The 144,179-nt window shown below is 41.5% G+C and overlaps 5 protein-coding genes and 1 long non-coding RNA gene across 11 annotated transcripts; 4 read left to right on the top strand and 2 right to left on the bottom strand.

The window, feature by feature from the left end:
- Positions 1–2,454: 2,454 nt before the first annotated feature.
- On the top strand, positions 2,455–18,258 carry NADK (NAD kinase; the record flags this gene model as incomplete). Its single annotated transcript, XM_082493555.1, has 11 exons — positions 2,455–2,627; positions 6,885–6,968; positions 11,288–11,417; positions 11,953–12,061; positions 12,293–12,378; positions 12,665–12,767; positions 13,602–13,753; positions 14,263–14,362; positions 14,996–15,153; positions 16,320–16,402; positions 17,480–18,258. The coding sequence occupies 11 exons, from the start codon at positions 2,455–2,457 to the stop codon at positions 17,625–17,627; spliced, it is 1,326 nt and encodes a 441-aa protein (XP_082349681.1). The 3' UTR covers positions 17,628–18,258.
- Positions 18,259–24,702: 6,444 nt separating this feature from the next.
- On the bottom strand, positions 24,703–35,284 carry LOC309680032 (uncharacterized protein; the record flags this gene model as incomplete). Its single annotated transcript, XM_082493521.1, has 7 exons — positions 24,703–24,719; positions 24,826–24,841; positions 30,031–30,144; positions 30,892–31,068; positions 31,721–31,866; positions 34,841–34,994; positions 35,246–35,284. 7 exons carry the CDS (start codon positions 35,282–35,284, stop codon positions 24,703–24,705), a joined length of 663 nt encoding a protein of 220 aa, XP_082349647.1.
- Positions 35,285–36,583: 1,299 nt separating this feature from the next.
- LOC309680132 lies at positions 36,584–42,525 on the top strand. Of its 2 annotated transcripts, none has more exons than XR_014269880.1 (4): positions 36,584–36,686; positions 38,099–38,247; positions 38,914–39,138; positions 42,423–42,525. It is a non-coding gene; the product is annotated as an uncharacterized lncRNA (long non-coding RNA). The 2 variants fall into 2 exon arrangements; XR_014269881.1 differs by lacking the exon at positions 42,423–42,525 and adding an exon at positions 40,116–40,138.
- A 101-nt stretch (positions 42,526–42,626) lies between these two features.
- On the top strand, positions 42,627–51,971 carry SLC35E2B (solute carrier family 35 member E2B; the record flags this gene model as incomplete). The annotated part of the gene is made up of 8 exons (XM_082493580.1): positions 42,627–42,951; positions 43,653–43,788; positions 44,910–45,037; positions 45,933–46,053; positions 46,439–46,492; positions 47,116–47,188; positions 47,892–48,037; positions 49,211–51,971. 8 exons carry the CDS (start codon positions 42,627–42,629, stop codon positions 49,455–49,457), a joined length of 1,230 nt encoding a protein of 409 aa, XP_082349706.1. The 3' UTR covers positions 49,458–51,971.
- A 1,121-nt stretch (positions 51,972–53,092) lies between these two features.
- On the top strand, positions 53,093–71,981 carry CDK11B (cyclin dependent kinase 11B). Of its 5 annotated transcripts, XR_014269864.1 has the most exons (20): positions 53,093–53,244; positions 53,914–54,029; positions 54,560–54,684; positions 55,202–55,340; positions 55,912–56,042; positions 57,237–57,359; positions 58,477–58,572; positions 58,685–58,813; positions 59,662–59,727; positions 60,343–60,518; positions 61,268–61,358; positions 63,011–63,132; positions 63,471–63,576; positions 64,186–64,307; positions 65,307–65,414; positions 66,387–66,503; positions 66,782–66,930; positions 68,491–68,680; positions 69,676–69,818; positions 71,964–71,981. XR_014269864.1 is itself a non-coding variant. In XM_082493466.1 (19 exons), exons 1-19 carry the CDS (start codon positions 53,134–53,136, stop codon positions 69,766–69,768), a joined length of 2,304 nt encoding a protein of 767 aa, XP_082349592.1. In that variant the 5' UTR covers positions 53,093–53,133; the 3' UTR covers positions 69,769–70,411. The 5 variants fall into 5 exon arrangements, 4 of the variants coding, with proteins under 4 accessions (XP_082349592.1, XP_082349591.1, XP_082349594.1 ...); XM_082493466.1 differs by lacking the exon at positions 71,964–71,981 and having other exon boundaries at positions 60,349–60,518; positions 69,676–70,411; XM_082493465.1 differs by lacking the exon at positions 71,964–71,981 and having other exon boundaries at positions 69,676–70,411.
- Positions 71,982–72,433: 452 nt separating this feature from the next.
- On the bottom strand, positions 72,434–143,796 carry LOC309680090 (E3 ubiquitin-protein ligase MIB2-like). Its single transcript, XM_082493593.1, is given in 29 exon segments — positions 72,434–72,885; positions 73,359–73,485; positions 74,469–74,579; positions 75,488–75,652; positions 77,611–77,778; positions 79,032–79,171; positions 82,069–82,214; positions 86,002–86,190; positions 86,194–86,226; positions 86,230–86,336; positions 97,071–97,136; positions 97,914–98,098; positions 98,910–99,088; positions 101,031–101,261; positions 101,691–101,817; positions 102,422–102,576; positions 103,283–103,439; positions 104,091–104,239; positions 106,205–106,338; positions 107,358–107,520; positions 108,264–108,368; positions 109,597–109,704; positions 112,078–112,220; positions 113,516–113,710; positions 117,017–117,123; positions 126,516–126,687; positions 127,162–127,512; positions 143,324–143,455; positions 143,759–143,796. Coding segments are annotated over 27 exon segments (3,984 nt in total). The 5' UTR covers positions 127,409–127,512; positions 143,324–143,455; positions 143,759–143,796; the 3' UTR covers positions 72,434–72,710.
- Between the last annotated feature and the right edge of the window lie 383 nt (positions 143,797–144,179).

The following is a 144,179-nucleotide window of genomic DNA, read 5'->3' as shown; positions in this document are numbered from 1 at the left end:
TCGCATATGGTGCATTTCCATACGCTTTGTTAACTGTTGTAATTTTTATTTTCCTAGGCCCAGATCAAGCGCTCGATGTTTGGATAAAAAGGAATGAGGAGTTGATAACCTATGTAATGGGAAAGCAAAAGAAAATGATGTACTTTTAATTACCTGGGCTTGTCAAATTTTTGTCTGTGCCTATTTTGCAGGGCAGATTTTTAAGAAATAATTAGTTGTAATGCTGGCTTTTGAGAGTGGGTGCATAGTGCAGCTATGTGTAAGTGGATCTATGGATATCTTTGAGAAATATGCTGTTGGGGACAGGTAAGAGGAGATGAGAGACTGCTCACTACTGATTTTCACTCTCAGTACTTATGAAATAGTTTAGCAGCAGTCCATATTGAGAGCTAACTAATGATATAGATAAAAACAACTATTTCTTATAATTTCCTAGGGTAAGTCTGTAAGGATAGGATTTCTTTTAGAAATACCAGGTTTCTATACACCGGGGAATCTGTTGGATATGCTTGTTCAAGTCTCTGGAATCTCTGAAGTAAAAATGGTAGGCTAGTTTAAGATGATGATTTAAAGAACAAGCAATGTAAGAACTTCCCTTATTTACACACGGATGCCGAAAGCCCCTTTCCAGTCAAAGATACCGAATATCTCCTTTTAAAGTAATTTCTTTTCTGAAACTCAGATAGATAAATGACTTGTTTTCTGTAGCTGGTTGAGAAACAACCAGCCAGAGATGTATTCCTGAAGCCTGATGAAGTTGTGGTAAAAAGTAATACAAATTAAAATCTATAAAAAATAGTTTATGTTGTTTGAGTCAGATTTTACAGTCTGTTTTACATATGTGCGTGCATGATCAGATCAATTATGTGCATAATCAACTAACTGGCACAAAATTTATATTGAGCTTATAGTTGTCTAAAAATGGAGTTGTTTTTCTGATTTTAGTTGTAAAGAGTTATAATTGTGTTGAAATGACTATTTCCCAAGTCATGGTCACAGGTGATACTAAGCAACGAGTGACCAACAACTAAACGTTGATATCATTACAAGTGCAGGATCTTATAAATTATTAATGAATGACGGTAATTGTACCTCTTTGTAGTGCTGTTCTCTTAGGGTAAGCCTCATCTACAGTAGGAGCAAAAATATTTTCTAATTTGATTAGGTGGTGGTTCTGTCTAATTTAGTAATGAGCCAGTGCTCATTCTAAAATTACAATTTCATTTTATTGATGCTTTTGTTATCTAAAAGTTGGGATGCTGTGAAACATGATACTTGTAGAACTGTGGAGATTGTCATCCTCTGGTAACTTTACAGCCAAATATCATTATTCTATGAATATTTTCCAGAGCCACAGTCCATTTTAGTGGTCACAATAATGTTATGATCCGTTCTCTACAGGATACAGTGGGAAATGCATCCAAAGTGGTGAAACTGTTTTAGAAATATCTGCAAATTTTTAATGAACCAACTTTTTCCCAGTGTTGAAATCAATTGAGGAATGTACTGTTCCTCTAGACTTCATTATCTTAGATACTATTTGTTTGTAGTTTAGCTTTTATTCGTACACTGAAAGTTGCCTTCTATTTATATTGTGATAAGGCTTCTTTTACTTGGCTGAAATAATGATGAGAACTTATATATGGGATTTCTAGTACTTTTGGGGAGGGACGGTTATTTAAAGCTTGGGTTTGGTGTTTTGGTTTGTTTTGGGTTTTTTTTTTTTTTTACTTCTGCAAAACTGCTGTCTAGCCAGCTGTTTATCTTTTATTTGTGCTGATTATTTGTGGAAGTGAAATACTTCACATTTGTCCTTATTTCATCTTATTTGTTTTGGACCATCTCCCCAGTTTGTCACAAATGATTTAAGAACTTCAATATCATCCTCCAACATTTTTGTCTCTTCTCAGCATGGTATTAATTTCATTTTTGTGAAGAGCTGAAGTTTATTAGGGTTATCTCTATTGCATTTTTTCCCCCCTTATTTTGACCTATTTTGGTTTTTTTCTTTTACAGCTTTGAGTATTCCACTTTTATTTGTACTATATATGTATCACCTAATAGGAGACTATAGGTTTTTCTGAGTCTTGATTCCTTGGCAAATATCTAAAGCTTTTCTTCCTCTTCAGTATCTAAAATAAATTTATTTTAGATGTGAATCTGTGCTGGTCTTGAAACAACTTTGTATTGAGCCTCTTCTAAATCTGGGAACACGCATGTTTTAATTCTGGTCGTTTTTCCTTCCAGTATCTTCCAGTTACCTTGAAGAACTTCTCAATTGGCCAAAGCCTTTAGAGAAGTGTTTATCGAAGTGTGTAAACTCTGTGTTTAATACTTACTCTGTCAGCTTTGCTAATACTGAGATTTTACTTCTCTCTCCTCCCTATCCCCATTGTCCTGTTTTTTTCCACAGGAATTGAATTTCTCTCTCACTGAAGTTCCTTCACTTCCATTATGGAGATGAATCGAGAAAAACTGTGTACCAGTAAGGCCGATGTGAGCTCAGATTCTGCTTATCATTGCTCAACATGTCATGATGATGAGGAGTGGAGCAATACTAGCCGGGGACGAGCTAAGTCACGAAGTTTGTCTGCTTCACCAGCCCTAGGAAGCACCAAAGAATTCCGGTATGTCTCTTGATTCTTCCTATTATTGCTACCTTTAAGAAAAATAAAATAAAATATTTGTTAAAATTTAAGTTATATAGATTTTAATTTTTGCTCCTCTTTTTACAAAGCTATAGCCTTGCAGCTGTGACAACTGATAACGGACAGAAATAAAAATCGTGTTTTGTGGTAATAAATAGAGAGGAAGATAATCAGTGAACCATCCTGTAGTGGTTTGCGCTGTGAAATAACTTGATTTTCCGAAGTAGCCATGTAGGTGGTCATCTCTGAGCTGACGTTCATGTAAATAGGTTCTTGCTTGTTGTGAGGCCTAACTTCTGCTTCAGTGTTTCTTGGGAGATCTTAAACTGCTTTTTGTAGATATTTCGCCAATGTTCTGTGTATGCATATACAGCATCAGCAAGGCAACACATTACTCGCTTTGTATATGCCATTTAATTGCTGTCTGAAGTGAGTACGTCAGAGTCTGGATTCAGGAAAGTGTTTGCATTTAGAAATGGCTATGTGAAATGTTATATGTCCTTTTTTTTTGAGGACAAACTGCACGTAAAACTCCTATCTGTGGCATCATGTATTGAAATTATTTCTTAGTAAGAAAGTTAAGAAAGTATGGGTGTATTTCCAGCTAGAAGTTCTTAAAGTACAAAAACTTAAAGGTTATTGTTTTAAGTAGATAAACACAAGATACTAATTTTCAAACTGGAGGAACCCCTTTTACCCAAGTACGTGGCTTCTGGGGTTTTGGGGTAGATTTGAACTTTGAATATTATTATATTTGTCATATTTCAACCTAGCTTCAGAACTTTTAAGTACCTTCCAGAACTAAAATACAAATGCATCTGTACTAAGCTACGTTAACTCATAGCTCGGGTCACAAGAAAGGAACAGTTTTGTGCTTGGTTCCAGATCTTTAATTAGTAGGCAGAACTTTTCCTCTTGCTCAACAAGTTGCTTTTAAGGGATTCTTAAAATGCACTTCAAAAAGTTGTTAGTCCAAAATGAAGGCAGGAAGTTAAAGGTGGGGGGTAGACTAAGAGCAGATCTATAATCGAAATGCCATGGCTGCCAAAACAGGTATCTCCAGAGTTCATAGTCTCAAAAAATAATCAATCAACAGGAGAGACGCTTCTGCAGATTTTTACAAATGCTCTAGCTAGAGCTCTAGTGCTGTGTATTAAAAAAACCTGTAGGAGTATTTAGGTTATATGGTAATGTGATGAGGCAGCACAAAGTCAGTTTGTGCTTGCAGATTGTTTCACAGCACTGAGAAACGCCCATTTTTTCTTTGAGCCAAATTTCTAATCTGGTTGCAAGACTCTTGTCATGTGGACAGAACTTTTGATTTTGTGATCTTTGGACCCATTGTAAATATTGAAGAGCACGCTGTGGTAACAGTGTGTCTTGAACTAGTGGGAAGCTTAGCAGAAATTTCTTTCTTACATTGTGACCCTCTATAAAAGCACGGACAGAATCATGGAGGAGTTTCTCAACAGCTGAAATTCTCGTCCAGTTACTGCTTTGCCGGTAGGAATGCTCTTGAAAGGCAGAGCATATATGGGTGAGGTTGAAGATCACAGGGGGAAGCTTTATGGTGAAGGGAGGCAGAATAAAAGCGTTTATCTGAAGAGGCTAAAAGGTTAGGAAAATACTTGCTTTGCATATTTAGTTCAGAAAGTCAGTGTACTCTAATGCTTTTGGTAAATGTTCACAAAGGACTGCGCTCTGACTGCAATGTTCTAGCTACTATGTTGTGTGTCATAGTCAATATGTTTAAGACTTTAAAAGCATGCTGCTGTTTTCCCTTCTCCCCTTAAACCTTTAAGAATGTAGACTTCATTCAACCTGTGTAAAAGACCATGTGTCCAGATTTTTGTGTGTTATCTTCTAGCTAAATAACTACTTTTTAAGTCTAGGAGTGATCTTTGTAGACCCTACCCATTGTGAGTTTGAATTAGGGTTATTGTTTACGAGACTTTTCATTAAGATTCTCTGCATTCATTCACTGACTGCGTTCAATTTAGTGCAAAATTGTCACAAGGCATTTTGCAGAATGTCAGAAAGTGATCTCAAGCTTGCTGTGTAGTATTCAGACTGAAGTAGTTGCCTATCTGCTTTGAACCAGCAAGTATATTTTCCTAAAAGATGTATAATTTCCAGTGCATTGCTGCTTATTCTTAGCAAAGACAGTCTTACTACAAACAACTTCAAATTCTGTTCACCATCTTTTGATTGAATAGTGCATAGATTGAGTACTAATAATACCAGGTAAAATCTCAATGAAAATGTGTACCAATTACTAATTAGAGCTTGTAGAGGAAACTTTGAGTATCATGAAGGTCAGATGTGGATATTTAAAGTCTCTTGTCGGAACAGAGTTTAGCCAATTATCAGGAATGGTATGGAATAACAACCTGTGTTGAAGGAAAGCCAAAAAGACAGTCATTTGGGAGAGGGTTGAGGGGGAGCAAGAAGTGGAGGTGGTGTTGGCAGGGTGTTATTTAACTGTCCTGATTTCAAGTGTAATTGTTCACAAGTAGATAAAGACTTGCCATTCCTTTACACATATTGGTACACACACAATCTCTAATGAGTCAGTCCTTGCTCATTTTTCTGTTTTAATATAAGTAAATCCTAAACTTTATAAAACATTTAGTAATAATCTTACGTGACTGGATTAGTCATGCCTGGACTTAAATGGAAAAAATTATTTGAAAAACAAATACCACTTCTATGTGTTCAATATAAGGAAATTAAATACTTATTTTCATTATTGGAATTCAAACCTTACACAAGCATATTTTCTTAGACATGGAATAAATAAGATTCTGCCATTATTCCTTAATTGTATCTTTGTAACCCGTCATCTGATTTTGATTTTTATTAGATTTCTGAGGGTTTTTTTAGTATTAAGAATGAATCATCAGGCTGGCCTGAGCTACTTTATAATATATACAATAGAAGGCAGTGCAGTAATGATTTGTTACTGCCAAGCAATAGATTAGTTACCAGTTCCTGTGTTAATTGAATTAAGCACAGGAAAGGCACATTTCCCATTCTTTTTTAATGGAATAATTCTAATAGCATTTACATAACTGTTGAAACATTATGTAACTTGACGAAGTTTTACTCCCATTTACAGATTTGCTGAAGGAGGTGGGAGGGAAGTAAGACTGAACAGTTCTGACTTGGTCCAGATAATCTTATCCTAGAGCTAGCAGTAATCCTGTTCTGGGTGGGATTAAAGTTTGAGGATAAATTACACTTCAGAGGGCCTGTTAGTTTGAAGACAAAGATCATATTAGCTCTTATTAGATAAATAAATGAAAAAAATTTAGCATTTTTTCCTACCGATTCCAACAGCATTTTTTCTGTCTCTTGGTTGTCTCTACCTGCCTTAATCTCAGCCCGAGATGTCTTCTATGCATCTTCCAAGAGATTAAAGTAACCTAATGGGTAGTCCTCAGTTTAAATGACTGAATTATTGCCCCAGTCTTTCTCAGCAGTAAAAACACAGAAATTTTTCAGTCTTCAGTAATTTGTGAATGCTTCGTAGCATGATAGAATCCCGGGTTGGAAGGAGCCTCCAGGATCCTTTCTTGGCAAAAGCATGGTCTAGACAAGATGTCCCAGCACTCCGTCCAGCTGAAGTGTGCAATGACGGGGAATCCACCACTTTCTTTGGGAGATTTTTTGCAATGGCCGATTGTTCTCATTGTGAAAAATTTTCCTCTTGTGTCCAATTGGAATCTCCCTGGGAGTAACTTGTACCCGTCACCCCTCGTCTTTTCTGTGTGACTCCTTATAAAAAGGGGGAGTCTCTATCTGCTTTGCAGCCACCCTGTAAATTCACAGAACCGGCCTGATAACACCTGAGCATATCTTCTTTGAGGCTGTGACACTTCCTTTGTGCAAAGTGAAGATGAAATGAATACAAGAAGAATATGTGCCTGGTACTAGTATTTAGGAAGTGATTACTCCATATGTAGAGGAGATAAACTGTGAGCGAGGCTTTAATTAAAATAGCTTTCAAGGAGTAGGTACAGGAGTTAAGTTTTAGATTTGAAATGGGATAGCTAATACGTGTAAAATTACATTGGCTGGTCAACCACAAGTGTAGGTTTAAGAAATGTACTTTGCCTAGCATTGCCTAGCACAGATTTTTCAAAGAAGTGTTTTTGGTGATTGGGGAGCTAATTATAGCCAGTTTGTCATCACGTTTCTTTTACTTAGTGATTATTTTTCTATATATATATTTAGGAGAACACGCTCCTTGCATGGACCATGCCCAGTGACCACATTTGGACCAAAGGCCTGTATGCTGCAAAATCCTAAAACGATTATGTAAGTACTCGTCAAATGAATGGTATTATCTTATTCTATGTGGAAGATGATGTTTGCTTTTCCCCTCTTCGGCCCCTAATCAGTATTGTTTGTATTTTCCCTGATATTCAGAGATTGTTATGTTGCTTGATTGCCAGCTTGGGGGCTCTGCGTTGCCAAAATTGGCCTGCTGTTTTCATCACACTTCACCTATTACAAAGTCAGTCTGAGAGGGGAATGTTTAGCTCTGCTGGATGGTATTCTCAAGTAAAACCCCATTACGTGTGCATTAGCTTCATCTGCGTGTTGAAAAATATAATGTGGGTTTGAATGTTGTCAGGGTTGTTTTTTTTTTTCCCCAAGGGATGATAGGACATAATCAGTATTTCTCTGTGTGAGTTTGTAGTGGTTTTGCCGGTTGGAATACTTCCAGACATAAAAGGAAATTAATTTTACTAGTTTTACATTACTAATTCATGTAGTGTTCTTAGGCCCAGTATCTACTAGTCACAGCTCAGTGTATCTATTTGGAAAAAATCCTAACCGTTTCACATAAAAATACGGCAGGGCATGTGAATAGTATTAAGTACTGAAGGTTTGTTTAGACATGTTTTGCGTAATCTGCAATCCATGGTTTGATGTCAACAATGGCACCTATAATAAACACTTTCAACATAATTGGCAGTAAACTCACCATGGGTATTAAACACCCTTATAGCAAACTAATTATGATACGGAACAGCCATTGGGAGCATTTTCTTTATTCCATCAACTTAAACCACATAAATAACAGTGTTTCTGAATGATAGAGAAACAAAAATTTTGATGGACAACACAAGGAAAGGATGAGGAGTTGTTCTGTGTACTGTGAAATCGGAGGAAAGCCTTCTCCCTGTCTTGGTATTCTGTGTTTGAGCTCGTAGTTTGAATTTTTGTATTTGATCTGTGGCACTTTAAGTGTATGAATATCATTAAGGCAAGTTTGCTTTTAGACTCTGATGATAAATTTAATTGTGAAAAATAAGGGTGGTTTTCTGCTTAGCAGCATAATAAAGATTTTAATCTTGCAGGTTGGGTGGTATGAAAGTGTTGCTTTTGACACCATGTATTATATACTTAATAAATGATGTCTTGACTTGGTCAAACAAAGAATATCAGGGTTCTACAGATTAAGCAAGTTAGCGGTCCCTATTTTTGTCCCTTTAAAAAGTTCTTTCAGTTAAATGTAAGGTATTTAAGTATTTATCTGCCTGAATATTTGCCTAAGTAGTAGTAGTCTTCCTCAGAACAGGTTGGTGACATCCTAACTGTTCCTACAAAGGTGCGGTGGAAATCTTGCAGCGTACAGTAACTCTGAATTTCCTCATTCTTTCTGTCTGTGCTGAAGTTGGTGGCTTGGAGTGCTGCAGCTCCTCTGAAAGCCCAGCTTGCCTTGTGTTTACCCACCTGACTGGTGAGCACGCTCCACCCCATGGGCCGGGCCAGCTGGTCCCATATAATGATAGTGTCAAGATCAGTTGAGTAGAGAGGTGGCAGGCAACACTCAACGCGCACTGCTTCCAGAGAGAAGACTGCTTATGCAGTGTTCGGAAGAGCTGGGGAGTAGAGGGTGCTCTCGGATCACTGAAGGAAAGGACTATTTGAAGACCAAATTGTAAATTACTATTCTTACTGTATTTGAGGTTTTGGTTGTGGCTTCTAAAAAAAAAAAAAAAAAAAAGGGCAAAACCTTTTTGTTTGGGGTTTTTCTTTTCTACAGTCAGTAATACTGTTAAACTCTTCACTGGAGAGAATTCTTTAACAGAAAATTTTAGGTTTTATGTGCAGGTGTAAGTTAGGGAAGGTCTTGGTGTCTCTAAGTGCTAGTGTTGATGATTGTATTGAAAAACCTGCTTTCTGAAGACTGTTAGGTAAGATGAGCAGATGAATTGAGTTACTATTCAGTGAAGAAAGAATCAGGTGCTTGTGGTGTTGAGGAGAGGGAAGGTCAAATACCTGTTTTTAAACTCTCTCTTGAAATGGGATTTTTTGTATGAAATCTTGCCTCTGAAGATCTGTTTTATCCAGGATTTTTCTGTAAAGCCTCACAACTTTTTATTGGAACTGATTCAAATACTTACTGGACGAAAAAAAAATCAGAGAAAAATGTTTTCTTTTGGGGTAGCAGTTTATTAAGAAGTGATAAAAGCCTCAGCCTTTTTGTCTTGGAGCTGTTGCATTTGCCTAACTCCTGGGAAGAAACATGAAGATCTTAAAGCATGTTATGAATAATCTTTCATTTAGTAGAACTACGTGGAATTGGTGAGTACCACTGAAACAGGCAGACTCTTTTGTTTGAATAAGTCTATTAGTTCTAGGTTTATTAAGTGAAAAGTGGTGCTTTGCCACCTTTAGAAGATAATCTAATCATCGTGGAATGGTTTTGGGGGTGGTACTCTATGTGTATTTTTTACCTTTTAATAGTATTGAGATTTGAGAAATTTAATTTTGTGAAATAAGCTGTGTTAAAGAAAAAGCTTCCTTAGTCACCGTTTGTATTGGAAATAGCATATAAAACTTCAGCTTCAGTTCCTTTGCAACTGCTTGGCAGCAATAAACACATTAATGCAACTCTTCCTATTTTATTTTATTTAATATTTTTTCAGTTTAGCTGTTGGTTGGTTAGTCAAGTCAGAGGAAGCTTTCCGATTTCATAGTCTTCAGATTCACGGTGATATTTGAGACCGAGTATGGTATCTTCAGAACGCCCTTACGCTGAGCCAGGGGCTTGGACTAGACTATCCCCAGAGGTGCCTTCCAGCCTCCCTCTGCTGTGGTTCCTTGACTGTAAAATACAGCAAGATGAACCGTAACATAATGTTGGGAGCCTGTGTGTGGCACCCAGTGTAAGGGCATGGTTGTATTCCTCTGTGAAATGTAATAATATTTAGAGAGAGACTGCACTGTTTGTTAGTGAATGTTATTGGTATTAGCCTACTTCATTAATCTATAGTTTCTGCTGTATTTATATGTAGAATGGAGGCATTTTGGAAAGTAAAATGAACAGGTTATTCCACCTCCAGCAGCATGATCTGTTTTACTTTAACCCTTGAAGCACTACATCCAAATCTCTTTGTAAATTTGGTTTGTTCAGCGTTTTCATTAATCTGCTTTGCTTTATGGATTATATGTGCACCATATGGAAAAGGATGGGGTGCTTGCTATGTGCAAATTACAACTGTGAAATTATGTAGCTTAGAAGTAGCTATAAAAGAAGGCAAATGCAGCTGGGTATTCCTAAATTGACTAAATGTATTATAGAGCAACATGAGGGTTCTCTTACTGAACCCCCTTGAAAGCTCCAAAATTATTTGTGTACGTATATTTAGTTCTTGAGGTTCTCAAGTCTTAAAATGCTGTCCTAACTATAGGCAGACAGTAGTTTTAAAATACTCTTTGAAGTTTGGGTTGTTTTTTTGTTGTTTGGTTTGTTTTTTTTTTAATTTAAAGTAGTTATGCTACTTTAAGCAGATAAAATTGTTTTGGGATCAACACTAAAATAATACATACACTAGTTTTAAAGAAATTTTGCACGAAGGTTTTGAGTGCTTACATATCTGTAATGTTTGCCTGGAATAGAAGTGTATGGGCATCTGTTCCTGTTTAAGCTCTTTATTTCTGAGGCTTTATGATAGGAAGTATAAAAGTTGCAAGTGCAGACTTCCTAGAAAAGAGTTTATGTACTGCAGTTTTTTCATAGTTGTTAAGGTTATCTTGAGGATTCAGTACCCATGTGAATCTTAATTATTTGCCCTTCTCTTGTGATAGTGTTGTTTAGTAGTAGTAGAAAAACTGTAGAATTGGTGTCTGCATCTACAGGCTTCAAACTGAAAAAGTGCTGAAGGAAACATTGCTAAAAGAAAGAAAATAATATTTGGGTTGGAACTATTGCACTATTTTTTAAATTTACATTGACAAGCTGTTTGACTTACAGTAGTAGATAGGAAAAAAAAATATGCTGTAGCTTTTTCTGATTCTCTAATTGGATGTTTCTCCTTATTTTGAGTCAGGTTGAGAGGAGAGAGCACTAAAACAAGGGAGAGGAAAGCACTATGGCTGGAAGCATCAGGAAAAATGTCAGTTAGTTCAAGAACTTGATCCAAGAGCTTTTGTAGTGCTTCTGTTAGAGTCCCTGTTTGCACGCGTCCTTAGTGTGGTAGCAGCTACGAGAATGGACACCTTAATACTGTGTTACTGTCTTCATGTACTAAAGCATTGATTGGTTAAGGGGGCAAAAGTGTCATTGCACTACGAACTACTGCATCCTTCTTTCTATTTTTTTTTTTTTTTCTATTCTCCAGGCACATTCAGGATCCAGCAAGCCAGCGGTTGACATGGAACAAACCTCCCAAGAGCGTCCTTGTTATTAAAAAGATACGTGATGCCAGTCTGCTGCAGCCTTTTAAAGAGCTTTGTGTGTATCTTACTGAGGTAATGAAATCTAAATTCCATTTTTCGCCATGATTAAAAATTTTACATCTAAACTGTTCTCAATTACTGATTCTGTTGAATGTGGAATGTACAGAATTGTATAGTGCAAAGAAATTGTTATACTCATTGCCACTGGAAATAGTAACATTTGTTTCATAGCTTAAGATCAGTACTTAAGCACTTTACAGAGTTTAAAAAAAAAAAAGTAAAGTGAAAACTTTTCTTCATTCTGTTTGCAGTTCTAAATGACAGGGAATGGGATATAAAAAACATAATCCTTTAAGCCTTGAACAAACATAAAATGTTACTGTATCATGTAATCTGTATTGTTTAGTTTAATTTGTTAGACGGTCTGTGCACGCTGCAAAATTCTCATTAGAATTAGACCCCACATTAAAATAAACCCCACAACCAACAGATGCAGACTGCTTCTGTAAAATGTTAATTATACGTTTTAAACTACTGCAAATTATGGGGACAGTCATATTTTGTCATTTTAAGAGGTTATTAACAACCTTATCTTACCTGTCTTAAGGAGAACAATATGATTGTGTATGTAGAAAAGAAAGTATTGGAAGACCCCGCTATAGCTAACGATGATAATTTTGGACCAGTGAAGAAGAAATTTTGCACCTTCAGAGAAGGTATGGTAATGATTTCTTGAAAGCAAAATTGAAGTATATCGCTTACTGGTCTTGGTATTTCCTTAGTTGTTGAGTCAAGTTCATTAAACTAATGTGTCTTTTGCAAACAGCTGTGGTTGTGGGTTTTTTGTATTTGGGAGTAAATGTTGGCATGCTGCCCTTAATGTGTGTTAGGAAATAAGACTGATGATAAAACTGAATTAAAAACTTGTATTTCAATGTGGCTTCTAGATTATGATGATATCTCCAATCAAATAGACTTTATCATATGCCTGGGAGGAGATGGGACCTTACTTTATGCTTCTTCACTTTTCCAGGTTGGTCTTTATGGGAAATAGACTTAAAGACCTCTCTTCTTTTTGAACTGTTGGAAGTTTGGGTTTTTTTCCCTATGTTATTGAGTTTGACATTTGTCCTTTGCTGTTCATTCTGTTTTTTATCAAGCCTGTTTTACCCTATACCTTCTGAAAATAATGTATGTAATGTGTTGCTTTTATTATGCACAGTTGAAGTTACGTCAATAGTCAAAATAATTACAGGCAATTAGTTGAAGTATGAATTGCTTTTATTCAGTAGCTTTTAAATTCTTTTCTTTATTGATAGGGTAGTGTACCTCCAGTTATGGCTTTTCATCTGGGATCCCTTGGATTTCTTACTCCATTTAATTTTGAGAATTTTCAGTCCCAAGTCACTCAGGTTATAGAAGGTAAATTTAAGGGGACAAGGTGTGGTGTTTCTGTTTGTTACATTTTCTGTAGCTTTTACCAAAACTAGTAAATTTTCTTAAGCAACTCATTTAGGTTGTCCCGTAAGATTGAGTCACAAGAAAACTAACAAAAAGTATTGCCTTGCAATAAAAGCACCCGTTCAGTGCTGTTTTCTGTACTGTTCTGTTAAGGAAATTGGCTGAGAAATAACTCTGTCCTGTGTGCAGTTAACAAGTAAAAGATGATGCAGAACTTATGTTAAATGACAGCTGAACATGCAAATCGAGCGTAGCTCTGGTAGTCTGCTTCTCTAAGCAGTGCAGTGCTTAAATATGGAGAAGTCAGGCAAATAAAAGATTTGAGGAAAGAAATACTTTGTTTCTTCAATATGAGGTTATTTGAGTTGCATCCAAAGTAAATTCCCCAAAAGATGTATAACATTATCAAGGTGCTGGAATGTTGTCTTTTCATAGGTGTTTCTAATGCACTGATTTTCTTTAAGCTTAGCTTTTGTCTTAGTGAAGATCACATGAGCCTAACTGTGTTTTCCAATCTTGATCATGTCCATATAAAACTTGAAATCTTCTTCTTACATGATGAGTAAAGGGAGGAAGGACTGGGTTCAAATTTGACTTTAATTTTGCTCATTACTATTAAAAATTAGTTTTGAGCTTTAACTAAGTGTAGACAACCATCTGTGAATGAAATTGGGAAGGCTGAAAGCACAGGCAGTAGATGGATGGCATTTCATACAGTTTGCTATTCATTACCGGGGTTCATTGGCTATACTAGCGTATCATTTGTATGTACTTTCTCCTGTATTTCACTTCTAGGCAATGCAGCACTTGTTCTACGAAGCAGACTGAAAGTGAAAGTAGTAAAAGAGCATAGAGAGAAAATGACAGTACAAAATGGTATAGAAGAAAATGGAGTAGTGTCTACAAATCTGGAGAAAGAAGTGGGCAAGCAAATTATGCAATATCAGGTCAGCGGGCAAAATAAGCAAAAGAACTAATATGCTGTTTGTAAATTGCTTTTTATTTGTTTTATTGTAACTTTCCATTTTCATTAGTTTACTTACACTAGCCCATAGTGTGGGACTGAGCTGTATTGCTCTAATTCACAATATGTGCACTAAATAATGAGGAAATAGTGTACATCATTACTTTCTGCAACCGTTAAGTGCTAACAGTATACTTTCCTATAGTGTATTTTCCTTTGATTTTGAAAACAAAGTAGTAGTTCTAAAATGGGATATCCCAAAGATTTTTATAAGTGAAGAGAAAAACCTCGCACGTTGTTAGTAATCAGCTTCTGGAAATAATTCTTAACATCTAAAAACTTCAGCTCGCACTTGATGACAGAGAGTCTAATTTAGCAGGTACTAAATCGATATGAATTTTTCAAAAATCTGGAAAGCATGTTGCAGCTTGTTATTTATTACATTGCCAAGTCAGCAGTAGCAGGCTGGTGTCATATTTGATGTCGTGGCAGGTCCTAAATGAAGTTGTGGTGGATCGTGGTCCTTCTTCTTACCTTTCCAATGTAGATGTCTTCCTGGATGGGCACCTGATAACAACAGTGCAAGGAGATGGTGAGTCTGCTTCATGACTTAAATTGCTTATTGGTTCATGTGTAGACTTGCTATTTTACTGGAGGATTTTCTCACATGGAAACAGAATCTCAAGCTTTGGTTCAGTGGTGACAGAAAACATTGGTGTGCAAAGAATAGGTGTGTTTGTTCGCTCACTGGTAACTAATGCCTTCCACAATGACGCATTGAAGTGTTGTAAGCTTTGTTTAGGGACTTGTGAAGGCAAGTGGCAGTTTCTTTGGGTGCGGTATGTTAGGGCTAAGGGCAAGAAATAGCTCAGAAAAAATTTGCTTGGATATCTGCAATTTGCTGAAGGTCTCAGATCTCAACTCATGAATGACAAGGTCATCTTTAAAGCTCTTACCCTTAAAAAAAATGAATGTCACTGTTAGAGTTGTGTAACCTGAGATCTAGAAGTTTATGCAACTTACATGAAGCCATAGAGCAAACGTGCTGTGCCAGGATTAGAAGAGAGTTTCTGACTTTTTATGTGTTAGATTGCAATTCTCCTGTGAAATACAAGTTGATACATTCTCTGCTTCATTTTCATAACAGTGCTGTTTCTTAGTCGTCTTCCAAAATAACACATTGATTGTCATGCTAATGCAAGTGAAATTTTTGCTCTTTTCACAGGAGTCATTGTCTCCACGCCGACTGGGAGCACTGCATATGCAGCTGCAGCAGGAGCTTCTATGATTCATCCCAATGTTCCTGCAATAATGATCACCCCAATCTGCCCTCACTCATTGTCTTTCAGACCTATTGTTGTTCCTGCTGGAGTGGAACTCAAGGTTAGCTTCTGTTATGTTACTTCTCTTTCGAAGTTAAAAACTCCTGTAGTAACTGCGTGAACCTGACCAGAGCAGAAGAGGTGTGGAAATGCTGTGTATCTCCTGCATTCTGTTATTTGTAGGAGGAACAGATCAAGTCTGGTTGAAGAACATGTCTGTGTTTGAAATAATATACCCACTAACAGAATACTTTACACTGGTTCCTACTGGATTGTCCTTGTGTAACGTTCTGTAAAATGGGAATATATACATTTGCATTCTGGCTAATAAAATTTTACATGATTTCTGCTAAAGTGCATGTAAATCAGTGGTCTTTAAGAGAATGAAAAATTCTACGTTCATGGCTAAAACAACAAATACTGTCAATTTTGAGTATATTGGTAGTTATCTGCAATTCACTAATTAGGTTTTGTTAATGCTGTCTTGCAGACAAAAAGGCACATAATACCTGAATGGACTTATTGTGTATTTTTAACAAAATACCCATGTGTAAGGAGAGCTCCTTTCTACTGCTTGTGTCCGTCACAGGCCTGCAGTCTGCTGCGGCGGGCAGAGAGCTGGTGTGTTTAGAAGGGCTCCCCTGGGGATGTTAGAACATGAGCGTTAAGAAATAAGTGTGTGCTGGGGTTCTTGTTCCTGTTTTACAACACAATGTTTATTCGTGGCACTGCTTTCGGTCCCCAAGCGCTTTCATGTTGGTGGGTCTTACTGGCCAATGGTAGTCAATTCTTTCCTCTTAATAGAACTGTATGCTAAATATGAGCAAAACGTCCTAAATTTGACAGCTGTAGATTCATTATGTATTAAAATCTATTCTTCCGGATTAACTTTATTTTTCTTGAAAGAGGTGCTAAGTCAACTCAGGTAACTGAATTAAAGCATACACTGGCTGTAACTGGAAGGTCTTTCTGGTTTATGACCTTGTATTTATAAAGAGGGGGTTTATTGGATACACAAAAATGCATATATATGTACCAAACATGAAAGGAAGGTTTGGAAGTTGTGGGGTATGTTACTGCACTGGTATTATGGACAGATAATGAATTTCAGTGCAACTGTTGCAAAGAGTCCATCCTGTACTCGGAGGGAGGATGGAGGAGGTGTTTGTTCCTTGCTCTTGAAAAATAGGTTTTGGACCTGAAGTTTAGTTCTTTCCTCTTTTTCAGATTATGCTGTCCCCGGATGCCAGGAATACAGCATGGGTTTCATTTGATGGAAGGAAGAGGCAGGAAATATGCCATGGAGACAGGTCAAGCCTTTTTTTGATTGTAGCATCTCTCTATAAGTATAGAGCATACTAATTGATGCGCTTCTCTCATTCTCTAACATCTGTCAAAAGGGTTGCTGGACGGGAAGAAACAAGCTTTTATAAACCACCTCTTACAGCACAAACTGCGCTAAAAGTATTTAATTTCAACTTGAGTTTTTTTAGATCTTCCTGTGAAAGCAAGTGAAATGTTAAGAAAAGCACGTAAACATTGCACACTTGACAAGGAGGATGGATGTGTCTTTAGAAAATTCTGTAAATTTAACTTAAAGATAAATCTTAATTTGAGAAGATGTAAACCAACAAGCGTTGTGTGTAAGCAGCACCTCTGAATAATGCCATATGGCATAAACTGTCTTGACTTCGTGAATGGTTGTGGTCACTGGCAGTGCTGTTGCCTGGAGTGAGCAGAGCACAGTGTGTGAAGTTTCCTCGGTTTTTATGTGCAAAGCGTGGTGGTTTATCTTAATGAGAGGTGATTTAAGGCACCTGTGTGATATGTGACTGGTAGACTTGCCATTCAGCATGACCTCTTTTTTTAATTTATCCAAGTTGCCAGGCAGGAAGAAGTGCATGACACTCCATCTTGAACTGTTGGTATTTCCTCTGAGGTTGAAAGAGCTATAGAATAGCTCAGGAGAGCAGCAGGGATTCAGCTGTGAGCTTTGGCCCATTGTTAGATGCTCGCCGCCTTTGTGCTGTTGCTTATAGTTTAAACTTGAAACTCAAAGGCCAAGGCGGCGACTTACCTTTTCCTTTGTCCCTGTGTTGTGGATGTGAAGACTAGCAAAAGACTGCAGGATGTCATGGAGTGGGTTCAGTATTCTCACTTCTCACTGTGCCACAGTGTGTCTGTTCACAGTTTTAAGCCCTGCGTTCACCGTTGAGGGGAGCCTGCAGGCTTGGTTATTGCTTGATTATGGAAACTCGCTGTTTTACCAAATTGGCTGAACATAGCACTATGTCAGCTAGTGAACAGAAGATTGTATTTATTTAAAAAAAAAACAAACCTGCTGTTCATTGCCCTTGACTGACCGGGATGTTCCTGTGTTGTTGCAGTATTAGCATCACTACCTCTTGCTATCCCCTTCCTTCGATCTGTTTCCGAGATCCTGTGAGCGACTGGTTTGAAAGCTTGGCCGAGTGTTTACACTGGAATGTTCGGAAGAAGCAAAATAACTTTGCTGTTGAAGAAGAAGAATTTTGAGTGTCTACATCTAACAAGACTCATGGGAATGGAAAGTGGCAGTATCCCTTTTATATGCTTGGGGTTTTTAAGTTTTTGGCTAACAAGTGTGGTCACCATCTCAGACATATATAGTGATTATAGTCTGGATCTGTCTGATCTGCTGACGGCTGGAAATGATTGTGCTACTTCCTGTCCACTGAGAGTAGGAATGGAAGAAATTAGGCTCTGATTGTTGTAATCCAATCTGAATTTCTTTTAAATGAGCAATCTGAAAATGGATTATTTCTGATTGGTATTGACAACCACATCTGTAAATTTGTTTGTAACCTATAACTTACCAATAATGTGGTAGGCTGAATGTAGATACAAAATATAAAAGTGGCATTGCAATAGTCTGTTTAATTTGGTATAATTGTAATTCCATTTAAGACTGCTATGCATATAAAGGCTCTGAGAAATTTTCTTAAAAAAAAAAAAAAAAACCCAACAAAAAAACCCAAACAAACCAAAACAAGCTTCTCTTTGTTAGCTTAAATATGTCTTGCCCAGAACAGCTCCCCATCAAGACAGCGCTTCAAATACTTTCTCCTTACTTGTGAAGGTGGCACACCATAGAGAAATACCAGGAAGAATGTTTTTTATGAATAGATGGAATTAGTAAAAAAAAAAGTGTTTTTTTTTAATATATACATGTATATATCTTATGCCCATTTGAACAGTGTTTGACCCTTGGCTGTCATCACTGTGGAAATGACCACAAATAGCACAGACGAGCACTGGTGTGGGCGGAGGTGGTTGTTACAGGGATCTCCAGTGTTGTAGCTGAGCTAGTTTGTAGCTCTGCAGTTCCTGTTGGCAGGAATCACCAATGTGGTGTTTTTTCTTGTTTTGTTGATTCTCTGGAATAAATGGTAGTGTTAGAGACTATAAAGTGGAAAAAAAAATGCTCCAAGTGTTCAAGAAGAATCTGGACTTCAATTACCGCTCTATTGTCGAGTGCCACTGTTGTCTCGAAGAAAAAGAATCCCCTGTACTGAGCCCCGATTGCCCTCGACTTCCATAGGTACCTTCCAGCTCTTGGCGCTGCGCAATGCGGAAAGGGATACTGCCTTGGGAGGCTGAGAAATGAGAGGACACATTCCCAGTAGAGTAGCAATGTGCCTTCAGCACACTCAAGATATTCAAAGTCTCGTATTTACTTTTTTTAAGATGCTTTCAAATATTTCTAACTTCTCTATGTACATATTTTATTGTATGTGCTTTTATGAAAGAAAAACAAAAACCAACAAAAAAAAACTAGTTGGGAAAAAAGGGTTTGTACTGTACTTTAACTGAAAAATATCAAACCCAAGTACAATGTTTACATTTATGTTCTCTGTGGTGCAGTCTCATGATCATACTATCCAAACTTTAGCATTTTGAAAGTCTTGCTGCATTGGTCATTAAAGGAATGGACATTATCTGTATAATTTAAGCCTATGGCATAATATTGTGGAGGAGTTATTTTACTGATGAAGGTGGGATTTCCTTGGAAGTGGAGTGAGAAGCTCTGTTGAACTTTTCATGATTGTCTTATGTTATTTATGTGGTCCAGGGTGGTAATGGGAAATGAATTAATTTCTGAACTCTGCCTAACTGGCTGTCTTCTGATGGTTTAAATAATGTCTCTTCCATTTTGGATGCTGCCCTACTCTGTCTGATTTTATTAAATCCAGGTGAGAGCACTTTTCCATAAAAGAGATGCAAGCTCTTCGTTAATGATATAAATCATAATGAAAATGTGTTAATAGAAATTAATACTCTGTTTGTAAATTTTGTAAAATAGAATATTGGTTTGATTTGGTCTAAATAGACAATTTTTGTCATATCTCGGAGAATATCCAGATAGCTTTTGGGATTTATCTTTCACTTGAATCTGCGGTAATTGTTTTATCACTGTTTTGAAGCTGCTTACGGGTTCCCTAGGTGGAGTATTCAGTTATTAAATAACTGTTTACTTTTTGAACTATAGAAGTGTCAGACTTTTTGCTTTGAAACTATTTTATTTAAACATGCAATAATTGAGAAAAGGAACAGGGTATAGTGGCTATATAAAGGTATTGTTAAGTGGAAAACAGGCAGAATACTAGGCATGCTAGGAAGTGGAAATCATTTTGCGGAGGTGAGGCGAAATGATTAATGAGCCTTATCTAGTATTTTTTTAAAGATAAAACGATATTCAGCACTTTTTATTTATGCTTTTTATAATAGTAAATCTATTATTGACTAAATTGCCGAACTTTAATTTTCAGAGTGCATAGTTCATGAAATCTGTAATCAAATCTTGCCTAACTACTTTCTCTAGATTAGATCTAGATTAGGAGTTGTCTTTAAACTGATCCCGTACTGCAACAGCATTACTGGCTTTGAGGCTTCTGCAGTTGTGCTTGTACAACTACTCCCGCTTGATACCGATCTCGTGGGGCTCACTGGTCAGCCAAGTAGAGAGCTACAGTCGCTGACTAAGGGAAACTCGCGTGATGGCTTTAGTCTTTGCTCTTTCTTCAAAAAGCTGCATTGATTATAATTGTACCAGCTGCTTTATACCAAAACACAACCCAAATTGTGTTAATACATTACGAATTTATCGAACTGTACAAAGTCCCTTTTCAAGGCCTTTAATCTGCAAACCCGCGATTCGCAAGCAGACTAGTGAGGTTTAAACAGCACTCAAGTTTTTGCATATTTAACCGCTTCAAGTGTGGTAGATTCTGCTCAACTCACAGCTGAACCAGAGAAAAGCTGTAATGCAGACTTGGTTATATTGGCAATAACAGCTCCTTTTGCTGATGTAGCTTACTCAAAGTAACTTGTTTAAACTGTACTAGTAAAATAGGGTTTTGCTGATTAAGAGCAGTGTTTCTAATATAAGGGTTTGTAAATGTCACCGTACCTACAAATCCTTTCCAGTCTACAAAGGGCCAAAATGAAAGCTTGGAAATTAATTTGGGTTTTTCTTTAAAATAAAAAAGTTATTCTGTAGTAGAGAGTTATTAACAACTGATGTAGTATGGAATAAAGCAGTGTACTGAATTTTTAAAAGAGGAAAAATCATGTTACATATTGTTAATGCTTTGAAAACTTGTTTTAAATATTGTTGAAAACAAATATTTTTCAATCCTTTCAATAAAATCTTTTTGTAAAGTTGGATTTGTAAAGCAGCATTTTGACTGTTGAGAATATAAAATTAGGTATACACGAGGACTTGCTTGGAAGGCAAATGTCCAGTGTGGGGGGTTGGTAGGTTGTCTCATGGGGCAGTAGCATCTGTTGCCTAGAAATACATCTAAGTCTTTTTTGAATGTGTATGTCCGGTGCCAGTCTTTTCTCATAAGTTTCAAAATAAAAGCTGGATTTGCAAAACAATAACCCACCGTTTCTGTGCCAGCGGCACTCTGCCTGTGCATAAAGCTGGGAAATGGCACTGCGAGGACTGGACCCTCATTTTACAGGTGATTCTTTTGAGATATTTATATGCACTTTGCTACTCTTGTCTGGCCAGAATAAAGGCTTCTTCAGCGGCCCAGTTGTAGCATTGAGAGCTGTAATCACCACAGTTTGTTGAACCAGCAAAAAGTACTCTCCACCCCTAGAGTCTTTCCAAGCTGAGGTATCAAAAATTTTGGCACAAAATCAGTTCAGCTCATTACAGCCATCCCGGGAAGTTAAAAAAAAAAAAAAAAAATATCTCGTACTGGATGTGAAGGCCAACCCAGGTCGTACTTGCTGCTGCTGTTACCTGAAATACTACATTTAACTTAATCTGGGTCTCCCTTTCTGAGCAGCAGCCCTACTGCTTGATGACAATGTGTTCCTTGTGCAGCTGCGAGGTGACTTACTGCCTCGCGAGTGAAAGGAGTGGTAGAGAAGCATGTAGCATTTACCATGATATTAGGATTTGTTTTGTAAAAACACGATTATGTTCTGAAGACAATTTGAACTAGCTATACCAACTAATGACTTGTTACTCTGGGGCACAGGATTGCAAGGCCTTAATGCCCCTTCCTTAATTTGTCTTTCTTAGCTGCGTTCTTTGAACTCTTCTGGAATCCAGCTTTGTATCAGCTGTTGTGCGTGTGCACAGCAGCTTGAGGCTTTTTTAAGGGGAGTCATGATCACAAAGGGGAAAGAGTTTGGTCTCATGTATTGTCCACAACCGGAAAAACAAGAAACTATACCCAGAGAAATGCAGTTAAAGCTACCAATACTTTGTAGTGATGGGAAGACGGCAAGTTGATTCATTTTTCAGTAACGCACAATGAGAAATTGAACTCAAAGGCTTGAACAAAGAACAGGTAGAAGATATTAATGCAAAAATTAAGCACATAAGTGGTTTGGACTACTACTTCCTATTGGGTGCACTTATTTTACTGCACATGAAAAAACAGCCTTTCTATGTGCTGCTTTTGAGAGATTTCCTGTATAGCCTGGAAGCGAAGATCAAAGAGGGGAAATGTTTGTGTATATATAAGGTGTTGTGTAAAGAATCTGCACAAATTACCTAAAAGTGATATCTCCTTTTATGTCTCATTCTGGGTAAGCCTTGTGAAATGCTTTCGACAGGGGAAGTTCTTGATGACATGTAGAGCAGTAGCTGCTGTTTGTTTGGTATGGTGTGATATGTTCCCATTGTCTTCCTCCTCTATCAGTGAATACCAATAAAAAACCATGATGAGTAACTTTGGATTTATCCAAAATTAACTTTGGATTTAGCTGGATTAATCTCCCGCTTTAATAATGGAAAGTGTGAAGTTGAGTTGTCTGAACAAGTTGCTTTAATGATTGCATCCAGGATTAGAGTGCTTCAATTTAGAGTAGACCAAAGATATTGTCTGCAGATTATGACAGGATTGTGTATCTGGAAACTTTCAGAGATTCAGCCCAGTAGCTCTTATCTACACAAGTATGAACTTCAAGACCTTGTGAAAAAGAACAGGCATATTTCCACAGGAACTTAGTAAGACTTTAGTTGGGAATAAGAACATTTTTCTGTGAAAATATGAAGGTTAATTCCCCAAGGCATAACAATACATTTCTGCTTTTGGGGAGGTACGTTTGAATGTAATCACAACTTTTTTTCCTTCTAATGATACAATTGCTTCTGCCAGTTCCCTGCTATGAAGATAAAAGGAGCACAGCACAAGCCAAATTTTGTCAGCTCATTCTGACCAAGTACAGGCCTACTGCAAGATCGACGTCTTCCCGTAGGAGTCCTGCTCTAGGCAAGACCTGCTGCACGTCTGCTGCTTTTAGAAAAGGATTGAATATGCTTAATTGTGTTCCTCCATTTCAGCAACAATTCATAACTGCATTTTGACTTGTGGAATGAAGTCACAGTCATCAGCTGGTACTCCCGTGCTTTCTCTTGGTATTGTCAGCTGCATGCATGCTGACCACGGACATTTAACCCTTTCAGGCCTCCACTGTACTATCTATAAAATAGATTCATTTCAGGTTTAGAAGACTAGGATGAGAGAAATTTTTTTTACAGAAGTTTTGAGATCATCCTTGTAAATTTCCCTAATAAGCTGCAATAAACTATTTTAACTACTTTTTGCAGCGTACAGGTACAAGCAAGTTAAAGATGTAGCTCAAGAGGAATGTGAGGGCAGTGTTCACAGTACATGCGAGTTGCAGTTCCAGCCTCTTCCATATGTAGTTTGTAAACAGACTTCCCATTGAACACATGCTGCTGCTAAGAGACATAATTATTCATGTGCAAACTGTGCTTATACTTTATTAAAAAATAAAACACCAGTAGCTAAAGGTTCCAAGCAATAGAATACCAAACTTTTAAATTACAATATTAAAGGCTTATTTTAACAGTCACCCTTGTGTATGAAATGGCACATTGGTTAGATGCACTATAGGAAGGCATGAGATTACACTGCGTAGTTTTCATGTGTAGCTGGGATTTAAAAAAATAAAAAATAATTGAAATATTCTGAAGTTAGAGGAGTGAGAGCCCTAGCCAGTTGGTGGGGGTTAAGCCATTGCGCAGCCGTAGTGGAGATCAGAGAATAAAGCTGTCATCAGAACAACTTCGGGGCTTGACCTCTGTTCGGCAATAGATCTGAGTGGAGAAATGATGGCAGGGCAATCCACCTCTAGACTCAGTAATGAAAGATGGGTGTGCAAATTATTTCCATTATGTTTGTGTATATCCAAAAAACCCAGCATTTATGTGAACAACATTCTCTACTCACATGCATGTTGTGAACCTCCTGTGGTTACAAAGCAACATCAGGAAAACAAGGCGTGAAAGATGTGTTGTCCTGTCAGCAAAACTCACTGAATGAGAGGATTACTGTTAATTTCCCAAGCGCACTTTGCTTTTTAAACTAAGTTACCAGCTGCACTGCTCTAGTTCCCTAGCACAATACCAACCAAGAAAGGTACAGACGTTTTTCTGAGCAACTTCCTCTACCTCTGTGAAAGTGACCCATTATCTTACGTCCTGAATGCAGGTACTTGGTCAGAACTTCCCCGGCTATGATTTCACTCTGTAAGAGCTGCACATAGAACACAAGGGGGATGCTCAGGAGTCGATCCTTCCATAGGAAGAAAACACTGTGGGAAGAAAGGAAGATCAGTCAACACCAATGCCCGGCAGTATTTATGTCCTTCATGTAGACAGAGGTTTGGGTCGTTTAAGATTAGTGGCTCTCTGGGTCCCTTTATTCTGTCTCTCTTGGTTATTATGAAGTGGTTATACAGCATGATAAAGAAAAATTACATGTATCTTGTGTAGAGGAGATTTTTCCACACAGGTCTGTTTTTCTGGATAGTAGCAATTCTTCCATAGGTTGGAAGCAACTTTGACTAATGTCAGTTTTCTTCAGGGAGAGATCACACATGTTCCATCCAAGTTCTGAGCTTTGTCAGGCCAGTAAATACTGAGGCTGCAGTGGTGCTTGATGTCATTAGGCTCTGCCTTTTATTGTAACTATCCCTAACTATTTTCCTGGCTCGACAAGCTCTCTACTAAATTGTGATACAATAGGTTACAACCTTCGTAGTTAAATTAACCTTTTGAAGTACTTACTTCTTTCTCTCAGCCCTTGCCCAAAGCTGCGGTAGACGTGAATCAGCGTCCAAAACAAAACAGATTTTATTGCAACAGAAATGCAAGAGCCAATAATGAAAGCAGCTTCCAGAGTGTAAGAATTCCCTTTGCCCCACTCCTTTATCACCTGCAGGAAAATGGAGACATACAACAATCAAGACCTAGTGCCACAAAACCCCGAAGCCATAAAATGCAATCAATTGCTAAATTTCTGAAAGAAGTCACTAGATAGTAATTGGGGGGGAAAAAACTGGTCACTTTTAAACAGTCTTACTTTCCTGATTACACGATTTCCTGGCTGCACACTGCTAAATGCAGTGTATGTGCTAAATACGTTATACCTTCTGATCTCTGCATCGTTAAAGTCATATGGAAACAGTATTGTGCCCAGACTGAAGAAACAATTAAGGTGGAGATAAGAAAACCAGACTTCATCTTACATCTCGGTCTCTTTCCACTGTAAAATATAGAATGAATTTACCTTCCCAGGCTGTCATTGTACTGATATTGTCACGCGTGTCTCTCATGATCCCACGAAGCTAGCCTGATTACTGTGCTTATGACTAGTAATTGCCTACCCTGTGCTTTTTTAAGGGGTCTGACACAGAAAATGGCAACTTTTAATTCAAAGCAACAATATTTACACTCTGTGGCTATCTACTGCATTGAAGAAGGATCACTGCTCTCATGAACAAAGTATGATCAGGCATGTTAATGCTGAAATGACAGACCTCTGCAAAAAATCCAGCACTGAAGGAAAGTTACTAAGATCTAGCAGTACTCTTCTCTCCTTCCTGCGGGTTTGAGTCACTGCCCCAGCAGGGCTAGTGATTATCAGGGTGAGATTTAAAAAAGCACAGTTCTGACTACTTTGATTTGTTAAGAAACCCAATGGTGTGTATCCCAAATCAAGGTAGGGTATGGATGTCCTGGCCAATTTTGGTGCAATTACTTTGTTTGTCTATTAAGTTCTATCAGTTTTCCTGTTTACACTGCAGAGGGTTGTTAAGCAGCTGCTATATAGAGTCAATCTAGCAGCTTTTTCAGAGCTGAAGTAATGAGTGGCAAGTGCAGTTTACTCTTCTTTTTTTCAGACAGTCAGAGAAAAGATGCTAAAAAATTGGTTTGGAGAAGTGACTATATTACCGATCTCTCTAGCACTGCGGAGCATTGCATTGCATATCCATGCCCTCCTTTGCTGGTCACTGTTGTGTGTTCATTGTTACCGTGCAAAATTGGAAGGACAGATAGCTATTTTTAAGTTGTTATGTTACTTTTATGTCAGAAGCCCCCGCCTGTACTTTTCCTCCTAACTGCAATACAATTACAGTATAGCCACCAAAGACAGTGTGTGGTCCTCCTGTGTTTTGCCAGACCTGTGAATAATTGCAAGAGCCCAATTTGACTGCACACTTTAATAAATAGAACCCCAAGGACTTGGATGACCACAGCCACTGGACTTTTATCAGTATTTGGAGACTATTTATGTGAAGTATGAGAAACACCAGCTGCTATCAGCATTCGAGCCCTTCCCATGATGAACAATCTGCTTTGCCCTTGCTCTTCTTCTTCCTTACCTCCTTTCACATGTGTTGTGGGAGGTGCTGGGGTGCCCCAGTGCTTTATTTACAGTGCCAAAAAAATGTCTAACACTGGAGTTTGTCGGGCTTGCACTGTCTTTTGTTTTGGCTACATCAAGATCAACAGCTGGGGCAGCTGCCTAAGAAATTCTTTAAAATATAATGACTTGAGGCCCTGCAGGTGGTCAAATGCTCTGGCACCACTTGAGTCTTCTTGTGAAGGAGGGGAGGCATTTTTGAGGAGCTGTGTATCTTGTACTGGAAGATTTTGTTACATCTTTTCCTAATCATTCTGGATTCTTTGCCAGTTGCAGAGACTTCCAGGGCCTCTCCCTCTAACTAATCAGTTCAAGAGCAATTTGAAATGGTTCCTGTCCTGAAAAGTTGATCCTGAAGAGGTAGGATGTGCCTGCTGCTCCCATTGATTCTAACAGGAGCTGCCACAAAGGGGTATGCGCAAGAATGAGGCACCGTGTTTTGGGCCCAAGGATCCAGTAACGAAGATGAGGCCTCCAGCCTCGCTCCCCATTATTTAGCAAGTAAGTTTGATGAATTACCGTGTAAAGCAGGTAGATGAGATAAACTACTTCAGGTACATTCTGACTCAGAAAAATCCACACTAGAGGTTTCAGTTCTTTTAAAATCTGTAAAATAAGACGAGATACGTACAGCTTTATAACTCGTTGCTATGTACTCTATAAAGGCTATATATAGTTGATTTTTCAAGAACATTTCAAGTGTTTGTCTAGCTGAGTTCTCAGTTGTAACTTTGCTCTCAACTTGCCTTCTCTACCTGTATTTTTTTAGCAGAAAACACAGTCTCTGTTTTCCACTGAGCTGGGCCAGTACTGATGTTGGTGAAATCAGAACTGGTTGTTTCACGGGCATATCCTGACAGCTGTGTGTCATTTGAGCCATCTCACAGAATGACAGGGGTTGGAAGGGACCTCTGGAGGGATCTTGGCATCCTCTTGAGCTCTGCCTTCTAACACTTACAATACAACTCCCAGCTAGCTTAAAGGGAGAAGCAGCTGAATCTTCTGAGTTTTGTGTCTAAGCTGATGTACTTTTTCTTTGGGTACACTCAGATTTTCTCTAACAAATTAACGTTTTCGTAGCTAACAGACTGAAAGTGCTCTGTGACTTTTTTCTCCACCTTTGTTTCTACTATAGAGAAGAAGTAAAGTCCCTGAGAACAAAATGTGGGAGAAGCAAGAGGATTTAACTGTGAGAAAAACTTGGTTTCACAATTAACCTTGGGACTTGGGAAAGAAGAAATGATGTACTGCTTTCCAGCAGGTAGCAACTTTCACCAGTCCTGAACTGGAAGGGCAGGTCTGAGCGAATGAAAGAAAAACAGCTGAGTCACTGGGACGGAAAGCAGTGACTCTGCCAGTGCTATGATAAGATTTGATACATCTGATCAACCACAGATACCCCCCACAAAACCAATACTGATCCTTCTGCAATGGTCAGTATGTGAACCTCTACAAAAGCATTAAGGGAATTGTCCCTCTCCTAAGGGAATTTGTGTGTTCACTGCTACTTCTACTATTGTCTCTGTTTTCTGTGGTACTGCATAGTACTCCTCTTAGGATAAGACGAAAAGGGTAAGGAAAACAAAGGCTGAGAAACAAGAGGAGGGGGAAAGAGAGAATTGGTAATTAACAGGAGAAAAGAGAGAAAATAAATAACAGAGAGAAGAAAAATAAATCCACTAAAGTAAATGGGAGAGCATGTATATAAATAGAAGAAAAATAATGAATAATCCCCTGGTGAAATAGCACGTGCATCAATGCAGAAATAAGGGAGCATGAAGTTTAGCTATCCGTTCAGGTACTGCATTTACCAGAAAGGACTGTGTATGAGGCATTTCCAAGTTTTCCCTTCTATAATGCTTGTACTTTCTGGTGGATTATGTATGTCTCCATACCTTTCTTACATAACAACCTCATAGCAGGTGCAGTTTCTGAGAGCACCAAACAAGACAATGACATGTTTCTCTACTGCTGCATCATCTGCAAGAAGTTGATTGTGGAAAAACTTGTCTGAACAGGGTAAGGAAAGGGAGTTCCTATTGTCACCCCTCTGTTGAACTGCCTACATGCTCTAGCCTAAGACAGAATAATTTTTACCTTGGGTGCAAATCTACCAGACTTTCATGAACTGTATCCACTTTTCTAAGTTGCTGCTGTCCCACAGTGCTGCCCCTTACTGAAATACAGCACTAATCGTTTTCATTAATTTTACATTTCCTGTTTCTTAGTTATACAAGAAGCTGTTAACTTCTTCCAGTAGAGAAGTCAGTAATGTACCTAGATGGGGTAGAAAGTAGCTTTCAAGTAGTTCTAATGTAGACAGTTTTGAGCAAAGGGCAAGGATACGTACTTATCCCTAGTACATTTACTACTACTGGTTGAACTATTAAGAAATACGTTTGCTATTGATGAAAGCATAAGGAATACCACATATGTCCAGACACGACACCATCTAACTGAAGTGCCTCTTTCTTTTCTTAAAAGAAAAAGTGCCTCTTAATGCCTAAAGGCAAATCAACAAGAAGCAAACAACTCATAATCTGTGAATGGCAACTGGTCAGGTCAACTTTGTTTCTGATGGTGGGGGAAAAGTAGCTGAAAGGTTTACACTTTTAATCCTAGCAGGAAAACAGACATGGTTCTGATTACTCCTTTCTTTCCACACCTGATACAAATTAACTGCAAACAAAGATCCAGTAGGTCACAAAGGTATATAAGGAGCTCCTAAGAGGAAACCAAACTGTTTAATATCCCTATCTGCATTCCTAAGTGTCACACTCACAGTTAATCCTGTCTCTGTTTTTCCCTGTTGGATAGCTGTCAGTGGCCACATCCAGGAGAAAGATGACTCTGTAAAACTCTTCATCTAAACTTACTGAAGTATTTTAAAAGCATGGTGCTTGGTGCTAGCTCCATTTTTAGCAAGGAAGGCAGTCAAAACACTTGGAAAGGTGTATTTCAGCTGTCATGAATTTGAATGGCTAAAGCAAACACCCAAGGAGCCTAAAAAACCCAACAAACCCAAAATCCCCTAAAGTCCTTCCTGGTAATAAAAGCCTCGGATATCTGATGTACTTTGGCCCTGATTCTGCAATCGTTCTTGGAACACAGCTCTCAAGATTTCAGAGGAAGTTCAGTCTGACTGACACGGCAAACTACATTTCAAGTTCACAAATTCTTCTGTTAACCTGAAAACTGTCACTCACCTTTAAAGAAGCTGCCCCAATAAAGGACCACTCATCTTTTTGGTGTGGTTTCCTAAGGGTATAAGGCCTATGCAGTCTCACTGTGTCTGCATATCCATCTTCATAATAATTTGGAGGACTGTTGCCAGTTTCACCTAACCTTGTCAGAGAGGTAGAAATATTGAAGATACTGTGATCCTATAGGTTTCATTAAATTAGGTGATCAAGGGCTGAGAATAAAACAATGTTCCTCAGAAAGGAATAATGATAGCGTGATGTGTTTTCATCCTGTATGCTCAGTTAAAGGAGACACAAATTTATAAGAAACCTGACTTTGTTATTGTTGGTGCTGCTGTTTTCTGCTGGGATCTGTTCTGGCTCCCTTCCACTTAGCAGTATTATGTAGAATGGGAAGGCTGTGACTTCCCAGCCTGTGATAATTGGTCAGGGTAAGAACTTGTAGTCTCAGAAGTTGATTATCCTTGCTAGTGTTGCTGTTAGCTTAACACTTACTGCTATGATGCTAATGGTCACCTTCAGGCAGGCCCAAAGAACCCCTGTTGCTGAGATGATGTTATGTAGAAGGGTGATCTCATGTAGGCTTATCAGCAGAACACACAAGCAGAGCTGAAAGAGAAGAGGCAGAGATTTGGTAAAATTATTAGTCTGAGACTGTACAGCCCACCAAAAAATACGTAACACGAACTCCCAGCAACAGTAAGTTGGGCACATGTCTAAAGGCTAATTTTTTTCCTCAGAAACTGACAGACAGTACAAAACAGGACACAAGGACAGACATACTTCCTGATAAAACATAAGGTAATACAGGGTAATATGGTAGTAAAGTAAGAATGAAGGGTAGTGTACAGAAGTACAACTCTTTCTAAACAGATCTTGGGTTCACTTCTTTTATCTGTAACTGCAGGTTGCTGTCTCACCCTGATTGCCCTGTTAGGTCAGGCTCCCCTCTCCCATCCCAGTATAATTTCCTGAAAGGTAGGAGACAGCTAGGATGTCTGGAAGGAAGAGACTGTAGGCTGAGATGTTGTGCAGCGATAACCTTTGTTATTTTAGGACGTCACGTTGGGTTGGAGCTTCTGGATGCAATTGTTTTTGTGGACAAACTTCCCAAAAATAAGTTTCAGGTGTCCTTTTGGGCAGGACAATGATAAAATATATGTCGATTCATTTTTATGGATTTTAACTAAGCTTCCCTATAGCAAACACCTGAAGAGATGACCATGATTAAGCTAATCTTATCTAAAAGGTAAGATACAGGCAGGATTGCTCTCGGAAGTTAACAGTTCAGCTCAGCGAGTCTAAGATATTGCCAAGAGGAGGGAAAAAAGGGAACCCAGGGGGAGAGTTCTATACCTGTGCCTGAAGATCAAAGGTCAACATGGAAAAACAGAGGTTCACCATGAAGTATTGTGACTGTAGGCTTTCTAGAGCACCACCCACTCGAAAGGCCATCATGCTTTGACTCTGAATGAGGATTATGGCGCAGATGACATCAAAGGAGCCAACCAAGAGGATCAGAACAAAGCGGGCCTGATGGGAAAGAGAAATATGCAACCATAAAAGGGAAGGACTTCTGAGAAGCATGGCAAGCGGAAGTCTAACTACAAATCTTCAACTACAAATCTTAGTAATGCCTAGAATACAGTCCTTGTATTATATTTTATTGTTATGAAATGCAAACAAGAGAATATGGAATGGCAGTACCTCCCCTAGCACATTGTATCTTTGTGTTTCCTTGCAGCAATAATTACAATAACTCTCTTGAAAACACAGTGCTGCGGTTAAGGAGCAGTGGGGCTAATGGCTATGTCCTTGTATATAGAATTGAGATTCCAGTTCTGTTTGTAGGTTAGATTTATGTGACTTGACATCAGTCATTTTATAGACAGAAATCCAAAGCAGAGTAGGTGAAGTGAAGGATAGCTTCTGTGGTAATCCTGTGTGAGCAAAATTCTTTGATATTTCTGTTACTTTCAGATACTGCCATAAAGAAACCCATAGAATAGCTCAGAAAAACAGACTTGCAATTGTGGAGGTGCACATTTTGTTATTCAATGGTAGGAATAATTCAGCCTGATTTTTCTCTGTTATCGGTGCCCTTATCACAGATGTCTTGCCTTTCTAAGATTTTCAAATCCAAGATGTGAACAAAACCAAAGTTAATTAAAGCCAGGAGACTAACCAGGAGTTTTGACTTTTGCTCAGCAGAGAGAACTGTGAAGTTGACAACGGAACGAAACATCACTAGCAAGATGGAAAGAACAAAGACGATGAGCTCCTGGCGATTCTCCTGCAGGATTCCTCTAGTCACATAGTATATGCAGAACACTGGGAAGGAGTAGGAAAGATCAGTTACCAGGTGAACACAGATTGCACATGGTGCAGTTTTTCAATATGCTTGATCCAGATGACAAAATGGAAGTATCAAGACTGTGTAACTTAGGCTCCTCAGTCAAGAGCATATCTTTATTCTTACCAGGGAGCCTGAATCAGATACTTAAAATGAGTACTCTCCCCTGTGTTTAGCATACAAGAAATGATTTGTTAGATTTTTTAATTACTTGTGAAGTAACACTTTGAAAATGGCAACATATTAACAATCCAAATTAATTGGAAGCTGTGGTATGTTGTTCTATTAATACTATATTGAACACTATGTTGAACAGTATATTTGAATTAAATGAAGCAACACCATTTTTATTAAAGAACTGAAATTACATAATCTTCCCAGTGAGAGTAATTCAAGTAACAAGGAATTTACTACTCATACATATACCTCTACAGGATTGTTTGTGAGGGTCTGACCACCAAAAATGGCTTGTGTGTTGAACTGAACTTAGACATACTGGATTCCTAACAGGGTTTTTTTTTTTGGTGTGGAAATCTTGAAACACCCTACCCTACAAACTGTAGTCCAGAAGAGAATTGGTTTAGGAAAGTTCTGATTTATGTTTTCGTAAAATACATCAAAACCCACGACTCTTAACACCACAGTTAGCTGTCACTGTTGAACTCTAGACTGTTTTGACAAAGCTTAAATAAGGAAAAGGCTTCCCTTTCATAAAAACAGGAATCGGTGCTTTGTTCTTATATAGGATGCTCCTGCAAACACTAGTTAATTCTTATCATAGACAAACTAACAATAGATTTCTTTTTCCAGAGGACTACTTCCTGGATTCCACACATCAAATAATCTAGTTTTGCTAGGTTGGAACATGGGAACAAAGTGTCATAGAAGTTTTTAAAGTAACATAATAACTTCAGTTTCTCTACACAAACCTTCTAGTGAATGAACTTCCTTTTTCCCTTTTATTAACAGTGATTGAGAAAACTGAAAATGACTGGCAAATTACAAAGTGAATCATGAGATTTTTTTTCATGCTTATGACCTCAGAAAGACCTGAAAGATTTAAGACAGTATTTCCTTGTTTTGCAAATTCAGCTGCAGCCTCGGAAGAGGCCTGTACAAATCATTTGGAAACAAACTGTGTTCTGAGCATTAAGATTTTTGCAGAGATAGAATGTGCACATTTCAGAAATAAAGGACATCCCCTGATATTTGGTAAGTGAACATTTTTCAACAAATTAAATCCCAAACCCGCTTTAAAGTAAATATCTTTAGTGGTAAATCCAAGAGATTGTTATAGCCAGGCCATCTATTTTTCTTTAAAGAACTATTATCAGTTATGTCAGTCTTTGTCTACCCTATAGAAAACATGTAGTTTTGACATATGGAGGTTATGGAGATTAGCTTACATATCTTAAAATCTCAAGGTAAGCCAGTCATGGTCTTAACATATTCCTTGCATAACGTTATCTGACTAATATGTTGAAACAACAACTTTTGTTTACATTAAAACTTTGAAATCTGAAGTAATGTGTTAAAAATACACTGTTTTTCCTGATTTAAACCAAAGGTTTGTGAGATGCATGCACTTCTTCCTGTGTGTGTGTTGCAGCATCAAATAACTAATTAGTATCAACAGAAGGTAGGAGGGGGGAAATAGATTAGCAAGCATGCTTTCAACTTCCCCATTTATAAGATCATGTGATTCATTTTGCTTATGATGAATGTTCTTCATTTTTCTCTGAAACACAAAACAGTGGCTGCTAACAAAAACAGTGTGACAGACTGGAGGTACCATTGGTCTGTTCTAACATTGCAATTTTTGTTGATACGCTGAGTCCTGTGTGAAAAGCTGCTAATCAAACCAGAGTTTTAGAATAAAAGTATTGTTTGTATGTGTCTAATTATAGAATCTGGAACAAATCTATTGTCCTTGTTCCCTCTGGGTGAAAGCATGAAAGTTGGAAAGCAATGACTGCTCATGATTAGCATGTCCTTCTCAGATACAAGGTGTTACACCCACAGAGGGTCTATTCTTTCCTACACTGTTTTGGCCAGTGAGTCAACAGCCAAAATCTGCTAAAGCCACTGAAGAGGACTTCCTAAAATACTTATAGTTGTATTTATTTTCATGTTAAGTTTCATTTCTATTTAATACAAATGGACCCAGGAATATGACCATAAGTTTCTAGTGAAGTTCTAATTGGAAATATCCAAAGAAGTTTGGATTTTGCTTCCAGTAGTACAAAAATTATTAGAGAAAAAAAAAAAAAAAGACCTTTAAAAAAATTTAGGTCCTTACTTTCTTTTATTAAAATACTTCTGGTGAAGCAACATCCTTGCAGGAACTTAACACAGAGAGATGACACCACATTTTCTTGTTTCAGATCAAACTCTGTATGTTTGGTTTTTTACAATGTAAGAAGGTGCCTTGAAACCAACTACAACTTGGGTATTAGCATGCCTCATGTCAGGAGATGTATGTTCTATGACAAGACTCGGTGTGGACATCTCTGAATTCCCCAGCATATTATAGCACAGACATTAAAATGGGAAACAGTAAGCTCTTTCTGGCATAGCTGAACATTCAGTATATCTTCCATAAAGTGACAGCTGTCTGAAAACAAAATCATTGCCACGTCTGCCTAATGAAACACAGTAAGAAAGCGGATTATAGCAAAACTTCCTAAAATCTGAATATTTTTTCACATTATTCACACATGAATGTATTCTGGATGACAACATATCTGTTACTGATCCTTTCCCTAAAATACTACTGGAAAAAGCAACAATGGCAAAAGCCCCTAGCTTTTACCTTGGTAGTGCTAAACTAGCAGAAGATTCTATGTGTAACGTATCAGGCCAAATAGAGTGAAATAAGAAACTTCAGTTGCTGCTTAATTTTTACTTTGGGGGAAAAAAAATGTTTTAAAATACAAACAGTATGTTTCTTACCAACTCCAACTAACTGAATAAGAGAAATGGTGAAATCTTCCTCAGTTTGTCGAACGAGTGTCTCTATGGTTAGACCTATGACACTTAGCAGAGACAAAATAGTGACACAGAAGTAGATCTTCACAGGAAATGATAGCTCTGAACAAGGTTTTATCTGTAAAGGAAAAGAATTTTTAAACACATAATGTAGTATAAACTAATTGCTGTTCCTAAGAAACGCACTAAAGCAATTTGACTAAGTGACACAAGTGCAGGGAAGAGACACTCTCTACAATTGAATTGAAACTCCAGAACTGCTAAGGAAGAACTTTATTTCATAATTAATCTCAGCGTAGATTTTTCTAGTTTATACCCACAGACTGCCTTCTACTTTTTCTCAGTGCCTCACAAGGGCCACAGTGTTACAATTTCATCTCCTAAAATCGAGATTGCCAACACCCACATATACACTTATCAAAACATTGTGGTGTTCAGCAAGTAACTTTTTCCTAGTACCCTGTATGCTGGGCTGCATCCCCAGCAGCGTGGCCAGCAGGGCGAGGGGGGTGGTTCTGCCCCTCTGCTCTGTTCTCTTGAGATCCCCCTGCAGCGCTGCCTCCAGCTCGGGGGCCACCAACATAAGAAGGACACGGACCTGTTGGAGTAAGTCCAGAGGAGGCCACGAAGATGCCGCGAGGGCTGGAGCCCCTCTGCTGTGAGAATAGGCTGAGGGAGTTGGGGGTGTTCAGCCTGGAGAAGGCTCCAGGGAGATCTCAGAGCCCCTTCCAGTCCTTAAAGGGGCTACAGAAAAGCTGGGGAGGGACTCTTGATCAGGGCGGGGAGCAATGGGATGACGGGTAATGATTTTAAACTGAAAAAGGGGAGATTTAGATGAGATATTAGGAAGAAATTCTTGACACTGCGGGCGGTGAGCCCCTGGCGCAGGGTGCCCCGAGAAGCTGTGGCTGCCCCATCCCTGGAGGTGCTCAAGGCCGGGTTGGACGGGGCTGGGGGCAACCTGGGCTGGGGGGGGGTGGCCCTGCCCAGGGCAGGGGGTTGGAACTGGGTGATCTTCAATGTCCCTTCCAACCCAAATCATTTTATGATTCTATGATCTTTAGTTTTAGAAAATTGCAAAAAAAGGCTCACAGTTCCGAGCAACATGCAAAGGATTTGAGCGAGAGATGTTTTTTCCATTCATCCCAGGCAGCCTAAATCCTGGAGACCACCAGGATTAAATGCACCACGCCACCAAAAATCACTTCACTTTCCTGTGATGTTGGCAGTGAGGGAAAAAAGCTTAATCACATGGAACTGGGGAGTCACCTGGAGGCAGGGCTGAGCTATGGCACTGTTGCTACCACCCACCTTTGGGTTGCTGTGCTTTTAACACATATCAGTAATTGGGGGCGGCGCTGGGTGTACTCACGGGGCCGCAGGGCGTGGGGATGAGCTGCCGGTGCCGGGGGGTGAGGTTGGGCAACGGGGAAGCCGCAGCGCCGCTGGAGGGAGAAAGAAGGAGAGAGCCATTACCGACATCGCCTCAAGGCTTCCCGCCCTCCCGCATGGGCCGTACCAACCAGCGCTGGGGGGTGGGGGGAGGAAGAGTGGACCAGTCCACTCCCCAGCTCACGCCCCGCCGGGTAACGAGGAGGGAGCCATCCCCGCTCAGTGCTTGGTTCCGCCCGCCTGGGGAGAGCCGCCCCCGCTCAGCGCTTGGTTCCGCCCATACGGGGCGTATGGGGCTCCGCCCGTATGGGCGGAACCAAGCGCTGAGCGGGGGCGGCTCTACCTCCCTCAGCGATGGCGCGAAGCCGCTACCTGTCGTCGTCGCCCTCCATGGCCGCTCCAGCGCCGTCCCCCTCCGGTAACGCTACCTACATGGCTGTAGAGGCACCGTTCGTTTTCCGGGAAGTGCTTCCGGGACGTCACTTCCCCCTCCCGGGCGGGAAGAGCCGCCGGAGGGCGGCGGGAAGGAGGGAGGGAGCGCCGTGGCCCCGCCGCCGCCCCCTTCCCCTGAGGAGGGAAGATGTCGGTGCTGCCTCCCGCTGTGCCTTGCCGCGACGCTGGGGCGTTCTGAAAAGGCCTCGATAAGGCGGGTGCGAAGGGAGGCGGTACAGCAGCGCTGCCCTCAAAGGTCTCTGGGCTCGGTGGGGAAGGCGGCAGCGCTCCGGCCGTGAGCGGGGGGCGTTCGGGCCGCTCGGACACACGGGGGGTGCCGGGCTGAGGGTGGCTCTGAGGGAGAGGAGGGCAGGTTTTAGGAGCGGGTGAATGGAAATACAGCTGAAGTGCAAGAAAGCATTAGGCTGTTTCAGTCTTTAAGCATCTTCTTTGTATGGGAGATGTTGGGGTTTTTTTATGATTGTATCTACGATCTGTGTTTATAAACAACTCGATGCTCTCATCATTTAGTGAAACAGCGATAATATATACAGCTTATTTGGGATGCTGAATTCTGTGCGTTAGTTGTGTTGGAAGCAATGTTTGGGTGACCTGTGTTGCACAATAGAAGATTTAATAGATATGTATCCCAAGCTACTGCTTTTTCGCTATCAGATTAGCCTTAGTTTCTCTAACACCTGCAACATTTTTGAGTTTGTTTGTTTTTTGGTTGTTTTTTTTTTTTGTGCAAGGTGTAAAGCTGGGTTTATATAGAGAGTGTTGGCCTGGTTTCAGCTGGGATAGAATTAATTTTCTTTCTAGGGATTGCTGTGTTTCAGATGTAGTATGAAAGGAATATCAGTAGGGCTTATTGATTTAGTTGTTGCCTGGTAATGTTTATATTTTTCAAGGATTCTTTTCAGCTTCCCTTAGAAGCTGAGAAGGAGCAGAGACCGAACCATGGAAGGGCCAGTGGAATATTCCATACCACAGGCATCACGCTCAGTATAGAAGTGGGGTTAGCTGGGGGGGTACTCCCCATCACTGCTAAGGACAGTGCCAATTCACCAATTTATGGGTGGTGAGACTGACTTGTGTCTTCTATATTCTTTTATCATTGTCATTATTATTGCTATTTTCCTTTTCTGATATCATTCTATTAAACTGTCTTTATCTCAGCCCACAAGGGGTTTTTTTCCCCCTTTCCCTCCTTTTCTCCCTCTTCTGGGGGAAAAAGGGAGAACTGCGGGAGTAACTGCGTGGCCCTACCTGCTGGCTGGGGTTAAACCATGATAAATTCTTTGTAGGTATTGTCAAAAGGAAGTATCTGTCTTTATATACAGGTGCTAACAAGTGGTCAGAAAAACTGTAGCGATGCCTTTTTGTCTTTGCTGTCAGATGGTGGTCGTTCCAAAGTCCGAGCACTTCCAGTCTTAGAAGAATGCAGTAAGAAACTGTCCATGTCATACATGTAACGGTGATGGTCAGAATCTACTTAGCTGTTTAAGAAATATTAGAGCTTCTGACCAAAAGGTATCAGTTTTGAGGTAAGTTGCATCACAGAAGACTTTTAATTTGTTGTAGTACCTGATAGGTGCTTGCCAATGAATATCTTTCAATAATAAAAAAAATATGTAGTATGCTCCATGGAAGAATCATGAAGGACTCTGCGCATAACCAGGTTTGCAATAGATAGTTAAAACCCCCAGAATCTCTAGTGCTGGAAATACTATGCATTATTTTCAAGATAAATCATGTCTTGGTATACTATACATAATTTTTAAAAGACACTATTTCTTCTTTCATGTGACTGCTTTGTCTCTTGTTGCTGTATGTGTTATCTTTAAATAATTTTATTCTTTCTAAGGGAAGAATCTGGTTATATTGAACTCTGGCTATCTTGTTGGCTTTTTTATTTTTGACAATTTCTTAAAAATTAGGGTTAAAACTGTAGTTTCTCGTGAAAAGAAAGTTTAAGTAAATACTATCATGAGGATTTTTGACATGTGTTGGTGATAAGATTATCAACACAATTGAATATCTGAGTTGGTTTTGTCTCTTGCCTTTTGGTTTATTTTATTAAACATGGCTGTGAAAGAACTTTTAATTCTCTCACTTTATGCTGACCTTTAAAGCAGGTGACTAGGTGGTGTTAGTGTTGGGTGAAGACAGCTCTGCTGGCTGCCCTTATCTAATCTGGAGTTTTGTTGCAGAAATCCTCAGTGAAGGCCAGGTGTGGGGAATGTGTCAGGGCTCTGTGACAGCCTTGCTGAGCGGTTGCAACTGGATTTTCACCAGCTGCTCCACCTCTCGCATCTCTGCAGTTTTGGAGCAAGGGGCATGTGACACAGACCTCACCTTCACCAGAGCAGGAAAACTGATTCTGCTTGTCTTTCAAGTGTGTTAGAAAATCGTACTGGTGTAAAACTTTACATGAGGTCAGTTTCTTGTTTTATTTACTTGACTTCAATGTGGAATGTTACAACTTCTTTGGAAAACATTTCTTATGGAAGAACTAATACAAAAATGCAGTGTGTGTGTTCTTGTTAACTTGTGTTGCTTCTGCATTTTATTTTTTGCAAAACGTGGTGTTTCTTTTCTTCTGAGACTTGTAGAAAACAATCCATGTAGACATACTGCTTTTGTGGTGATGAGGTTAAACTGTAATGGTGTGAATTAAGTGTAGATGATGTGTATGGATTAAGAGATGATGTGCACTAGTCCTGGTGTTGATTAAGAGTGACGCTTTTCCTTGCAGCCTTAAATTTCAGGGGGGGAGCAGTTTCCCTGGTTTGATCTATCACACGTCCATGTAGTTGGAGTGAGTGATGGGGGTGCTATTTATTTCAGAATCTGTGAGCTGGTGCTAATTCAAAATGTTTGTTAAGCCATGACACCATTTCCACAAAAGCACTGTACAGATAGTTGTCATTTCTATATATGCATGCAGGGTGCCTGGCAGCAAAATTAGGTTTATTCCCATGGAGGCCACTTGCACACAATAGAAAATAGTGTAACTCAGTAATCAAACCAAGTATGACTACTCTGTTAAAAACTGAGGGAGACTACTATTTGTTTTTTGTCAAAACTAGATGCTTAAAAGCACAAGCAGACAATGTCTTCATTTATTTTCTTGGCTCTTAAAAGCCTTCTGAGAAAAGGTTTTTTTCTGCTCCTGTTTTAAGTTTGAAATGAATGTGTTTCTGATTAAATTTTGAACTGCTCTGAGTAGAAAGGGAAAAGGGGTTTGAATGCAGGTAGTCTTATGAATGTGATGTCTTAAAGCCTAAGAAACTGGGGAGTTGTACAATTGGTAACTAGCTACTTCTTGTAAGTTAGAATTTGTTTGAGATTGTCAGAGCTTATACTCTATATTTTTTCCACCTTTAATACAATATTTTTATTGCTAACGTAGTTAAAAGTTGGAGGAGATACAAGGAAGAGCGTAAAATGCACTGCATGCTGTTTGTTCTTGTGGGCTGGAAGACTGAATGTTTGTGTGTAGTCCAAGAGAAACAGTCTACCCAACCACTGCCACGTTTTCATCTATTGGTAAACATCAGCTGCTGGTTGGTCTTAAGGGAGGACACTGAATTAGTTCCAGATGGAGAACTCTTTCAGCCCATTTAAGATTTCCAGTTCATTTAAGACAGCAGGTCAGTACTTCGGAGGAGTGGTTTTTGTTCTTAATTGCTGTTCTGCTTCCTGCCGTGTGTGGAATCAGTGATATCGAATATGATACCGCAGTGCTGCTGAGGGTGGGAGTTTCATTGTGCTTAATTGCTTTTAATTGAGTAGTATTAACAGAAAAAGTATTAACAAAGTTGTGATAACTAACCATTTTGAATGTGGAGGGGGGTATTTTTTTAAGACCTGAAAAATGAGGAGGAGTTAGGAATCTGTTTTTCTTACCCAGTTATCTTAAGGAATGCGTATCTCCCTTCAAATTGGCTAGTTTTGTCTTAAACTGGGTTAACCCAAGTATATGGTTTAAGGCGAGTGTGTCAGAGGGTCTTGTGATTGGTGTGCTGCTAGCATGATTTTCTGGTAAAATGGAAAGAGATAAGGGGAAAGATGGAAACCTGTGCGTGTCTGTAATAACAGAAATAGAGAACATGAGGAATGGAAAACTTCAATGTAATGGAGCTGCTGTTTAGGATATGGACACTGATGGGATATATTTAATTCTTTAGTAGCTCTTTATGAATTATATTGAGATCCCATATTGGATGTTAAAAAAGCATGAAGAAAATAGTGTATCCTATTCACCTGCTTACATGCTAACAAAATCAGGGCAGGTGCAGTAGCTCTTGTTACAACTCTTGTATTTTTGCTTGCCATCAATTATTTCTTGTGCTGCCATTGTTTGATGCACAGTAGTATTATGATCTCCTTTCAGACAGCTTTTCCGATATGTCCAGTAATTAACTTCCCTGCCAAGAATTACTGAACTGTGTAAGATCCACCATCTTGTCTATCCAAGCAAATGTACTTCTGGAGAAAAGTGTTTCTAATTTAATTTTGCCTAATTTGTTCATTGAGGAGCAAAAGAGGTCTTGTTTGTCATTTCATTCTCATCTGATTAACCCTATCTTTTTTGCTCATAAAGCACGTTCTGTAAAATAGAAGCAATAAATCCGATTGTGTGTGTTAATGTTGTAGATAAGCTGCTCAGGTGCAATTTTTCTTTCTTAATGCAGACTTTGAATCTGTTAGCATTATGGTGCTAACTGACATTACATGACTTGAGAAGAATAAAGGTCACAGTGTGTTTTTGTTATTCTCTGTACTCTTCTACTGTAACTTGCCACGTTTCATGTAATCCGTGGAAGGTGTTCAAGGCCAGGTTGGACGGGGCTTTGAGCAACCTGGTGTAGTGGAAGGTGTCCCTGCCCATGGCACGGAGTTGGAACTATATGATCTTTAAGGTCCCTTCCAACCTAAACCCTTCTGTGATTCCATGGATTTGTAAAAGGAGGAAGCTCTAGCTGCAAATGATATAATGCTTTTTTCTGTCAGATCTTTTAAGAAGACTAGGAATTATTGCAAATGCTAATATTGAAATGAAAGCTATAACAGCACTGCAGTGGCAAAATAAGTAATATCATGTTACTTACAAGTAATTAATTAGAGAACAAGTCTGTCTGGAAAGCTCTTGGACGTATTTTCCTACTTTGTTCACCTAGATCTTGTAGTTACCAGGATAGCTGTGCTTGTGATTACTGGAAGTTACAGTCCTTGATTATTGACTGCTCCCTTTGACTCGAGATGGTAACAGGTTAGTTAGTACAAAGGGTACAGGCTCCTGCCCAGATTTTCTGGGTTGTGAAGATTTTTATGTTGAGTGGTTGTAAGAAGACCTTAGACTGAGATCAAAGAAACTGTAGAATCTTCAAGAGTAGTTAATTATAATGGAAAAGGCTATGTTGACAAACTTGAGAAGAAAAGGAACTTAAAATCACATGAAGTCTTTTGTGTGTGTGCATGCTGTTTTAGAATAAAAAAAAAAATCTCTCCCTTAGATAAGTTCTTAGTGCTTATCTTGGTATTGTGATATTAGTGCAAAATGCAGTCTGAAAGACAAGGTACAGTAGTCTTTTTATCTTTCATAAACTGCAGGTGAAATGTGGTATCTTTGCTGCATTAGGGGTTTAAAATGTCATTATGTTCAGAGCTACATGCCTTTTTTTTTTTCTCTTTTTTCTTTTTTTTTCATCCTTAGGCAGAAAAAATGGAATAGACCACATGAAGAAACATGCGAAGCTTATTTTTATGCAAGATGTTATTTGGAGGACCAAGTACACTTTTTCAGGCCATGGGAGATGAAAGACTAATCACATGATATTTTTGTTCCGTCGAAGTGCTGTTATGTGCTAAGTTAATATTGGTTTGTATTAAGGACAAATACTATTTTCTTAATGTCAGCATGTCGACTGTGACAAGTGCTCAGACACCAGAGGAACCTAATCCTCCCCCCCTTGAAGAAAAGCCAAAGGGAAAATCATTATTTCATTTGGGTTCGCTGTTTGCTAACAGGAGTGAAAAATTTGTAATTGCTAGGAGTGATAGTGTACCAGAGGAGAACGTTCTGAAAATAACTATCACGGAGACTACGGTGATTGAGTCGGACTTGGGCATCTGGAATTCTCATGCTCTCATCTACCTCACTTTGTGGTTTTTCTTCAGCTTTTGCACTCTTTTTCTTAACAAATATATTCTTTCGTTACTGGAAGGAGAACCCAGCATGCTAGGTAACCCTGCCTTTCTTTTACACTTTAATTCCAGTAAGATATTTGATGATACCAGATCCTCCTATATAAAGTTAAAGGACAAAATGGCTCAACTGAAGTGAAAAAGACCTTGTCAGGAGATGTGGGGGTGAATCGTGGGGCTGGGAACTCATGACTTGTGACCTCAGCCTGGAAAGGGGCTTCTGACCATCGTCCTTTCCTCCACTTTCTGAAAGATACTGCTCATAGAGGAGCTGTAAGATGGTGTTTGAGAACTAAGAGCTGGAAAGAAAAATGTAATTTTTTTTTCTGTGTTGGACCATAGTGTGGGTTTAAAAAAAAAAAAAAGTCAGTTGTTGATAGTCTCCAGCTGTTAAGATTAACTTGTTTGTTTGTAGGAGTGCAAAAGTTGCCTTTGTGTGACCTCTATTATGCAACGGGCTGCTTACTCCTTTTTTCCTTTTTTTTTTTTTTTTTTTAAAGGGGGAAACAGGGCATTTCCTCTGTGAACCAGATTTTATTGTTGTATGCCACCTTAGCTTTATTCTGCTGCCTTGCTTTTGTGAGAAGTCATAAAATTTAGACAGTAATTGCTGTGTTTCTTAACTGCTAAAAGTATTACACATAAGTTTGTCTAAGAAACTTTCTTATGTTGCTTGATTTGTCATGACCCCATCATCTTCTGATTTTTATTATTTTTTTTTCTTCTCATCTTTCTTTAGGTGCTGTTCAAATGCTTTCAACCACTTTCATTGGCTGTATAAAAATGTTTGTTCCATGCTGCTTGTATCAACACAAAACACGCATCTCTTATCCACCCAATTTCATCATGATAATGCTGTTTGTTGGATTAATGAGGTAAATGGTTAAATATTTCCTAGAGATCTATCTGGTTGCTTCATCGCGTTCTTCTGAACGGAAGCTGTATTTTCACGGTGCTCTTCCTTTTCCTTCTTGATTGGAAAGTGTTTGGAGTATTCACCTTTCCCCCCCAAAAAATCACAGGATAATTTTATTTTTAGTTCCTATTGCTAAATGTTCCCTTTTCCAGATGTCAGGTTTTTGGCTAGCTTTGCTTCCCATCACATTTAGCTTCTTTGGGAACATACTTCTCTTTCCACTTACTTTCTTCCTGTTCTCTTTTGAGGCTGATGTCTATTTAGTTTACTGGTATTTATTATGATGTTGCTTTGTTCCCTTGCCTTTTCCAGCAATTGCCTCAAAAGTGATAAGGGCTATAAACATTTATCTTTTTAAAAAGTAAGTATTTGGTTTGTGGTGGCACAGTATCAGTTGGTGGTCTAGGAGAGAATAGATGATCTGGTTTCCTCTACACTGCAAAAGTGATAAAGGATCACAGGGTTCAAATTAATTGAGAGTAGCTTTACCATAATAACTCTGTTGTTCTGTTGTTTAATTTCATGGTTTAAAGTATGGTAAATGTGTAGTGTTCCTGATCTACACTAAAGATGGATAACTGCAAATGATAAAATTTCTTTGGTGAATTACTGTTTATCAGCATAATAGTACTAACTTTTTCAACTGAGCCTATGGAAAACTTCAGCTTAAAACCCTGTACTCTGAAGCTTGGTTAGAGTGCATTAAAAAGTAAACTTTGATGTTTTCTGGAAGTCCACTGTACATCCATAGAAATTGCACAGTTGCCCAAGGGTGCCTTCATTTGTGCCAAATAAATAATATTTAAGCCAAAGCAGAACGAAATAGAGCTGACACACTCCACCTGGTAGGTGCTGTGGAGTAATGGTGCGCAGCTGATCAGTTACTGCTCTTCAGTCATGCTACCGTGGTTTCATAACTGGATTGCCAGCTACACCTGTCCATACTCTTAGTTACTGCAACTCAAATGTATAAACCTAGGGAAATTATAATGCAATTCTTTTTTTATGCTAGATGTCCAAGAGTAGCTCTTACAGCATTATTTTATTTTCTGTTTAATTTCATGTATATTTCTATTACAGATTTGCAACAGTAGTCTTGGGTCTTGTCAGCTTGAAAAATGTGGCAGTTTCATTTGCAGAAACTGTTAAAAGCTCTGCACCTATTTTTACTGTTATCATGTCTCGGATGATATTGGGAGAATACACTGGTAAGCACTTCAGTGTTGAAATGTGGTGGTTTGGGGTTGGTTTTTTTTGTATGATGCTGTCACTTAGTTGACCACGGATGAAGAGGTTCTACCAAATTATAGTAAATGCAGCTGGAAGAATCATTCTGTTTGAACACAATAAGTAGAATATATATAAAGTAAAAAAGGATTCATTGTAATGCAGCTGTGTAAGGGCATTGTTGCTATAAAGTTTTTTTTCTGTCAAGAAAATATTAATGCAGCCTTAAATAACTGGAGTTCAGTGTGTTTCTCATAAGGAGAGCTTGCTGCTCGGAATTTAAAATTCTTGAATTTCTTCACGGTGTTCACTGTGTGATTAAAAAAAAAAAAAAGACACACCAAAACCCCAGACAACTGGCTTACCACTATATGATGTGTCCACAACATAACTTCTTTGTGATTCCACTCACAATTGCATGCTTGAAGAGATTTTATTTTGCTTGTTACCAGCTATAAGTCATAGGAGTAATACAGAAGCCATGTATAGATTGTTTTGTGATGCAAAATGGCAAAAGGCTGAAATAAGCCAGAGGAAGAAGAGTAATTCAATCAGAGTAAACAGGGAGAGTATAATTTTCTTCTGTTGTTTGGTGAAAAAGATGAAACAAAGACAGTCATCAGTCCATTTTCTTTCTCCAAGGGAGATACTTTTATCAGTGAGTATATGTCTATATTGTTTTCAAGAGCATCCTGCTGTTGTCTGAGATCTCACTTTAGAACCCCTGTACTTTAAAATCCAGTCCCATAAGTTGCTTGCTTTTTCAACTAAAGAAGTTAAGGTGGAATTTAAGCTTTCAAAAACTGTATTATCTGATACATGTAATTGGAAGTACAGTAATTAAACTCGGACTTAAATTTTTCTTTTCATTTGCAGGATTGCTGGTTAATCTCTCTCTCATTCCTGTTATGGGTGGGCTGGCTCTATGTACAGCTACTGAAATCAGTTTCAACATCTTAGGTTTCTCGGCAGCTTTATCTACTAATATCATGGACTGGTAAGGCATAATGATAGTTGCATATGTGGAATAAAGGAATCTTATTGGTGGATTGAAGAAAATTGTTGCCTGTAGTTGTTTCTGTACACTACATTTAAATGTTGGTATCTAAAATTTATTTTTAACACAAGATACAATTTCTCTATCATATCTGCTAGCATTCCTAAGATTAAAAAAATAGTACAACTTGTTAGTCTAAAAGAATTAGACTAAATTCCTTTCTGTAGTTGCATAATGTGTAGAATGTGAAACGTGTAGAAAACATTATCTACCCATCTAAGGGGAACGACTGTCTTTCTCATGGATTGATTTATTTGTCATAACTAAAATACAGATAAATGGTGTTGTGGTGGTGTTTGTTTTTGTTTTTTTTTTTTTTTTCCAGTTTGCAAAATGTCTTTTCCAAAAAACTACTCAGTGGAGATAAATACAGATTTTCGTAAGTATTAAAAATATTTCAGGTTTGATTATAGGTGGACTTTGGGCTACATAAGCAAACTATATATTTATGATTGTATTGCACCAAGATTTTTTTTTTTTTTTCTCAGACTGTTTACAGACAGCTTTAACCTAAACCATTTTATCAGGGAAAGAAAACTCCTCTATGGTCAGATCCCACTGTGGTAGGTCGGAGTCTCATAATTGGCTAAAACTCTCAGTGTATCCGGAAATAAGTCCTTATTCTGCAATCATAAAACATCCCTTAATGTTATTAGGCATGCAGAAATGAACTTTAGAACTTGCTTGATGTTTTAACTAGAAAACATGAGCCAGGAATAAAATCTTGTGGTACAATATACCTATGTATGTATTTTACCATGAGAAGAAATGCTAATTTTGGTCCTGGAATCTTGTGTCTTTTGTCTTCAGTCTATCTTGGCCAACACAAAAAGGAAATCACTGTCTTTGCCAAAAGATTGCTGAATTTATTGTCCCCAGAGCTTGATAGATGGCTCTTACTAATTTTTGGTATCTGTAAGTACAATAGTGATGCAGCTTTCTTCAGCACTAAGAAAGAGGAAACTTTTCATCATTTTGTCATTGTTTTTTCTCCTTTTGTAGAGCCCCAGAGCTTCAGTTCTACACAAGTGCTGCTGCAGTGGTTATGCTTATTCCAGCTTGGATATTTTTCATGGTAATTTGAATTCACTGACACTGATTTATGTTTTATTTTTGACTTGTGAGCAGAGTGTGCAACTAACATTAATCTTAATTTTTACTTTTCTTCCCACTTTTTTTTTAAATCACTGTGAAATGCATTTCATCTTATGTTTGCAAGCGACTGGGGGACAGTAAAAAAGAGAAAAATTTCAAAGAAACAATTTAATATAGACGAGTTGACAAGTGACGCAGAAAGCCCAAGTTTATTTCAGGATTTTTGAGATTAATTCATGTCTTTGTCTAAGTGCATTTAAAGTTTTAGATAAAGACTTGAAAACCAAATCTTAAATATTTGTTGACTTTTTGCTGATATTCATGTGGTATACAGGAATATTAACCCTCTGAAAGCAAAATTGAGCTGAAGTAAGTGTAATGCATCAGGTTAAGTATGTATCCTTCGTATTCTGGCATTTCACTGCCATGCATCAGTGTTTAGAAAAGAAAATATCTCATAGGCAGGCTGAACACACTGGAATGTTCAGTCAGATGAGAGCTGTTTTTCTAATATATTCTTTTGGGGGGAAAATTTGTAGGATCTAAATGTCCTGTATGTTTTAGGGTTTGTTTTGCTGAAGTTTAAGGGTAGAACTGTATCTGCTTATAATATGAATTGGGTGGAAAATCACTTTTAGATTTGCTTATAAACTAAACTCTTAAAGTCCTTTTTTGTTGTTTAGGATGTTCCTGTGATTGGGAAAAGTGGAAGGAGCTTCAGCTACAACCAAGATGTTGTCATACTTCTGTTAATAGATGGAGTCTTGTTCCATCTACAAAGTGTAACAGCCTACGCCTTGATGGGAAAAATTTCTCCTGTGACTTTCAGGTAGAATTGTACTTTCATGTCAAGAACACTATTTTCTTTTTTTCTTGCTCAGTATTTCTGCTTGAGAACTACGCAGTAAAGGTACTGTGCAAAGAAATAAATAATGTAAATGCATCAAATTGAAGAAGAAAACTTTTCACATGCAGATCAGCAAAACTTTGTGGTTTGCTCCTTCACTGTGTGAGGGGAGCAGCATTTGACCCATGCTGTTGAGCTTATGGAAGAGGTGTTCACGTTTTCTAGGAGGGGTACTGTATTCAGGTTTAACAGTGATTCCTTAAAGCTGGTTAATGGGACTGAACAGATTCACCAAAACCCACAATCCAACGTTTAAGCTGCCATTTGCTTTAGTGCTAAGGCAATACCTATATACATCTCAGTGCAGTGCAGAATATGAGCAATCAGCTCTGTATTCCTTTTTTCTTGAAGCGTGACACCAGCATGTTAAGCTGTATTTGTTGAATTATATGTATTCTTTAAAGACAGCTTCCACCTACGTTGTCAGTTATTGGCAGCTTTGTTAGGCTGTTGCACAGTTTTGATTCAGTAATTGGTCATTTGTATGAATGTCCCAAGGGCCTGTGGGGTAATCCTGGTCCTAAACTCTGAAGGCTTCTGCTGTCTTATACTTTTCAGGTGCCCCTGCTTGTGACAATTCACTGTTGCACGTGCTTATTCTGAAGTTGCTAGTCTTCTCTACATAAGAGGATGTCAAATCATATATTTACATATATATACAAAATTTCTGAACTACTTGTTATAATGTTATTGTTATGATGCAGATACTGATTCTTTTCAGGTTATAATGCTTTATAACCTGAATAGTAGCAGCAGACTTGCAAATGATAGTTATGTTGCTAGTGTTCTGTTAGCATTTTCTAGATGCCTATGTTAGCTAGAAATGAAATGCTAACGCTGCACTGCATACTTAAAAGCAACAAAAATTTGAGGTGAATTATTTGTACTAGCTCTAAAATGAAAGTGAGTGTAAAGATACGAGTGCTGATACACGAGCAACTTGGTAATGGTATTAGCTCCTGGAGGAGAAGTGCTTTTTAAACACCAACTCAGATTCCAAACAAAACGAAGGGAGGTCACGCTACATTAAAGCATGGTTGTGTGTGGGGAATGAGGAGACCTTTATTTGGCCTTAATTTTTATATTCCTTTTCAGTGTTGCTAGTACTGTGAAGCATGCGCTGTCAATCTGGCTAAGTATTATTGTGTTTGGTAACAAAATCACAAGCCTCTCAGCCATTGGGACTGTTCTAGTGACAATTGGAGTTCTACTATATAACAAGGCAAAGCAGCACCAGCAAGAGACCATACACAGCCTGGCAGCTGCAGCCCCGCAATCTGCACAAAGTACAACTGAAGATACTGAGCCACTAATTTCCAAGGATTTGGAACCCTATGATTAATACGGCCATTTATTCTTCCAACCTAGTGTAACTCAAAGGAACTCTTCCTGAAAGTGGTTGTTTCTTCAACAGTTGATGCTGGTTTGGTTCCTTTGAGTTTGTGGCAGGCCAACCCTGGGACTTGAAGCAGAGAGAAAACAATGGGAAGAATCCAGTAAGCCTTGATTTACTGAGAAACTGATACACCAGAGGACCTAGTGTCATATAATGTGGTAAAAGTGGGCTTTATTGTCTTTCCTTGACTGCAAATAACATACAAGCCTATATTAAAGAACTTCAGTGTCTTGTGGGAAAACGATTTCTTTCTCCCTACCCATCAAAATCATGTGAAAATGAGGACCCATGGCTGTATTCTGCTTGCTTGCAGTGGAATGACATTGGTGCATAAATGAAATTCCTAGTTGTTTGTTACTCTACGCTGCCTGCATCCTCCATCGTTTGTGTGCATCGTAGAGCTGGAAGAAGGAACCCCCTCCTCTCCCAACAAATGACTGACTTTGGTATCTGTTTAGCTGAAGTAAACTGTGGAAATGATTCCACGCCCCAAAGCAGTGATGAGCAGCTATTTCTGACTACAAATCTAGGGATGAAAAGTGATTTTTTTCTACTAAAACTTAACATGGAAATACTGCATCCTGGTTGCGTATTGACAATATTGAAATGCAAATATACGCACATATACATATACTGTATAAATTGAGTGTTGAAAGAAATATTTGCAGATGCTTAGAGGTAAAAACACTGAAAAATTTTGGTGGTAAAGGAAGCAGGATCTGTGTATTTCTATAAAAACCCCTTTAATATTTTAATTTCTTGCATTTTATTATATATTTCTGTTATGAGGAAATAAATTGATTTTTTTTTATTATTATTTCTAAGACTGCAACAAAAAACTGCCTTTTAGAAACTCAGGGTTATAATTCTGACCTATGTGCAAAGTATTTCTATAATTTCTGATTATGTAAAGAATATCAGAATTATCTGTGACAGAGATGGAAGAGACGTCACTAAAGGGAGGAATATTAACCATAAACTGAGGTTAATCTTTATTTCTGCTGCTTTTAAGAAGTTTTTTTTTTTTTTTTTTTTTTTAGGGAAATTCTGTTTTGTGGTAGATCAAAGATTAAAGCTAACTTTCAAAAATTAAAAAGAAATCTTAAGTATTATTAGTAAATAGTTTTGGCAAAAAAGCACATGTAACTACAAAAACATTCAAATGGAATTCTTGGTAACGAAGTTAAGTAAATTTGATTTTTAATAATTGCCATTATTGGTAAAGAGTGTAGCACAGCATTAGAAGAGTAGATAAAGTGGTCTTTACAGTAAAAGTAATTTCTAATAGGAAGTTACCAGTGGAGTTCCTGCAAAATTTAATCTCATGCTTACATTTCTACTTGTGAGGTATTTCATTAGCTTCAGTGAACTATTCCTGCAGAGAGCGAAAGTGTGTTTCCAAGAGAGTCTCTCTGAGGAAGCCTGTCTTCTGTTTAAAATGGTGTGTACTTGTTTTGTCTGATGCTTCCTTCAGGTTACATTCCTGTAAGTGACTGGTTGCCTGGGGCGTATTCCATGATGATTTGAGCAGGAGGGAAATGTCAGGTTTTTTTCATCATTGCATACATAATGTCTATGGTTTTTTTTTTTTTGTTTCTTTGTACTCCTATCACTTTTCTAAAAAGCTGTGGGCTATGGGGTGGAGCTCTGTGGGGGTTGGTTTGTTTGTTTGTTTTGTTTGTTTGTTTTTTCTATTTTTGTAACTATGCCTCTAAAAATCTCAGTATATTTGGCAGAAAACAAAGTCCAGCTTGCATCATATTTCTAGTCTTGTTGGAAGACAGAACTATAAGTGGCTTTCTGGTTGTCTAGCTCCGTTCTCCTGTAAACCCCTTCATCAACTGACTGAGCTTCATTTTAAAAGCTAGCAGGCTTTCGCCTTTCCTATTGCTGGAAAAGCCAGCCAGGAGGATTTTGGAACTTGTGATTTCTGACACGTCTAAGCCTGTTAGCCCCCCCTGGTTCTGTGGCAGCAGGATAATGCTGTTTTACTGAGGGTTTGTTTTCACAGTGTTGATCTCATACTTTTCTACGCAGTCTTCTTGGCCTTTATTTTTATTAGCTAAAACAAACCAACCACTTTACTGTCTACTTGTAAGATGTTTTCTTCCTCCAGTCATACTAGTAATTTTCCTTTGCTGTTCCTCCTGTTGGGTAAATGAGGAGCACTTTGTTCCGCGTTCAGAATTCACTTCAGTGGCATACCCCACTCCTGCACTGACCAGGTCGGGCTCTGTGAGCCACGACTCTGCGCATCATTTGTTGTACACCTGTCATGTACGTTCTCATAGAAACAGCACGCCTTCCTCAAAATGTGAATTCCTGAAATAACACAAGACCCAAATAAGGCAGACTGGCAAATGTGCTACTCGCAGCATTAACGTGTTTCTGAAATGGCATTATTTCCCAGCTGTAAATGATGGATGGATAATAAAGTACCTATCCTGTGTCGTGTTGTCACCTGGAGTCATGGTTCATGTCACTTCGGCAATGTCTCGACTTGTGTTGCCCAACTCTCAACTCTTTTTCCTTGTTTGGAACGGCCCTTCTCGCACTGAATTTATGTACATTTTCCCTCGGAGCATGTATGTTCTGCAGCCGTTATCTGACTTGTTGGAATCGTGCTTTACTCACAGGAATTATAGTAAAATTTAACCTTTGTATGTAATTGTAAGGGTGGTCCGAAAGCCTGCCTGTTTGTTGGGGGTTGTGGTTTGTTTTTTTGTTTTTTTTTTTCTCATTTAATTTATTGTTGATTAGGCAGAGCCTGGCCATTAATTAATTAATTACCTTCCTGCCAGCGGCGAGGCTGATGCATTGTAGGAAACAGCCGATAGTCACTTCCGTGGCCATTTCTGTGACTTTCTCCCGCCCTCCGTCATGGCGGCGGTAGGGGCCGCCCGCGCGCCTGCGCCACCTGTACGTCATCAGCCGGCGGCGGCGGGCGGAAGTGACGCGTTTGCCCCGCGCTGCTCGTCCCAGTCTCCGGTAGCGGCGGCGGTGAGTGGGCCCGGCTCCCGCAGGGGGCGGCGGCGACTGGAGGGGGGACGGGACCTCGGCCGCTCCAGGCCGCGGTGCGGGGCTGAAGGGCGGCGCGGGAGAGGGCGGCGGTGGGACCCGGCGGGAAACCGCTCTCTGAGGGGAAAACGGGCGTGGGGGGCCTTGCGGCCGGCTTCCCCCCCCCCCCCCCGCGGCCGGTAGGTGCGGGCACACTCCGGGCCTAGGGGGTGCCCGGTGGGGTACGAGGCCGTGATGGTGCCCGCTGAGAACAGCAGTTCCCGTCACCCGTCCGGTAGCGGAGCTGTGGGCGGCGGGCTGTTGCCTGCGGCCGCCTCTGCGTCTTCCTCCGCGGTGAAGCACCAGCTCTGCGTGCAGCCGGTGTTTTGGTCTTACTCGAACAGGTCCCTGAGTTCATAACAAAAAGTGTGTGTGCTTCTTGGTTTAAAACATACTTTTCTGGTGCAGGATAAGTCGAGTCTAACTCGACTTTACTTTAAGATGGTAAATTAAGTGTTTATCTGCATAGAGAAACTCAGTGTAAAATAGCTGTGTTGGACTGTGTAGCTTGTGTAGCTTTCATTAATGTCAGGTTCTTTTTCAGATTTTTTTTTTTTTAACTCAAATGGGTGATGAAAAGGATTCTTGGAAAGTGAAAACTTTAGATGAAATTCTTCAGGAAAAAAAACGAAGGAAGGAGCAAGAAGAGAAGGCAGAGATAAAACGTATGAAAAATGTAAGCTACCCTTTGGTATACACACCTTTCTATTGAAACCGGAGGAGTTTCAGTGCCTATATCCGCATTTTCTGATGGGAACAAGGCTTCTTGCCCCATCAGTGGGATTCCTTTGTGCATGTTTTGTGGGTGATTTTTCCAATTCCATAGTTTGAGACAAAAAAAAAAGATGCTTTGCTAAGATCTCATTGGCCTTATGTCGTATGCTGTGTTTTGTTTCATGGCTGTTGGTTAGAAAGGGTAAAGCAATTAACGTGATTAACTGGAAGTTGCAGTTCAAGTAAAAACCTTGCAAAGATTTTATAGAAGAATGGGTTTAAATAATTGTTCTCAAATAACTTTTATGTTACTGTTTGGTTTTATACAATTATGTACAAAATATTTTTCAAAACCCACAATAGTTAATGCAGTCCTCCTTAATTATTGTTTAATTTTCTCTAATTACATTGAATTTACAGAAGTTCAGCTATAATTGCAATCAAACTGCATTTGGCTGCTTACAACTCTGAAATCTCTGCTTCGCAAGTTAGTATACTTTACTGGTGTGACCCGTTGAGGATGGCTTTTGAGCAAAGAATGGAAGAGTTGAATACTATTTATATTTTTTTATTTTGTGATGTAAAAATTAATTATGTTTTGGTTTTGCCCTTTCTTGTGTTTCTATCACAGTCAGATGATAGGGATTCAAAGCGGGATTCTCTTGAAGAGGGGGAGTTGAGAGATCATCGCATGGAAATAACAATCAGAAATTCACCTTACAGGAGGGAAGACTCTATGGAAGACAGGTAAGAATAAGAGAATAACCTTGTTACCTTAGGAAGAGTTACTGAAATTAACCTCTAGAAGTACTGAGAAGAGGGTTTAAAAATATCTGAAGGGGAAAAGTTTAACTTCGTTAGCATGCAGATGTGCCATTTTGCCTCTGTTCATAGAATGTGCCAGGGGATCATTTTGAAGTATTGATTAAGGCTCAACAGAGTATTGTGGTCCAATTTTGACCACTATCTAGTAACAAAACATTTGCTCAAGATGCAGTTAAAGCAGGACTGCTGAGTTCTTTTTGGTGCTTAATTCATCCTCAGTTTGCTTGTGTATTAAAAGTGCACATATAATAAAATCTTACCTTGTCATCTATGTGACTGTGATTTCTGTTAATGCCTTGGTTCAGGTGTATTATGGCAATGATTTGTAGTATAAATTAATAAAATAGGGAAAAATACATTCTTTTCATAATGGAGAAAAGAGGAAATAACACACAGTCTGTTTGACAGTACATGTAACCTTCTTGAGTTTGTTTATTTGTCTTGTGTTTTAGAGGAGAAGAAGATGATTCCTTGGCTATAAAACCACCACAGCAAATGTCACGGAAAGAAAAAACCCATCATAGAAAAGATGAGAAGAGGAAAGAGAAACGTAGACATCGTAGTCATTCAGCAGAAGGTTGTTATTACTGCATTTGGGTAACACTTCTGGGAGCTTCCCAAGGTGAAGCCAAACAAGCGCTATGTAGAAAATAAATAACAATAACTACAAACTAAAGAAAACATGTCAGGTGGATAAGACAAAGGAATTTAAACTTGTGTTTTCTTTAATTATGTTTAATGCCCTTATGGGAACGTCAGGGATATATATGTGTTTGAGAGGACTGTAATCACTTTGGGACAGGGACATTTGTATCTGACTGTAAAGGAAAAAAAATATCCTTTCTAGAAACATTCACGTTGTACTTCTGTTACTAGCAGCCTTTTTCTGTTTTTAATGCAAGCATTTGTGCAAGATCTTACAGTCTTCTAATTTTCCAACACCCTTTCAGATCAGGATTTTTCCATTAAGAAACTAACAGAGAACGTAAAAATAGGTTACCATAAGTTTCATCCTTTTTAGTTTTGCTTTTTAAAAATAGGAGTGCTAAATATTTTGAATAGTAACACTCCAAAATTCATTTTTGTTTGTTTAGGGAAACATGCCAGAGTGAAAGAGAAAGAACGGGAACACGAGCGTAGGAAGAGACATAGAGAAGAGCAGGATAAAGCCCGTCGTGAATGGGAAAGACAGAAACGGAGAGAAATGGCAAGGGAGCATTCCAGGAGGGAGAGGTATATCCATCCCTTCCTTCCCTGTGACAAACCAATAAAGAGATGAACAGCTTTCTCCTCTAAATCTATCTCTAACTTTTCATTGTTTTGTTGACAAAAAAAGCGCAGAGCAAAAACTTGTAAGGACTGATGCCAGTGCCATGTTTCTGTGAATGTGTTGTCTAATGAAAATGTGGTCTTGACTTTAATTACCTTTGTAAGTGACTTCACTACAACAGATATTTCTAGGTGAATTCATTGCCAGTGTTTTACTATAATGAAAAAAAAAAGAAGCACAAACCAGTTTTGCATAGTATCAAGGGATTTTTTAAATGAACTTGCTTAATTTCTGTTTAAATTCTGACAAGGGTGCACAAGCTCATGTGTTTGAGAGTGTGTGGTCTTTGTCTTTGAAACACTGATCTTAGGATCAGCTGAAAAGCTACATCTGTGACCAATATATGCAGTCAGTGGTATTGTTGATAAGTAAATTGAACATCACTGTAATTTGTTATGGAAAACCAGTTTTCCCTTACTTCATAAGCTGAGTTTATAGTGAACTGTAATGTATCAAAAAATAATTATTTTCTAGAGATCGTCTGGAGCAACTTGAGCGAGAACGAGAGAGAAAAATCAGAGAGCAGCAAAAAGAACAAAGGGAGCAAAAAGAACGGGAAAGGCGAGCTGAAGAAAGACGTAAGGAACGGGAAGCCAGAAGAGAAGGTAACTGTCTCTGTATAAATGTCGCTCGGGCTTACTGTCTGCTGGTGGAATGGAGGCATAGAAAGCATTTTTCATTTAGGTCAATGCCAGAATTTGAAAAAAAAAAAAAAAAAGAGAGAAAGAAAAGGGGGGTGGGAGGAGGCTTCTACATGAATGGGGAAGAATCTATTAAATTCTACATGGGGAAATAAAACAGTGTCATGTGCCTCAAATATCACATCATACTGGTTAGTCAGTAAGTCTTTCTTTGCCTCCCTCTGTTAGTCTGGTTTCTTGTAGAAACATAATTTATGTACTTGCCATTGTCTCTATGCGTGTGTGTGTGTGCGTATCCATCATGATCCCAGTCACTCCTGAATTCTTTGGCTGAGTCTAACCCAATTTGATAGAGGTCGAAGTCTCAAAATTAAGTGTTTTAAGGATTTGGGGAAATAAATCGCAAAGGTCATGTAAGTACTCCAACCATGAAAAAGGCTGTAGTGAGAGCCAAGTGTGGAAGATCTGATAACTGGGCAATTTAAATTACACATGCACATGAACCCTCACTTTGCATAGCATATCAGATACTTGCAATTTAAGTTCAGATCATTTTTGGTTAAAGGATCTCTGTTTGTCCCAGCTTTCAGAGGTAAAAATCGGAACCCGTTCCTGTGATCAAGTGACAAAGATTGTTCAAGAGTAGCAGAAGAAGCCATGTTTATTGTTACTCTTTCTAGTTCGGCTCATACCGAACAGCGTTTTTTTTGTGCTTGGTATTTACACTGATACCATTCAGTTTATCTAGCCTTCCATTTTAGTTATTTTTATTGCTCTAAATGTTCTGTCAGCTCCTTCTAACTCTTAGCAGGTTTTATTCTTTTATGTATCTTCTTGGTCTGTCCGCTTCTCTCTCTGGCGTTAATGCCTTCATTTCAGGGCGATTGCTCTGTAGTATCTAGGGCATCTTGCTTCTAATTCCTAAATATAGCAGCATCTTTCTCTTAAGTGGTACAAACCCATATTTTATTGTGCATGAGGTAAATCACAGTCCTTTATTCTCTTAGATACACTTAGGTTCCACTTCCACTCCTCCCCGTTACCCTTTAGTTTGTAAGGAAAAACGAAGAGTTTGCAAAGCAGGTGGTTGTGGCCGACAGAAGTATTCTAATTAGGGCAGGGAGCTGTAACAATTCTTTCTGGTTTTGTTTTCACTAGTTTCTGCACACCATAGAACAGTGAGGGAAGAATATGGAGACAAAGTAAAAATGAGACCCTGGAGTCGCAGCCCATTACGACAGCAAAGAGACAAGCTTGAGCAAGGAGATAGCAGGAAACCAGGTAGCATTTGCCACTTTATAATGTCTTTGCCTGTGGGCTAGGAGGAGCCGTTCTGGGGTAGTGTTTAATTTTTAGCAGTAAACCTAGATCCCTGGTACTCTATTGAAAGTGTTGTCCACTTCAGCCATGGTGGCATAACTCTGGAATGTTCATGAATATGTACATATGTACTGTTCTCTAAAGCAATGTTGGTTTTGCTGGTAATTGTTCAAGTGACAAATCGAACTTTTCCTTCTTAGTAGTAGGAATAGTAATTTTAAGAGTTTCAGTTACTTCATTCAGTGATGAAAGAAGCATCTGACCGAATTTTTAAAATTTTGTAGTTTAATTCCCTTGCAGATTAAAAAGGGACTGTTTACACTAGCGTCACTGGTACTGTCATCTTGTAGAAGAAAACAAATGCTTAAGGCAGTATTCTGGTTAGATGGTGAATTTTGTTTTCTGAGCCAAAAAATGATCCTTCCCATGGCTAGCAGGTCCTAGCTGTGAGTAGAGAACTTGCACAGTTGACATAGAAGTGTCTTTGGTTAAAGAAGAAAAGCTCTGTGTCTGCTTTGTTAATGTGCGTAGCTGTAAAAATAAGTGTAACTATTTCAAGTAAGCTGATTGCAGAATGTAATCAGCTGAAATGCCAGGTGGAGGCAGGCAGTAAGTCGTTTGAAGCTACTGTCTAATCAGTCAACTATTATTCGCACATGGTATTTCATGGTGGTCCAGAGGGGCTGCATTAGGATAGGAAGCACTGACAGTAAGCGCTGTATGTACACACATTACCGAGACTGTGTTGTGATGATACTTGTTACCATGTTACTTTTTTAAAAAAAATTTTTTAATTACACTTGGAGGGGCTTAGGCACGTACCATGTTTAAAAAACAAAAGGTCAATATCCCGCATTTTTGGCTGTTGATCCTGCACCACTGCAATTCAGAAAAGCTGTTTGTCTTTTGAGCAGAGTGTGAATTTTTTTTTTTTTAGGGTTCTGTATTTCCAATACAGAATGTTCAGCACCAATTTAATGGCCAGAGAAAGTAAAGCAGTTATCTGGGTATTCAGAGTCTTATAGAGAGAAGTGACATTCAGTCAGCAGCCTGTTTTTAATTTTTGTGGTCTCAACAGTAAAAGAAGAGAAACCAGAAGAGAGAGATCCTCTTTCAGATTTGCAAGACATCAGTGACAGTGAGAGAAAAACCAGTTCGGCAGAGTCTTCATCAGGTGATTAAATGCAATTTAGTAGCTGTAATTAATTGTTCAATTGTCTAGTGAGGAAAACACTGTTGGTAGAGCGTGTGCCTACTTAGTTATTTGTTTGATTTTTCCTGAACAGAATCTGGATCGGGCTCAGAAGAAGAGGAGGAAGAGTCTAGCAGTGAAGGTTCTGAGGAAGAGGGTGAGGAAGAGGAGGAGGAGGAAGAGACGGGAAGTAATTCTGAGGAAGTGTCTGAGCAGTCAGCTGGTGAGTAAAATAAAGCAGGTCCTAGAACGGTGTGTTATGATTTTCTTTGGTTTTCGTTCTGTATTGTTTTATTTGAACATTTTCCTTTTCTCTTAGTCTAGGATAGGCTGAGACCTCACAGGTCAAGATAACTAAAAAGAAAAAAAACAAGTAGAAGTCATATTCTATCCTTTTATATAGAGGTAATACCAATTGTTCGTCTAAGAAGTCAGATTAGCAAATGGAAAGCCAATTTTGTCTTCCTCAATGGTGTAAGGCTAACAGTTCAAGTAATTTTTTAACGTAACAAATATTCTGTAGAGAACAATTCTGCACTTATTTGGGGGGTGGTGAAATACAAATTTCTCTGTCATTTTGAATTATCTTCAGTTGCGAATCTCATTTCTTTTTTGATTCCAGTACAAATAAATGAACATAATAAAAAAAAGGGTTTAGTAAAAAAAGTCTACTGTGGCCATTCTTGTCACTAATTAGTGAGGAAAAGGCACAAAAATTCTATGATTCTATGCAAAGCATGCTCTGATGGCTGGGTATTTTTCTTTAAAATCAATTACAGTTTATAAGCAAATATTCATAAGTTTCCTGTCCTAATTTATTCACCCGCCCCCATCCCTGAATTCCCAGATAATTGGTAAGAATTGTATTCCCTGTTGGAAGCTGAAAGGTGCAGTTCTGTGGAGTCAGGGGACTTGCATTTGCTTTCCAAGCGAAACAGAAGTACGAGGTCACAAACTAGATAGTGGTGAAGAAGGCCTGGTGAATTAGAAAAGCATTTCAATAGTGATCTGCCTTACACGGAACTACAGAAATGTTGAGTTAATTCAGTTGCGCTTGATTCTGTTTTGCAGAAGAGGTGAGCGAGGAAGAAATGAGTGAAGAGGAGGAACGGGAGAATGGAAACCACATCCCAGTTGGTACAATGCAAACACTGATTTTTTTAAAGAAGTGTTTGGCTGAATTTTTGCAGCCAAATAAATCTATTTCTACAAATGTTTTAAAATACTTTAAATGTATTTCTTGTTGCAGTTTTGCCATCATTATAAAGCATCTTGTATTTGGCATTTTGGGGCCATTCTCATGTCAGAATCAGAAATTCCTTGAAATCTGTTCCAAGGTCTATGTTTAGAGGAAACTAGATCCTAGTCTAATGAGCTAATGTTTCCTTCTTTTTCATTTTCGGTCTCTTCTTCTGTCCTCTCATCAAAAAATCTTTGCAATCAGAATGAGATATACTGGGTCAGTTTTCTCTCTCATTCTGTAAGTGTAAAGATTTATTTTTCTGACATGCTGTATTTAACGCTGAAAATTGTATTTACATGACTGTAAATGAGTTCTTGAAAGCATCATCTCTGCAAAGACGAGAAATCAGGCTTCTCATTGATCTTTACTCTTGCAGTAGCTTAAGTTGCATAAGTTGCACACCTATTTCATGTATAGCGATCAGTGTTTCACTACCCTTATTTGTCTAAATCTGAACTTAATTGTTCCAAACGGCTCCCTCTTTCCACGACTGATTCTGACTTTTGAAGTTACAGAGTCAAGGTTTGACCGAGATTCAGCAGGAAGCGAAGTAGAAGAGGAAGAAGTAGGGGAGGGTTCCCCTCATTCCAATGCCATGACAGAAGGAGACTATATTCCTGACTCACCAGCTTCCTCCCCCATTGAATTGAAACAAGAGCTTCCTAAGTATCTTCCTGCTCTCCAGGTAGAGGATCGCTTAAAGGATGCTTGAGAATATCATAGGCAAACAAATTTCCCTAGCTGCTTTGTTAACATCACAAACACATATTTGTGCGTGGCATAGTTTACGGGCAGAATATGTCTTGCTGACTCAGCATCACAAAATACGCACTCCTGTGTGAAATCATGCTGTCTCTTTTGACAAGGAAAAAATGTGCATGGAGCAAAAATGAGATTACTCTTTTAGCTATGGGTAAGAATGTAATAGCACATTTGATACTCTGATATCTTGGTATTGCTCTCTGGAAATAGATACTTGTGAGAGAAGAGTTCTGTTAATGCGAATAGAAATGGATGGGTGGTTATTCTTTTTGTAGCCAACAGCAAAGTGTAGCAATACAAAGAGAAAGCATATTTTTATTACTTGAACTATGTGAAAGGTATCAGTCTAAGGTGCTGAGTTGCCGCCTTTGCCATTGTGGCAGAAATTTCAGTTTCTTCTGTGCAAAAGTGAATGGGTGAAGAGTTAATGAAATAATATAGTTGACCTACTAAAACACAGACTCCGTCCAGGATTCCTTTGGAGAGCCAAGTAAAAATAAACCCCAAAGGTACCTTTCTCACATGGAGTAGCCATATTGTTGAATTCTCTTGGTAAATCTTAACTATTCCTGTGAAGTTGCTGAAGTTTACCTTATGTCTTATTTAAAAAAAACTAAGCAAAACCCTCCCCCAGATGCTGGAGGAGTAAATGTTGTCCATCTGTTTTTTCAGGGCTGTCGTAGCGTGGAGGAATTCCAGTGTTTGAACAGGATTGAAGAAGGAACATACGGTGTAGTCTACAGAGCAAAAGACAAGAAGACTGGTTAGTATAAGTGGTCTCCATTTATTATCTTCATGGCATTTAGGGCTGAAGTTGTATGCAAATTATGGTTCTGCATTTTTCATTGATGAACAAAATCTGTCTAAAATGCTGTCGTCTTTATCAAGAACAATCTGTGCTTTTGTAATAGGATGTGGACATTGACATAGGGGCTTCACGTGCAGCTGTTTGAGTTCAGAATGAATTTCTTTATGGGCCATGATGGTGTAGAACAGTTAACAGGATTTCAGTTTCTGGCTCGAAAGGGAGTTAGTTCTGGCTTGAGGTCTGCTGTAGATAGTTACCAGGTTGCAGATTTTCAAAATTTGACAAAACCGTTCCACCAGGCGTCACTGTAAGCACAGCTCTGGATTAGGGAATTTATAAAGTAGCGGTTGGTGTGCAGTGAGTCTATACTGCAGTATTTTGTTGTAGAAAGAACTTCTACTCTTTTCTTTATTTAACCTCTCTCTCAAAAAAACACTTCTGGTCTATACAAGTGGATTTATATTTTTAAAACTCAATCTCTTCGCTTATCTGGTTTGTAATGGTAAGCGTCTTGAAGAAATTGTTGCGTTTCCTATGAATGGTGCAAGAGCCAACCATCAAGTCATTAATGTTTTCCTCTTCCATGGTGATTCCTCAAGTGAAAGAAATGTTTGCTTTGATAATTTAACAAAAACAGCTATTTTAGTATAGCACTTCTTTTGTCCTGGAAAAAGGTAATGCGTAGCAAGATATGATCTGTCCTTTCGGCTCTGACCTTGGTTTCCCTGTAGTGTTGCCATCACTAGTGATACGTTACTTTCTAGCAAGCTGGTAATTTTCAAGGGGAACTGTAGCACCAGTAAATTAAATATCTGCAGTTTTAGAGTTGGCAGGTGGTGAGGAGAGCTTGTAAAAAGTACTATGTCCCAAAACAGACCTAGACAGAAATTAGGGTTATTCTCAGGTTCCAGCTGACAAGCTGTGATTTTAGTGACAGGTTTAACTTCTGGGTGCCTGGGTTCCTCTGTTTATTTTAGAATAATATGACCATTTGGTCCCCTTTGGGGAGCGGAGGTACACATTTGGCATCGGGGTTTCTCTGAGTTCACTTGCTTACTGGACGACTACCATGAGCTCGTTTTTATTTTCCCTCTCTGTCTTGAGGCCTGCTCCGAGACTGACATAACCATTATTCTCCACAATATCATGCAAAATGCAGATGTATGCAAATAATTCACTTCGGTAATGTGAATGTTTTGAGCAGCACCTTGGTTTCCAGTCGGGTCATTAAACAGAAGTAAACTGCATTTGAGGCATTTCTGCTGTCTTATCTTCCTAACTATGTTTAGAGTTAAATACACTTTTTGTTTAGTTTCTTTCCAGGCGAGTTATATTGGAATACACCAAAATCCGTGATGCAGCTTTTGGATTGTTGTTTTAGATTTTATCCTCTAAACTTGGCAATCTTGTGGTGGTGGTGGTTGGTTGTTTTTTTTGGTTTACTTTGCTAATGTGAGACTGACTCTGCTTCTTGGTTCAACGGAATGTCTTGAGTAATGGTTTTGATTCAAATAAATTAGTGACAGAACACTGGGGGATGTCTTAACATGCATTTTATTACCTATGTGATGGGAAATCTGCAGTTAATAATTCTGTTTTCTTTGCAGATGAAATCGTGGCTCTGAAGCGACTGAAAATGGAAAAGGAAAAGGAAGGCTTTCCCATTACTTCTCTGAGAGAAATAAATACTATTCTGAAGGCACAACATCTAAATATTGTCACTGTCAGAGTAAGGCCACAATCTTCTGTTTCAAAAGTATTTTTGTTCTTGAAATATTGCCTCTTGGCTTTTAAAATGCTGTATAAAAATGTTAGCATGCATCACAGAGCTTGTTTCTGTAAACAGTTGTATACTGCCCATAAAACTATATAGACGTGACTTGTTTCTACACGATCTGATGTTTTGCAAAATTTAGCTTTTTTGTTTTTAATAGAAAAATACATTTTCTATGGATTTTACCAATGGCAGGCTCCATTTATCCTCTTGCCAGTAAATTTCTAAAATTCATTTTTGCATGCTTTTTAAATACCGTGTGCTTGTTCTGATAATTTGTTTCTGTGTTTTAGGAAATTGTTGTAGGTAGTAATATGGATAAAATCTATATTGTCATGAACTATGTAGAACACGATCTCAAGAGTCTGATGGAAACAATGAAGCAACCATTTCTACCAGGTACTGTTTGCCATAGTCTCCTGTAATTCTCAAAACTGGAAAACTGGCCAACGCAAACCTCAGTGTCTTTGGGCTGTACTGCCATCAGAGAGCTAGCTTTGTGCGGTGACGTGTATTGCCTTGGAATGTCCTGTGAGTGTTCTTTGGAACAGAGACTTCACTGCTTTATCTCTGTTCGGTCTGATTTTACTGAAGATCGGATCGTAGGCTGGGAGTGCTGATATTCAGAGTGATATTTGGCTGATGAATCCAGTTTGCCTGCTTAGGGTGAAGTGGAGGTTCAGATGTGAAATTGAGGGTGTTTCCCCTGTGCTAAACTGTAAAAGAACACAGTTTTAATTTTGGCCACTTCCTGTGTTTTTGAGAGGCATTAATTTCTGAGCATTATTTGGATGCATTCCAGCTATCCAGATTAATTTTGCTTTATTGGCAACTCTGTGGGTTTAACTTCTTCTGTGACATATTTTTATGGTGCAGTCTCTACTATGCTTTTAACTTGACATCCCTTTCATCCTCCTGCCCCTTCCCTGTTCTCCAAACAAACAAACAAACAAAATTAAAGATAGATTTCTTCTCCTAAATGTATTTGGCTTCTTTTTATCATTCCAGGTGAAGTGAAAACCTTGATGATTCAGTTACTGCGAGGAGTCAAGCATCTTCACGACAACTGGATACTTCACCGAGACCTGAAAACTTCCAACCTGTTGCTCAGTCATTCAGGCATTTTAAAAGTAAGAATTATGTGTACCACACTTATGAAAAAGCTGGTATTGCAGAATTGCGCTGCATTACAGCTATGTCAAGAGCTGGATAGAATGTTTTGTGTTAGTCTTGAGGAGGTGGGAGGTGCGGCTTGTAAAACATATGGTTGTGAAAGAGTAAACTGTACTATTTAAGTAAAGAAAAGAGATTGCCTTGCCACAACTGCAGGGTTTATGCTAGGATGTGACAAATAAGCCTGCTCGAGTGAATACTGAATTCTTCATAGTGTGATTAGAAGCCTGAACAGTGTTCTCTTCCTGGTGATGCCGCATACTATATCTGTGACAGTGGCATTTACTTTTTCTATATCAGCATCATCGTGTTTGGACTGGGGTTGCTCTTTCAACTTGAGAGATTGTGAAGCTTAATCAAGAATATAAATCTCTGTAGTAGTGCTGAACTGTACAATCACTGGTGGAGATGGAGATTCTCTTTACAAAGAAAAAGTCTTTAAAGAAAGTTGCATGCTTTGAAAATCTATCTAACATTTCACAGACTTCTTACAAAAATCTTAGAGAAAGGTGGGACTAATAGGATCAGGACATAACATTTTCAATTCTTCAATTTTAGATGCCAATTAAATATTGCCATTATTTACATCTTAACAGCTGTTACCATTGTTAAGCCTTTCCCTTTCTGGGGAGAACTGGAGTTTGAATTTTTTTTCTTGCTTGCAAAGTTGAAGTCAGCATCTACTGCTGTCGTTTGGCTTTGTTTTTCCCCTTGCCACGGACGTTTTCTGTCAAGGTGATCAATAACAGGAACTCTTACTTGGCCTCAGGAAGGGAAAAATGTTTTTTCCCTTCGGTGGAAAAAGAGAGGGAAGGCCCATGAGGCGCAGTGTATGCTGGGTGGCTGGTTTTGAGGGCTGGAAGCCGCGCAGTAGCCAACACGGCCAACGGCTTGGCACTGTGAGTAAATGGTATGGTCAACGTTGGAAATCGTGCTGATTACCAGTTCTCATTTAGGTTGGAGATTTTGGACTAGCCCGGGAATATGGATCTCCACTGAAGCCTTACACGCCAGTGGTGGTGACGCTTTGGTACAGGGCTCCAGAGTTGTTGCTTGGAGCTAAGGTATGTTTCTCCTCGTTCCTCTGGCTGCTAGGGGAATGCCTCTTCAGACTAACTTTATTTTATCATTTATGAACAAAGCATGAGTGCGCTTGATTCTTTATATTGATTTAGAGATGGAAATTCTGACTCGTCAGTAGTATTTTTCCTAATAACACAGCTAAAAAAATCCATCTTCCACAGACAGAAGGTGGGTGGGTGACAGGTCGAGTTTTGCTCCTTTAGAATGCTGATGTGGTGGTGCTGCTGGACTTCTCGTGGATTGATGCAAACTGTCACTGTCATCTTGGGCAGCTGGATTCTTTTTTTTTTAATCTAAAATTTGTGACACCTGAGAGCAGAACAAGGTACTGGCAACATTCTGGCAACATTCCCTACTGATTACCTGTTTCTTAACTGAAATGTGGATGACATCAGTAGGGTTCTGTAGGGCTTCAGTGACAAGAACCATGCAAGAAAAAGATACTGCACTACCACCAAAAAATGGGTGCAAAAGTGAAGGAAGCCCTACGCTGTCTTTCAAAGATGTTTTTCTAATAGGGGAAATGACTATTTAAGAAGAGAGGTGTACCATGGTGACCAGGTTTTGCGCCCATAACCCGTGACGGCTGTTGTGGCAAAACGAGGGCTCAGGATCTCTGTGAGAGAGAGTGCAAACTCGAATGCTTTGCTAGTTGTGATGCTCTGTGAGTGAAGAAGAAAGGCAACATTGTGGAGGCTTTCACGTTTCAGCCTGAAGTATTTGTGTACATGTATTACTCATAATTCACAGTAATTTTAACTTCTGAGTGAATACAGTTGAGACCTGTGCCTTGGGTATTGGAATGATTGTACGTGTTCTGTCTGAACTCTGAAGTGGTAGAATCTTTAAGAAAAATAAAACCCCAAACCAAACCACCAACAACAAAAATCCACAAACAACTCGGTGAAAGTACTTACTGATTTTATAAGGTATAATATATTCCTTCTTTTCAGGAATATTCAACGGCAATAGACATGTGGTCAGTAGGGTGTATATTTGGAGAGCTGTTAACACAGAAGCCGCTGTTTCCAGGGAAGTCAGAGATTGACCAGATTAACAAAGTTTTTAAGGTAACATTTTTAACAACTTTGGATTCTAACTGACTGGTTTTAGAGGCAGGTACATTACAGTTAGTAAGAAATTAAGTGCTTGTTGCTCTTTGACAGAGCCTTAATAAAAGGCTCATTACTCTGATTCTTGTTTTACCATGCTTATAGGAGGGCTAAGATCGTGACTTGTGTTTTGTCTGTTTTCTCTGGATACTTACCAACTCCTTTAGCTACATAATGAATACGCAGAAGAGTTGCACTCTAGAATGAGTTTATTAAGGAGATATTTTAATTTACAGGATCTAGGTACTCCAAGCGAAAAAATCTGGCCTGGTTACAATGAGCTGCCAGCAGTGAAGAAGATGACATTCACAGAATATCCCTACAACAATCTACGCAAGAGATTTGGAGCTCTGCTTTCCGATCAGGGGTTTGATCTGATGAACAAGTAAGTGCTGTCTTCTAGGGTGTCCTTGGGAAAACATGTTCACGTGCTATGAGAGTGGTGGAAGAAGATTCGTAGTGAAGTACGGTATTCCAGTGCCTTTAACCTTGTCAGAACATGATGATGCACTTGAAGCGACATTGTTTGTGACATTCCTTGCAACAGCTTTATTCAGTATACCAGGCTCTTAACACCTGCTGTTAAACCTCAGTCCAAGATTATTCTTGCGCACCTATATCCTAGAAGAATAAGAAGAATGTTTTAGTAGTGGTTTTAGCTCGTTCATGTCGTTTAATCATGTGGTGAGTCAGCGATCATGCAGTCTGCTGATGGATCTTGTTAAAACAATTAAATTACAGTTGAGAAAAGGAAAAAGAGCAGTACATTCTAGAGATCATATTAAGGAATTAGGAAAACAGCAATCTTCTTTTTTTCCTAGATTTTCCAAGTTCACGAGTTCTGTCACATCTGATGTTCTGGCTTTCCTTTTAGCTAACTCTGCTGGTGCATTCTGATTGCATTCCAATTCATTGTTCTTTAAAAAGGTTGACAATGGCTTGAGAGATTTTTGTTCCCCTCCCTATCCTAATATACCCTTTAAATTTTATGATGTGAAGTAGTGGAAAGGACTGAGTTTCAGATCTTACTTAGAACTTGTCTCTATTAAAAAAAAAATAATTAAAAAGTACTTTTAAAAAAAAAAAAAAGGGGGGGGATTTTCAGTCTTTCCAATTTTTAAGAATTATGCTGCTCCAGGTTTTTGAATGAGTTGTGATTAATTTACTGGAAGTTAGAAAGTTAGATAACCTTTCTGACGGTCTAAGAACAACTTGTCTTAAAAAAGATGGATATCATATCAGTGTCATCTACTTCTTAAACGAATTGCTTATGACAGGGCTATGTCTTCATTATTTTGGGTAAGAATGACAATGCTATAGTACTCACGTGAGTCTGGAACGTAGAGAAACACATGAGTACATAAGGCAGTGGAACTCATTACGTGTACAAACCTTGGATATATAAGTGTTTACATAGTCAGGGCTAAATACTGTTTGGTAGGACAAATAGTACAGAAAAACATGTTTCTGTATTGCTAAAGGTTTAGAATAACCACAAGCTGTACAGTTAAGTTGCCCTGTATCACAATATTTTGTGGTGTATTGATATAATCTCAGTTGTTTTCTCTAAAAAGCAAAGTAGCATTGTAAAATATCTTAACTGAACCATCCTGGATCCCTTTTGAGCTCTGTGTGACCACCCACAGATTCTGAGGTGTCTTAACGATTTATACTTCTGTAAGCAGATCCCTACAAAACTACTTTTGATACGTAGTTCCAGCTGCAGTTCCGTTAATTATATGTTCATGTAGGAAGTGTGCTTTTAAAATCAGCCAGCTGTGTTACATCACCCATATGTCAGCAAATATACACATTAATAGAATTCTTTGTTAAGAATCAGACAATTCTAAATTGCGTTTCTGAAGAATTTATAATTTTGGGGCTAAAATTTTTCTTTTTTCTGTCTCTCCTTCCTTATTTCATTGCCTTCCTAAATTCTTTGCAGCTTTTTGACATACTACCCAGCCAGAAGAATTACTGCTGAAGATGGTTTGAAGCATGAGTATTTCCGAGAGACTCCCCTTCCTATCGACCCCTCCATGTTTCCCACCTGGCCAGCAAAAAGCGAACAGCAAAGAGTAAAACGTGGCACTAGCCCACGACCGCCTGAGGGAGGCCTTGGCTACAGCCAGCTGGTAAGCACAGCACATTGGGCAACTGACACATGCTTCGGAGGTTTTCGGGTGTGTCCAAATCCTGAATTTATGTGGACTGCATTTTGTTAGCCTTGGGGATCCCGGGACTCACCTGCGCCTGCATGAAAAAGACAGTATAGAAGCCCAGCCTTCCCTCGGTTCCTTGTCAGAGGGCAGGTCCAATTACTGTCATATTCACAGAGTCATAATTGCAGTACATAATCTGAGACAGAAGTGCCGCCTGGTTTTATTGCAGTGCAGAAGACTTTTTCTTTTGAAAGTGTCCATTGTTTTACACTTTCAACTAAGCTTTCAAAGCTGCAAATTTATTTTTGGAAAAAACCCAAAGCCTGGTAAGTTATGCATATCTTGTGGGTAGAAAGGGTCTCTTTTTCCAATATTTAGAGAGAATTCAAAAAGGCCAAGGCTGGGGTTCTTTCTGTCAGTGGGGATTGTGCTGCCTGTGCTGGAAAAAAAGCTGGCTGGAAAAGCACGTGACAGTCTCGGGGGCCTTAATTACATCAACTACTTCTTTCCGTGTCTCAGCATAGATGAAATGGCACTGGGTAGTTATTGTGCCTGATTTAACAGATGAGGTAGCCTAAAAGTTTGTTTAACCTTGATTTTTGAGGGTACAAAAGTTGACAAGGAGCGTGTGCAGAGTGTGTTTCATCAGAGGCCCAATAAGTGTAGTTTACACTTATTTATACTGTGTTTTCACAATTCTTTTTCATCTTTCACAAGTGTAGTTAAAAGTAGGTATACAAACTAGGAGTACACTCGAGATGCCTTTAGAAAAGGTAACTTTTGAAATAGCAATGTTTAAAGATCATGAATAATACTCTGCATCGATCTTAGCTATGATGTCACTAAATCAAACGTTTGTTTCTCATCTCCTAAAGATACTTTTGTTGTTGTTGTTTAGATTTTTGTGTTGGAGAGGTAAATGCATCTGCACAGACACTGATAAATGAATTTGTAATTGGTTTCCACAGGGTGATGATGATCTGAAAGACACGGGTTTTCATCTGACCACCACAAATCAAGGAGCGTCGGCTGCAGGACCCGGTTTCAGCCTCAAGTTTTAAACTCGACCTGAAATGGGGAAAAAAAGCCAACAAAAAAAAGAACTGTTCATGTGAGTGGATTTCTGAGTGCCCCAGTTCTGTTCTTCACGACAGGGGGACTACATGTTTTTCACAGGGGCAAACTCAAAAATGTCATCACAGATTCAAAGGCTCTTGCTGGGTGCGGAGTATAACTAACTGCTGCATTCCATTAGAGGACTGGAATTAACCCGAAAAGCCAAGGATCATTACAAAATTTGACAAAGGAAAACTTGAAGTACAGTCCTGGAACAGTTTCTGTTTTCTTTTTAGTTTTTTTTTTTTGTTGGGTTTGGTTTGTTTTATTTTTTTTTTCCTTGTAAATTTGTAGAATTAAAATACATTTTTAATTGTTTAACAGTGTGAAGGATTTCATTTCTTCACATTCAGCAAACTTGGATGTTGGTGGCATTAAGTCTTCTAGGGTGGAACGTTATTTTCCCCCGCCGCCCCCAAATCTGTGCTGACGCTAGTACGCATGTTGTCAGCCTGGGGAAACAACTTTATTTGAAGTAAATTCTATGTGTCTGAATATAGTTAGGGCAAAAAAACCGTAGCAATTCTGAGGTTTCTTTCCTGTCGCGTGCCTTGGAGAGAGTGGGGCTGGGTTGGGCTCGATACTCACAATATTTTTGGGTGCACTACTGAGCTGAACACTAGTGTGTTGTATACGTGTATTTACAGTGGCACTGGTGCAAAAGATGTACTCTATTGTTTTATAAATCAAAAAGACTTAATATGGAGACTTGATACTTTATTTTCTGTAGAAAGTTCTTTTAAATATGCCCTTTTTCATAAAAAAAACCCCCAAGAGTTTAGCGTTACTGATTGTATAATGCCATATTTCAGTCCTTTCTTGTAAGACGGAAGACCAGAGGAATCCTGTTGGGATATCGGTGTCTTCTGAGTCTTTAATTGCTATAATGCTATCATTCGTTTCTGGGAACAGGAAGATTTGGAAAATACCAGGGTATTCACGCAGTCAGAACTGGGCACCAGTCCAGTAAAAGGATTAATTTAAATTATAAACATTCTATCAATTTCAGTGCATTTTAAGAGTTTTTTCTGGGTAAAGGCCTTGGAACTGGAATGTGGATGTACTAACCTTGTGGGAAATTTTGAAAACAGTGGTTTGGGGTTTGGGTTTTTCTTTGTGTGCAGGAATGCAGAACTATTTTCTCTTTAGGCCTGATTGGCTGCCTGGTGCTGAAGCAGAAACAGTCTGTTACTAGTCTGGTAACCAAACTGTGCATGATCTTAGCAGGATTCCTCATAGGTGGAGAACAGTAACGCATGGAAAAGCCGGGGTTTGCCGCATCCCAGAGTGCGGGAACAGAGAGTCGTTTTGCTCTAAAGGAGTAGAACCTGACTGCGTATTTTGTATTTCAAGCTGTGCTGTGCGGCTCACGCTCTGTGAGATTATTTCCTTCCCAGCTTCCTCGGCAGTGTTGCAGCCAGTGCGGGCACCACTGGAAGATCCACATTCCTGACAAAAAGGATTATTCATCTAAGTTGGGATAATTTTAGTAAAACAAAATAAAACCCTAATGCTGGATTGCAATGGAGGTTTAATAAGGTTATGAAAGATATGTGTAACTTCCCCCCCTTCTTTTTTTTTTTCTGTAGAAGGGAAATATCAGCTCTCCTGAAGAGCGTGACGTTGTTCTGTTACTACATCTCAGCTTTTATTGTGTCTCAGTTGTCTGTTTTTACATAGAATGCTTGCCTTTTATCATCCTGAGCTTAAAAATACATCTTTGCATGGACAATTAAGTTTTATACTATGCTGTACTCCCAACTAACTGTCCTAAGACAGAGGAGAATTTAACTGATGGAGCCTTTCCGCTCTAATACAACGCTTCCTCAACTGCTGACCTGTACTGCAGCGCATGAGATGCTTTGCAGTTTTTTTGTTGGTGCTTTTAAATAGAAAGAAGCCTGTTTCAAGAGGTTAAGAGGAGAACTGGAAAAGGATGACCCTAAGCAAAGAACAATGTTGGCTGCTTTAACACTGGATAAGGATCTTGCTAAATGTAACGACTGTCGGGGATTCCTAACCGTGCAAATGAATGCTGCGCCGCTGTAGCCGTTGGAGTGCACTAGTCTTTGCCTGCCGGTACTAATGCTATTTTCCTGTTGGATGCGGCACATTTACCTCATCGCTTGGGCAACTGGAGGAAGGACAGAGGTGGAAATTACCTCATCTCTGCTGAAGGAGTCGAGAGGCTTATTGATCAGACACCTAAAGGAGAAGTTAAGAGGAGCTGCTGATGGAGGTAAATAGTCTATTGGGGTAAGATTACGCGAGTAATAAATAGAAACCACAGGAGACTGTTCTGTGGATACTCAAACTGAACGTGTCAAAACGTGGAGTGGAATAATTAGAAAGGGTTTGTTGTGACCCTACGTCCTCCTCCTGACAAGTAAAGTACTATTAGGTCTTATACTTTTTTTGTATGTTCTTGTAGTGCTATGCACCAGGACTAAAGAAATGACAGCAAAACACTTACAGAGTATAAATGGTCATTTTTCTTCCGCAATCCCTCTGCCTCCACTGCAGCATCGTCGAGCCATCAATCTGTTCATCCATTTGTTTTCTTTGATGAAGAGTTATGTTCTTTTTTTCAGCAGTCCGCAGTGATCCACATAGTTCAACTACACCATCTGACACTTTACTTTTTTTTTTAAAAAAAATTTAATTCTCTGTACAGCACATACTTGATAAATTCTTTATCATTAGAACTAATTTGGAAAAATTTTATATTCCAGTAATCAAGTCTCAGAGTCTCTTTTGCCCAAGGTATGGAAGCAGCTGATTTAGAAGTTCCATTGCACTACTGGAGATTAAATATAAAACGCCAAAGAAACATTTTGAACTTGAAACAGAACTAGCAGTAATTGAAGCGCTCATTCCAGGGCCCCTGTTAGTGCTTCAGTCTGATTCTCCAGGAATAAGTAGTCAAGATTCTTTCCTTTTTCCTTACTATACAAGTGTAAGTTCCTTCATTAATTGCATTTGCAATGATGCTCATGTGATCTTCATTTAAGGATAAGTAACCTGGATATGAGTATTCCAGAAGCTCCTTATCTTTATACCAGCTGCATAAGAAAAATAATAGAAATTAAACTACAAAACTCATGAACTTGGGCATATCTCTCTCAATTTTAGATACATCCAGAAATAACATGCTTGTACACTAGTAAGACCTAAAAAGGTAAATTTAAGACTGTAGTTTTTTGCAGAATATGGGCCAGAGAATTCAACTTGGTAAGAATTATCTTTGTGTATATATGTGAATTGGATTTTATCCTTTTTCAGCTCAGCTTGCTCGTTTCTGATAGCTCTGCTTTCACACTAATGCTTTGCAATGTTATGAACAATACTTGCACACTCCCTTCTCGCAGTTAGCCAGCCGCCCCTCTTTCTACTCGGGGTGCCAACTGAGACAGTGACACACTCCAGAAGATAAACTGCATTCTTATCTATGCTGTTTTGTCATACTTCCACATCCTTTTTGGTATGTAAGCTGCAAAGTCTCCTAAAGGACTGGAATAAATGATAGAGCACTTACTAAACTTTGCCTTTTTTATGAATTATCTTCTGTCCACAGCGGAAGGTGACGTTCCTGCCTTCAGAAACAGTCTTGGTTTTTGTCCTTGGTGGGGGCAGAGTAGGGGGGACTGTTGGAAATGGGAATTCTGTCCACCAGAGGCGAGAGAAAGAAATGGCAAAAGTTAGCATATCTCATTATCAAGCTTTAGTCATTACAAAACACTTCCACAGAATTATGTTAGCATCTAAGGAACCTTAAAAGTATTAATTTAAAAGCACCTCCTATTGAGCAATTCTTGGATGGACATGTAACATTATTCATACGCAAAGATAACAATTTTGTGGCATGTAAACTGACAGAGATGACTAAAAATCAATTTGCCCGTTTCATATATATGGAAGAGTATACGGTCAATGTATGAACATATATGGGTTTGTAATTATCTGACTGCATCTTTGCATTAGTCTGGTCTAAAAAAATACCTCTGTACTGGCAAAAGAGGTACTAGTTATAGGGTCCATCTTCTTAAGGCCAGTAGGTATTTATCTATGTGAAGTGTACGTCCACAGCTGCAGTAACTTGACCTGATCCTGCATTAGTCTGTTATCTGGATTCATAAAACTGAGACACTAGATTAAGGTGATTAACATACTTTATCTCCTTTTCTGCTGAGCAGCTCAAGTCCAGCTGCGCTTGAGATGTTGTTTGTCTTGTTTATGTCCCATCACTGCGTCTCCTATCCCTGAATTTAACACATCAGCATCTCGCTTCCTCAGTTGGGTCCAAAAGGGAAGCAGCTTGAGGTGCACGGAGCAGTTGTGTTTTCAGAAACTCCCTATTATTGGTGCAGTCAAACTGTCCCATTCTTCTCTAGTTTAATGTTCTAGTCCACAAATGCTTCAATATAAAATGCTGCTTCCTATTTCCAAGCCTTGATCTTGGCTCATACATATAAGAGGCCGTCTCTGCTACGCTTCTCATTAGAGCCGGATGGGGCTAGTCACTTGCATCCACTGATCTTTAGTGTGGAATGAAGATCGTGGCTGTCCCTGCAGCAAATGCTGCTTAACTTTTACCTCCTCCCTCTGTGCAAACCCCACCGAGAATCCCAGGAGAAAATTTAGGTACCGTAGCAGAAGTCACAGGTAGATGGACAGTGCTTTTTCATCAACTTCTTGCGTTTCTCGCAGAAACCTTTTTGTGCCCATAATGGGCACATAAATAATCTGTCTTTACATCCTGAAACAGAAGGAGAAAAGGCATTAGCAGGAGGGGGTAGATAGTTCCTTCTGAGAAACAAATTGACATTTCACCAAAATCGGATTGTTCGGTGTCAATGGTAGAGCTGAGACAGGAAGGAATCTAAACCAGGAATACAATAAATAGAGCGGGGTGCCATGATTATACGAGCTGTGGGCTAGATTTTGTGCTACTTTCATGCAGTAGCATCAGTGACTCAAGGGCGTTGCTATTTCTCTCCTACACCAGCTTATGCTTGAAGAGTAGCAGGCAAATGTGTCAGAGCTCGAGAGAACCTTGCCACAGCCTGTTTGGTTTGCAGAGAGTTTTGTCATCTTGTATTAATACATCCGAGTCTAGCCAAAAGAGTCATTAACAGCTGCTTGCCTTCCCCCTTCATTTGTACGTGGGCTTTTCCTTTCCCCTTGTGCACCTGATGCTTGCAAGTGTACAACTGCACATCGGCGCTCTCTGCAGCTACAACTACGCAGCTAGCACTAGTCTTTTATTCTTGTGTAAGCCACAGCACAAAAGGCCCAACGAGTCCGTGCCCAGAGCCGGCTGCTGGGCTGGGGCATATGAGAACACGTAGAGTGCCTGTGGCTCGGCTGCAGCAGCTCAGAGCAGGCTGAGGCCGTGGACTTGACCCACCCCTCTGAAGTCTGTAAGATTTCCAGCCTGCCATCTATCACATTTGAAGGTAGTAGCGCTGGAAACAGAGCGCGCTACACCGCCTTTTAGCTCTACTTTGCAAAAAAAAAAAAAAAAAAAAAAAAAGTAAGATTCCTCCTGCCTACTGCTCACTGCCTTACAGCCTAGTCCTGCAAACGAGGACGGAATAACACCATGAGCACTCCACAAGGTCCAACTGACACTTTACACAGAGGATCCCAGAGCACAACCCTTACCGTAGAGTCTGTGAATTCCCCAGACTTCATCTTGAGAGATGGTCTTTTTCCCAGTCAAAGTGGCGTTGATGTGCATGAGGGCATTGGGGTTCAGGGAGTGCATGAGTCCTAAGGCATGTCCTATTTCGTGAGCTGCTACATGTACCAGATCTGTTAGCCAAACACCTGGAAGAGAAACAAAAAAACCCAGCTGGATTTGTGTGGTGAAGTACATTTGCTAATCCAGGTGTAAAACCGGGGGAAACATTTTAGCATTAGGAGGGTATGGGCTTATCAAAGGGTGCCCCACTTTCATCTTCTCTGTAGCTGCTTGGGGGCAAATAGAGGAGTCAATTATTTCCACAGGCTTCTAATTTCAAACAGCAGGACACAGAGCTAATGCCAGGCTACAGGAAGACTGCAACGGTTGAGATGAACGCCAGTGCCCTGTGTAACACTTATTCTGTCAGCTTTCTGCTAATTTCGTTCCACCAGCCCTGAGCTGTAGCTGGAAATGGCTGTTTAGAGTGAGAGCGCAAGCTGGAATATTCCAGTCTGAAAGAGCCTCCCACTGACCTCGGCATCCCCCAGAGTCTACAGGTCAAACCTGAGTTGCTCAGTAGCATCTTGAAGCCTGCGTCCAGCAGAGATGGATCTTAACTGAAGGATGACTCAAAAGAGGTGTTATTACGACACCTGTCTCGATATCTTGCACAATTACAGGCCACGAGGATCTCCATTCCTGTGTTAAATCCAACTGCGTATGGAAAGAAAGCACCCGGAAAGGGTAGCTTCCACACGCGCCTGATTTATCAGCATGTTAAATGGCAATCCCTAGTGAGTGGATGTTTTTGAGCTCTTAAAGACTTCTGCTAAATCTCTCTGACGTGACTTAGAAGAACAATGATTTTGTTCTACTTTGTTTCCCTCCTTCTTTATGCCAATAAAAAAGGCTAATTCAGCTTTGGAAAGAGAAGCAGTCATTGTGAACATGTGTTAATCATCTCCACCTCACACTGGCCCTCGGAAGTCAGAAGTGTCATTACTATTTCAAAAAGGTGAACAAATTGTATTCAAATCAACTGCGTGACCGTCCCCATATAAAAGAATGGAGTTACACTGCCACGGTAGAAGTCAGTGGCAGAACTGCCACTCAAGACTGATTTATTTCATAATCTTAGTGAAACTTCACGAAGAATCAAGCTTTCAAGTGTCTATGCTTGTTTCAACAGTTGCTTGCAGAACAGCACAGGCTAGGAAAATACATTGTCCCCGATAACTCTGTAACTTTGAGGCACAGGTTTGTTACCAAACTCAGATTTTTGTTATTCCTGACAACCATTGCCATTTGATAGATTTCGCAGACTTCAGAAGTTTGAAAAGATGCCCTTCTCCATCAAAGCCGAGTATTTTACAAAATGTAATTTGACCAGTTCTTTTCTTAATACCCACTGACATTCTTGCTTTAAAAATGATCTCTCCTAGGTCTTTGTCCCTACATCTTATCTGTTGCTGTGCTTTGGAAAACAAGAAGGATGGGGGAAGTCACGCTGTATCACCTAAAATCTCCTCTCCTCTCTTTTATTTGGTGAAAAGCAGAGTATCTTACTTTCAAAAAAGTACTGGAGTTGGTCATATAATATCAACTGAATTTGCTAGTTAGTCAGGGACCATCTGCTTTTAATTTAAAGTTAGTTTTGATATTGCTTAAAAAAAAAAAAAAATCAAGAAGAAAAAACCACCAAGCTATAAGTAACGCAGATATTTGTAGGTGCCCACAAACCCAAAAATGACTACAGACCCAGAAAAACTAAAATGTAAACAGCCATGCCAGCAGGCAGAAGGAATATAGCATGGCCCTTCTCAGAGGCGCACCTGCCTGGGTGGAAGCCCAATGCAATTGTCGAGTATGTGGCTGAGCTATGGAGTAAGTCCACTGAACTATTTGGAAAGAAATGGCACTGCCACCAAACACGGTCCCTTAGAGCCGTTCATCGCTTGACAGCAAGACCAACAACTTCCAAAACTACAGAAAGTCACAACCATTTCTGTTGTCTCTTTCCCATAGTAGGTAAATCCCAGAACAAGAACTGAAATCTAAACCCTACAGGCGTTAGTTATGTGCTCCCCGAGACATGTGTTACCTTTTTTCCAGCTGAACCGGGTATTCCCCAATATCCAGTATTCATGGTCATCAAAATGGATTTCCCCGTTGGGTGGGAAGAAGGCATGGGCAAGTTCCCCTGTTGTTCCATCAAAGCAGTGGTGAATGAGAGACTCCAGACAGTCCGTGTGATTGATGGAGTAGAAGCCTGTGAAAAAAGCAGCAGATGTAGTGTGTCTAGCAGGGCAAGCCCGTCCGGGACAGAGACATCTGTAAACTTGTGGTGTACTAAAACTAAACCTCTTATGGGATCCCACATGTTTTCCAACCTACAGAGCCACAAAAGGAAAAATAAAAGCAAAGCGATTGTTCGGAATGATGGCTACGTGATGCTAAGTGTACTCAGCCCCGTGATGACCCTGGATTCAGAGCTGTTTCCGACGGACACAAATGAGTCTACTTTTCAGAAAGGAATGCTGAGCTCTTTTTGCAACATCATATGGAAACGTGGGGTTTTTTTTTGGAGGGAATTTGGACAGTGAGATGGTAACCCCGGGATGTAATTGTTCCGTTGTAAATGTAAATAAACAGATAGCCTTCGAGTCAGAGCTGCTTGCTGTCATTCTGCTGGCACCTCGATAGCATCGCAGTGTACCCTGCGTCCACTGGAGCTGGGCCACCTGGAGCCCGGCCACCTGGAGCCCACACGTGGCAGCAGGACAGGCCCCTGGGACGGCGTATCATGTGCTTGTACGTAGCATCATGCAACGCAAGAGTGAGGAGCGTGTTGCGAAACAATGGTAAATCTGCTGCTTATCTCAATACTGCTGCCATCTGCACAGGAAATAATTATTTCACACAGACCATAAATCCCAGGAAGAATTTACATCTGGAGTTGAGACTGAGCAGATAACGCCTCAGCACTAACATTTTTCTAGGCCTGAGAAACGCAGGAAATAACTACTGCACAGTGATGCAGGGGCAAGAAGGAAGGGGAGGAGAAAGAGGACAGAGAAAAGGTGATGCTCCAACGGGATCAACAAAAGGGAGACTAAAACCATAAACAAGCTGGAATCCATCACCTGCTTTTTGGCTCTGTGTGACCTTGGATATGCCATTTCACATTTCAATATTCAGTTTCCCCAGCTGTGGAACAGAGATAATCCTGTCCCAGCAGCAGACTTTGAGGGTTTAATTATTGTCAAATACCTAAAGCTTCCCGACTGCAAGACTCGCAGAAAGTGCTAACTATGATATTAACATCTCCTTAGAGCAACTAAAAGTAGTTTCTCTACCTGACTAAAGGCAAACGATGCCCCAGTCCTCATCCAAGAGGCTCTGCTGAGTCCACACAGCAAAGCAGGACCAACTCCTGGTTTACATACGGAAACTCTACAAGTCCCTCGTGGAGTTAACACACACACCAGTGTGCTGTCAGCGCAGAAGCTCACGCAGCCTTACCGATTTTCAAGTCACTAGCTACGTGGCGTGGCACTTCCCTGAAGCTGAATGGTGAAACTTCACTCCACATTCGGAAGGCAGCCGCCAGTCCCTTGCGTGTGTCCCTGGCGTTTATGAGGTTTCTTGGGAAGGACAGGATTCTGTAGGAACACAGAACAACTTCAGGAAAACGCTCTTCCCTTCTCAAACATCAGCTGAAGGCTCTCAAGGCTGCATCAGACAGGCAAGTCTTTCCATTCACTCTCATAGGTTCAGAACAGGACTAGCCTGACGTGGATATTAAGAATATTTAACAAAACCCCCACAGGGACTAATATATTACCGATATGCTTTACAATCACGTGTTCTGGACTACATCTTTTGTCTCTCCATAAGCACATCATTTTAGACAAGGTTCTCTTGGAAAACTATTTTTATCCTAACATCTCCCAGTCTGTCAGGCAGCGTTGCTAGAAGAGGAAACAACTGCAGTTCGGGTAACTCCTATTCGTAATGCTTCGGCTGCAATGTACGCGCACACACTGAATTATAATACTCTCAGGCAGAACTTTCGAGAGTTCCAAAGAATATCAAAGGTTTGATAGTAAAACAGGTTATTTCCTTTGAACAAATCTCATTATGAGGGAGAAAGAGACTCGAGAGGTTTTTTTCTTAGGCCACAGGTATAGATGCAGCTGAACTGTAAGAAAACTACTGGTGCGGGATGGCAGAACCCCTCTTTGTACCATGGAAATGTACAGATGGCTCCTAGAAACTTACCTGGTCCCAAAAGAAGGTCTGCATTCAGGAAATTGCCTGAAGCGTAGCAATTGGGAAAAGTTGTGTACATTCTGCTATCCCCTCTGGTTGTTTTTTAGCTATGCTGTTTATGTTCTCCCTTCGTCCCAGCACATCCTAAAGGGAGCAGAAGGTTTCGTATCAAGCCAGGCTGTTAATAAGTGTGAACCTGGACAATTAAGACCATCACGAGGCTTAGCTTGTTTGGGATGAGCGTGAAGGGAGATCTATGTTCTCTGCTCACTGTGAAGGAGTCAGGCTCACGCCACCCACTCACTCTTTGCCTGGACTTACAGGCAGAACTGACCCCGGCTGTCCACCGGGAAGTCAGCACGCACTGATCAGCACTGCAGCGTCACCCACTGAACAACGCCACAACCACCGCCGCCCACGGAGCAAATAAGGCCAGTGACAGTTATGATGAGACTTCGGTGTAACTGGCGATGTAACAGCTACGTCGAGAACAGAGGTAACCGCAGCATCAGCCACACCTCACAAATTATCTTCCCGGCCTGCATTTGGTGACCTTGAGATGCTCCCCCTCCTGCTTCTGTGGAGAAGAGAGGGGGTAGCACAGCGCTCTCAGACAGACACAACTGCGGCTGTCTGCCCACCTCACTTGCCCTCCTCACTCCTCACCTCCACTGCCTCAGGCAAAGCCACTGCAAACACAGCTCAAAGCACTTTCCTCTCCTGTTTGTGGATGACAGAAACCTCTACCGCCCATTACAGTCACAGTCTGCTCAGCTTTCCAGAGCTACACTGTGAGAGACGCTCACGGCTCCATAATGACGTCCTCAGCCCGATGCCACGCAGCAGCTGCAACACACATTGCTGCTGCCGGAGGCCACCTCAAGTGTTTTCAGAAATCCAGTGTGACCTGCCATTCAAGCCACTGCGGTTTGACAGTGTTTGCACCTCTCTTGAGAGGTCAGGTTTGGGGCTTGCTCTGCACTTTGAAGTCAGGAGTGGCTGGAGTCAGCAGCCACATTAAAAGGACCTTTGTAATCACATAAGACGTTGAAAAAACCCGATTTGGCTCCTGTGTCCCCAGGAAGGCGCAGACTCTCAGCCAGGAGTGAACAAAACAACAGGCCTTTCTTCAGTCAAACCTCCAGGACTCCTGCTAGTCTGAGGTTTACCGTGACAGACTGACTCTACCTGCCAGTGCTCATCTTATGAAACTGTTTCCAAGGGGATTCCCTGAACCTCGTTCTGTCTGAACTCATGCTAGCTCTCCTGAAAAACATTCAACAGTGCCACTAATATCTTCCCAGAGAGAAAAAGCATCTTTTCAGGGTGCTGCCACCACAGCCCAGCGCACTGGACAATTTCAGGGGCTGTTCAGCCACTGCTGAAGTAAGGAAGGACATTGCTCCAAGGCTAAACACCAACCAGGACTGACATGCCTCACGCCAGCAGCAGCAGTAGAGCCGGACAGCAATGAGAAACAGTTCAGTGGGAAAATCCATAGGACTCCATCCACTGTGGCTCCGAACAGCCTGCTTGTTGAAAGCAGTACTGGCATTGCACATCTGCATAGCTCCATCATATCAAAACCAGACCACTCTGTGGCTGTACGGGACCGCCGAAATGCTGCAGGTTCTGAGCAGTGGTAAACCCAGCTGGAGACCAGCAATCTGGACGGCCACTTTTCCTTGGTAGAAACGCCTGAAAATATTCGGGTTAGCATTCGCTCACCCTAGAATTGCCAAGGGCTTTTTATGGTTTATGGGTTAGTAATCTAAGAGTTGGCATCCTTTCCTGAAGACAACAGGGAGAAAGAGATTCCTCAAAGCACTCAGCACTAACAGAGCTCTGTCCTCCTGAAATCACAGAACCTTTCAACAGCAATTGCTCTCAGTGATGCTTTAGGTTCACACAGAGCTCACTTAACGATACCAGCATGACACAGTATTCAATTCGCTACCTTCTGAGGGAAGTCCCTAGTTCTGGGCTGCTGTCTGCCTGAAGCCTGCCCCTGCCCGGTCAGTGTTACTGTTAGTAGCCTCCGCGTGCAGCCATACGCGCGACTAGCTTCTAATGCAGTGACGATGCTCCACATGAGCCGCAGCTGAGGTGAGAGGTGTAGCATTTGTAGGAATAACTCCTACTTTAGAGTGGCTTTAGCAGCTGTCCGTTCACTAGCAAACGGATTAGCACAGTCGACATGGCTAATATCTATACCCATGGCAGGAAAAGCTCACACCCCAGTGTCACTTAGAAAATGCTAACTCTTAGAGCTAATGCCAGTCCGTACTTGTATGTCAAGTTGAAGTGGTCCCATTTCAAGTGCCCTGGCGTGATCGTGTATCGTTTTCTCCGGGCTGGAGGCCGAGGTGGGAAAGCTGGACTGTGCAAAGCAGAGGCACTCACTCCATGAAGATCAGGTGAGGTGGCGTCTTCCTTAAAAGACAAAACAGGAGGTTGAACGAGGTGGGAGAGACTGCAGGATTGAACAGCGTAAAAGAAAAACTACCAGGTATGGGGCATTTGGAGGCTGGGGAGCACAACTGGCACTCCCCTACGGGTGCCCAGGAGACAGGACTAGTGCATCAGCTGGTCAGTGCTTTGCAAAGTATGCCTGTTCCGAGTGTGCTGAGCAAGAGCAAGAGAGAGCAAAAGAGGGGCTATAGTATGAGGAGTTCTTGGGGCACGTCTTAGATCAGACACGGCAGGAAAGGAAGGGTGCAGCAGTCCTCAACGCAGAGGATCAGTGCTGCAGGCTCCCTCGAGCTGCTGCGTAATTCCAGACTAGGGCACTGCAGCCACTCCGCTCTCCTCTTGGAGTACGGCACAGACGGAGCAGAATGAGCCCTCAGTGGGCTCCTGGCCACAGCCAGTGCTGCAGCTCTTCCTGGAAAGTTTTCATTTCCTTTTCACTTCGCTATTGCTCTCCAGCCTCACCGCAGGAGAAATGAAATGCTGGACAAATGAGTAAAACAGGCAACCCTTTGTGCACAGAGCTCTTTATAAAGCTGCATCATGGATCTGAAATGCCTTCAAAGTAAACAGGAGCACTGGAAACCCTGGAGTGCATTTAATGCCATCATACAGTAAAAGACATCAAATTTGGTGGCAGGTCTGACTCAAGCTATAAAAGCCTTAGTCCTGAGTAATGGAGATGAAAGAATGGGACCCAACAAAGTTCTCTGGAATTCTACCTGCTCTGCCTCCCCTTTTCAGGACTAAGACACTGAATATCTCTGGGTCATCTTTGCTCCAGAGGCACCAAGACACTTACTAAGTGATATTTACAGTGGCACTGTTACAAAAGCTGCACCAGCAGGAGTTTGTTCAGCCTCACAGCATGTTCTGCAGAAAGCAAGAGCTGTCTTCATTTCACTCTTGGAAGAGGTGAGGCTCTGAGAGTCAAAATAGCACATCCCCGGTCTCACAGCAAGCCAATGGCAAGGAAAGACAAGACGCTCGAAGCAACAGCTGCCAGATACTGCCCAAGTCTCGAGCGTCTCGTCATGGTGACAGCTAGCCGTGACTGCTGAAAGGCTGAGGAACTCCGTCCTAACAGGAAACCAGTCTCTCGCTCTGTCTGTGAGCCATACTAGCTTCTATCCTGTTCTAATCTCAGCATCTTTCTTTCCTAGGAGGACAGTCTTTTGGTCTTTCTTCCAGCTCAGCTGTGGGTCTGACTCGTAATTTGAAATCAGCAGAGTCTTTGAATGTAAGGAACGCACGGGCCACAGAACATCACCTATGAGACAAAGAGATGTTAACTAATACCTTGCCTTCTATGCTGCAAGCTTTTGGCAGGGCGTTTGATCACGTTTCTGGGAGTTTGCTCTTGAAGGAACCCACAGGATCACTTTTCCCTTTTAACCTTTGTCCCTTTGTTTGCTGTGTTAAGGGATCTGGCTGAGGAACCCAGACTTTTTGGTTTGCTCAGCTCAAGATCCAGCCCCGTCTTCACCAAGGCTCCTGTACGTGAGTACACTGGCTGCTGCCCTTCTCCCTTCACCTCCAGTGGCTTTTACCTCTGATTCTACTCTGGGAATGCCATTTTCCCTTGATATGAAAGGAAAATTTTGCATCCTTTTGAACAGCACTGATAAGGCAGAAGATCAGCTAGCCTGTGCATCAATGATCTCCTGGAGCTGTAAGAGAAGCCTGCAGAAGATTAGCTTGTAATTACAAGATAATGAGATATCCCTTTTTTTTTTGCAGTTCTCTCAAGTAGGGTAGAATTAAGAAAATCCTTTCTGCCTTTGTTGTTTTCTCTCCGATCCCTTGCCAGTATTGGGGCTGATGACACATTCATTCTGGCATCAGTCAGGAATAGCCCAGGACTGCTACTACCGTGAATTCTCCATCTACGGGCTCTGACTCAGGAGACCAGATAACTTATGATGGGATGAGGTAAGGTATTAACACTCTTCAGTAGCTGCCTACCCTTGTGACAGATGCTCCTGCTCCTTAGCAAAGCCAAAGAACACGCAGTGCATTTGCTTTCTAGCCTCTATAATTCGCAGCCCATCTGGTGCCATTTCCAGTGTATGGTAACACACAGAGCTGTAAGCTGCATAGGCTGAGCAACAGACATTGCCCGTTCTGCCTGCTCTGCCGCCAGGCTATTAAATTACACCAGCACAGGGTGACGTCCTGAGGCTCTTCTTAAAGCCCCCTGGGTATTTTGTTGAGGAAAATTTGCAGAGAAAAATTAGATAGTCAGAAACAGCCTGCTGGCTGCTGCTTCGACAAGGAAATCTCCTGCAGCCCCAAGGGGGAAAAATTATTGTCTTTTCTACAGCCATTGAGCTTGCAGCCCTAAGACCGTAAGTGCTGAACCAGCAAGGGGGAAGAAAAGGAAAGAAATAAATCTGTGTCCCTAGTGGGCTTAGCCTCAAAACAGAAAACAAAGGGTGACTCGGGCCCAACAGCAATCACTGAAACCCATACCTGAGCCAGTCGCTAGATCAAGACAAGTGCAGACAATTGACTTCTCTTGCTCAAACATTCTGCTCTAGTCTTTGTTCTGCTCTAGTCTTTGTTCTACCTACCACTGCTGCAACAGGATGCTTTTAATTCAGAATGTGTTGCAAAAGGAATTGGGGAAGGGTGGGGTACCACACACGTGCTGTGGTTCAGATGTAGGATTCTGACAGAAATGGAATGGCCCAGCTAAAATTTTCACAGCATAATTTGGATCAAAGGACCAAGACTCAGAACCGGAGGAGAGGTCAGCCGCTCCCAGGAGGAAACCCAGTCAACTGCGGGTTAAGCTCTCAAACATTCAAAAAGCTTGGGAGGTACTAGAAGGAGAGGTGCGTCAACTCCCTCTCTCAACAACTGCAACAGACACCAACATATATAACGGCAGACACTGGTCAACATCCCTGCTCTACATTATTCGCCCTGTGCAGTCAGACCCCCGTTAATTTACTTCACTGAGTCTTAATGAATGTAATCCATTTCCCTCCCTCTCTCCCAGTCACGCAGTTCCCCTTTCACAAACTAAACAGTAACATAACTGTACCATTAATAAGAGCCCTGAGCACATCAGGCAGACAAGGGGTGCTATTGCCTGGATCTTCATAAACACAAACGACAGGAGAGGATGTCAGCACTTATAAAAACCCAATCTTCTCTAAAATTAAAAGCTAAAAGCAAAAATTGAGATCAGCTTCTGAGAGTCTCAGAGCTCTGCTATAGTTCCCCCCAACCACTCTGTCCCACCATATCTTGCTAACGGACAGACCTTGAAAGAGAATTAATATCATCTTATAGTTTCTGTCAGCCCAGCGTTAACTCCCAGTTTAGATCTTGCACAGAACGAGCCCTGACTCTGGAGTTCCTTGGAAAGCTCAGCTGCCATGGAAATCAGAATATAGGCATGCCACATCACACTAGGCTGGGAGAGCAGGGGTACTCGGGAGAGCAGCCAAAGCCCTCAGCGAAAACAGCCCAAATCATCGGTGCATTCACTTTTTGGTTTCCTGCAAGCTGCACACACGTCCCTAAAAGTCTGATTCTACCTGGATGCACAATTACCTTTTAGGATCCTTTGCAAAAAGGGACTCAAACAGCCCTAAACAGATCTTGTTGCCTTAGCAGTTATTTACATATTGTTTAGATTGCTTTCTGAATTTCTCCATCTTCTAAAAAGAATACACATGCACATATATTTGATGTCCCCACTCCCCTTTCAAGCGTTTGAGAATTAGATCCTTTCCCCTACCTGACTTTTCTGAACTGCAGCTCCAGCTGGATCTCCCACAATAGCCAGCAAAGCCACCACAGGGAATATACATAAAAATCCCACCATGGTTCTACAGCCATTCCTCTTTTTCTCGTCAACTAAGAGGACACTCTTCCTTCTGTTTGCAGAAAGTTGTTCTACTTGATCCATGTCGTTCGTTAATACTTTTTAGAGGGAGATACGACAGATACTAAGACATTCTCTTCAGAGAGTGCATTGGTAATCCTTTTGCTCACAGTTACATTTGGAGCATTTGTGAGCAGCCCTGCAGTTACTGCCAAAGTTGTGCAGAATCACCAGAGTTTCAAAAAGCCCTAAAAAAAAAAAAAAAAAAAAAAAAGCAGACTTTACATTAAGCCTCTTTCCAATGTGCCAAAGATTCTCTCAGCTTCTGCCAAGTGGTATCATGTTACTGCAGCTGAAAGTTGGGCTGGCGGAGGAAAAGCAGCAAAGTGAAACAAGCTGGGATGGACATGAACTCTTTTCTTTAACTGTATAATCAACAGAGGACAAATCTGCAGTTGTCAGCTTTATGTAATGAAAAAATCGGGGGAGGGGGCAGAAAAAGAAATCCAGAAGCCAGCATCATGCCCCTGGAATGTTTCATCAGGGATGCTTAACGCTAGAAGAGCTGTCATTTGTCAGGGGCTGTCTTCAGGAGCGGAATGAAAAATGAGATGCTGTGAGAGCGCCGGCAGAGCTTCTCTGCTAAGGAAATTCTGGTCAGGGAGTTTACAAACAGATAAAAGTAAACATCAACTCCCTCTCCCATGAAACTTGGCAAGTGACCTGCAAATTTCTCGCATACTTGGGAGCTACCCGGTAAGGGGTGCTCATGCTGACAAAGGCAAGTGTTTTCAGAATCGTACTGATTTTGGGTACCTCGGCTTGAGCTCGTCCAAAAGACCAACCTGGAGAAGTGGCCAGTTTGTGTTAAGCTGTTCAGTTCTTTAAGGCATCTCCAGGCTGCAGACATTAAGTCAATTCAGGACTTTTTAAAAAGCTTACTCAGAAAATCTCAGGTTTTGAGAAATAGCTGCACTTTTCTGTCTGTTGACAGAGCGCTGGATACACAGTGCTCCTGATTTGGGGTGTCCTCTGCTAAACAGTTCAGACCAGAGAGAGGAAAAGGAACTGTGCAATCTCCCAGTTTCACAAGCAAATGGCAGGGAGGGGGTAGTTCTGTTGACAGCCAGTATAAAACATTCCTAGGGAATATCCGAAGCATTTGAAAGGTCTCAGAAACTTCCTGCGCTTTTAATAACGCAAAATGGTTTCATTTGAATTATTTTTTTTTTCCCTAGTTCATAATCAAACTTGTGACATTTTATAATTTTCATGCATTTTCAGACTAAAGCTGGCCACGAAACAAGTCAGAATAAATATGACCAATGCAATGAGTCTGTGTACAATTTAATGAAATTTTTCTTTTTCAATTTTCACCAAGCTCCCCCCGGAGAAAAAACATGCTTTCTGAAGAGAATGGACAAAGTGCAGAAGTTGTTCAGATACCAGGAGAAGGATAGAATAAGAAGTAACACGGAAGGAAGTTATGGATAGAATTACAAAGGAAAGCTGGAACTAGGAGGAAGAGAAAGAGCAGAAAGGAAGGGTCCACGGCTCTGGCCCCTGTGGACCAAAGCAGTCAGCTGCAGCAGTCTGAGGTATTGGCTCATCTCAGCCCTTAGCTATAACTTTCCAGGGAGAGTGACACCTCTTCCCCAGCAGCACTGTTGGCAGAATGAAACATCCTTGTGCATGAGCACTCTGAAAAAGTGCTTTGTTCGGAGCTCCAACGAGTGGTGCAAATGCACCTCCATTTGCGGTTTCAGCTGTAGACCACAAGATGAAGTGAGAAACTGGTAACACACTCCCAAACTTATCAATGGCTCGAGTGCCCTGGACAAGTTTCTGTCAGTCTGCAGACAAGAGCACATCTGCAGAAAGACTGATTGAGAAGGGAGTCTTGAAGTAAAAACCTGCCTTGGAATGGGGGTCAAAAACTTGAGCCAAGAGCTCTTCTCCAGTAAAGCAGTACTGGCTCGAAAGAAAAATACTGCTAGCAAACACAGTGCTGGAAGAACACTGAGTTTCAGTCGTGGAACTGCGTAACAGCATTAAATGCATCCGCCTTTCATACGGTTAGCAAGAGTCAGCAGTGTTTGAAAAAGATTTTAACTTATGCACCGTTACATATGCCCTCTCCTCTTGCCAAAGTATCTGAGCATCTCACAGTCGCTCAGAGCATTTAATCTCACATCGCTCTTGAAGGTAGGGCAGTGCTATTATCCGCATCTTACAGGTTAAGACCTTACCGTGCAGGAGAAAAGACTTGCCTGAGGTCAAGAACAAACCTTGCAGAGAAGGAACCTGAAATCTTTGAAGCACCCAGTTAGTGCCTTACTGTTTCTGAAGAGGACTGTGGGAACCTGAGTTTTAAGGCACAGATTGAGAACTCGCACAACCACATAGCCCGAGGGAACTCCAATGTAAAGAAAGGAAGAGGATTTGTAAAATGCATCTTGGCTCAGACCGACCCCCCCCCCCCCCAAAAAAAAAGTTAGTATCTAGAGCTTTAGTAAAAGCACATTCTTGAGGACCTCATTGTTTCCAAATACTTATTCATGCAGCTACTAAAGGTCAGCACAGCCAAGGCTTTTTCCATGCCGTTACTGAAGTATTCTGAATGGGGAAAGAGACCACACTGTATATCAGCCATTTATCTTCCTGCACCACATGTGGTGGGTGAGTGGGAATCTGCAGCTGCAGAGATGATTCATGACCTCTGTGACATTCAGGATCCTGTTCCCTGTCAAGGTAGCAAGCAGGTTATAGCTCGACGGATCAGAAGGGAGACAATAGGGGTTTTTGGGAAGCACGTAGTTCGCTTCCCCCCTATATGCTGGGAATGCACTGTGCCCATCCACAGGGAAATTCAGTGCCTGTGCGTCCCACTTTACCAAACCACTGGCTGCAGAATGCTTTCCAAACTTGTACAATTTAAGCCAAGTATTTGCTCAGAAACCAGCTCAGCAGTAAGGCCAAGACAAACCTCAGTTATTATGGCAATGAGAGTCAGATGAGGAAAGCTCTTATGCTGAGGTATTCAGAACTTACAGATGCAACTTGTGGAGCTAAGGGAGACACATGAACTTAATGTTGTGCACACTAACGATGCTTCTGATAAAGTCCCTGTGCATCTGGATTCCTTGGTGCACAAGCTCTGGCCAGAATCCTCAGTGCTGCTGCTGGTAAAAAATAAAATTTCAGGTTTATATTTAGTTCATCAACACTGTGGTGGTTAGATTTCAAGCACAGCTCTCTTCTGTAGATATTTCAAGGATTATTAGGACCAGAGTGCACATCTGTTGACATTTCATCCATGTTCCCTGCCCTGGGTTAAGAATATCACGGCTTTCCCAAGAGATACTTACGCTTAAAGGACTCTCAAATGCAGCCATCAGTGGCCTCAAATCTACAGCACTTGTCAGAATTTAAGCCTCTTTCAGATGCTTCAGAGAACTCCCCAGATTCCCTTCTGGGAGCTGGTGTTGCCCTGTGCCAAGGGCAAGAATTTCATCAGAGCTCTAAAGTTTTATCTCTGTCTCTTTGAATAGCTGAAAATATTGTCTGTGCTTTATCAGGCAGCCTGAGCCCCTGAAACATCTGCTTTTATACAAGTGCAGAGAACTGCTGCTCTGATTTGGAGTTCTAATGAATTTTAGAGGTCTCAGGTTCTCAAGTATGGATATTTGGTTTGGACTACAGGCGGGAACTGTCATCCTGACTATATTTGGACAGAAAAACATTCCTGGCTTTGGTTCCTGCACAGTGTCTAAAAGCAATGGAACACATTACACTTTGAGGGAATCCATATGGTGTAATGGGGAATAGGAAAGGAAGGCAGGGGACAGGACTGACTCTGCTTTGTCTCCATGCTGTTAGCGGCAGTGACCAGGACCTGGATATCATTTGTAGGGAGCCGGGATTTTCTAAGCAAACAGTCAGGGATGCATATCCCGAGATCGCTGCATGCAATAAATACCATATGAAAAAGCAGCTGGCAGAAGGGAACGAACGTTGCATAAAACCTACAACGGTCAACCAGAGACGATGGAGAACATAAAGGACCGGATCATTTGCACAACACAGCACACTTTCCTTGTTAAATCACCTCAGTCTTGCTTTGCTCTTTTCAATCTTAATTGCTGAAATGTTTAGTTTAAAGCGGAGCTGCCGTATAATGCACACCATATGTGGCTACATTCCCAAGGGCAAGCTTTAGCTCAAAAATAAATACTTTCTCACTTCTATGGATTGTTCTCAGCATTTCTCTCCTCCCCTTATATTCAGCACTGTTAACATTAAATGCTACTTTCAGCGCTATTTCTAAATGGTTACCTCTGCGACATTTGCCACATTTAAGAGGTAAGTTAGCCCTGGTGCAGCAGGCCGGGCAGCTCCGCTCAAGTCCCCAAGACGATGCCAGAAGAATCTATTACAATATATCTATACTCACGCTAAGGGGTGCTACACAGAAAACAACCATTACTGCTAGAACAGCAGCTGTCTATCCGAAACAAACCTCGCCTCTCACGAAACCTCTTATTTATTCATGGATTAAGCAAATATTATTCAGCATTGGAACAAACTGCTGCCATTATCTTCCCCTGTCGTGAACTGGGAGTTCTACATGGAGGTGGGGAAGACAGGGAAAGAAGAAGGACCTAATATCTGATCGTGTCTGACGGCTCAAGGCACGAGCATCAGCGTTTCATCTCCAGGGCACCGGTCCAAATCCAGGCCACAGGCAGGGGAGGGGGAGTGCACACAGCTGAATGTGATTTACCACATATTGGCTCCTTGGTGGCCCATGTGAAAAGAATTAGCAAATCCTCATATAGCTCTTATTTTAAAAAGCACTTGCATATTTATCCCTTCATCTCACATCTTGGGGGGAAAAAAAAAAAAAGCAACCCAACATTCTTCCATGGTTCCTGTGGGAACGGCAGTTAAAACTTGTACTTTTTCAGTGGGTCATGGACTAAAAAGGATTGTAACTGCTGTAGCAGGGAGCAGCACTCCCCGGGGAGGGGGGGAATAAGAATGTTCTTTAGTCCCCAAGTGTTCTCCCACTTTCTATCATGCAGCCCCTCGTGATCGGCATCTGCTGATGTTCCTAGAAAAATCCATGGTCTGCTGAATAGCAAATGAGCTGAAAACAAGGGCTTGCTCCAGCTGGCAAAGAAAACGGAATATTTTGCTTAACTGTCAATTTGGAGCTGCAGCTCACAGAAGTGCCTGTACTGGCTTGACCTTGTGTTACCAAAGAGACGTGGTCTTGACCCCAGTCAGAAGCTCAGCAGTCCAGTCGTGGCCACGTAGCGAATAGAATTTCAGGAATGAAATGAGGGAGAAATTTTCCTCAACACACGGATAAAGCGTGCCCATAAGGGAGTAAGAATTGCTTCCCTGGGTGGGGATATTTTCGTTGCTGCTCTTTGGTGGGCTAAATTAATAATCTGTAATCCATTTGTGGATGGACCAATCCTTCTGAAATCCTGGGAGCAGCATGGACTAGTGGGAATATAATCAAAGGAGAGAGGGATTCTTTTCCTAACTCCGCCTTTCAACAAGCAATCTCCCTCTGTCTACTCCCTCAGTCTCATGCTGCCTGTAAAACACAGAGTTTTGATCACACTTCCAAAGGAAGGGCTTTAGAAACCCCAGTTCCGAGTATGAGATGAGCTGCTGTCATATATTTAAAAGTTTTACACCAGAAGGACTCCACAAGTTCTTTCCCTTTCAAAAACATTGCTGTACATGGCTGCGAGGTACAACACTGCATTTCGGGAGATGGCAGGAGCCCCAGTGAAAACAAGGAGCTCCCCAGCTCATTTGCAGAAGACCCGTCAGTCTCACTTGTGGGAGACCAACTGGTAATAAACGTCAAAGTTACTCACCATCCACACTGATTAACTAATGACAATACTTGTCTTTAAAGGAACATTTGCCTACTGCTCCAACACCTCCTTGCCTCTCTCCACCCCTTGCTGTTCCTACAACCAGCAAGAACACCAACTGGTAGCAAAAGGGGAAAGGGGAGGAACATCTTCCCCCACTTTGCCCCCTCCTTCTCTCATAATCTCTAGCTAAATTTAACACAGCTCCTAATCTCAGTCCAGACTCTTGGCTCTTTTCCTGCTTGCTACAGATATCTTTTTCTTCTCATACTTCAGATTCGAGCTTGGATTGGAGCAGAGAAACTCTTTTGCTGGCTGAGAGCACAGGCCCAATTACACATGAACTAGATGAACTAGCAAGTACGCAAAGCTGCCCGTTTCACCCAGCGAGGCACTGCATCGGCCACAGGTCACTCTCTGACCCTGGCCCTCCACCAAAGCAGGCTTACCAGCAAAGTTCAAACAGCAGAACCTTCTTCGCTTCTCCAAAGCCACAGACTCCCCAAAACTGCCAAAAACATACCTGGCACACGTGGGCATCTGCTTGCCTGCTGTTATCTCTTGTTCTATGGTTCCACTCACCATTGTGTGTCTTCTCTGTTGTGGTGCAATTCCCCTCTTCTTACTAGGAAAATGAGAGGGTCAAAATGGTGCTTAACAGCTCAACTCTTGCTCCTCAAAAGCAATCACCGCAGGAACAAGGAAATGAAAGAATATACTCCCAACCTGAAAGCTATGTTTACAAACCATTTCTGTAGTTCTTAAGCAGGTACATTATGCTGTGCAAAATTCCATCTCTAACGTGGCCACACAATGAATTTCAGATATGAAAACAAGATCAGGAGATCTTGATATGGAATTTTCATTTTAAAAAATTAAAACATAAAATCGAGGGGAGCTCTTCTTTCCCTACAAAATCTCTTTTCGTTAGCCAGGGGTAAAAACAAAAATAAAATCTCCATTTTCTGCATCAGCTGCACAGCTTGGAAGTTGAAGGCTGCAGTCTTCCTACAATATTTTTCCTTTAAGGAGAATAATCACTTGGAAGCCTCTCTTCGTCTAGTACCCAAAGAAATTATATATATAAAAAAAAAGAAGCAGATGCTCCCCGTTGTTTTTTCCTGAATAAACTGACACCTTAGGCATAAGAGATGAGAATAATGCAGCAGACATTGAACAGTTTGCCACCTCTGACCCCTCTTCGCCAAGTGCCAGCACACATATACATTTAACACACGTGACAAAGTATCGATCGGTTTTACCTTTAGTAAACAGCTTTTGGATTTGATGTCAAGGCTTGTGAAAGAACTATATTTCAAAAAAAAAAAAATATGCTTAGCACAGAGTTGGGGTAATATATAGTCTGGAAGATTATTCCCTTGCACCAAATAGTTCCTACATTATAAAGACGGCACAGTCTTGTACTTTTTGAAAACAGCCTTTGCACAGTACTCTTCTATTGCTGCCCTACCACAATACAGTAAACGTTTTGGGGAAATGTCTGGTTTATTCCAAAGGAAATTTACACTAACAGGAACTTCTAGGAAATAAGTAAAAGAGTATCTGCACCCCTGATTTTTACCAAAGCTGATTCTGAAATTCAAGCTTAGGTTATTTGGGTGTTAAATCTAACCCAACCAAATAATTTAGGGGTTAAATCTGATCCATTTTCATAGTTCAAAAAGATCCACTGAAATTCTTAACAGGCTCAAGTGAATACTTTGACAAAAATTGTCTACAGGAGTCAGAGGTTGTGACATAAGACTTTCTCACAACACCAAGGGATTAAGAAGAATTAATAAATATTCCTGGAACCACCATACATTCCACAAAATTAAAAATTTCTGTAAAAGATTTGCCACCTCTTTGCTAACAATCAAAGATAGTAGAGGAACACAATATTTTTTGTTTGTTTTAAATATTGCTTGCAATATATAACAAACAGTAATTATGTCATTAAAGATATACACCACACACGCAAACATGTATGTATACACACACACTCATGGCACACTAGCCCTAAAAATTGCCACTTCCACCAACAGGTACTTTACAGGATGGATTCAGTGGATAATATTTCTTCACTCAGACAGTTGGAAAACACAATACAGCTGGATCCATATTTCAGCTACTGTTTGTACATTCATTTTAATGCTCAGGAAAATATATCTTTTATTTTATTAAGTTTTGCTGCAAAACAAAGAAACAAAAATGAAATCCCTTTTTCCTCATGTCTTAATTACTACTATTTATTTTCTTTACACTTCGATTGGAGTATTTAACACCTGCCTTTGGCATTATGGATAGAAAGCTCAGGAGTCTCTGAACACACTGTTGTGCCAAAAAAAAAAAATAATGGAAGAAGAGTGTCACTTAGAGGTTAGAAATATTTGTTGTAACAACATATTTTCTCCAATCAGTGTTCACTACTTTATCTCTAAGGCACACGCTCTGTCTTTAGGATCTCACTGCATCCAGGTTTGCCTCTGTCAGTCCAAGTTCCTGTCGAGCCCGCAAGCGCTAGTTCCGAGAGCGTGCTGTCTTAGGACACCACCTCCCTACCACTGACAGGCATCCGGGAGAACTGATGCCACGACGGATCTCCTCTGACATCTCCTCACGTGAAGTGCAAGCATATGCTTTGCCACTGCCTGCCAAGGTATAAGGTATATCCTCCTACAGCATCTCCTTTCAGAGCAGTGCAAAGCTGCAAATCTGACACTGCAGGGCACTAGACACGATGCAGTCACTGGAGTTGGACGCCGTTGAAAACATCTGCATGTGGAAGTCTATTCGCCTCTGGTTTGAAAGTCTCTTTGCCTTCAGTAGACAGGTCAGTGTTCTTTACTTCAGGGCTTTCCGATGGATCAGCAGCACAGGGCGAGGGGGCTGCCTGCCCTCAAGCACCGCTCCTTGGCCTTATGGCATTGTAAGTAGAGGGAACTCCCTCCGCCTCCACCCGAGTCACAGCAGTTATTCGCTTCCCTCTCTTTCGGGATGGCTTTGCAGGTAGCCACACTCATCAGCCTGACTAGCGCTTCTCATCTAAAATGCAAACAAAAAGGAAGTAAAGGAGGGAGGTGGGAATGGGAAGGGAAGCAAGCGTATCCTTAGACAAAGATCTGAATCCTCTCCCGGATAGCCTGCCGGCAGATGGGACAGACAGTCAGGGCTGTGCTGCAGTCTGGGCAAGAGCCATGTCCACACTGGAAGACCAGTTTGATTTGGTCATCGATGCAAATGGGGCAGGTGATGCGCTCTTCCATCTGCCGGTAGCGGTTCTGCAGCTCCTCCATGAGCTTCCTCTGATCTGTGGATTCAGAGCTTGGGCTGCACTCCACCTCGGTGCTGTCTGCAGGGGTGGAGAGCAGGAAGAGAGTTAGTCACAAGCGTGCTCTGCCTCACTCAGCGTCTCTTTAATTAGATTCTGCCCCTCGTGAGTAGCAATTCATTCAGACTAAACTCTCTTCACTGAGCCTTATCCAGGGATTCCTCAAATAAAAAGCCTGAGATGATGCTTTTTACAGACTGGCCAGTGTTGCTGTCCTCCATTTAGTTGCTCAGCTGGTTTCTGTGTGTGTGTTTTTGTTTGAGCTTGCTGTTTCCTGCCTTGGTGTTCTGGAACATGCTGCTGCTACCTTCAAGTAAAAGCGTTCAAAGCTGGTTGTGATGTTCTGCCATACTAGTCTGGGAATCCTTACAGTGCTATCAGTACCTCTTGACCTCCTGCACACTTACGTCACTGACATTGACGTTTGCATACATGAAGCTACATAAATAGAGTCATTTGGTCAACTTTATGAAATTGAAAGAACCCCAAACCCTGGACAACCACCAGCTTAGGTAAAGAGACTCCTCCTGGTTTCAGCTTAATATAGCCACTGTTCATCTTCTGCTCCTCATCCTTGGTTAGGCAGCTTTACACTTAATATAGATGTCCCTTTCCCCAACATTCTGGAATTAGTTGCATTTATGTGGTGCAAGAAGTGATTTCAAATCCATAAAGGTGAAGCAAGTTTGGGGATGGGGAGCTTGCTAAAGGCAAACACTGAAGACATCACTGATAGGGAAGTCCTGCTGATATTCTCAAGAGACCTTGATTTTCCTCCTCCAGTGGAAATCTGCATGCAAATGTCTCATTTGGAATTCTCATCATTATTTTGTTGCAGGTCTGTAGCAAAGGCAAATGCTCCTGCCTACCATCAGGTAAGCTTGCTATTTTTTGCATTATGGAGTTCCAAAGAGGATTTCTGTCTTTGCCAGCTGTGTATGTCCAGTTCCATGTGACAGATTCTCAGTTCCCCTATGCTTTTGTCCAGGCATCAAGTCATAAGACTATAGTCTGACTCCAACAAAGGAGTCCACAGTGCTATGCCATAAGTAGCAGGACATGGAATTCATTTTCACGTGCACTTGCCCTAAGAGTCATCTCAACTAGAAAGACATTGACTCTCATAACCACTATGGAAAAAGCTTCAGTGGGCAACCTGCATTAATTCTAAGGCACGTGCAAACCTGCTACTAGCTTGCTGACATGCATAATGTTGCCCGTTCTGGACACTGAGTAATGTGGACAGAAGACAATCTGTTTAAAACTGGGCTAAAGAGCTTTACCAAAACAATCCATCTGAATGATTCCTGGACAGCTGGCTAATGCCAGCCCTGCAGAGGCACTGTAATTTCAGCCAAGGGAGAAGCAAGGCTTTCACAAGATGTAGTTTTTCCTTTCTCACAAATCTTCACTGTAAAATCACTGCCTGTGACAACAGTTAGACTGACACACGGAGAACCTGATACTTGCTTTCAATACACAAAGTAAGCCAGGCACAGGACAAGCTTCCTAAAATGTCCCATCCTGTCTATGCAGCTTGAGCTTGGCCCATGACACCTGAGAGAATCTACCTTTTCCTCTCTAAAGGTGGTCAATGCAACTGGCACACACACCCGCCCCCCCCCAAAAAAACAAAGAAAAAAAAAAAAATCAACTTCCTCATGTTTACTTCACTGAAAATAATTGATGCTGCTCAAACTAACACTGTGCAGGACCCTTCCCACAGCACTTAACACTAGGATCAGCAAACATACCTTGTTTCAGTTTTTTGGTTATTGTCACTTGACATTTGATGCACTTCTTCATTCTCCTGGAGCATTCTACCATGAACAATACAAGAAGAGATTACAGTTAAGCCCACTGATGCCCGAATCAAGAGGAAGATGACAGACTCAAGAACGTCAGCTTTGAACAACTTGAGACCTCCCTGGATGATTAAGAGATTGTTTCTACATGGAAATGAGGACACTGCCTTCTTTTCGAGCTACATCCTAGTCTCTTGGTTTAGTCTTTCCTACACCAGTACCAAATACAACAACTTTAAGTCCTCAATGCTCTGCTGCACTGTGGATCAAAACAGCCCTTTGCTCTGAGGGAAAAGGATGCAGCTCTGGCACACAGTCCTTACCAAATTCCCTGTGGTCAGATTATGAGTGCCTTGTGAGATAAAAAAAACTTGCTGACATGTTCGAGCAGGCTGCCATTAAAACAACTGAAATGCAAACCAGTAACAAAAGGCAGAGAAAAGGGAAATCCTTCTCAGGAGGTTTTTGATGGATAAAGCACTGCCAGCTAGAACTCAAACATCTGGTTTTCCCTCTGAATTATCTAGGGCATCTATAAGCACAAGCAAAGCTGCCTGGGGTCCCAGTCGGCAGGTAGTCAGAACACTCTGTGCTTTTCATAGACAGCTTTGGACAGCTTATCTAAGATGGTGGCGCTGAAATCACACTGGGGTTGTTTCAGGACACAAACTCCACAATAGCTTTGTGTCTAAACAGAGCTTGATTCATGAGAGTCCAGCTAAGGAAGCTATGTGGTGGAACAGGAAAGAAAAATTATAAAAAAAAGGAAAAAAAAACCCAGAATTTACTTACCTTCACACACAATACTGTGCTGGCATGGGAAGAAATGGATGAGCAAGGCCAGCTCTGAGCAGACCAGGCACTCTGTGGGGACTGCCACACTCGAGACACTAAGGTTGGTCATTGTGTTGGGGGTGGTGTGCACACGGCGAAGGCTGCAGGTGATGGCTGAGCTGTCTGAAGAAATCTGCTGTTCCCTGCAACCAAAAACACGTAATAAAATTTGAGCCACGTACTCCAGGTCCTCCTTCAGCAACCAGATAACATTGTATTGATCCCTGGCAAACACTCCACACGGAGACAGAGCAGCAGATGCTCAAGGGAGAATAAACTTGTGAGCCTTCATTGCCCTAGTGGGACCAACTCAGCCCCTAGTAACCAGGATTCTGACTGGATCTATCTAAAAGAAAGGGAAAGAGCAAGAATGACTAATATTTACACAAGTTGAAACTGCTCTTTTGGAGGGAAACGGTAAGGTATTGACAGTATAACCATCCGGTGGGAGGAGTCAGTTTTAGAAGCTATTTAAGAAGCACAGCCCTAGGGATCCTCCGTATTTGCATGTTCCTGAAAAGTGCCTGGGGTGGTTGTCTGCGTGTTTGCCTCTTATATAATGCAGGCTTGGATTCAGATTTCTGTCCTGGTGTTATGAACCCCAAATCCAAAGCCCTTGGCATCCAATCCATCCGTTACTTTTCCTGCCAGCCGGTCATCTGCTAGCTAGACCTACTACCTAAACTATAAGAATGACTAATGACTGAACAGATGGGACAAGGACGGTCATTTACTAACAAATGTCTTCAGTACTGCCAAGAAACCCCTGGCCCACTAGGAGTATTGCAAAGGGGTGCTTTTTCGGTCTTTTCATACTGACATCCAAAGTGTTTCAAAGACGCTTCATCCCTCCTGGAACAACAGCTGCAACGCAGTGACACCACAGCGCTGTGAGAGCGCTCTGCGTTTTGCAAGGAAGTACACTGTAGCTGGTTTCCAGAGGACATGGTTTACCTGAATTTCTGTGAGAAGTCTTTGATGATCTGGACAATTCTTCCATCTGCAATAAGGTCTAAAGGAGACTTTCCCCGATGGTTTGCATAATTAATATCTGCTCCTTCTTGTGCTAAGTAACATGCAATTGCAGTTCCAACATTCAGCTCTACATTTCCAAGAAAGCCAGAAGCCTGCAGCTAAAAAGATGTTGAGAAACACTCTCTGTTAATAGAAAAAGTTTCTGTTACATGTCTTTGATCTGTGTCAGTTCTAAACAAAGTCCTAATCCTTGGACTTACAATTCGAAAGCACAATTTAGCATTCTGTTTTGAAAACACAAAATGAACCTTCAGCGTGTAAACAGCAAACTCAAATCTTGCGTTCTGGGAACAAGAGCGCATAAGATCGGTCCTAACTGGTGCTAATGATTACTAATCATAGTAATAGGCATTCCCTTCTTCAGGTACTGAAAAGGAAGTGTACTGAAGACACCACAGTCCATACCAATTGATGAAAAGCTGTACATACACATATTTAACAAAAACCAAGGTTTTGTGTACATTATCCAAACTAATTTCAAGTCAACAAAGATTTTCCACTTAATTCAAAGATCAGGGCACGTAGACCAGGGCAAGTAAAATTAGACATGAAGGAGTCTACAGCATCTAGATGTGTTTCTGTAAACAGCATTGGGAATGACATGCACAGATCCCTCATGTTGCTTTAAGACCTTTTGTGTCCAGGGCTAAATATTGGCTGCTCCCCTGGCACAAGCTAAGACCCAACAACTAGCAAAGCTGTTATGCAGTCTTGCAGTGAGATGACAAAACCCACCCTTGCTGCTGTCCCCTCTGCTTGAACTTGCAGGCAGAGAACTTCAGAAGAAAGAAGCAATTGCTGAGCTGGTATGGGGTGTGTCTGTGGAACGTCAGTGGCTGAACAAGCCTGAGGACCTGAGGCTGGAGCATCTTTGGCCATGCATTTGAGCCATCAACTCATGCTATCAACACTGGTAGCTTGGTAACGAGCAGAAAGGAAGAAGAGCAAAGCACAAGGCTTTTTCAAGCACCAACAGGTAGAAAGGAGGAATGGATGGTTTGACACACAGCACGCAGCCCTTCAGAATGTCAGTTTAACTTATTCATAGAATCATAGAATGCATTAGGTTGGAAGGGACCCTGACAATCATCCAGTTCCAAGCCCCCTGCCCTGGGCAGCGACATGTCCCACAAGACCAGGTTGCTCAAAGCCCCATCCAGCCTGGCCTTGAACATCTCCAGGGATGGAGCTTCCACAACTTCTCTGATCATTTCAAATTACAATTGAAAAAAAATAAAAATCTGTGCCAGGTTTTCCAGTGTCCTAAATTATCCCTACAATGGAATCATTCTCACTCCATCCATAAAGTATAATCAACATTTGCACTCTTGGTTTGCGCTTCAGATCTGGTGCGTGCACATGTTGGTATTTACAGGGATGGCAGAATACTTTGAAGGGCTAGTTTAATATCTTTGCCAAAAAGTCAGACTAAGCTTCCAGTCCTTAGCCTATCATGCACTGATTTCTAGATCTAAGCCCTTTCCTGAAAGGCCTTATATATCCATGAACACAGAGCAACATAGTGAAATACAGTTCAAGCTTTGTAACAAAGTAGCCTTGATTCTTCAGCCTGATATGTCTCACCTCTCACATTCTGCTCTACATCTGCAGATAACTGGGGTGTTTGTGGTTAGCTATCCTCATATTTTCCATGCCAAAAGACAGAATCGAATTGCTGTGGTTCTGGGGCATGAATTAAACCCAAGACTCTTGGCTCTGCAACTGGATTCATGACCTTTCCCATGTCAAGAAAGAAGCACACAATGCTAATAAAAATATCGGGGGAGACAGTATGAATTGTTGTCTGACTATGTGAAGTTTCATGCTGTTAATTCAAGCACACCCTCAGAGGCCTCAGAGGATCTATTCTTGCTTTCCCACAAGCAAGAAGGCTTGTTTCCATGCTCCCCATCTGGACTGGCTTTACACAATTTCCCTGCCTTCCTTTGCCCCCTTAAGATCCCACTACCTGCTGTCATTCTAATACCATCAAGCATTTTCCTACCCTTGGTGCTGAAATTTCTCCTGCTCCCAGCTCACCTTGGAAAGAAGGGCCAGCCCCATCTCCCCTTCACGCTTCTCCATCATGACAGACATTAGCTGCTGCCGTTCCAAGGCAATGTGCATGGCTGTGTCCCCATCCTCATCTTCAGCATTGACATCGCTGCCTTCGCTGACCAGCAGTTGCACCATCCCTACATGTCCCTGGATGACAGCCAGGTGCAGTGGTGTTTGGTTACGGTTGTTCTTCAGGTTGACATCACAGCGACCCTTGAAGAGAAGAATCGCATCAAAGAGTGAGTTGCTGCTGCTGAATTTGGCTGAAGAAGAGTGCTGTGGCTGTGGTGCTTGTTGAGGCCTTGAATCTCAAGTCCGTCTTCGTCAGGACAGCCGTATAGAGATCTCCAAGAGAGCTATGTGATCCAGCCCTCTGCATCTTGGCCATATGGCCCACACACCTCAAATATCAAGAAAGGGAAGATTGGAAGCCAAGCGCCCAACCAACACACAGATAACATTTTCCTGGTGATAATTTGGATATGACAACTCATTTCCCTGACACAAACAAATCCTGACACTACTCCAAGAACTACACTCTAGTGAGTCCAGCATTATCTCAATAGTGCTTAGGAAATGTGGGGGTTTGGGAGTGGGACAGATGGGAGTTTTTGTTGTTGTTGGTTTTGTTATGTTTCTTACCTCTTTGATGAGAATTTCTGCCACTTCTTTGTGATTATTGAGAGCAGCAAGGTGCAGGGCAGTGAAGCCATCTTCCTTTTTGGAGTCAACCAGCTGCCGAGCTCTTGCTAGAATCTTCTTTATGGCTCTAGAGCATTGGAGATTAAACAGAAATGGAAGAGTTACTTTATCAGGAAAGAAAACAATGCAGAAGAGGCAGGCCTGCCATGAATGTTCATATTTTAATAAGCAGCACCATGAGTTGGCAACTGTGCCGCAGTGCACTCCCTCTCTCTCTCAGATTGAATTACAAGAATAAAACAAAAGCCCTCAGTTATTATTTAATAAACTAGGGTAAACTCACACTGCTATGAAAATAACGAGCAGATTTATGCTTGGAAGAATTCCAGAGGCTCTCAGTTAGACACAGTCTTTTCAACTACTGTTTACTACAGACCTTCTCCTGTCCTTCCATGTGTGAACGCAAACACCTACGGAGACTACCCAGAAGCAGACAGATTTCCTACCCAAGCTAGGGAGGTATGAGAAAGATGGGATTGGGAAAGCAGGCAGCAGTTTCCTGTGAATGCATGAAGGAGGGAAACAGCTACACCTAGCTATATCTAAACCCAATAAATGTATAACCAACTATTTCCCTTCCTAGCTATCTAGAACTACATCTGCTACCTTCTAACTCTTAAGACAGCAGTTAACACTTATAAAAGGAATAAAAATGAAAAAAGATCACTCACAGCTTGTTGCCTTTTAGAGCAGAATAGTGGAGCAGGTTGAAGCCTTGACAATTCTGGACAGTGAAGTCTATGTTGGGTACTTCAGTGAGGATCTCAATAATGACTTTGTAATCTGCAGTGATAGCATAATGCAAGGGGGTGTCTCCCTGGGAATCCTACACAGGCATACCAAAGCAGAATACAGGTTACGTACCTCAGAGCGTCAAACGAAACAGCTCACCCTGAGGGACAGTTCAAGACAAGAAGATATATCATGTCATCAGGTCACATCAAGTCCAGGCCAAACATCCAAACAACACTGGCATCCATAGCAGTTTCATAGCCTTTGTGAAATCATTTCCCCAGGGCGTGAAACCAGCTGCTGAGTAGACAGCTGCTAACATTCCTAACCAGCTTTGAGAGACTGACCCAGCACAGTTCACTCCCACCATCATACAAGTGCACCCTAAAAACGGGCTGGGTCCGATTCACCATCATTGCCCTTCAAGTTCCTAAATGCCTGTCTTAAAACCCTCATCACTCCTTCCTGCTGGGAACAGGAGTGTTTCAGCAACACACGTTCGCAGCAGATCAGCTCTCGCTGGAAGCCCGAGTCCAGTACAGCAGACAGCGCTACTGGATTGAGCTGAACAGACTCACAACGATGAAGAGGCAGACCCAAAGCTGGAATTTCAGAGTACTGAAGTTAGAAGAATACTTCCACTGTGCAATGCATTGTTCCTTCAAATGTTATGAAGGAACAAATGGTGTAAGACATAAAGAATCTCCCTGCCTCAGAAAAAACAAACCACCAAAAAAAAACCCTAAACAGACACCACCCCACCAACCTCCCCCCTAAATCCCACAAAACCCAAAACTTACTGGGAGGTTGACATCACAGTTGAGCTCACAGAGGGCCTGCACCACTTCTGTGAATCCTTGACTGACAGCAACATACAATGCTGTGCACTTTGCATTGTTTAATAGGTCTGTGCTGGCTCCTTTACCAATAAGCACACGGGCAACCTCAGCTTGGTTTCTGATTTAAAAGCAAGGAGTAAGACAGATTAGATTCAATGCTGTGCCAATAGTAAATTCTTCCTCCTTGCAAGGCAACAGAACTTCTGGGGTTTTGTATCCTGTTGACCTCATCCCACCTCCTCTTAGTATTAAAAAAAACAAAACAAACACAAACCAACCACCCCATGACAAAACCTTCCTAATTTTTACTCTAGAATCTGCTCTCTCTTTGCTTTAAATTAACAGGAATCTCCCACTCTTAATAATGAATTCTTCCCTGGTAACTGACAACACAATTCAACCTTTCATCTTGCTCTGGAAAGCACGTGCACTTACAGAAACCAACCAAACTAATACCAACCAACCCACTCCCGCATACCCCTGAAAAAAAAAAAAATATAATCACAAAAACTTCCTTAGCACTTTTTTCTGATTTGCCCCCAAATTTCTACCATGGAAACTGACCTAGCTGTGGAGGTTAAATTAGTACACTGAGAAATGTACCTGTGGCCCTGAAGCTCAAAGGCCAATTTCTGACATAAGGTAAAATCAGAGAAAAGCCTCCATCAGCCACAGACCCTTCACACAGAGTGCCCATTTATATCTCAAAACATCCTTTTGCAGCCCTTTAAGTCTTGTATCAGAGATAGAGAGAAGAAAGATATCCTACCCAAAAGCTGCGTAGTGCAGTGCTGTATCCCCCTCTTCATCCCTTAGGTTGACGGTGGCATGTGCCTGCAGCAAAATCTTCACAACATCCAGATGCCCCTGATAAGAGGCAATCTGCAGGGCAGTTCTGCCCTGGTTCTTTGCGTCGACCTACAGGAAGGGCAGAGACACAGCAAACAGCTTGGTTAGGAAAGACCTTGCCTTGTGTTCAGGACTTAGCTCTGTTCTAGAGCAGGCCTAGCAGGGTGGAAGTCACTAGCTGCAGAACAGCTGCAGGCTCAGAAACGCTAAGCAGAATTTGTCCCCCACTGGCTCCACTTTACGTACATTAACTACAAGGCTGACCTTGTCTCAGAACATTTCTTAAGGGGAAGGGGACAGCACATTTAGTCAAGGGAGAAGCGAGTCAACAGAGCTGGAAGCCAGGGTTCTAATTGCAGTTCTCATGCCAAATCCCTCTACGCCTGCAAGCAGAATACTGCTTGACATCTCTGCCAGCAATTCCTTTCCCAATAGGAAAATGTGTGAGGAAATCTAATTAGCTTTGCATAGGGCTTTGAAGGTGCCAAGTCCCCATTGTTCTACGTTACTCCAGGTACTTTACTGGGCACAATGGCTGGAGGGAATATCACAGTGTTGAAGTGCTGCAATGAGAGTGAGAATTAAAGGGACTGAAGAACAAAGACAGGCTGTATGAGAGGCAAGGGGAAAAAAAAAGGTAAAGAAGCTACTGAAATCAGTGGGATGCTAAGGAGAAGAGATGAAGGAGCTAGCAAAACCTCAGCAGACTGGCAAAGAAAAAGTTTTTTTTCCCTGAAGCTGGTTCTATGCAGCAGTCAGGAAAGCAGAACAGGCAAGACTTCCCTTAATTCACTCAAAATGATTGGTGAGTCATTTAGGCAAGGAGGCATTAGAGGCCACTGTGTTATTCTTCCATTTATGCAAGAAAGACAATGCTGATAAGCTGGAAAGTCCTTCGCAAGCAATTCCAATTTGCACTACTAAGTGAGCCTCAAAACCAGGCTCCTCTTGCTGTATATAACACTCTAATAGAAATAACTAATTTATTAATATAAATATTAGAATAGAAATAGAATACAGGATAAAAATAGAAATCTAATAAAAATAACTAATACCATAAGGGATTCCCTACTCTTGGCACTTTCTTATTTGGGATAAATTCAACAATTGCAGGTATTTGCCTATTCCTCCCATCTCCAGAGGTCCCATTAACTTTGTAAATAAAGAACTGTAATAAATACCAGACAACTAGCCACTAAATCAGCCTCACAGGGGTTCCTTCAGAAGTGATCCTAGTCTTCCTGGTTCACACATCTAGGTGCTCCTGGCAGCCATGCAGACACAGCCTCAACAAAAATCTCTGTTTTGTGACCAATGCTTTCCAAGGACGCTGCTGAAATACTTTGGTTCTCCTTTTTTAACCTGTTTATAAACCCTGTACCCCTCACCAAAGGAGCTTGAACCTTCAAACTGGCAGCTTGAAAGAGCAGTGATGTGAGTAGATGTGATCCTAATAGTTTGGCACTCTGCAAGTACATAAATTGTTCAGCAACAAGTCAAGCCCAGTTCTCTGCTCCAGTCAGACAGGAGATAAGACACTGCACAGACACGGCACGGCATCAGGATCTGGGCAGCTTGTCTCTTTCCCGATTCCAACAATTCCATTTCGCAAGGTCATCTAAGGACAGACACATTCAGCCAGACACAACCCATGGCTTTCTTTTCAAACAGAGGCTAGGTACTTGGATATCTTACTACTGTTTTCATATAGACAAATACCTCTCCCCCTAGTTCTATAGGTACAGCGCCATACCTGAAATCTGGGAAAAGCTAACTTTGGAAACATACTGTAAGGACTTAACTCTGGTTCAGGTTTAATGCCACAAACTGGAGCCATAAAATATACACATTTAACATACAAATTTAATCCTGAATTGCAGCAAAACATTTTTCCATCAGTTAGGAGCTAATACAAGGTCTGAAAAATCTCTTCTTTTTCTCCCATCCTTTTCTCTACTTGATTACAAAATTTTATGACAGTATTTTAAAGAGCAGCAACAAAAAGTAATCATTCAGGATGTCTTCAAAACTTGCCTTGTCTGGGTACTTCTGAAGGAGCTCCCGAACTTTAGCTGCGTTGTTGAGTGCTGCACAAATGACCAGGCACCCTGCATGCTCTGACTCTGTCTTCTGGGACAGCAGTTTCTCCAATACAGTAATCAAAGTACCTGGTAGGAATGAGAAACAGCCACAGGTTAAGAGGGGCAAAGAGCACGTGTATACATGCGTACAGCGTACAGCTGTATAACCACAGTATGGGCCTGCTGTTCCTCTAATATTTAGCTTGCACAAAGGGCTTTACAAATTTGTGGCTTAAAGAGAACTTTTGCTTTACAAGCCTGATATTTTAAGAACCCAAAAGACATGAGACCATGCTACAGAAGACCAACACAGAAAAATCACTACTAAAAGGCAAATAATCTGAAGAGGAATGCATGGTTTTAGAAAGGATGCTGCAGGTAAGAAATACAGATCCTTTCAGGTGGGCTCTCTAATTACAGACTTTTGAGCACTTGAGAGGACAGAGGTGTTACAGTTCTCCAGACAGAGCAAAGTTGAAAAGCTTGGGCTTGTATGCAAGTTCTCCCTGAAGTCTAACTTGAGCAAACAATTGAAGACCCATCTACATAGCAAAACAAAAACCCCGGCAGGTCTGTCCTCTCTCCCCCATGATCCAGACATCTAAAGGAAATAAGTACGGTGAGGCTACAAAAAATTTTATGAGCGGATGTGCAAAACAGACAAAATCCCCTCTACACATCGCATGATCCCAAATTCAACTTCGGGGTGCACTGGGCAAAACAGTCGTTGATTTGACAACACTTTCACACAAGGACCTGGGAATATTTCACAAGCATTCAGGAATTAGTATCCTCTGAGAGGAAACACAGCAAGATGGAACAGGAAATTGAGACAGATCAAGGCAGAAGCACACACTGAACCTAGGGCAGCGTTACGGTTAGCATTTTTGAGTCCTAAATTCTGTATTTTTCTGTTAAGACCAGCTTTGCTTCCCCACTTAAGGCACAGCTTGGTTTTTCAGCTCCATCCAGGGAAGAACAGGCAGCTGGAGTTTAACACTGTCCGAAAAGCGTTGCTGTTGTCCGAAAAGCGTTGCTGTTGTTACACCAGAGCAACCATTTCACAATCCCTGACAGATCAGACATCTCTATTCTCACTATCTCACTTTTTGATTCCTTTGCATTCTCCGTTGTCATGAGGTTTGCTTCCTCATCTCTCTGATAGGCTGTCAGGCAAGCTGGGTTAAACGTCCAGGACTGCCCTCCAACCGACACTCGCAAATCTCCATCCCCATAGACTTTGATCACTTTGCCGATGTGCCCTAGGGTCTGCAACGGAAAGAGAGAAATGCTTTTTAAAAGGTAAGATGCAGCATGCTTTGCTTCTCAGAACCAATGCAATGCTTCTAAGAGTGGTTTTGCAGGCGGCACTCCTGCTGTGTGAAAAGAAGCACTGAACAGTGACACACTCGCAGACAGCTCCCACTTCAAGGACACCAGAGGGCTCTCAGCAGTTTCTCTATTACTGGTTTTACATAAGAAGGGGTTCCCAGACACATTACAAAAGTCTGGAGAGGAAGGTGGTGAAACAACAAAACATGGTGTGAAGAACCCTGAGAGGATTGATAAAATCGGGACTAGGAAAGGTTTCCTCTGTGCATTTAATTGCTCCCGGAGGACACCTGTACCCTGCTTTTTAGCCCTACTGGTCTGATCAGACCATTTTTCCACTTGGACACTTTCCTGCCTCGTTCCAGAGAATTAGGGTGGGTGTAAGAGGACTGGTTTACTTTGGTTAGTGAAACCCCTTATCTGAGTTACTGGTAGCCAAATCCTTTGTCAGATTCCCAATCTACCCGCTTTGCTTTAGGTGCTGCAATAAGATTGTATTACCGATAGCCAATAGCACTAGGCAACATTTATTTTGCAAGGCCTCAGCAGTCCCAGAAAGGTCTGCGCTGTCACAGACCAGCAGGAATACTGGAGGACAATGCAAGCTCAGTCACTATTACTAATTGCTTGGGAAAAACTCAGGAAGTTACTGGACTGTCCTGGAACTGGCGCGCACTCACAGGTGCCATTTCATCTGTCCACTCCCCATGACCAGGTTGGAATCGCTTCACTGTTTCCATATCATCTATCACCCGGACAACATCACCAACCCAAAAGGTGTTGAGCTACAAGAAAAAGAAAGTCATAAGCTTTTGGGGGATGAAGCCGGGGGGGAGGAAAAAAAAAAAAAAGTTATTAGCCCCTCCGCCCCCACCCTCAGAAAACCCAACCAACCAAGAAGCCCATTGACTCAAAACCCAAGGCAGTACAAAACATAAGTATGGCTACCAAGAAATCTGTAATCGCTGCATTTCAAAATAAACATAGTCTGAGGGCTGGGGAATTTCTGTTTTAAGCCAAGTGCACATTTAAGTAGGGAAATAATTTGGGACGGAACATTTTTCTTTTCTTTCTTCTTCAAACCATTTATAATTAATACCAGTATAAAGTACACATGGAACTTTCCTTGGTCCATCTACTCACTATACCTGACTTGGCACAGGAGATTTTAATTCACTTTAATAAGGAAGTTAAATCTGTTTGTTATTTAAAACGGGAAAGGGAAATCAGAGTTTATCTGTACTGGTAATTTGCCAGATGCTCCCTCTGCTCACTGAGTTAAGAAGGGCGCACTGTCAAAACACACTTTTCAAAGCAGACTAATTCTGCACAAAACAGTCTGACACTGCATTTTCCATTGGTATTGGAGTTTTTAGCATTGTGACCTCGTTCAGCTCTCTCAGAATTTTGTAGTCTTCCAGCAGTTCCTTCTATACCTGTTTCTAACCATCCACATTTCAAGTCCTCAAACCTCTGGCGAAGGCCAGAGCTAAAAGCTTTAGAAATGCAGACACAAAATTCAAACAGCTGGATTAAAGACTCGGGTAATCCAGAAGAATCAGAGAGAAGAGACACAAAGAAAGATGCAAAAAGGAAAATAACATGAAGACACAAGAACAAGGAAGAAAGCAAAATCAAATGGTAATGATGTGGAAGAAGGTTCATCACAGATGAAAGGTAGCTGCAGAAGGATGAGCAGTAGGTCTACTGTTAGCACTCTTATCAAAAAAGCTGAAATTAAGAAACGGAATTTACCTTAAGAACTTATAACATTTAAAATGCAAAGGTTCATACAACCGGACAGCCTAGTAGTCCAACTCCCACTGTTTGCAACCGTCTGTCTTAGCTCGGATGGCTTGCAGGAAACTCTGCCTAGAACTACTGTGTTTAGAATAGCAGTATATTTCTTCAGCATTTGCTTGAGACATATTGTGTCCTAACACAGCAGGCTAAATTCACAGCTATTCCCTGCAGCATTTCTAGTTCTGGCCAAGCTCACCTGTCAGCACCTACCTTAGTCAGAGCTCCAGGATGGAAAGTCCAGCGGGTTTCACTGTTGAACTGGACCCTCACGTCCCCTCTGTCCGTGATTCTGTGCACAGTCCCTGTCTGGCCAATGAACTTTTGATAGGGGAAAAAAAAAAAAGTAGGGGAAACCCCCTAAATAAATCACATTGCTTAATAGTGGGATAAGCAGGCATTCAAGGCATAGATGGTTAAATTACCCACCATTTCCAATTCATAGACTAACAGTGCTCCCAAACCAGCTTTAAATGAGATGCAATCATTGTTCTTCTGAAAAAGGAGGGAAAGGCTGCTTAAGAAGCTCCTCTAATGTAGGGTGATAGGAATACAAAGCGTGAAAATCCTTGAAAAAGCAGCACAAATTGTCCTTCTCTTTCCAAATGACAAAGGTGGGCAAAGATTACAACATTGTTCTGCAGTATAGTACCAGCAAGGCATGCTCCATGAGAAAAAAAAGCAGGTGTGGTAGAGGAGACTACAGAAAACAAAGTATAGTTGTGGAATGCAGTATTCTATAACCGTTGATTCTGGAAGGTCCTGAGCAGCTGATAGTTTTGAAGAAGACAAAACCTACCAACTTCTGAGATGAGAGGAAGTTACTGTTTCCCTGTTTAATAGCCCTCTCCACACCTGCATTCACCAACAACAGGAATTCAGAAGTGCAGAGGTTTAACAACCTAGCAGACTATGTTAGCTACACAGCAACATTCAAAAAAATATAGCTTTGGCGATGAAGGCCTTAACTAGAATAAAAAAATTAATGGCTCCACTGACAGCCTTCCTAAAGTTCATGGCAGAAGACAGCAACTCCCTGCCAGCCAGGCTAAAAAAAAAAAAAAAAAAAGACATCAATGCTCAGCTAATAGATTTCCACATTGAAACTGAAATGACATAGTTTGTCTTGACACTTTAAAGTCTGATTTCAAAAAGACCACTCACCTACAGGGCAGGTTGGGCTAGGATACATATATAACTTATCTTTATAATTTTATAGCACTGCTTCATATACCAAGGCTTCAGACAGCTGTCTCAGAACCAGACCTGCAGGTTATTCGGTTTACTGACTCAAGTGTAGCAGGCATTTGGGTCACTTAGAATCATAGGATCGCTGAGGTTGGAAGGGACCTTTAAGATCATCAAGTCCAGCCATTAACTTACCCTGACAAAACCACTTCTAAACCATGTCCCCAAGTACCACATCCACCCTTTCTTTAAACACCTCCAGGGATGGCAAATCCACCCCCTCCCTGGGCAGCCTCTTCCAATGTTTGATAACCCTTTCAGTGAAAATTTTTTTCCTAATATCCAATCTAAACCTCCCCTGACTTAACTTGAACCCATTTCCTCTCGTCCTATCATTTGTCACCGGGGAGAAGAGGTCAGCCCCCACCTCTCTACACCCTCCTTTCAGGTAGTTGTAGAGGGTGATAAGGTCTCCCCTGGGCCTCCTCTTCCCCAGGCTGAACACCCCCAGGTCCCTCAGTCGTTCCTCATCAGACTTGTGGCTATATGCTTCCCTTCCTCTCAAAAAGCCACTTTTATACAAATTTCTATTACTGGCTCAGGGACAGGTCTTATTACTGTAATGGTGAGTATAAAAATGTGATTTTGTCTTGCAATAAGTCTACTGCACAACAGCAATACTGCCTTCTTCAATATGTGAAGGTAATTTAATCTATTTTGGGCAATATCTGTAGACTATTAAAAGCCAAAAAAGTTGACTTAAGAAGAAATAAAAAGCACAGACCTTTTAATTTATATGGCAAATTTATTCATTTAGCTGCTATCATTCCATCTGAATGTAAGCCCACACAAATCTTCACAGTTCCCTGGAGATTTACTTCCGTGATGGCCCCCTGAGATGCCAGACTACAGTAATAGGTGCCATTTCTATCTTTACTTCCTCTACTATCTGAGGTTTTTTTAGACAACGGGTGACTGATAGCTCTTCAAACTAAAGACAAGACAACAGGCTAAGCTCCAAGAACATCATGTGGGCTGAGAAATTTTAGCCCTGGCCAGGGACAGAGCCCAGTGTTGACAAAACACATAACTTTCATTAATAGTAATGCACAGTACAAAAGCAGCCAAACGGGGAATGGATCCAGAAGTCCAAGGAAAAGATCCACAGGTCATTTAAAAACAAACAAATCATCCATCAGGTTTTTGCACTGGCTTCCAAGACCTTTAAACAACCCTTTTGACCCATTGTAGACTCTTATAAATTATGCAGGGCTCCACAAGACAATTCTCATACAACGCCAATTTGTCTGAGCCTAAAAAGAAATCTGACTACAGTGCCCTATCACTAAAGAATTGGTATTTGTGATTCCATCAACACAATATAAATAGAGAAGGTAACATGTTACACAAAGATGTTCTGGTAACTTCCTAGCCAGTGGCCTACTTCTGTAGTCTGAGATAGTGATTGATACATTACCGAGAGAATAGGAGCAAGCAGAAGCATACCTCAGCCATTTTAGGATTCCAGCCACCATGGCCCTCCTGCATCTCCCGCAAGATGTCAATGTCCAGCAGGCATTTCACTTTGTCCCCATGCTGAAATGGATGCCTGTCCGTGCTTTCTTTCCTCTGCAGTTCAGCTGGTTTTCCTAAAGAGAAGAATGACACCACCCACATACATGCAGGATGCAATAATTTTGTATCTCATTTGGCTTTGTAACAAGGGTTACAAATTAACATAGGCTTAATCGGGGCAGAATGGTGTAAACCCCTTTTTCTATGGTGGAGAATGCCCTACACACTCTATGGAGCAGCACTATGCGGAGATCTCAAGATGACTTAGCTCTAACTGGATATCGTTATGGGTTAAACATGGGGTAGTTCTAACAAGAAACAATTTTGTCCCTTCCCAACGGGGAATGCCTTTGAATGATGCCTCTCATGTCATGTCAGCCATCAGTAGATGTTCTTAGCAATTCAGTCACCCAGAACTGTTGTTCAGCAGACGCACCCACACAGTACTTAAAATAAGTTCTCTTCCACAGGCAGCCACAAAGCTTGCTTTGTCGAATGCTTTTCCCTCCTAGCCTTCCTGTGTAGTGAGAGGCCATATCCCTGGAAATAAGCTCCCCATCCAACCCTTCCCTTCCCTCGTGCTCTTGCCAAGCTGCTCAGGAAGAGAAACGAATGAGAAAGACCTGATTTGGCTGCTTGCAAATTCAAGAACAGACCTCTCGGTTTTACTTCAGGGGAGCAAAAGATGGCCCCTACACCTCATTTTAAAAAATACAACTAAATTATACCTTAGTAAAAAATGCTGCAAGTCCAAAACCACAAGTAGTTTCCTTGGTTTCGTTAGAGTTAAGAGGAAAGGTGGATTGCAGCAAGTTGCCAATATAGACATCACCTTTTTCCATTACTTTTTTTCATCTCCCTGTTGGGCAAGTATTTGGCAGCTCTATTCTCAGAAATCTCCTTTTTGTCACACTCCCCTTCAACACAGTTTTTGGTCCACCAGAGCAATATTTGCTCTCTAAAAGCACAGTGAACACCAGTTGGACCACTGCCTGTATGAAGAATGAAAAACTTCGGATTAACAAAACCAACACTGGGTTGAATTCTCTGCTGACAGATGCAGCCACACCCAAGGGAATGTCAGGCATTTACAGCAGCAAGAAGTTGCCTTGGCAGAAGATCCCTTCTTGGGGTACAGCTGTGGGCATCTGATGGTCTTACACAATCTTACCACCGAAAGGCCAAACTACTTTACTAATCACTCTGAAATAAAGCAATATGTTCACACACGGACCACTTTTTTTAAATGGTACACATTATGTGGGAAATTTATAAAAACACCTGCTGATTTTCTGTCTTCCAACCAAAATGGTTTTAGTGTCAGGAAATGGCAGCGTGAATCAGAACTTCTCAACTTGTCTCTACACACCTAATTTTGGGAGATGTTCTTTGTAGTAATAGCCACCAGATGCCTCCACAGTACATTTCAGGTCCACTTTTCCCTTGTGTCCAACTCTGTAGACGTTTGTGGTACCATCAGACCACGTGACGCTGGCCACACTGCGTCCGGTCTCTACATCCCAGCCACGAATATCAACCACACGTCCAATTTTACCTTCACCACCTGGTGGAAAAAGAGGGGTAAAAAAGCATCCAGCTTGCATTTTCACTGAGAGCAATATACAGAAACTCACCTGACACTGGAATGTTTACTGAGATGTAGTTTAATGCCATTTTTATCTCAACTAAGTAAAAAATCAAGGAAAAAACGTGTCTGTTCTCCAACTATTCACCACAGAGGAGCATGCACACAGCCAAAAGTCAGTAGCTGGGGCAGGTGACATTCTGACAGAGGTTGCTGCCAGGAAGGACTGCTGTGGGGCTCTATCTCAGCTTCACATGCTGAACAGAGGCATACAGGTCTGCTTCCCCGTCAGCATACTGCTGCCTGAAGCAGTGCCCGCCAGTCAAGTGTTCTTCATACACGTGAAAGAAGGAAATCACACCAAAAAAACAATAAATTATGTGGCAGCTCATACAACTTCCTCACAGCTTGCATGACTCACCTTGATCTGCAGAAGGCAAAAGAAATCTCAGTCACCTTTTAATTAGGGAAATTAAACCATGAGACAACTCAGTTTGAACACCTAGGAGAGAATCTCTACATTAAACTTGCTGAAAGCCAGCCAGCCGTTTACTTTGGAATACGAATACAGAAAAGTTGAATTCTGTGTAGAAGCAGCCATTCCTCCTGGGGTACAGAAACACGACACAGCTAGGCAACACACAGTGTCATGGCACCACACTGTGGCAAGATAAAAACACAGCAGCGTCGGAAAATCCACCCAAGATCTTTAATCCCTCCCCAACACCGGCCAGGTGGAAGAACATCAAGTCAAGTTTGTTCTGCTACTTCTCTTCACCTGCTCAAGCAAGGAGGAGTACTACTGAAACAATCCAGAACAGGAGGATATATTTGTGAGAAGGTAAATCTGGCTGGGCACGTGGGACTTACTCTCATCCAAGAGGAAACAGTCTATCAACCCTGAACCTGGTGATATGCAGTCAGATTTTGCAGATTCCCTACTTCACTCTGCTGCCAAGTCACTGCATGAACTTGGGCGAGTCCCAGCACTGGTCCAGTGCTTTCCCAAACGGGGACAGCAACATCCGTCTGTCTCACCGGGTGGACAGTGAGCTTTTAATTGCCTGCAAAGTCTAGGAAATTAACGGCTTAAAGCAGTTAACGTCCTCATCTAACCCTGTATCTATCTAAAAAGCATAATACAGACAAACTAGTGGGCTTTATTGTCAGTTCTATCAATAACAAGAACACCCCTTTAGAGGGCTGGTCTGAGAATCAGAAAGTCACAATATCTCTCGATTTTTACTGGAAGAAAAGTATTTTTAAAAATCCTGTATGCCTTTAAAATCTCTTCTGAGAAATGGCAGATGGATCCCAGTTCTGTACACAATTCACACTGCAGCCAGTTACCAGATCAGCACTCCACCCACATGATATTATCCACAAAAATACAATTTAAGTTAACAAAAGAATTTCTGTGATGTAACCTGCACAGCTATGCCTAAAAAAGCCTTCCAGGCTAGAACCCAGATCCTAGCAATAGGGCAGCTAACAGTAATTTTCATCTTTCTTTCTGCAGATAACCATAAACAACTGTCCAGTCCAAAATTAATCAGGATGACAGCTCTTAGAAAAGGAGGCTACATCCAATATGCAGTTGCTGACCACAGGAAAGGAGAGCCTCCGACAGTACCAACGTTCAAGTATGGGAACACAGTTGCATCAACACTGTGTTCCTTTGACTATATTATTACTGTGGAGACAGGTTGTAGCAGGTTGCTGTCCTCTCTCTGCTCTTTCAGTCTGTAAGAAACCTGGTAGGTATCGCTGGCCTCGAATTAGTGCTTAGCATCAGTGACAAAAGAACTTAACCTCCTCTCCCTGTTCAGATACTTTTCTCTGAGGAGTGCAACAGCTTTCACTTCCGTGGAGTTTGGACTCTAAGAAATGGTGGTAAGGAAAAATATGAATTCAACGAAAAGGCTGAAGTGACTGAAGAGCTGCCACGGCCCATCCTGACCACAGCAGAGAAAAGTTTGGTCAATAGGCAAATTTTGCAGTCAATGCTCATTTCTGCAAAGGGCTCAGGCAGCAGAAATACTAAAAAGACACAGGCAAATAAAAGCAATTTCTCAACTAGCCGCTACTGCCCTTACCAGGCACACAAGACCACATGATCAATACATAAACTTACCAGGACCCTATTAAAGAGTTTGCAAGGTTATTTATTACCACTACTTATATGTTACCTCCTTAAATGGAAATTGAGTTGATGTGTTAGTGCTACCAGGAAGCTAAGTTCAGAGGAGCAAAAGGCTGTGGATGGGGGCAGCTTCATCAAAGACAAGGCGGTTCTCATTAGAGTGGCCGGCCTTATGTTTCTTCTCGCTTGTCGTGCACATGTAACTGCTTTCAGGTCACAACCATTGTAAGCAACACAAGTCTCAGACATGTAAATGTTGATCTGATCTCAAAAGGATGGATAAGCTGTACTGAGCATAAGCTTCTTTTGCTCTCAGACCCTGCAAGTATCCATGTCCTCCACTGAACCCAGAGATGCAATAAATGGTAGAGTCAACACTGAAAACCTACAGACTTTAAACTTAATAATTAAGGGAAAAAAGAAGCTGTAAACATTACAGTCTGTACAAGGCTCTGGAATAGAAATGGACAGTGAAGTTTCCTTAACCCTGTAGCACTACACAGAAATTTATATCAGTGAATTAGACACAGACATTATAACCCAAGAGCCGCTATATAAAAGGCATTTTTCTCCCTTTGCATTTTCAGCCTGAAGTTACAATTCATACCACTATTAATGCTTCTTCATTAGTGCTCCATGTGAAACAGTACTTACAGATAATTTCTCTTCACTGTTCTTAAAAGTGTCCAAATAAGGATATTCCAAAGAACTCCAATGGAAAAAGGACTACTGTACACAAAGTACAGTAGCAGACAAACCTTATTCCCACTGTGAATGGAAACTCTTTCAGGAAAAGATGGGTGTCTAATTTCTTGTAACATGGTGTACATTTATAGTTCTATACAAGATTTTTCATAGATGTGAAAATTCATTGGAACCATCCTGGAACAGGAGCAGCAAAACTTCCCTCCCACACCCTGAATGAATGCATACAGTTTATGTCACAGATGTTTTTAAACAAATACAAGAAAACAAATGATATTTAACAATGTAAGGAACGGCAACCTGCACCATCTGAACAGCTCCCTGAGAAGCTACTGCTCGGCACATGCATTTTCAACTAGCAATTTGGCAAAAAGAAAAAAAAAAGGGGAAAAAAAAAAATGAATGGTGTTCTACAGGACGTCTCAAAAGAAGCTTACCATCCTGGTTACCCCACTCCCAGTCTGGGCCACGGACTACTTTAGCTCCCTGGAAAGTCCCTTTTAATGTGATGCGAGTCAAATTTTGTCGAGGACTCACTAGAACTCTGGAAAACAAAATAAGAGAAAACAAATTAATTTATTGTTACTATTCACACTTTATAAAGCTCTGTTCCAACCGAGGTCTGTCACATGAGGACCAAGTTTACAATGCTTACATACAGAAAAACATGGCTTGAGTTCTGAAGAGCATGTAAGAAGTGAGAGAAAACAACAAAATAGTTGAACAGAGTCTTTGATCCTAAAAGCTGGTCTCCCCAGGAAGGTCACAATACTTAGGCACCGTTCCACTGATGACAGAAAGACAACTAGTGAATAATACACTGGACTAAAGAAGGCCCAGGTTTATCTTGAAACATTATCAAAAATTGTGAGACCCATAACAAGCTTTAAAAAAGTACTGTGTTTCCCTCAACTGTGGGATGGAGATAATTGGGAATAGAGGCTGCTATGTGAGCACAAGGAACAGGCACACTTCAGTGACAGTCTGTGCAGACACACACATATCTACACGCATGCATCAGGGCTGTGCTGGGGTCTCTCTCTGATCTTCTTAGATACCCGAATGTCATCTTGCTGACTCAGGAAGCTGAACATATATAAACACAAAGATTCAAAACGATTACATTCACTCACTCACACAAAGCATGCTTAGCCATGAAGGAAAAAAGATCATCCTTCTTTCAGAACTTTAAGAGCCTGGAGGGGGCCATGTAGTTCAAAAATAAAATCTAGTAGCTCCAAAGAAGAAATTCCCCACATGCTCTATGAGATGCACAAATCTCAAACTATATTAGGGTAAGGAAGCCCACTGAGGGCCAAGTATGATTACTGTGAATGCGTGCAAATTAATATTTTTTAACACAAGTATTTACCAGCATTCTACAGCATAAAGTACAACATCTACGAACCAGTCATCAAAATCTGGCTTTAGCAACTTCCCCCCACTGCCTACACAGAGCAGGGGAAGCCCTGCTACAAATACCATCAAGCGATCCCAAACATTATAGCAGGAGGGCATGTTAGTTTTCACTGCCAGCCGTGCCACTTACAATCCACATGGTTCCCACAGGAGAACACCCAAGTCAATTATTGCAAGTCTCACACAATTAAAATGTATCTTTAAAACAGAGCCTCAGGGGAGGGGGGAGTAGGGGTTAAGGGGTGAGGGGGAGAGGGTAGAGAGGAGTCTGGAGAAGTCACTTTCTCCTTAAAGTCTGACATCACTTCAGAGGGAGTGAAAATTAACTTTCAGCTGCCCTTGAGTCCCATTGGTAAGTTTAAGGCAATGCTTATGGACATTACTAGGGTGTACACTGCACAAAAGCATTAATGGCTCAGGCAGTCTCCTAGCTCAAAGTCATAAGAAGTTCAGCACATTTCATAACCTAAGCTGCAGAGCACACAGCCTAGCTCGCTTGCTGAAAAGCAGAGCAGATTAGACCCACCGTGTTGTGGCTAGACTGTTTCCAGGATAACACAGAATCCGCATCACAGGCATACACACTGATCCATCTTAAGAAAAAAGAAAAAAAAAAAAATACCTACGTGATAGTAAACAGAGGGTCTGATGTCCTGTTAAAGCAGCTTCCAATTCCCATAACGCTACAGCAGCTTCTCTGCTGGTTTTGTGCGTGCTGTTCCTAAGTCTCTGTTCCCTAGCAGAAAGCTTTCTCATGAGATACCAAACCACCGAAGTCCTTCCGGACCTCTTTGTGTTGCACACCCAGGGTACAATCCACTTTTCTAGGTGACGGCAAAGATGCCACAACCCATACCCGTAATTGCGCGCCTCCTCCCGACAGGCTCTTGGCAACTGCCGGACCAGACAGAGCAAAACCAAGTTCAGCAGCTGTTCCACAGGGGGAGGGGAAGCCTACTCGGGGTAGGGCTGACCTCAGAATGCTGTATTTATTTTCCATCTAATACCTAGAGAGAGAAGGTGGAGACTCAGAAGGATAAAAAGCTTATGCTTGAACTTACTGTTTACTTATCCATCAAAAGCCTAAGTCTTTTACCTTTCTTAACTTGTTAACAGATCTCCCACCTGTGCTTTACAATCTAATGTGTTTAAAAAGAGGGAGAGATTATTTACACAGGTTCTTCTAATCATTGAATGTTCATTATCAACAGGAGGAAGAACAAGGCCTTTTTTAGAACGGTTAAGATTTTGTCCGTTTTAAACACCATCAAGGCCGGCAGTTGTTATGAAAGAGAAGACAATGGAAGAGGGCTAGGAAAAAGCTCAGCTAAAAGAAAACACTTGGCAGCAGTCATTTTATTGCACCGTGTCATGCACTATAGACTGGCTTCAAAAACCAGCATGGATTTGTGTACTACATCTGAAACATGCTGTTTTCACTGTATTTTGCCGAATCCTTTTCTAACAATTTATCAAAGATGTTTTGTCCAAGCCCTAAGACAGTGATAAAAATATACTTCTGTCCTCCAAACTCTACTCACCCGAGGAAGGGGTTTCAATGCAAAGATTTTCAGTGATAGCAGAGCACCAAGCTAAGCTTAAGCAAGATGTTTAAACAGAAAAATGACCACCATTCATTATATTCCTAGCATAATTTCCCTTTTTGTATAATCATATAACAGCAGTCATTTCCCATCTCAACAGCTCTCACATTAACCTGTCACTTTCAGTGAAATTTGTGGCTAGAGACCAGGAGAAGAAAGCTGACCAGTTCAGAAAGCTGAGCTTCCTTAAAGAAGAAAGAAGTGTAAGAAACTCCATCTCCCATTCTATTTAAATGCTGGATGCAACCCACCATAACTGCCTTCTTTCCCTGGCCTCATAAAAATTTTGACCTTGTCTTGAACCACACTGCCGACCAGCAACACTGAAGAATGATGCGAGAACCAGATGTCCTGAGCCAATACATCTTAGGTTTTAATCTAATTTGAGATGTTTTCCTCCAAATACTGGATAACAACCAAAGTTATTAGTGTGTTGCAAAAATACCCTAGGGATAAATTTAATCACTGCAATATTGCCTTTAATAACAATTTTAATTATGACAGCCAAAGTCTGCAGACATTTCTGCCCTACAAATTCCAATGATATTAAATTACTATAGAGTTCAGAAAACACTTGGGAACATGTACGGTACAGAACGAAGCTATGTCTCTCTTCAGCATGCTGGGAACCACCCCCCTGTGGATATTCTGCCTGCGCTCAAATTCCACTGGGGTGCTTCCATAGCCTTTCACATCACTGGGAGCTGTGCTCCCGAGAGCTAGAAAAATTGCATCATCTATGCTTTACAGAAAGATCTGAGACCCAAAACAACTGACTTGAAGAAGTTTAAACAGAAGCTGCTTTTAATTTACAGTAGCGATCTGAAGTCCTGCAGAAGTCAGAGCCCCTTCCTACCAGGCACAGCTAAGATATTTTGCAAGACAGTCTTCTCCACTACAGAAAATAGTTATCTGAAGAAACAAGCACAACACATGGGACTGAAAAGCAGAGGGATGGTCACCCTGCAAGGTAGCAGGACATAAATGCTGTGTTAATCTCTTCAGAGAGGCACAGCTGTAATCTAAAATCTCAGCTCACAGTGGATACGAAACCACACACCTCCTGGGACGTATAAAGATCTGCACAGGCTACACCTCAAGAAAAGCCAACACAAAGTTCTTACAGAAACTACAGATAAAACCAACCTCAATGATGCAAGAAATTCTAGATTCTCTAATCCTCCCTAGCAAAGCTTTTACTGAAGCACTTCCAGCAAAGGATAAAGGAAGGAAATTCTGACAGATGGCAGGCGGATGCTGATTGCTCAAGCATGAGCCAGACTAAGACAAGGACACCAGTAAGTGAGGGATCAGGATCACAGAAACCTATTTCAGGAACTGCCTTTACCAAGAATTTCTATTGTCAATCCTACCCTTCCTTGCCTTGTTCTTCACAAAACCAGCTGTATGTTCATAACTCAGACCGCGGTCTGAGTTAGGCTAAACACTTGCTGTCTTTTTTGCTAACCTCCAAAGCTAACTCATATCAGACTTGATTTTGGAAAGCCAAAAGATTTCAGACCAAGGCTACTAAATGTGAACTAAAATGTGTGTGCACACCTAAGACTCGACACTGTACTGCAGACAGAAGGTTTTCTCAACCGTGCTCTCAGAGTTGTCCATACGCATCCTTTAATGGGAGAATATTGTACAGAGAATGATACAGAAGCACTGGTGAGCATGTGAAAAGAAATGTCTTGTTACCATCCTTTAAACGTGACTCTTAGCTCAAAACACGTTTTAGTGAAGATTTCTCTGCTTACAATTTTGATCATGTAATTCCAGAAAAGATAAAGATAAGACTGAAATGTAATCCCTATTTCACAAACCAAACAGAATATTTCAAATTAAGTAAGGGAAATCCTAGTGTGGGGATATGCCTTAGTCTTCTGAAATGTACGTGTTTCTTTGAGGCACAGTTAGGTAGTTTATCCAGTAAATCGGTGTTGGGTTCTTCCTTTAAAGTAAAATTATACTCATTCATTAACAGAATAAATTCATAAATAAATTCATATTACTAAATCATTAATAATTAATGAGCATTTAAAAAAAGTTAGGAAACAAACACATTATCACACAAGAGTCAGATTTGATTCAAAATGTTACTCATCAAAATTTCTTAGACTAGCAGCTTAAACTGGCATTGCATAAAAAGCACACCTTGAAGAAGTTACCACAGTAAACAAACCCGCATCCCCTTTATTGCCTAGTAATCAAACGGGCAGCCGTTGTCACTCAGCTGCTATATTAGTTCAGGCTTACAGTATAAGCAGTCACAGATGGAAGGGTGGATTATTAAAGCTGCCTTGAATGAGTCTGCATTGCACATGCATACCTAAACGATAGCATGCACTTGTTCTTGTAATGTGTCCGATTTAGAAATCCAACTGGTAACTCGACTAGAGGGAGCTGGTTTAAGAATTATGGCTGAAAATAACTGCAAACTCTGTTTTGACTGCAGTATAAAACACAACGTAAGAAAAATATTTGTATTTCTTATGATTGATTATACAAAACATTTCCCTGTGTAATTTGATGGCTCCTCCAACTCCATTGTTCTCCAGGAAGAAAAAAGGACTTTAAAAAATTGTTAAGGTTGTGATTTATTGGTGAGTGAAGTCTAGAAAACAGCCTGGGTAAAATGCACCACATCCCCTACTGAAATTTAACATAGCATCATCCCTGAGAAGGTGATGCATGCAAAATGCCATTGCTGCTTTTGCACTTGAATATAATACTATTAATATTTTGTATGAGACGAAGATCATCTCAGACTTGCTTATTTGCAGAACTCACCAGAGTGTGCCTGACTATTCCAGCCCTAACATAAACCTGATGAGTTTCGCTTTGCTATCCTGCTTACAGACACTGACTTATCTTCCAATTACTAAGCCTTATTCAGCAAATGGATACATGATTGTAAAGACGTCTTCAGTGAAATTGAGCTGTCCATCGTTTCAAACTCAGTACGAGAGCCTCTCCCAAAACAGCCATAAAGTTCAAACCAAACAAGACCAATAACAAATACCAGCAATTGACAGATGTCAGGAAGAGATTACTTCAAATGGCAAAATAAATAAATAAATAAAAAATCAGTACTTCCTGCCACCAGAGGTTCAAACTCAGGTCATTTAAGACCTAAAATAGCCTTCAGGTAAAGGTGTCTTCAAAGCCTCTTTAGAAAACTGATTGGGAAGGGAAAACCCTCTGCAGTGTCTGTCTGGGCTTAAGGCCTCTTAAATCCTAGGATTAGTGAGCTGCTACAAACAGTTATGTGTTGGCCTTCCCTTGGTTTAGCTACACCGGTGCCACGTGGTGGGTCCGGCCGCAGCAGTGCGGGTGGTAGCTGTTTGCTGCGCAACGACATCACGCTGCGACCTCAGAAATTGTCCTGCCAGAGGCCTTAGCTTCCTCTGTCAAAGGATCAGCAACAGCAGCAGTTGTAAGACTGGATGCATGGCAATGCTCTCTCGCAACGGACTAAGAACAGAGACCAGGGAAGGACTGGAAACTCCCAGCTCCCGATCTTTGGTTAAAAAGACAGTTGATGTGACAGCGCCGTAATACAGCTGCATTCCATGGTTCTACATTTGGGTTCACTGATGGTAACCCAAGGACTACAACCATGATATAGAAGTAGCCCCTCCTTCAATATGCAAAACCAAGATTATGGGATGCTGTCAAATTTGGCAGGCTGTCTCTCCATCCACTCCCCTTATAAGCTTTCTGACTAATTAACACTCCAGTGGGCTCATCACAGCACTTTGCCAGGGTCTTGAAGCAACACACTACTGTGCTTGAGGCTCACTGTAAAGAACCAAAGGTACCCATTCCCTGCCAGAGAAAGGAAGTGAGACAATCTTCATCTCTAAAGAATATTCACCCTGTGTTTCACAGCCATTCAAACAACAGCAGGTAGCAAAAAAACCTCAAGAAAACCCAAATCCACACAGAAGTTATCACGTCTTTTTAAGTACACAGGGTTTTTTTGGTCCTTGAGGAACTGCCAAAGGTTTTCTCTTCTATTTTATTAAGCAAAAAAACTGAGATGAGTGATCTAAGCAATAGCACTAGTGACTCATAAGTATGCAATTTTTGTTCCTCGAAAAGGACGCTGCATTGCCTGAGGCAATATGTCTTTACAGCTCAGACCTCAGTTATTCCAAATAAATCCTCTCTATGGCATTGTTTAAAGGTGATCTACCTCGCTGCCCCTGCTTTGACTTTTTTTTTCTTTTAATCAGAACATTTCATTCTTAACACAGAGCAACCTACAGGACACTAGACCAACAAATCATAGGATTACATTTGCACTAAAGCAAAGGTGTTCCCATTTCTTCCTGCCCCTGCACTGCAAGACATTTCTGAGTAAAACTGTTTCCGTTTGGCAGCTCCCTATATGAAAGCTCTTGCATAAAACACATATGCATTGCAGTTGTAGTACAGTATTCTACCATCCAACTCAGTCAAATGACTGAAACAAAAAGCGTTTCTGACAGCCTGTTTTCTCCAAAAGCTTAGTGACTTTTAAGAATCACAGTATGTACCTTTCACTCATCTTTAAAACTGCAGCTTTCCACAACTGGGATTTCTAATTTCTCTCCATCCCTCAGCATGGCTACACTCAATACGTAGGAACAGCAGGAAAGATGTTATATTATCCAATTACAACTACTGCTGCTTCTTCCTTTACCCCTTATTAAGGCTTCCAGAAGCCATTGCCACATCTGACAGGCTCACGCTGTGTCCCTGATGTCAGTCCCCCACCTTTTCTTTTTTTTTTTTTTTTTAGTAAGCTGCTTGGTATTAGGAAGATCATTCCTTCTGCTAACACAAAGTAATGTAAATCGGAAATCAGAATACTGCTACTTTAACAAAAGACTTGGTATCATAGACTCCAGTCTATGTCTAGACTTCTTTTTATCAACTCACAAAAAGTTAAGTTATATCACATCTTATCTAACCACTGAATGAACCACACTCACAGAAAAAAAAGTGAAGGAGTTTAAGAAAAAAACCAAACCAAACAAACCAAAAAGCCACTAAGAGGCAAGCATCATCAGACATCAGGTTCTGCTCTAGTGGACATCTACCTCCAAAGAGCCCTCCAGTGCTTCGGTGACATTCCAGAGCGGTGCTGCAGTGTTTTGTGTAAGTCAAACAACTCACATAAGGACAGTACGAGGTCGGGCAAGTTTACCGGCAGCCTTCCAAGCTCTCTTTTCACACTGACAGCAAGCACTCTACTGCCTAATTCAAACAGCAGCCCGGACCCAGGTCAGATACAAGCCTTGAAAGGAAAAATTGCTCTATTTACATCTTTCACCATTCAGATTCCTCAGAAAAGGAAGTTCTGCAGAGGATAAGAGTCCTGGGGAGAAATTGCCTAGCAATCTGCCTTTTGATAAACGATAGCATTCTGGGGTGTTCCCGATGAGGGTCAGGAAAGGCAAGAGACCGGCCTGCTGCCCAAGAGAATGCAGCTCCGTGCAGCGCCGTGGAGAACCCATACAAAGGCCAGAAAATTTGGACTGCTCTGCAACAGTGCAGCCTCTTATAGTAATTGTTGCCCACTTTTTTTTTCTTTTTTCTTTAAATGTGAGGAAGATTATGTAACTTAACAGCAGAGCGTACCTAGAGCTCAAATAAAAGACACAAGCAGGCACCTCTGAGAAACTACTTGCAGCTAACTATAATATTCATAGAAAGTGAGAGAGAGAAAAAAAAAAAGTCTGTTTTTATATACATGTGCTTTTTAAAATATATATGAAATCACAAAGCTCATTTCACAATAGGATCTGGCTGGCTTGTCATATTAACACAAGCTCAAGAAACATCCTAATCTGGTGGATAAACACAAGCCTCAAAGCTCAGAGGGGACATCTCTGGACTGCAACATCTATCCCTCTGCTAGCACTCAGAATTCTGGCTCAGCCACAATGGCAAAACTATACTAATCAACTCCAGAAAAAGCTTCCCATATGGGAGGAAAAACAGCTGCAAATCCGACACCGCTGTCTTTAGCAAAGTAATTATACTTTTCGTTCCACGGACAGATGCAATGCACAGTGATATTTTCAAGGGGAGAAAAAAAAAACAAAACTAAAATCAACAACAGAGACAAGAGCTGATTTCCTATTACTTTTCCTAAAGGCAAGAGGATTACAAGATTCATCTTCATGCCCACCTTCAGAGGCGTAAATGAAACTACTGTTGGGACTATTTTTCAGTTCTTTCTCAGGACAGGAGAACAGACCTCCATGTTTTGGCACATTATGAATGAGCATAAAATTATGGATACTGTTACATAGTGTAGCAGTCACTCCCAGTAACGCTAATGTGCGGAGGCAGAGTACAGAGTAAACGAGAAGGTGGTGTTCTTCAATGAATAGTACAGACCCTGAGAAGAAATCAACAATTTGGGAGTGTGAGATTCCCGTCAGCCTCCTTGTGGTCACTCAGTTATCTGAGAACAGCAAATAGCAAAGCATGTCTAAGAAATTATTTAACTGGGAGGGAAGGGGAAAAGAAAAGCCAGAGCAGACAAACGTTTTGAATTTTCACCTTGATTTAATTTTTCAGAAAAATTCTGCTGCTTTCTGTTTGCTGCCTTTTTTCAAGCAGCTCCATAAAAGGCCAGACCCAGCCTTACACTATTCTACAGAACAGTGGTCCCCAAACTTTTTTGGTCATACAACCCTCCCAGTAAAAAAAAAACTGTGAGCACCCCCCAGTATATGTACATTTGTTTCTTTATAAATTATAGAGACATGTACTACTTAAGTTCTACTATTTTACTCCTGCACCTCAATAGATCACCTTGCACACACCCCATTTTGGAGACCACTGCTATAGAATAGTGACCTATCAATCCAAACATGGTTAACCGGACTTCCCCTATAGCATCACTTACGGTTCTGAGTGGGCTGTCTCATAGCGCTCGAAAGAGTGAGTCAGATCATGCTTGTTGTTCATGTAACACTGCGTGCACAAGTCATAGTCAAAACACATTTTGCATTTCCACCGCATTCCTCGTATACCATGCTTCTTGCAACAGTCACAGATGATGTTAGGGTGACGGACACCTAGGAAAACAAAAGTAAAGAAATACAAGATTCACACAAAATCCAGAGAAACCAGACCAACCAGGCTTTTAGAACTACAACAGCACATTTTGAAGAAAAAAATGACATACGCTGCATGTATTGAAGATGATACTTCATATTACACATATTACTTAATATTATATTATCGTATCAATTTCCTGGCTTAAGGGAGTCTCATCCTAAAAGTCATGCCAGAATCTAACAAAATGACAAAGTCAGCAAAACTTAGACGCACAGATAAAAAAGACAGAGGAAAGCAAAGCTTTTGCACAGAGGCAAAGAGAAATTTTACTGCTATGAATTGACTGAGCGTACACTGCTGCTCAGCATCAGTTCACAGGCAGTTGCAAAAGGGTTAACGTTCCAGCTAGCACGCAAGGCAGGTGTTACATATGCTAAAGGAGAAAGGTTTACAGCACCAGTGTTTGTGCTTCTTGTTCATGCTATACTTACCTATTTGTGCGTTATCATACAGAAGAAGGTCGTAAGCCCCTTGGAATCCAGTCCGATAATTGGTTCTGTTGCCTTGATCCCACTGCACGACCACAGTCTTATCTGGAGTGGTTGGGCTGCCTGTCCGACCAATCTCAACCACAGTCCCAACGTTCCCTTCACCGCTGTCCTGGCTGCCCCACTTCCAGTCCACTCCACGAACTACTCGCATCCCAACCTGCATGCTGGCATAGGGGTCCGCGTCCATTGATCTGCACAGCAGCCCCTAAAATTCTTCCATGTAAGGGGTGTTGGTGACAGGTAATATCAGCAGCAGCACACTCAGCATCGTCAGCAGCATGTTCAGCACGCCTAATAAGACAACACACAATTATGTGATGGCACTCAACACATCACATTTTCCCCACAGAATGACCTGGCTACAGAAGAGGCCCGACTGGCTGAGGAGATAAATCTGTACTTTATTTAAAACGGGGATCCTCACAGCTTTAGCACAGATGGGAAGGATACACAAGCCAGTATGATTTCCAAGGCACAGAAACATCTGCGTAATATCCAAAACACTTATTCCACAACATGGGTATGAGGGGGCGAACTGGGCCAGAAGTCTTTACAAAACTCCAGTACCAGCCCTTGATTTCAAATTCAGGATACGTGCAACAGCTACCAGAGACACAATGGTAACAGAAACAAAAAAGGATAGAAAAGAGAGTTGAAAGAAATGACCAGGAAAACACCAGCAGCACGACTTTAGCAACAAAACGTTAATACCAGTGTATTTTTGAGGAAGACCCTTCATATGCCTCTTAACGTACAACACTGCACTATTGAGTTTCACTTGCCCACAAAGTCAGTTTTGAATTTGAGATACAGGAAGTTTTAAAGATGCATGTGAAAGAAACGTTTGTCTGTTTTTCAGAAGTAACAGCAGTTTTTTAAAAAAAGTGCCAACGTCAGAGAAATGTCAACCTTTGCTTCTATTTATCAATACAGCAGGAACGGGGAAGGGTTATTGCTTACCTGCAATAAGCACTGCTGATTTTGTGCTGGGATCAGTAAAAGCTTGGGATAGCCTTTCCAACTGTTGCCATGACAATTGGTAAATGAGGTGAATACCACACGGATGCAGCGCATACACAACTTTGAACGAGATCACATAGATTGTCAAAGCCTGGTTTACCTCTTCACCAGAACAAGACAGAGGAGCATGGCTTTCAATATTTAGGGCCAAGCTACTGCTTTGACTTCTGGAAAAATCTACGGTAGCATCCTTTTATCTTGGGGCAGCCCTGGATCCCTCCCCTTTTCTCTCAAGCTAGCCGTATCATCCAAAATTTTCTCAAAATTCAAAAAAAAGCACAAAAACCCAACAGAATGCCAAGGGTCAAACCGTGCAGATCCCAAAAGTAAAAAACCAGGCTGACAAACCAGCTGACAAGCGAATAAGATGTACTCAGACATGGCAACAGGAGCAGCTTTGTGCCATGTGACATGTTGTTAACACTACCGCCTACCAATAAAGCAACTGAAACCACCAAGGCCTAAAAATAAACTCTTCCTCCAGCCAAACATCCCCTTTTAAATGTATGGAGGAGTAGTTTGATGCAAAATCAAGTTTATAGCATGCAGAAAGACCCCGATTTCTGTTCAGCTTTAGCATCTCTCTAGCTTCAGACTTTTCCTGCTACATGGCGCTGTGACATCCAAACACCTGTCACATGAGAGCAACATCAAAAACAAACGTCCTTGTGAACTTCATGTCATCTTTCGTTATAATCATCACTAAAAGATCCCTTGGGTGACACTTTCATTTAGACTTCCTTTGTGGGGGCAGATGTAACATCGCTGCATTTAAGGTGCAACGGTGTTTATTGTCTTTATGAAAGCAGAAATTATCATAAAGAAAGAATATCCTTTTTAGAAAACACTGCAGAGCCTAATCAGATGTGTATGATCCCCTCTTCCTCCAGATCAGAGATGAATAAAATGGACAATTTATTGCTTTAATGAAGAGGCAGAACTGCTTTTTTAAAAGGCTGCTATCAACCAGCCAAGACAGTCAAATCCACTGCAGAGAAAACAAATGGAAACATCCAACAACACAAAGGTACAAGAGCAGCACAGTTCCATTATTGCACGTGGCTTCTCCTTAAAAACAACAACCACCCCTCCTGTTTCATCTAAGTGAACCAGTGGAAGGTGAGGGGAGGTAATAACAGTAGGAAAAGGAATTGCATGCTTAGAGAAGGAAACAACAAACAGCAAAGGGCTTTTAGATGAGGATGGAGAGCCACTCCCCAACCTTAAGAGTTTTATGCTATTTCAGTGGACCTTTTCCCCCTCTCCAGGAATGAATGAAACATCACAGTCTTCAGAACTCTCAGCGTTTCAAGGAAGGCAATGCCAGTTTCAAAAATTATTAATCATGAAAGAATATTCCAGGCTGTTCCAAAAACCCATAGAATTGAAGTCACTACAATGTAAAGATGGATGATCCCTTACTACCTGAAAACAGCAGAGCAGGCTAGCACTCTACATATCGTGACACACGCTCAAACAGCAGAGTACCAACCTCAGGGCAGAACTGCCTTGGGCCTAGAAATGTGTGACCTACACACAGGCAAAACCACACTTTCTCTGTGCACCTTCCCACTGCTTTTCCGACATGATTGCTACAGAGATCCCTTCTTCAAACTGCCAGTGAAATACACAAGCTATGTGAAGACACTTCGTAGAAAGAATCCTGGAGAAACACATCATTTCACTGCACTGTGAATTTACTTAGAGATGTAATATGACATGCCAACATCAGGTGTTTTGTCACAGAACTGCCAAGAGACAGCCATCTCTATCAACATCCCAGGTACTGAGTTGCAAGGACAAAAATCCATCTAATCAGTAACCCGTAATAAGCTGGATCCAGATGGGAACAGACTTTTACTGCTGCCACAGGCACGAAGCTTCCCTTGGTTCTGCAGGTCCCTACAACTCACAAAGGAGCTGCACACGTACTCATCCCACAGCTCTAGGAAGCTACTGTAGTTCAGCTGTACACTTGTGATACTAGTTAATGGAGTTGTCTGCGCTGCAATGACCTTCATGCAATCCCTTGCTCACTGCTCTGAAGGCTGTCTTCTTAATGGGAATACTCCATTTTCCACACAAGAAGGCACCAAATGCATTCTGCATTTCCATCTAATCTGCAGGGGTGATGCATAACAAGAGAAAAGAGCCTTTCAAAATCTTTACGAGATGAATTACAATGCTCATGCAGTCTGAACCTTGCCAGAGATCAGTATTATTTACTTCCTAAGTGGAAATGTTTCACTCATTGAAGCAAATACTCCTCCCTCGACACTCTCTGGGTCATAATTATTCCGCAGAAGGATAGGTATAGCTGCCAGAAATGATTCACAGAGAAAACACCAATTTCCCATGGGACTTTAAAGTAACTACGAACAAATAATCCATCATTAGACACAGGCATATTTCTGAATCCTGACATAAGATTCTGACCTCATCTACCATGACACAGGAAAGAACAGCTCAGGTGTAATCTACGAGTCCATTCTTAGGAAATCCCAATGATACTTATCTGGAAGAAAGGGAAAATACTTTAGAGCCTTCATTCTGCAACATTTTAGCTGCGATAATTGTTTCAACTTCCTGCCAATATTCAAACTGTGCTGTTGGTAGAAGGTGCTCTAGAGGCAACCCAACATTCATCTGGTATGAAGCAAAGGTTGCTGCTGTAACTGGACACAGTAAACAGAACCGAACAGTGGTGTAAGCAGACTGACAAAATCAGTGCATGTAACTTGGTTATCAGGTTATTTGAACAGTATGGTAAACAGAAGAAGATGCAAGTGATTTCGTTTTGTTGTTTTGGGAACAGATTATTTTTTTCCCTTTACACATATTTTGCAGTTTGAACCGTCTTATTGGGTGAATTACTCCACCTTGGAGATCTTTGCCTATCCTAAGGACGCTTCCTTAAGGGCTCTGGCTATGGCAAATCCAAATCATACACTTTTTCTAAAGAGCAGCCCAAGCTTGCGAAGGTCAGACTTTGATATTCCTCTGGTTTCTAGTTCCTGAGCATCCTTTGCGAACACACACAGAGATGGCCACTGCAGAACTTCTGTTACAGGGTCTTTTCAGCTCACTTGAGCCCAAAATGCCCAGCTTTCCCAACTGTTAATTCACAAGCCCCAAAAGAAGTCATTATTACGCTAAGCATTTTGGAAAACAACATTATCACCCATTTCTTACTATTTTCATTCCCTTCGACTCTTCCACCTCCTCAGGGACAGTTTGTGATTTTGGATATTATCTCTCTCTGCAGCATCCAACACCTACCAAAGACCTCACGCCATCTATTTACTTTCATGCCCCTGCTCTCGGGTGGGTTTCCAAGCCATACGAAGCGCAGGTGGGCTACAAACCCCTCAAACCGATACAACAACTCGCTCCTTCTGCCCCAGTCTGGGCGCGTTCGAGTGGGGGAAGCCCAGCGCCCACCAGCCATCGCCCGGGAGCGTTGTGGGGACACAGCCCCGACGAGCCGGAGCCACGGGCCTCCCGCCGTTAACCGCGGGCAGCCCCTTGCCATCTCCCCGGCCCCCACCACCGCGGCGAACCGGCGGCACCGCGGCCTCGGCGAGACGCGGCCCGGCCCCCGGCGCTCCCGCCCCGCCTCACCTCACCTGATGGCGGGAGCGGCTCCCGTCCCGCCACCCCGTTGCGCCGCGGGCTCCCGCCCTCCGGCCCGGGGTTTCCTCGGGCAGCGGCCGCCGACTGCGAGGCGCCCGCCGGCGGTTTCGTTCCCGGCAGGCGCCCTCGGCTCGTCCCCCGCTCTGCCGTTCGGTCACAGCCGCGACGGCGCAGCCGAGCCGGGCCATGCGGGGCGGCTCCCGGGCGGAGCCAGCCGCTGCCCGGCCCGGCCCCGCCGCCCCCGAGAGCCCCGGCCCGGGCCGGCTCAGGGGATGGCAGGGGGGCCGCTCAGGGCGGCCCGACGACCGACACCTCCCCGGGGGAAGCTGCGGCGACTCAGCCCCACGGCTGCGGGGCTGCGAGGGGCAGAGGCGGCTGGTGGAGCGGGGAGAACGATCTACCAAAGATGAAGAGAAGCCTTCCTCTTCCCCACTCGCCCCTAAAGCGGCAGCTCAGGCTGGCCCGGCCCTGAGGCGCGGCACGGCGCGGGCCATTTCCGCAGCCCGGAGCTGAGGTAAAAGCCGCGTTTCCTTCCGAGAGCCCGAGGCCAGAACCTGCCCCCTCACAGTCATCTGCTGACAGCGAGAGGAGCTGCCTTGTCCCCTCCAGACAGCACCCGAGGCTCCCAGCTCGACCCTCCAGCCAGCTGGGGACAGACACGTCTAGGTCCGATTCCCCAGAGAACAGACACAGTGAGCATCGCTATTTTTATGCTTTAAAAGCCGTGAATCCTGCCCAGACATCCACGGCCACAGCACCAGACCACGCGTGATTCTCTCACAGTGACGTTTTGCACCCTCCTTCAGGCTCCCGCTCGGGCTCTGAACGCAAGTGTTGGCCCTCTGAGATGAACACGACCGGGTACGGGGTACACTGGAGCCGGGCTAGAGGCTGCCAGCCGAGGGAGAAATCTTCGCCCCGGTGGATCCCCGGTGGTCTGGGCAGTTGTCACCAGGGTCAAGATTTCCTCCATAAATTCCCATTCCGGGACAGAAAATATGTAACATTACTAAGAAGAGAAAACCCTCCAGATCAACGCTTCTTGAAATCAGTATTTGTTTATTCAACGTACATTGCGTTCACGCTGCCCCCACGACACTACTATGGAGCTGTAAACCCGTTCTTCCACGCGACATTTTGCACATGGTATACAATGCAACGAGTAAGAGAATTAAGCTTTGGCATCCTCAGCACAACTCAGGGGTGGGTAAAGGAGCTTATTTTAATTAGAAGAGGATCTAAAGAGTTTTACAGACTGTCTTTTGAGACACTCCCCCCTCTCACCCTGAGTTCCCCTCTCATACAAATAGTGAATAAGCAGCAGGAGCAGAACTACACACAGGCTTGAGTTAATTTAATAAACTTGCAGCAGTTAGCTTACGCCTCAGCTACCTCTATAGTCTTTCATTCCCTGTTTCACAGGGAAGGCAGAAGCAGCAGTAGCAGCACAGTAAATTAACGTTGGGGAGATTCTTCCATCGAATAGCAACAGAAAGTGTTGAAACTATTAGGAAAACAGATTAACTAACAGAGCCATACGAATCAATAGTTGCAACTGGCAGTAACCAGATGAAAGGAATGCAAACATTTACAGGGATCACTGAAATGGACAACGATCCTTTTGGATCAGTGCCGATTAGATCAGTGCTCATAAGGACTTAACAAGCACAACAAAGGGATGACAGGGACATTCCAGCTGTGAATTTTATTAGCGAATGAGTGGAATTGCGCTTCGGTATTTGATCTTCAACCCATGTCTCTCAGGGAAGAGGTGAACATAGCAAGCAGAGCTAGGGCGCTGCGCATAAAGACACCATTCACTTGACATCAGCAAAATAACCGCAAGCCAATGAGCTCTGTCAAGACAAACGTCACTTGCTTTATCCTTCCTTGATCCCAACGCGGACTGGGCAAGCCTCATGAAATGTTTACGGACATCTAGCAGCGACAGCCTGGAACACAGCACATCACCAACACTGCCTGCAACAGCAGAAACCCAGAACAATTTCACTGCAGCACAAGCAAGCAATGAGAAACGATGTTCATTCTTCAGGAGACAGTTCAACAACAAGATGCCAAAGGAGGTGGTCCTGCCAGCCTCATTGTTCATTGCAGTGGGATTCTACACAAAAGCAAAGGTCTGCAGTTCAAGTCAGGGGTCAAAATGATCTGTTCCCAACTAAAACAGGCAGCAGAGAGGCACCCGACTCAGTCGGGAGCAGTTTCTTCAACCCTTCTGTATTATTAAGCTGCCAAAGGGGTTCCTAGTCACACCAAGTATTTTATTTTAAGCCCTCACCATACACACACACACCCATTTTAACTGCTTGCTTCCAAGGGAATTTCAGGTAGACAGCACCATTAAAAACAATTCACATCAAGCCATCAAACATTTAGATTGATCAACTACCACTACTATAAAGCTTCAAGATTTACTTTTGCATATTCTTACACTAGGAACATCAACAGAGATCCAAACAAGTTAGGTGTAATGGCTAAATTAAGTCAGCTCATACTGGCTTAAGAACTTCTGCTGTGGCTATGCAGCTGTTTTTTAGCAATACTGCTTTCTAGACTACTCCTATGGGCATTCACCCTACAGGAATAAGGCTTAACAGGGTTTTCCCCCTTTCCCAACACAAGCAGTGTTTTCGTGAAACCAACAGAAGTTGAATAGCTAAGTGCCTGGCCAACGCTTATCTACACAATTACATATTGCTTCCTACCTGCAAAACAGAAATAAATACTTTTGTATTCTTTAATAATAGATAACAACTAGGATCAAATACCTTAGACCAAGGCTCAGAGCTGCTAAGGTAATTACCGAAGCTAGTATTCATGCCAATAAACTCAAATTCAGACTTACCCTTCACTTTTTTTTCCCCTCCTCAGCAAACAGTAAGACCCCGGGACATCACAGCAGCAGACACACGCATATGCTCTCACTAACAGGATGCAGTGTAATTTGTCTCAAGGATACACACTATTCCCACAAATATATTCACTATTAAATGAAAGCAGACCAGAAAACCAGCATAACACTCAGCAAACAATCCTTTACAACTTACCGCTACATGAAGATCACCTTTTGTCCCCTCCCAGCTCCCAGGTGAGGCTAGGGGCTATTAGCCCTTACTTGTGGGTAGCCACAGCTGGCTGTGACGCTCCAGGTGTGCAGGCCTGTGCAATTTCAAACCCAGAGTAGGTCTTCCCTGGCTCCCACCACACCTGAACTCTGGGCACTCCATCTCCAGTTTCTAGCAGGTGCCCTGTCTGGAGATTTTTGCCTATCCCATGCCATTTTATTATCTCAACTTCAATTCACACCAGTTCAATACCCAGCTCTACCACTTGCAAATCTCTCTCCTTGTCTACTCTGAACTTTGGCTCTCTATGCAGCCCATTTGTATTGGTCTCAAAAGTTCTCCCACTGAAATACGTATTCTAACTCTCTCCCATTTCTTCCAAACCAAGTTTATCATCTACTCCCCAATTCAGGCAGTCTCTTACATTCAACTAGCTTCCCCACCACTCAAATAAAACCCGCGCCTTCTTAGCAGGCCTCTTCTAACAAGTTCCCTGCTAATAGTGCCTCTATTAACTATACACAAAACTCTACTAAATGAGAAAAATAGCTCTAGTATAAGGGCTAATATTGAATCCTAACACATGATAAAGATTTGTTGCTTTCAGAATAGTTGTTTCAATAAATTATTAATTCACAAACACTGGGCTTTAATACTACCTCATACCACTGCACTAGTACAAGTCCCGCATCTTGATGTGGAAAAACATGAAGTCAGGCCCATGTAGTTGTTTATTGTTTTCCAGCTCTCATTCCACAGCCCTTGCTCATACAAAGAGCAGCACTGTCAGATCAGGTCTTGTTTAGCCACTGAGACTAAAAGTTTAGTAAGGCCTCACTCTCCATTTTGGAGAAGGAGGTTTCCAAGGCTTGATCCTTTGTGGCTACCACGAAGATGGCTAGAGAGCCCAATCACATTGCAAATCCCCAGTGTCTAATTACAGCACAGAAGATACAAAAACTCTTAGTTCCCAGCACTAGCAGATCTTCTAAGTTAGAAGAGTGACAGCATCTCAGCCACCATGTGACAAACTTAATCACTAGAAATTAGACCCATGAAATTCCCCCCTCAGCCCACCAAAAGGATTTGCAGAATTGGCTGAAGTGAATAGTTTAATATTCCACTGCAAAACTACAAGGTCTCAACGATACTTCGCTTCCCTTTTCCTTGTGTGGTCAGGATTTCTATTTAGTCTAAATTTTGCAAAATGGCATCACTGGCACAGAGGGGGAGAGAAGAGCAGATGATGTTTCTGCGGCTTAAATATCAACAGCAGATAAATGAAGCCATTCTACTGACAAATTACTCTCAGCAGAAAAAAATTAGAGATGGGGCAGCTGCTGCTGTTAAAACCAATCAATCAAGAAAAAGTCTGCACGAGGTTAAACCATTTCCATGCCCCATACCTCACCTGCTTTCAAAGTATATTTAACTATATTACATAAACAGAATAAAGCAGGTGATTAATATGTCTTTGCTCAGGGATTAATATCTTGTCATTTCAGCTTCACTGTATAAGAGCAGGCACACATCCTGAAATACTGGGACATAGAGTGAAGAAATGCTAAAAATAACTAGCCAGGCGCTATGCTTAAGGACGGTCCCATTGAGTACATTTCATCTCTACAATCAACACTTGTCCTTTACAAATGCCAGTCCATTGATCTGTTTTGCCTAAAGTGAATTTCACATTCAATTTACACTGATTGTATTCTAGCACTGAGTTGTTATGGTGCGAGGGGAATGTTGCCTTCCCTTTCAAGTTGTAGGAGCAATACTTTCAGCAGTTATCACGCTGGCTTATTATCTATTCTTTCACCTTGTTAAAGGATGCAGGCTGAAAAGAAGCACCAGCAAATTTATTAGTATTCAGTAACAGAAGTTTTGTGCAAACCCTTCTGAGAAGCTTGACCCCAGCATTCCGGCTTCCTAAAAAATGGCAAGCAATCTCAGAATAGATCCTAAAGATGGAAGAAGTTATAGAAGAGGTACACATCTTACATTTTGGGGTTCATTATGTGCAAGTATGGCAGTACCTAATAGCCTCAGCGGACACAAAAGCCAACTGAGCCAGCTGCTGCATGAAACGCAGTCAAAGGTGGGCTCTGCTTAGCTAAGGAAGAGCACAAGACATAACTGGACAGAAGCCAAGATCCTCATTCAGAATTGTGACTGAGGAACACTAGGTGATTCTTCTGAGACTGTCCAAAGCAGAGCCAGAAGCACCAGATTACAATAATCTCAGCGGAGTGACTCAGTCTCAAGGTCATGCTGTCTTCATACCGTAAAAGACATCACCGGAAGAAGAAAATGCATCACAGCAAACAAGAAAATGAAATGCACAGGCACCACCACTTGTCCTTTAGGGGGAAAGTCAGTACCTCTATGTTTAACAGTTTGCATATACTGAACTATCATCTGGACTGCAGGAGGATGCACTAGGAAAAAAACTGGCTCCGCAGCCCAAGAAGGTCAGCATCCCATATGTTTCCAAAAGGGTGAGCTGGTATCTAATAAACCCTGCAGGGTTATCTTCTATTTTCCTTGTCACAAAATTTAAATTTCTTGGTTTTAAATACAAACATTGGGGCTGAGAGTCCTTTGTTGTTATACCTGAACGCTGTGAAGTCCTCTGTACTTTTGAGGCTAACCAGACAGTACTGCCTACTTTCAGATCCAGGGCCACCACAACAAGTCTCAGATAGAAGACTCCTCTCCTTAATTTTCATCACAGATGGGATTCAAAAAACCACAGCTTCAAAATGGCTGAAGTCTCAAGAAATATACTCAAGTTCAATTTCCTCAAGATTTTCCTCTAAATTTCCTCAAGAAATATACCAGGTTCTGTGGACTGAAACAGGATAACAAAATGGAGTATCAAAATAAGTTAAACAGAAAGTGACAGTATCAGCCACATGATCTACCAGTAACAAAGATAGAGCACAGCATTTTTAATGAATTAGCTCCATGCTAACTAATGGACTAGACCCATGAAATAAACTGGATTGCATAGTAGGTCAATATTTGCTTTAAACCATACAAATGCAAACATAACCTTTGGGAAACACCACCAGTAAGCCAAAAGTAAACAGTTGTCACAGGCTTCCAACAGAAGCTGTGGTATACCGCACTGTACTGGTTTTGGCTGGGATAGAGTTAATTTTCTTCATAGTGCTTGTACGGTGCTCTGTTTCAGATTTGTGACCAAAACAGTGTTGATTACACACTGATGTTTTAGCTGTTGCTGAACAGCACTTACGCAGTATCAAAGCCTTTTCTGTCTCTCACACTGCTGCGCCAGCGAGCAGGCTGGGGGCGCACAGGAATTTGGGAGGGAACACAGCAAAGACAGCTGACCCCAACTGACCAGAGGGATAACCCATATGACACTGTGCTCAGCAATGAAAGCCAGGGGAAAGAAATAGGAAGAGGGGGCATTTGGAGTAATGGTGTTTGCCTTCCCAAGCAACTATTATACCTGATGAAGTTCTGCTTTCTCAATTTTACCCTTCCAGTTCTCCTCCCTATCCAGCTGGGGTGGAAGGGAACAAGCACCTGTGTGGTGCTTCACTGCCTACGTCGGTTAACCCACAACACACAGAAAGTGCAGTATCTTTTGTCAGGTCAGGGATGTTCAAAATTCAGATTTACAAGTCAACATCAGTCAAACCCTACAAAAGGACAAGTTCCCTCTACCAGCTTCTACTGTACACAAACGCTTCAGGCTCTAAATTGGTGAGATCAGTGCTTATCTGCCCCACTGGAGAATTAAGAGTGATTATAAGTGAAAGTTCACACTGGGCATCTAGTGGATCTCTCTTATTACATCCCACAAGATAATTGCTCATGAGCCCGATGAAATTTCCTTCTGGCTTTTGATGAACTGTGTTCTCTCCAGGAGGGAGAAAAACAGCTCCAGCCATTTGCTTTAATTGGACCTGACAGTTTGCAGATTGCTGCCTCAAGCCTGGAAAAGCTCAGTAGCTGGGGCTGACCAGAATTCACTTTTTCCTCAATAGCAGACTTCAGAGTTAAATTTACATTGCATTACGGTAAAAAGAAACACACACATCCCCTGCCCAAAACCACACACAACCACTAGGTGAAGTTTTTTGGGGGTTTTGTTTTGTTTTTTTGTTTTTTTGTTTTTTTGTTTTTAAAAAGAAAGCAACGGTTTGCTAAGTTTTAATTAAAGTTTATTTCACTTTACATAGAAAAAACGGGAGAATGGTAGTTTAACTTTCCCATATCCTCCATGGAAGATCCATGTGGCATAAGCAAAAAATACAAAAACTTAGAAGCATTGCACCGAGTGACTCCTCTCTGTTCTCTTGCCAACCCATCGCTTTTATGGCCATCAGTATTAAGATGTCAATGGGCAACCACCCGGCATCCCCCCTTGCACTGGCTAGCAGGTGGGTTTGTGCCAATTCAGAATACTGACAGAAGTCACAATATATATTAAAAAAAAAGTTTAATAAACTCAAATACAGTACATCCAGGGAAGCTAGAAAATCTCCGCTACTTAAAGAACAAGCTCAACATATCTATCAGGAATGATTTTGGTGTAATGTATCATGACTTGTGGAAAAGGACGGACTAGATTGCCCCACCAAAATCCCTTCTGGACCTATTTTCAAACATCTAGAAGTGGAGGACCACACAGAAACATATTCCAACAGTGAGAAATCTGTCTTGGCAGCAGATTTCAGCTGTGTTCTTACTTAGACATTACTCTAATGTATTTCTCAGAGGCAAGACCATCTGGCCTAGAGCTGATGGTTTTGAACCCTATGTAAAGCTCAGGTCTGCATCTCTCACACCAGCTATCAACTCCTATTTACCATTCAAATCTGGGTTAAATCACTTAAAAGTTCATAATCCTCCCATCCATTTACACAATTGCCTTGTCTGTACAGAAAGGCAGTATGTTTCCCCACAAGTCATTCAAAAACAGAAGACTAATATTCCTGCAGAAGTAACAAAAAAAATCAAAAAGAATTAACACTGAAGTCCTGCTGGTAGACATGTGGCTGAATAGTGGGGTTGGAGAAAACACAGTACTGTGGTTCTGTAGTGATGCTGTTCGTAGGTATTTAGACTGTGGTATCCTCAGCAGTAGTGATACAATAGGTTTACAAATCATCCAAGTTCGGAATGCAACTTCCTCCAACTTTTCAAAATAAAAAGTAGCTACTTCAGACTTGGTCATAGAGCAAACTGCAGCATAAAACCTGCTGAATCTCTGATGAGCCTTGATAGCTCATCCTACCAACTTTCAGATTCCCCTTCAGGCTTTCAGAACGGTCAACATCGCACTCCTGTCAGTTTTCAGCCTGGAACTTGCCCTTTCTGTGCTCTGAAAGCAGATCAAAAGGTTTAAGTCTAATCTATCCTGACATGCCTTTGGCTACAGAGACATCAGCTGCGTAGGAGCAGAATGAATTGAGTAGTTAGTTAGCTGTTGGTTTCCTCCCTGGTACTTAACTAAGGTTTGAGGGTCAGCATGTACACTAATTCACTTACAAGTTTGTTAATTTTAGAAGTATAGATGTTATCTTTCAGCTCTGGATAGCTGAGTACTTTAAAGAATGTAAGAACACTTTACAGATGGGAAATGGAGCCACAGTTATATATTGGATCGGTGGCAGAGCCAGGAACAAAGCTCACTTATCCTAGCTCCGAGTTCTGTTCTCCACAGCCTGGCCCATACTAGTCACAGGGGTGAAAAAAAAAAACAAAAACAAAAACAAAAACCAACCCGTGATCCAGCATGCATCCTTGCATTCCTTGGGGTCACATCAAGGAATGTGGATCAAGGTCTAAAATCAAGCCATTTATCGTCCTGCTAGCACACATGTAACTTCACTGATGCCATTTTCCACATACAGCCAGTCTAAATGCTACAAGGCTCGTTCTGTATTCTCGGAAATTTCAGACACCACTACAGCTCTCATTACAGAGGGAGCAGAAATATTTAAAGTTTGTATGTTTCCCACGAAACAAGAGACTCCACTTTCTCACTCTTCGATTAAGGAGAGAAGAGTATCCAACGATCACTCTCCAATCAGAGCTTCTAGTGAGAGTGCACTGAAAGTTGCATTGGTCTCCCTCTGAGCACACTGTATTACAACACCCTGGCCCCTCCATAAATGCCCTTGATAAGCCATGAATCAGAATCCTTGAAAAACAACTAGAACTCAAATAGTGCTCACAGGACTTTGCATTCTATTCCTGGATCCCTAGAAAATGGCAACTCAAAATCAAAGGGCACAATCAGTACTGTCGCAAGTGGTATGGTCACATTCAGCATGACCCTGAATTCTGCCAGAGCCCAGGAGCAGTTCTGTATCAGAGATGATGAGCAAGGCAAACAGATTTGATGGGAACAGGCAGGCAGGGGCAACATGACCTAGGAGAGCTTAATTATCAAGTTGGAGAAAGCCTTCAACTTCAGCAAAACCATAGGCAACCAAGAGCGGTCTTTGCAAGCAACCAACAGTAAGGCTACAGGAATGCAAGGCAAGAGATGAACTGGTTTCAGAGATAACTGCCACAGCTCTGAACAGCCCATGGTAGTCACGTAGCCACACACTTGTTGACCAAGGTAGCTTAGAAAACCGTGAACATACCCCTTTCCAAGTAAAAATGGAAGGAGACAATTGCAACCACCACACTTTTAGTACTTCCACAATTTTTGCAACTTCCAAGACATTTGTCAAAGTGTTAGTGGAAAGAGGCTGTGCACGGACTCTCAGTTCTTCCCAGCAACCCCAGCAGAGGATTAGTGTCCACTGCAGACCAAAGCAGGAAAATAACAGATTCTTTATACACTAATTTGACACAGGATTTTTAGTCACAGAACTTCAAACATGCATTCAAAGTAAGTGTCACAACATATGAAGCTATACAGCAATATCATAACAAGCAGAGAATTAAGCCAACCCAAATATCACACAATTATGAAGATTCTTCTCATGTCAGTGACTCAAAGAGGTATGCTGTGCAAAGAGAAAGGGATGGGAAACATATTTACCTTTTTGACACCTAAAAAGAGAATAATTATTCAAGAGAACAGAACCGGTGGCGATGCTGTTAAACGACAACTAGGTAACTGTTTGTTAATATGTTGCCAGTCCTACATAAACTCATGTCCTTCCACCACAGAAATAGCCATACTAACTATGGAAAACAGGCATAAGGTACCGAAGCCACATCAGTGACAGAGCTGACGCCCAATCTGCTGCCCTGTTAGTTGGCTGCCTTAAGGAAGAACTTCTTGAAGGGAACCATCATCCACCCAGTGGAAGTTACCTGCTCCAGACACAAACCTAGACACCTATAACTGAGCAGAAAGCAAAGCTCAAAATAGGGCAAGAACTTCTCTAGCTCTGCCAAGGCTACTGAAGCTTTCTCTTTCTGATTTCCATTATCAGCATGACACACAGCATCATTCCAATCATAACAATGTGGGTAATGTGGGTTATTTACAGTAACTGCATCCCTTGACAATTCACTCATCTATATCCTGGAACTATAGATGAAAAATTCAACAGGTAATCAAGTATGGAGGAAGGACCTAGAAGGTTGAACAACAGCATTGTTCTTCATAGGAAGTAGTTTTAGGAAACCAAGGAGCTGTTGAACAGAGGAGAAGTAAGAACAGTATCCCATTTGAGCCAAATAAACTCCTCCTATAGCAACAGAGAAGTGCAGAGGATGTAAGGAGGCTCTTAGCCAAAAAGAGAGAAGGTTGAGTACTAAAGCCAAACCCAAGCGACCTCCATGAAGGTGAGCCAGAGCTCGCTTGTTTCTGAGCGGGCTAGAAATTGGAATTTGTTACATTCAGAAAGTAAGTTTGGAGTTGAGTGTCTGCAGGGAAATCAGATCAAACATATGCAGTGCTTCCAACGCAGCTGTACCACCTTCTCTAGGTTTAAGTTTGGCCCTTGTTTTCATGACTCTTTCTCAGTTCAGGAAGATTGCAAATCTCAAAGAAACACAGAAGAAAAAAGGCCACACGTGCTTCAGTTCCGAGTTACATTCTGCATACAGCACTTGCTCCAGTGATACACAATGCCCAGCAGGAATCACTGCCAAGGTCTCAGCACTCCGCTCTCGCCTTAGCGGGTGAGGGCTTACCTGCAGTACCTGTTTCTGAGCAGGAAAGGAGGATGTGTGTTTACATCCTCCAGGGCAGCCAGCGCTCGCCATCCAGAAGAAAAGACACAAAAACGGAGCAGGAGCAAGCAGACGTGCCCCACTATGGACTGAACCCACAGCAGAAAGAAAACCAGGCACGTAGAGCGGGCCTATTCCCAGCTCAGCCCAAGGAAGAAAATGGGAAAAAACCAGGCACGTACCTGACAGAGCCGAGCGAGAACAAAATTCAGGCAACCCTTGAGAAAGCCTCTGTCCTTCGCCGAGGGCCGTGTGTGCTTCCTTCCCTCGTTCATGCTCGAGCAAGGGGCTCAGCAGCAGACTGCTCCAGCGGCCTGGGGAGAGAGCAGGACACACCAGACGCCGCTCAGGTGGGCACCATCGCTGCGGCCGCCGCCTCCTTCCCCACTCGAGACCTCCGCCGTGACAGCCTCCGCCACCCGCCCCCGCCATCGCGGCCTCAAGCCCCGGACGGCGACACCTCCCCGGCCACGACCGCGTCCCCGTCCCTCCCCCGCGGCCTGCGGCAGCGACCCCCAGAGACCCCCTCCGCCCCGGGGGCCCAGGCCTCGCACTCGCGGCGGCGGCGGCCCGGCGCTGAGGGCAGCCCTTGCCCGACCCCGCTCCCTCCCTCTTACCCCCGGGGAAGCGGCCGAGGAGCCGGGCCGCGGCCGGCCGCCCCCACAGGCTACTGCAGCTCCGCCGCTCGACTCGACTCGACTCGACACCCCCCTCCCCTCCGGCTCCCCCGGGGCCGCCCGCCCGCTCCGCTCCGCCCCGCCCCGGCCTCCCGCGGCCCGCTGACAGCCGCCGGGGCATGCCGGGAGAGGTAGTTCTCTGCCCGCCCTGCTCGCCGCCCGCCGGGCTCCGCCGACTACAAGTCCCGGGAGCCACCCTCCCGGCTCCCAGCGGCGCGGCCCGGCCCGACCCGGCCCGCGGGGCCTCCGTGAGGGGTGGGTGGGTTCCCCCCGAGGGTGTCGGGCTCCCGGCGCGGCCTTCCCCGCCTCGGTGGGCTGAAAACCCCACCGGCTGCGTGAGGGGAGACGGGGCGGCGGGCCC

Source organism: Vanellus vanellus (genome assembly GCF_965231255.1).
Source record: "Vanellus vanellus genome assembly, chromosome: 20".
Classification (NCBI taxonomy): Eukaryota; Metazoa; Chordata; class Aves; order Charadriiformes; family Charadriidae; genus Vanellus; species Vanellus vanellus.
This window is presented reverse-complemented; position numbering and strand designations above follow the sequence as displayed.

Bases quoted from the DNA above. Each gene is read 5' to 3' on its own strand.
- CDK11B (XM_082493465.1), top strand. From the start codon at position 53,134: ATGGGTGATGAAAAGGATTCTTGGAAAGTGAAAACTTTAGATGAAATT. The intron at 53,245-53,913 runs GTAAGCTACCCT...TTTCTATCACAG, and splicing joins AGATAAAACGTATGAAAAAT to TCAGATGATAGGGATTCAAA. The intron at 57,360-58,476 runs GTAGCATTTGCC...TGGTCTCAACAG, and splicing joins AGGAGATAGCAGGAAACCAG to TAAAAGAAGAGAAACCAGAA.